The 144,179-nt window shown below is 43.4% G+C and overlaps 1 protein-coding gene and 4 non-coding genes across 7 annotated transcripts; 2 read left to right on the forward strand and 3 right to left on the reverse strand.

The window, feature by feature from the left end:
* Window positions 1–7,105: 7,105 nt before the first annotated feature.
* trnan-guu (transfer RNA asparagine (anticodon GUU)) lies at window positions 7,106–7,179 on the forward strand. The gene has a single exon. It is a non-coding gene; the product is annotated as a tRNA-Asn (tRNA).
* A 990-nt stretch (window positions 7,180–8,169) lies between these two features.
* Window positions 8,170–8,242, forward strand: trnaf-gaa (transfer RNA phenylalanine (anticodon GAA)). Its single transcript has one exon. It is a non-coding gene; the product is annotated as a tRNA-Phe (tRNA).
* Window positions 8,243–8,604: 362 nt separating this feature from the next.
* On the reverse strand, window positions 8,605–8,677 carry trnaf-gaa (transfer RNA phenylalanine (anticodon GAA)). Its single transcript has one exon. It is a non-coding gene; the product is annotated as a tRNA-Phe (tRNA).
* A 633-nt stretch (window positions 8,678–9,310) lies between these two features.
* On the reverse strand, window positions 9,311–9,383 carry trnaf-gaa (transfer RNA phenylalanine (anticodon GAA)). Its single transcript has one exon. It is a non-coding gene; the product is annotated as a tRNA-Phe (tRNA).
* A 27,184-nt stretch (window positions 9,384–36,567) lies between these two features.
* Window positions 36,568–59,519, reverse strand: LOC129704698 (inositol hexakisphosphate kinase 2-like). Of its 3 annotated transcripts, none has more exons than XM_055647998.1 (7): window positions 59,365–59,514; window positions 58,282–58,380; window positions 42,935–43,241; window positions 40,551–40,773; window positions 40,098–40,258; window positions 38,510–38,685; window positions 36,568–37,344 (listed from the first exon to the last, which is right to left on the reverse strand). In XM_055647998.1, exons 3-7 carry the CDS (start codon window positions 43,134–43,136, stop codon window positions 36,853–36,855), a joined length of 1,254 nt encoding a protein of 417 aa, XP_055503973.1. In that variant the 5' UTR covers window positions 43,137–43,241; window positions 58,282–58,380; window positions 59,365–59,514; the 3' UTR covers window positions 36,568–36,852. The 3 variants fall into 3 exon arrangements, with proteins under 3 accessions (XP_055503973.1, XP_055503972.1, XP_055503971.1); XM_055647997.1 differs by having other exon boundaries at window positions 58,256–58,380; XM_055647996.1 differs by lacking the exon at window positions 58,282–58,380 and having other exon boundaries at window positions 59,365–59,519.
* Window positions 59,520–144,179: the final 84,660 nt, after the last annotated feature.

Raw genomic sequence — 144,179 nt, forward strand, 5'->3', positions numbered from 1 at the left:
AGGACCATCAGAAGAGTAAGAGGGCCATAATGGTAAGGGGCAGAGGAATAGGAGGACCATTAGATGTTTGGGGAACCACTGTGGGTATGGAAAGACCATCAGAGGAGTGAGAGGACCATCTTGGGAGTGGGAGGACCATCAAAGGAGAGGGCGGACCATCAGCAATGTGGTAGGATCAAGTAGGGAAGTGCGAAGACCATCAGAGGAGAGCAAAGACCATCAGAGGAGAAGGAGGACTATTAGAAGTGTGGTGGGATCAAGAAGGGAAGTGCGAGGGCTGTCAGAGGAGAGCAAGGATCATCAGAGGAGATGCAGAGTCATTAGAGGTCTGGTAGGAGTTTTAAGCAATTTGGTCATTGAGCAGACTTAATGCCCTTCGGCCCAACATGTCCATGCCGACAAAATTCCCCATCTAATCTAGTTTAATTTGCCTGTGTTTGACCCGTAGTTGTCTTAACATTTCCTACCCATTTACCCATCCAAATGACATTTAAATGTTGTTATTGTACCTGCCTCAACTACCTCTGGCAGCTCATTTCATATACCATTCACCTTCCGAGTAAAAATGTTGCCCCCCAATTTCCTTTCAAATCTTTCCTCTCTCGACTCAAACCTAGGTCCTTTGGTTTGGGAATCAACTACCCTGGATAAAAGACTGTGTGCATTCACCCTGCCAATTCCCCTTAGGTTTATGGGATATGGCTTGATAATAATATAAGAGCAGGTGTAGGCCACTCAACCCTCTTGTTGGTTCTCCCATTAAGTGGTAGATTACCTGAATACTATTTAGCCACTCACTCCCCAGACCCTTGATTTGTATCAATTCTACCTCCACACCCTCTCATAGAGCGATACAGCGTGGAAACAGGCCAACATGTCCCAACTAACCACCTGCCCGCATTTGGTCCATATTCCTCCAACAATGCTTGAGTCGATTGTTAAAGATGTTATTGCAGCAAATTTGGAAAGCAGTGACTGGATCCGCCAAAGTCAGCATGGATTTATGAAGGGGTATCATGTTTGACTAATCTTCTGGAATTTTTTGAGGATGTAACAAGTAGAATGGACAATGGACAGCCAGTGGATATGGTGTATCTGGACTTTCAAAAAGCATTTGACAAGATCCCACACAAGAGATTAGTGCAGTGACTAGTGGGGTGCCGTAAAGCTCGGTGCTGGAACCCCAGTTATTTACAATATATACTAGACTAAGTGGGACCCGTTAGGTCCCAGCATCACACGGGAGGGCTGGTTCCCAACGCAATATTCCACCTCTCCACCAATTCCAATATTGGTGGCCAGTGGGGGGGAGGGGAGATGCTTTCTGGAGCGCTAGTATGGGTGTTGTGGGCTGAAGGGACTGGTTTCCAGAGGGCTAGTATGGACATTGTGGGCCGAATGGATTCTTGGGCTGGCAGCTCAGTCACTCAAGCCTGTTGTGCTGGCAGCTCACTCACAGCTGGTGGGCTGGTAGTTGACTCGTGGCTATTCCTTGAAATTCCATTTCAAGCAGGGTGCAAGGCGACCAAATTTAAGTGCAGTTTCATACCATTTCAAGCAGGGTGCAAGGCCACTAAAGACAGCCAGTCGCAACCTCTCCCTCCTCCATCACGCCCACACTTCTGGGTTTTATAGGCATCCCCCCCCTCCCACCAGAAGGGGCGTGGCCTTCAAGGCATGATTGACAGGAGAGAGAATCTCAACATTTTTTAAACACTAATAACTGTTTTATTTTTCATCGATGGGAAATATCCTCGGCACCTGATGAGCTGAGGGGGACTTAGTAAGATGGCCAAAAATCACAGCCGTACGTGGTAGCGTTTTTTCTAAAATCAATATAAAGCGCTAACAGGAAGTGGTCAAGATTAGACTTATATAGAAGGCAAGGCAACTTTAATTAGGCAAGGCAACTTTAATTTGGCAAGGCACCTTTAATTATGCAAGGCAACTTTAATTGGGCAAGGCAACTTTAATTAGGCAACACAGCTTTAGCATTTCCAAAGCAAAGGCAACACAGCTTTAGCATTTCCAAACTATATTTTCAAACCACATTAAGGGCACTGACAGGTCAGTAAAACCACTCACAGTTTAGTAGACATGTGTTCAGTGTTATTCACAGTTCAGACTGAGAGACGTGACCCTCTCGCTCCCCCATCTTGCAGAGACTGACTGAGGCACTCAACACATCCAGGTTTTATAGTCCCTCTGGAAGGGGCGTGGTCTTCAGGAGAGAGAATCTCAACATTTCTTAAACACTAATAACTCTTTTATTTTTCATCGATGGGAAATATCCTCTTGTCCTGCGCAGCAGATGGGGACTGAGTAAGATGGCCAAAAATCACAGCCGTAAGTGGCAGCGTTTTTTCTAAACTCTATACTGAACAACAGGAAGTGGTCAAGATCAGACTTTTAGTAATATAGATTAACGATTTAGACGAGGGAATTAAATGTGTCATCTCCAAGTTTGTGGATGACACAAAGCTGGGTGGTAGTGTGAGCAGCGATGAGAATGCTATGAGGCTGCAGGGTGACTTGGATAGGTTGGGTGAGTAGGCAGATGCATGGCATATGCAGCATAATGTGGATAAATGTGAGGTTATCCACTTTGGTGACAAGAACAGTACAGTCACTGAAAGTAAGCGTGCAGGTACAGCAGGCAGTGAAGAAAACTAATGGCATGTTAGCCTTCATTGAGAGTTTTGAGTTTAGGAGCAATGAGGTCTTTATTGCAGTTGTACAGGGCCCTGGTGAGATCACACCTAGACTATTGTGTGCAATTTTGGTCTCCTAAATTGAGGAAGGACATTATTGCTATTAAGGGAGTGCAACGTAGGTTCACCAGGTTAATTCCTGGGATGGCGGGAATGACAAATGATGAATGAATGATTGAATGACTGGGATTGTATTCACTGAAATTTAGACGGATGAGAGGGGACCTTATAGAAACATAAAATTCTTAAAGGATTGGACAGGCTAGATGCAGGAAAAATGTTCCCGATGTTGGGGGAGTCCAGAACCTGGGGTCACAGTTTAAGAATAAGGGGTAGGCCATTTAGGACGGAGATGAGAAAAAAAAAATTCTCCCAGAGAGTTGTGAATCTGTGGAATTCTCTGCCACAGAAAACAGGGGAGGCCAATCCACTGGATGTTTTCAAGAGAGAGTTAGATAGAGCTCTTAGGGCTAAAGGAATCAAGGGATTTGGGGAAAAAGCAGGAACGGATGTACTGATTTTAGATGATCAGCCATAATCATATTGAATGGCCGTGCTGGCTCGAAGGGCCGAATGGCCTACTCCTGTATCTATTTTTCTGTTTCTAAGTGTTTCCCTCAGAATATTGAATCTCCCTTTGCCTTATTCCATTGTCATTCTGTGAATTTATGGATACCCAAGTTGTTAATCATTTATTAATTATGTACCACAAACATGTCTCCTGCTGCCTCAACCTCCCCATATGACAAATAAACGCACTTAACTATGAGCCCTCTTGATTTGACACAGGAACAACGTGTCACCTTGTTATAGGAAGGAAGTCGTTAAGCTGGAAAGAGTGCAGAGAAGATTTACGAGGATGTAAGGGTTAAGTCCCACAGATCCCTCTGTAAGTTAGATGTTATATGAGTCGAAAACAGAAGTGCCACTGCGCGCACGTAAATTTACTATCCTTACTGTGTAGTACTGTGTAGCCGGTGGCACGGTGGCCAGCAGTAGAGTTGCTGCCTTATAGCACTTGCAGCGTCAGAGTCCCTGGTTCGACCCCGACTACGGGTGCAGTCTCTACAGAGTTTGTACCTTCTCCATGTGACCGCGTGGGTTTTCTCCGCGTTCTTTGGTTTCCTCCCACACTCCAAAGACGTACAGGTTTGTAGGTTAATTGGCTTGGTATAAGTGTAAATTGTCCCTAGTGTGTGTAGGATAGTGTTAATGTGCGGGGATCACTGGTCGGTGCAGACTTGGTTGCCCGAAGGGCCTATTTCTACATTGTATCTCTAATTTAAACTAAACAAAACCACCAGTGGGAGAGCACGTTGGAACTCCGATGGGGAGACCACGGGGGCGCTTTGACGCAGAGACCATATGGAAGCATCCACGAGAACAGCTGACTGGCTTCCCAAAACAGCCACATGCGCAGTAGCGCACTGCTACCGAGACTACAGAGACGTGCAACTCAGAAATAAAGCAGTGGGCTTAAAGAGTTGCTTAAGAAAGTGCGAGTTTAACTAAATCACCAATTACAGAAGTCAGGGAGTGCCTGTACATGAGGGGCTGAGCTGTAGGGAAAGATTGGACAGACTAGGACTTTATTCCTTGGAATGTAGGAAGCTGAGGGGTGATCTTATAGAGCTGTATAAAACCATGAGGGAGATAGAGTGAATGCACAAAATCTTTTGCCCCGGGTAGAGGAATCAAAAGCAAGAGAACATATATTTAAAGTGAGAGGGAAAAGATTTAATACAAACCTGAGGGGCAACGTTTTCACTTAGAGAGTTGTGGGTATATGGAACGAGCTGCCAGTGGAGGTGGTTGAGAAAAAGTCCAATGTTCATAATGATGTAACATTGCAAATCAGGAATGAATCTTCAGCCACAATGCTGGGGGATATTGATTTTCAAAGTATGCAGGCCCTTTGATCAACAATGTCTGTGCCAAACATGCCAAGACCAACTCTATCTATAACTCTGCACATAATCCATACCCTTCCATTCCCTTCATATCCATATGCCCATGCAAAAGTCTCGTAAATGCCACTATCGAATTTGCCTCCACCATCACTCCTGGCTTCATGTTCCAAGCACTCACCATCCTCTGTGCGAAAGACTTGGCCCACACATCTTCTTTCCCTCATCCCTAACCAGTCTGAAGAAGGGTTTTGACCCGAAACGTCACCCATTCCTTCTCTCCAAAGATGCTGCCTGTCCTGCTGAGTTACTTCAACTTTATGTGTCTATCTTTGGTCTATCTATGCATCTCATAATTGTATATGCTTCAATTATCCAATGAGCAGATTTGGAGGGTAGAATATGGGTGAAATCATCCCAATGTCTTTAGCAGCTTGCTTTAGCAAGTCCAAATCTCAGAAGCACTCAGGACAGGTATGATGGCTGCCTGGTAGACCGTAAGCTTCTGAGCCAGATCTGGGGTCATTATCTACCCTCTTCCTCAATCAACCAAATATGGTTCTGGTGCATCGAAGGTGATGGTGAACTTCTTCATTGACGTCTTCCTTCACCAAGAGATGGCTGCTCTGGGAAGTGGGGGTCACATCATCCAGGCCCCGACCATGGACCATTAATGTTAGAAGATAGCATCATACAGCAGGGACAATGTGAGGACAGGTATTGCGTAAGTTGAGTACAAGGTCAATCCTCTTCAGTCAACAAGTTGATGATGGCTTGTAAAGGACACAAAGAGCTGGAGTGACTCACCAGGTCAGGCAGCATCTCTGGAGAACATCGAAATGTGACTTATCGAGTCACAACCCTTCTTTGATTATTTGGACCACGGCCAGCAAGCCTGGAGATGCACAAACATCAGCAATCTACCGGGGTCCTGGAGTGGAGGCAACACAGATAGATTGTGCCAACTGCATTCCTGCATTAGAACACCAGAGAGTGCCAGAGGTGTTTAAAAGAGTGATTGCTGACAACCTGCCCAGCAGTCTGCGAGTCTTGTACCAGATTTCAGGTCCTGATCATCAAATATGCCGAGCAACAGAATGGAGATAATTCTAAGGTTAAACAAAAGGAAAGATCCAGAGAGAGAAGGTCAAATTTAAGAAGAGGGATTGAGAAAGACCGAATACTAGGGATCTCAGGAAGTTAATAGTAATTTCTTGAAGAGAGTCCATGGTACACAAGAGGAGGTCTTAAAACGCACAAAGGTAAATAAATCCTGAGACCTAATCTAGTGTATCATACGGTGTGGTAGGTAGATGGGAAAGAAATTGCAGTGCTCCCAGCAGATATTTATATTCGGGCACACCGCGACGCCCTGTGTCTCCCTTTCAAGGGAGATGCTAAAAATGCATTTCGTTGTCTCTGTACTGTACACTGACAATGACAATAAATTGAATCATTTCATTTCATTTCATATAATCGATAGCCATGGGTTAGGTACTGGAAGACTGGAGGATGGTTATTTATGGAAGGCTGCAGGGAAAATACTGGTATCTGGCCAATCGATCCAGATCCTGCTGCAATCTTTCACAACCATCATCTGCAAAACCACCCACTTTTGTATCATCAGCAAACTTGCTAATCTTGCCCAATATGTTCTCATCCAAATCATTGATGTAGATGACAAACAGTTACGGGCCCAGTACCAAACCCTTGGGAAAGCACTTGTCACAAGCCTCTAGTCCGAGAAGCAACTTTCCACCATCACCCTCTGCTTCCTTCCATGAAGCCAATTGGCTATCCATTCAGCTATCTCTCCTTGGATCTCATGCAAATTTCACTGTACCTTAATTGGTATATGTGATAATAAACTGACCTTGAAACCTTGATCTAACCTTCCATAGCAGCCTACCATGCAGAACCTTGTCGAATAAAATAAAGGATGCGCTTATTTTTGTTTGAGCTTTCAACATCTGTACCCAATCCCAGAATTTCCTCTGTGAAGCTAACTGTTATAATATTGTCTGCTGGGTTCTGACATTTGCGAGTTCCCTCCATTAACCATGTAAAAAAAGTAGATGTACTGTATTTCCAGCCAGAAATAGGGCTTTAGAAATAGTGGTTGCATTGGGCGAGAGTGCATTGGTGTGGGGACATGGAGGTAACGAATTGATTCTGCTATTGTTAGCTCTTTCTAAAATTAATAAAGACATGGAGGCCAAGTCATTGGATGGATTTAAGAGAGAGTTAGATAGTGCTCTAGGGGCTAGTGGAGTCAAGGGATAAGGGGAGAAGGCAGGCACGGGTTATTGATAGGGTAGGGGACGATCAGCCATGATCACAATGAATGGCGGAGCTGGCGCGAAGGGCCGAATGGCCTCCTCCTGCACCTATTTTCTATGTTTCTACAAAGTCTGTATCACTGTATACCAGCACACTTTATCTGGCACATACTGTAACAAATAGACATGCGGAAGCCTTGTTATTTAAGTCTCTGTGGCGCAATCGGTTAGCGCGTTCGGCTGTTAACCGAAAGGTTGGTGGTTCGAGCCCACCCAGGGACGCAGATTTTATTAGCTTACAAGTGTTGTTCGCTCGATTTACGTAACTTTTTTTTCCGTTCAATTCTTCGCACTTTGCCTCCATTAGTCCTTGCTTTATACAAACTTTTCTTGCTTTTTTCAAATCCAAGCTGTATAAATATTCCTTAAAATATAATCATTTTCATTGCTGTCATTACTTTAAAAAAAACTATTAACATTATTATATTTTGCAAACTATTATTCAAAATACAAATTTTGATTGAAAATAGGAGCTAAGATGATTGGATAAATGTTTTAGATTTTTGACCAAAAATAGTATTATTCATTTATAATGTTTTCCAAAAGATTAGTGGGTCTTTAAAAATGTCAGCCGGTGAGTGAGGACATTTTTAAAGACTCGATAATATTTTAGAAGTTTTGAAATTGGGATTAACATTATTCTTGGCGGTATACAGAATGGAAGCAGACCCTTCGGTCCAAAATGTCCATGTTGATCATGTCGGAGTTCTGGGCATGTGTGACATATTCCTCTAAACCAGGAAAGACTACTGTCCAAACCTTTAAAAGTACTCGGCAAAATTTTTGAGATGGAACTGCTACACACCAGTTTAGAAACACGGTGTGCCACGGATATGAATTTCAGTGAAAATGAATGTCACTGTACCTCCTCGGTACATGTGACAAATAAAATAGCATACCATACACTGACTAGACGCTCAGAAACATGGAAATTAATCACAACAACGTGTTCAAAAATGACGCTGTATTCATCCGAATTTGTGGTGTTGTTATTGTTGTTTGTTGAAGGAATGAAAACGATACTTGCCAAAGGCGCGGGGGGTGGCAATGTATTATTTTATTTAGTGCTTGGGAGCTTGATATGTTTTTTTTTAATGTCATATTTTGGAAGTACTTCAAAGAAACCAGTTTCCATGCCTTAAATAATCGCAACGTGCACTCAAATAGCTATATAGGGTTTGTTTCAGAAACGCAAAGGCGTTGTTATTGTGTGCCGAAATAGCTCAGTTGGGAGAGCGTTAGACTGAAGATCTAAAGGTCCCTGGTTCAATCCCGGGTTTCGGCAAATCTTTTGTTGCAATTTGTTGCACTTGAATGTAAGCCATTCACACGTACTTTGCAGTTCATGTGGAAACAACTTTTCTTTGTAACTTTCCTCAAATGTTGCCACCGAACAAATTAGAACTGAAATGATACTGCAAAAGGGAAAGTGTAGACACAAAAAGCTGCAAATGTTGGAATCTTGAGCAAAAGACAAAGGCAGCACCTGGTCTGGCAACGTTTCGAATCAGGACTGAGTTACTTCAGCACTTCGTTGTAAAGAGTGGGTTAGACCAGATTTGGCGATCGTTCCCACAAACAGAGCACGATTAAGTAAAATGCCAAAACCCGGGATCGTTCCCACAAACAGAGCACGATTAAGTAAAATGCCGAAACCCGGGATTGAACCAGGGACCTTTAGATCTTCAGTCTAACGCTCTCCCAACTGAGCTATTTCGGCAGATGACAATAATTTAATTAAAATGTATAGCAGAAGGACTTAGGAACCGATATATTTTTATTGATTGAAAGTAATTACATGCCTTTTTTTTGCACAGATATCCCCTGGCCTGATTATTGCCCCAACATTACAACAAACCCCCATATTACAAATGGAGGCCATTCTACCCACCTTGCCTCTGCTGGTTCCTTCCGTTCTCCTCTTTCCCATTTGCTGCATAGCTCGAGTGCGGAATATTTTACTGAATTCTTTAAGACATACACTAAGATGCAGAAAAAAAGAAAGGAGGCGATACAAAAGGCTGCAGATGATGGAATCGGGAGGAAACAAAACTGCTACAGAAACTTCAGCGGGACGAGCAGCATCTGTGGAGGCAATGCGCTGGCCAATGTTCCGAATTGAGACATGCATCTAAAATAAGGCAGTTTGGCCAGGTTTCTAAATCTCTCAGTAAAATGTTTACTCTGGGATGGATGACCTTCTGCAGTGTTACGAAGGATTACAAAAAAAAAAAACATTGGGGGAGTAGGGATGAGGGAGTAGTAGAGAGCAGGTAAAATTAAAAAAAAATGAGCTGTGCTGGAAGGAAGAAAGAGGTGATAATGAAGCCCCGTATAAAATAAACACCAATATTGCCGAAACCCGGGATTGAACCAGGGACCTTTAGATCTTCAGTCTAACGCTCTCCCAACTGAGCTATTTCGGCCGATGTAAAAGAACCATTCAGCCCTTCGAAACCGTATTGGTTTCCATAGACTAAGATTTTCAATTAGTGTTACTATCATAGAAAGAAAGAAATGCTGGATTACTAAAGAGTACAGGAAATGTTGGAATCATTCAACAGGTCAGGCAGCAGCTCTGGAGAAAAAGGATAGGTGACGTTTTAGGATTGGACCTTCTAAAGAAGATTTCAAAGTTTCCATAGACTAAGGTGACGTTTTAGGATTGGACCTAAAGCTAACCTGAAGATTCATTTATCTCTGGCATGATTACAGTTTATAAACAGCAGTATCCCTTCAGGCTGGCAACAATTTACTGACCCGGACATAACCCAATTCCTTATTCATGCTTATATTCTATCCTTTATTTAACCCCGTGAGCTCCCTTCTCGTACAAATACACTAAATCCAAACGCATTTATACCCTCCATTTCACATGTCGCCACAGACTGGATTTAACACATACTTAAAATTGTTGGCTTATTTTTTTTAGGTCAAGCAGATTATATTACTGTATTTAACTTTAGTCCCTTGTTTATTTAAGGGATTGACAGCTGGTATTTTTGCAACTTGCTTACAGCTCTTTTAACGTAATCAGGCTTTGATGAATTTTGAAAAATCCCTTGAAATTGCTATTAAAAATGGTGACTGGCTGAGATAGTTCGGCCAGTGTGGCACAGAAAGAGGTCTTGAGGTCCCTTGGCTGTGGCCTGCAGTTTGGAAGGGGCAGGCAATCATCTTTTAATTGTGCGTTCGCACCTCCATCTCCTCCCTTGTGTATCAAAACCCTATTTTGTCTTTTCAAAGGTTCAATGGTACTTTATTTGTCACATGCCTCCAGCAGCCCAAGTCAAGCTAGGTCCAACCTATTTTCATATGCACATATACGGTGAGGTACAGGGACAATGACAATCTTGTTGTATTAGCATTACAGGCACATAACATCAGACAACACACAAAACATTAATTATGCATAAATTCCACATAAATTCTACAGGACAATGAAAATAAAAAATGACTGTGCTAAAAACAAGGGATCCTCCAGTTTCCTCCAGTTTCCGGTTTCCTCCCACATCCCAAAGACGTGCGGGTTTGTATGTCAATTGGCCTCTGTGAAATCACCCCTTGTGTGTGGGGACTGGGTGCTAAAGTGGGACAACATAGAACTCGTGTGAACAGGTGATCGAGGATTGGTGTGGACTCGGTAGGCCGAAGGGCCTTTTCCCATGCTGTATCTTTCACTCAATCAATGAATCGTGAGTGGGCCATTTGGGTCAGAGATGGGCGGCGCAGTGGTGCAACGGTAGAGGGGCTGCCTCACAGCACCAGAGACCCAGGTTCAATTCTGACTACGGGTGCTGGCTTCATGGAGTTAGTATGTTCACCCTGTGACCACATGGGTTTTCTCCATGTGCTCTGATTTCCTCCCACATTCCAAAGTCGTGCAGGTTTGTAGGTTAATTGGCGTCTGTAAAAATTGTCCCTCGTGTGTAGGATAGAACTAGCGTACAGGTGATCACTGGTTGGCATAGACTAAGTGGGCCGGAGGGTCCGTTTCAACGCGTTATCTCTAAACCAAACTAAAGTAAAGATGAGGAGAAACATCTTCACATAGAGGACTTTAATTTTCTCCATCTTGGAGGGTGGTGATAAGCTTTAGTTTAGTTAATTATTGTCACATGTTCTGAGGTACAGCAAAATACTTTTTGTTGTGTGCTATCCAGTCAGTGAAAAGACTTTACATGATACAGCGGTCATTGAAGTTATTAAAACTTAGCAATTGATGCATGAAATTAAGGGATTGGTCATAACTGTATCACACTCTGCTTTTATTTCTTAAATCACAGTTTCAGCCCACTTCTTCCTCTCGGAAACGTATAGATGAACTATGTGTTAGCAATTCCAAGATTTTATATTTTTTCTGTTGATCCATTTGCTTAAGAATTTCTCCAAATATTTACTCTTTTCCCTCTTTACTTCATTGATGTTATAATGAAGCAGATCTCCTGGGATGGCTTTAAGTTTCGAGGCACTGAATATGAGTGCCCCATGTACTGCTGCTGGGGATAGCTCAGACAAACACCAGAATACAGGATCAAAAAGATGTTCTTTATCTTTTCATGTTCAAGAAAGAACTGCAGGTGCCGGAAAAATCAAAGATAGACAAAAATTCTGGAGAAACTCAGCGGGTGAGGCAGCATCTATGGAGCGAAGGAATAGGTGACGTTTCGGGTCGAGACCCTTCTTCAGACTGATGTGTGGGGGGGGAGGCAAAAAGAAAGGAAGAGGTGGAGGCAGTAGGCTGTGGGGGAGCTGGGAAGAAGGGGAGGGAGAAAGCAAGGACTACCTGAAATTGGAGGAGTCAACGTTCATACATCTGGGGTGTAAACTACCCATGATGCTACCTGCCCCGCTGAGTTACTTCAGCAATTTGTGTGTCCTTTTGTGTGTTAACTGACATCAGTAGTTCCTTGTTTCTACATAGAACAGTGCAGCACAAGTACAGACCCATCGGCATGCAATGTCCATGCCAAACATGATGCCAAGATAGATTAATCTCTGCCTGCATGTGATCCATATCCCTTCATTCGATGCATGTCCATGTGCCTATCTAAAAACAGCTGAAAAGCCACTATCTAAGCTGGAAAGTGTGCCGAGAAGATTTACAAGGATGTTGCCAGGACTTGAGGGCCTGATCTATAGGGAGAGGTTGGGCAGGTAGGCCTTTATTTCTTGGAACGCAGGAGGATGAGGGGTGATCTTATAGAGGTGTATAAGATCATGAGGGGAATAAAGGGTAGATACACAGAGTCTTTTAACCGGAGTAGGGGAATCAAGAACCAGAGGACATAGGTTTAAGGTGAGAGTGATAAGATATAAATAGGGGGAATTTTTTTCACACAGTGTTTTCTAGCTTTTGTGTCTTAACCAGGTAAAAATGTTCCCTGATCATGTTGGCTGCTTTCCCGAGGCAGCGTGCAATGCAGATGGATTCAATGGTGGTGGAGAGGAGGCTGGTTTGTGTGACCACCACACTGTGTCATTGTGCGCATTAGCAAAGGTTTTAGCATCATCTTTTGTAATCGTCATTAATGTCTGGCCTTTTACCCCTTTAACCTAGAGAATGTTCACTGAACTAAAATTCACTGCTGGGTGGGATTTGAACTCTCGGTCTCTGTTATACTGATCACGTCAATGAACCGCTATACCAACATCAGACTACAGCCAACCTGATAAACTGTTACCCTTTGCACATATTCTGAAGTCATTGCAGGAATTTCCAAACCTCGGAAAACGGACTAATTTTCTCCAACAGATCCCCAATTCTCAAAGAACCTCACGGTGGCACAGTGCCACCCTACAGCGCCAGAGACATGGGTTTGATGCTGACTACGGGTGCTGTCTGTATGGAATCTGTACATTCTCCCTGTGACCATTTGGATTTTCTCCGGGTGCTCCGGTTTCCTCCCACATACCAAATACATGCAGGTTTGTAGGTTAGGTTTTTCAGGCTGAAGAAGGGTCCCGACCCGAAACATCACCAGAAACATCACCTATTTCTCCAGAGATGCTGCCTAACCCACTGAGTTACTCCGGCGCTTTGTGTCTTTCTCAGGTTTTGTAGGTTAATTGGCTTCTGTAAATAAGCGAGTTCGGTATTCAGAAAAACGCAAGGAATCGTGGAATTTGTCAAAGATCGCTCGTGATAAACATTCTTGGCAGCTGTGCAGCTACATGAATACAGACCTGTGTTTCATCCGTAGTCAGGATCGAACCCGGGTCTCCGGCGATGCAAGTGCTGTTGAATTGCTACTGGACCGTCCCCATCCCCGTCCTGAGTGTCCCATCCCTGTCCAAGGGGTGGCCGGAGCTGTCTGGGGTGACCCTGGACTGACGGGACATCGGCCCGTTTCATTGGCGGCCCAGGCTTACAGCCAGTGCATAGAAGAATACCAAACTTGCTTATTGTCCCTAGGTGTAGGATAGAACTAGTGCACTGGTGATCGATGGTTGGCATGGTCATGGTGGGCCGAAGGGCCTGTTTCACGCTGTATCTGAATGACACCATCCAGTCGAAATAATTTCTCCCATGTACCCTGAGCCCGCTAATATCTTTAAAACCTAAATCAAGTCACCACTTAACCTTCTACATTCCAGATAACACGATCCTAATTGGTGTAATCTCTTCCAGTAATTTAACCCTTGGAATATAAATGTCATTCTGATAAATCGGCTCCACTTCTCCTCCTGAGGCCGATGTTCCCTTTCTTAACTCACTTGTTTTGCAGTTGGTTTTAGGGTTCGAAAATGATTGGCGACCTGAAGAAATGTATTTGAAATTCTACCCGTATCTGAAAAAGTACACAACGCAGATTTTCAGGAATACAGTTGCAAGGACAAAACTTGTAACAAGAACACCGTGTTTTACTGCTTTGGCGGTGTTGCAATCAGGATTAGTCAAAGTCCTGGGTCAAGGGCTGACACCCGCACATGAGACTGACAGCGAAACGCTCCACGTCACCCTGAAGGCATTTTTCTCCTGGTCGTTATTTACCGCTTTCATTCCCCACCGCGAGAAGAGACGGCTTGTAACATCTCTGCAATGCCCCGACTAATTATAGCGTCATAAACCCCTGACAGATAATCCGCTGTAATTGAATCAAATTCCCCCCATCACAGTGCTTTTGAGATGTGTTCATCTGTTTTTTTCCTGTTAAAACCACAAAGGTTACTCCCATCTGGCAGCTTAGTTTTTTAGTTTAGAGATTCAGTGTGGAAACAGGCCCTTCGGTCCACCATGTCCATGCCGACCAGCGATCACCCACACAAACCAGTTTGAACCTACACACTTGGGCCAATTTACAGAAGCCAAGTAATCTACAAACCCGCACATCTTTTGGATGTGGGAGGAAACCAGACCACCCAGAGGAAACCTATAGAGTCTCAGGGAGAACATGTAAACTCCAAATACAGACAAGAGCCATAGTCTGGATCGAACCCAGGTTTCTGGCGTTGTGAGGCAGCATCTCTACCGTTGCTCCACTGTGCCACCACTGCACTGCTTCCCATTCTGCTTTACGCTTGGTCTCACTGGGTTGGTGAGGTGCTGGTGCTGTGAGGCAGTGGCATTTGGTGTTAAATAGGAAGAGCATTGATTGTAGGGACACAGAGAAACAGCACAGAAACAGGCCCTTCAGCCCACAGAGTCTATGCAGACCATCAACCACCCATTCACACTAATCCTACGCTAATCTCATTTTTGATTCTTAGGTTCAGATTTATTATTGTCACATGTACCGAGGTACAGTGAAAATCCTTGTTTTACATGCTATCCAATCAGATCAGGTAATGCTATACATAAGTACAATCTAGCCAAACTTAATTACAATCAGTAGAGCAAAGGGGAAGATGCACAGTGCAGAATATATTCTCAACATCGTGGTGCATCAGCTCCAGAGACAAAGTCCAATGTCCACAATGGTGTAATGGTAGAGTTGCTGCCTCTCAGCGCCAGAGACCTGGGTTGAAACCTGACCACAGGTGCTGTCTGTACGGAATTTGTACATTCTCCCTGTGACTGTGTGGGTTTTTTCCAGGTGCTCTGGTTTCCTCACACACTCCAAAGACATACAGGTTAATTATGTTCAATAAAAATATTAAATTGTCCCTAGTGTGTAGAACAGTGCTATCATACGGGGTGATCACCGGTTGGTGTGGACTTGATGGACTGAAGGGCCTGTTTCCACACTGTATCTCTAAAGGAGAATTGGACAGCAACCTAGCTTATGGAAAGGGCATTCAGAAGCCTGATAGCAAAGGGGAAGAAGCTGTTCACGAGTCTGGTGGTGCACTCTTTCAAACTTCATTACCTTCTGCCCAACATGAGCAGGGAGGAGAGCGGGGAGAAGAAGAAATGACCAGGGTGGGACGTCTTTGATGATGTTGGCTGCTTTTCCGATGGAGTCAATAGTTGGGAGTTGAGATTTTGGACAAAGCATACGATGAGGTAAATTTAAAAAATAAATAAATGTGGAGATTTAGGGAGTGGGAAGAAGATGTGTGACGACAAGGGGAAAGGGGCAAACAAAAATCCCCCTCATATTTACTGAAGACATTCAGAATGTTTTGGATGCACATCTAAGTGTGTGTTTGTTATGCCCCTCCTAAATAAGAGATGTTTATATTCCTCTGCATGTTTTTATAGTCATGCCCAACACCAAACTAAATGCCGGTTTGTGACTAAACCCACGTCTGAAAGTCACTACCCGTGAACCACCTTCTTGAAAGTACACTCCAGCAGAAAACAGACCACAAAATGGTAGAATTGCTGCCTCACAGCGCTAGAGGCGCGGAATCAATATTGACTTAAGGTGCTGTCGGTGTGTGGCGTTTGCACGTTCTTCCTGTGGGTTTCCTCCAGCTGCTCTGGTTTCCTCCCATATTCCAAAGACGTGTGGGTTTGCAGGTTAATTGACCCTCTATAAATTGCCCCTAGTGTGTAGGGAGTGGATGCAAAAGTGGGATAACATAGAACTTGAGTGAACAGGTGATTCACTAATCCTGTATAGGTTTTTGATTGAAATTTGAAAAATACAGCATGGAAACAGTCGTTTTTGCCAACTGAGTCGATGGCCAACATGGTCTCGGTGGGCCGAAGGGTCTGTTCCCATGCTGGACCTTTCAAATTTCAATCAAAAACCTATACGGGACTGCAGAAAAGGCATGAGACCCAGACTGCCTGGCTGTGGGTTAGAGTCAGTGAAGATGTTTACCTAACCTTTTCACAGAGGGAATCAGAGCCTGTTATCTGCAGAGAGAATGTATGGAGACATGAGGCAGGATTCCAAACTAGTCCCCGGAGACTGCGTTTAGCCAGTATCCATTAAAGTTTCAGCTTCCCCACCCCCACTGCACTGATCATTCAAAGGGTCAGGGTTAGACTGTTTTCCTCCTGGCGTGGTCTCGGTGAAAGTGTTCTAGCTCCAGCGACTAATCTCGAGAAAACATTGTGCGCAGATTATCCTTACAGTTTATTTTAGTTTAGAGATACAGTGTGGAAACAGGCCCTTCGGCCCACTGATCGATGCCGACCACCTGTTCACACTAGTTCTATCCTACACACTCGGGACAATTTACAAAAGTCAATCAACCTACAAACCTGCACGTCTTTGGAGTGTGTGAAGAAACCGGAGCACCCGGTGGAAACTCACGCAGTCACAGGGTGAACGTGCAAACTCCACACAGGCAGCACCCGTAGTCAGGATCAAACCTGGGTCTGTGGCACTGTGATGCAGCAACAATACAGCTGCACCACTGTGCCAGCACATGATAAACTTTGTGAGTGCTTATTCAAAGTAAGCAACTGGTAGAGCCACTGCCTCACAGCGCCAGAGACCTGCTTTCGATCCTGACCTTGGGTCCGCTGTCCCTGTCTGGTCTTCGATTCCCCTACTCTGGGCAAAAGACTCTGTGTATCTACCCAATCTATTCCTGTCATGATTTTGTATAACTCTATAAGATCTCCCCTCATCCTCCTGCACTCCATGGAATAGAGACCCAGCCTACTCAACCTCACCCTATAGCTCATACCCTCTAGTCCTGGCAACATCCTCGTAAATCTTTTCTGAACCCTTTCAAGCTTGAAAATATCTTTCATGGTGCCCAGAACTGAACACAATATTCTAAATGCAGTCTCACCAATGTCTTATACAACTGCAACATGACCTCCCAACTTTTATACTCAATACTCTGAATGCCAAAAGCCTTTTTGACCATCTTATCTACCTGCGACTCTACCTTCAAGGAGCCATGCACCTGGTGAGGTGTTGGATACATGGATATTGGCACAGTGGCAGAGCTGGTAGAGCTGCTGCCTCAGCGCCAGACGCCCGGATTCAATCTTGACTCCGGGTGCTGTCTATGTGGAGTTTGCATGTTCTCCCTCTGACGATGTGGATTTTCTCTGGGTGCTCCAGTTTCCTCCCACTTCCCAAGGACCTGTAGGTTAGTAAGTTGTTTCTGTAAATTGTCCCTTGTGTGTAGGGAGTGGATAAGAAAGTGGGATAACATAGAACTAGTGTGAACTAGGATGATCAACAGTCGGTGTGGACTCGGTGGGCCGAAGGGCCTGCTTCCATGCTGTATCTCCAAACTAAACTAAACGTATGCCTGTTTTAATCGGGAAGTGACAAGATTGAACAGGGAACTGATGACCCACTGAGAATTCTCAACCTTCTTGATGTTAATCGCTGCCGTCAACAGGAAGTCACGGTTTCCTTCCTGTCAACCTGGAGGAAGAACAAAGGGGGTTGGCAAGGGAGAACGGAACCGTGACCACTTCCTGTCCTTCTCTCACCTGTCCATTTGGACTCTTTCTGAGGACCCTGGTTTGGGTACAAGAGCACTGAGATATGTGCCAAGTGATAACATCTGTGTGCACCCCTCTTCCTGTGATCCCACATTAGAGTCATGGAGTTATATAGCACGGTTAAGACCGAAATGTCAGATCTCAGAATTTTCTATGTGAAGAAATTAAATTAGTACGTCTCACTGCACGCTGGTATTTTTTGACACCGTATTCTGCACTCTGGTTTTTTTCTCTTTGCACTACCTGTTGTACTTGCGTATGGCTTGATTATACTCAGGTATAGTATCATTAAGCTGGAAAGAGTATAGAGAAGATTTACAGAGATGTTACCAGGACTTGAGGGTCTTGTTTCTACAAGATAAAAGGAACCGTAGAGGGAGCCCTCCCCGGCCTCCTGGCGGCAAGCCAGCTGAGCTCAGCACGAACCAGACCACAAGGAGAGCAAAGATCGACACAAAGTGTTGGAATAACTCAGGGTCCTCCCGTTTCCAACATCCTCTTCCTCGGTTGCTCCCTCGGAAGGCCATTTCCCATCTGACATTGGAATTGCATGGTGGCAGAGTGGTGCAGCGGCAGAGTTGCTGCCTTACAGCACCAGAGACCCAGGTTCGATCCTGACTACGGGTGCTGTCTGCACTGAGTTTGTATGCTCTCCATGTGACCACATGGGTTTTCTATGGGCACTCTGGTTTTCTCCCACACTCCAAACATGTACATGTTTGTAGGTTGATTGCCTTCTGTGAATTGTAAATTGCCCCATAGTGTGTTGGATAGTGGTGATCACCAGTTGGCGTGACATGTGGGCTGAAGGGCCTGTTTCCATATGATAGTCCCCACCAGACTGGCTGAGAAGATGCTGGAACTGGGACTTAACACTCCCCTGTGTGCCTTGTTCCTGGACTTTCTCACCGCCAGGCTCCAGGTGGTCAAGATGGGAAGACATACATCCAACCCCCTCAACCTGAAGACGGGATCCCCCCAGGGCTGGGTCCTTAGTCCCAGGACTGGACTCCCTATACACACATGACTGTGTGGCCAGGTTCAGCTCAAACTCCATCATCAAGTTTGCTGATGACACTGTGGTGGTGGGCCTGATCTCTGATAACGATGAGAAGGCCTACCGGGAGGAGTTGGCTGATCTGGCACTCTGGTGTCAGGCCAACAGCCTCCTCTTCCATGTCACAAAAACTAAGGAGCTGATTGTGGACTTTAGAAGGGCACAACATCCGAGGACGTACACGCCACTGGAGATAAATGGGACTGCTGTGGATAGGGTGAGCTGCTTTAAATACCTGGGAGTCCACATCACAGAGGATCTGACATGGACAACACACACTGCTGCACTGGTGAGTAAGGCAAGGCAGCGCCTTTACCACCTCAGGCAGCTGAGGAAATTCAGAGTCTCTCTAAGGATCCTTCAGTGCTTCTACTCTGGGGCTGTAGAAAGCATCTTGTCTGGCAACATCACAATCTGGTTTGGGAACAGCTTTGCCCAGGACAGGAAGGCTCTGCAGAGAGTAGCGCGTTCAGCTGTACGCATTATGGGAACTACACTCGGCCCCTGCAGGACCTATACACCAGGAGGTGCAGATCCAGAGCCAACAACATTATGGGGGACCCCTACCACCCCAGCAACGGACTGTACCAGCTACTACGGTCAGGCAAACACCTCCGCTGTCATGCTGTGAAAATAGAGAGGATGAGACAGAGTTTCTTCCCACAGGCCATCAGGAATGTAAACTCTTATCTCACCAGGGACTAATTGACTGTACTAATTTACTGTTGTGTGTTTTTTGTAAACAAATCTTTTCTGACGTAAATACTGATTCTGTTCTGTTCTGTAGTTTTTGCACAATCCGTAAGCATTGCCACTTTAATTTCACTGCACATCTTGTATGTGTATGTGACAAAGAAAGTTGACTTGACTTGAGGATCGAACCCGGGTCTCCGGTGCTCTAAGGCAGCAACTCTACCGCTGCACCACTGTGCCGCCACTCAGCTCTGAAGCCAGAGAATTTCTTAGATTCTTTATCCGGCTCCTACATAGCTTTATATGCATATGCTTGTTTAATTTACATACTTTAGAAACTAGACCAAGTCAGAATTGACATCAACACACTTCAAATCTCAACATCTGGAAAATAGCATCCCAGAACCTATGACATCTATACCGAGGAATGAGATCTGGAAGCAATCAGGAGTGCAATATCCCACAGGAAACATTCAATTTGACTTTGGCATAAACACACATTTCCCTCTGTTTACACAGCGCAGTTTCACCTCACTGCAATGTTCAATTGTTTCAGGCTGTTCTCAGGGACTTCACTTCATGTTTGCTCTGTCCTTCCCGCACACACTCCTCCCACTCCTTAGAACTCCGATTCCTGTTCTCATCCAAGTGAAGAGATTTTGTTCTGGTTGCACTTTCGCACCGGGTCTGCCCCTTGCCCTGTGAGGCGGCTATTTTTAGATTCACTTTGATAATATTAGACCGGTTAAGAATAGTAGAAACAATGGGACTGAGGATCAGCCCTGTCAATACAATCTGCTGAGTGGAAACTTGCACATTGACTGCAGTCAATATTAGCCTTGGCTACACTCTTTAGACATTAGACTTTAGAGACTTTACAGCGCAGAAACAGGCCCTTCGGCCCACCGAGTCCATGCTGACCAGCGATCACCCCATACACTAGCACTATACTACACACTAGAGGCAATTTACAACTCACAGAAGCCAATTAACCTGCAAACCTGTACATCTTTGGAGTGTGGGAGGAAACGGGAGCACGCATGGAAAACCGGTGTGGTCAAAGGGAGAATGCTGACTGCAGTGTGGAAGTTCATGAGACGATTAAAATAGACACAGCAAATCGTAACGTTGGCAATGACAAGTGGGAAGTGGGTGCTAAAGACCAGGTGAGGTGGTGAAAGAGCCTCACAGCACCAAAGACACTGACTACAGGTGCTGTCTATACAGAGTTTGTACATTCTCCCTGTGACCATGTGGGTTTTTTCCGGGTACTCCGGTTTTCTCCCACATCCCAAAGACATGCAGGTTTGTAGGTTAATTGGCTTCGGTAAAATTGTAAAATTGTCCCTAATGTTGAGGTTAATGTTAGTTTATGGGGTGGTAATCGCAAGTTGGCGCGGACTTGGTGGCCCAAAGGGCCTGTTTCCGTGCTGTATCTCTAAAGTCGAAAGGCCTCCAGGCAGGTATGAAGTACCATGACAGCAGATGGTTCAAGACCCCGGAGGCTAGGTACCAATGTTACAAAATGATCAATGGCAACAGCAACAAACTCCCCAATCCAACAGCCAGAGATACGTAACTTCACCTGTGGAAGCTGTGGGAGGGTCAGCCTGTCAAGGGTAGGCCTAGTCAGCTACAGTAGGAGATGCAACCAGGAAGTGAAACATTTCCCTCTCCAAGCAGGACGACATCAAAGCCGCATCATCATGTGGAACCGAGAGAGGGAAGCCGCTGAGCCCGGCCCTTTTTCACCCCCTGAAGACCGGGAACCAGAGAGGAGGGTGAATGGAGCTGATGACAGCAGCGGATACCGGGGGTCTTGCTTTCCGCGTCCTCAAAGCCGGCTACGGGAGGCACCTCTGGTGCAGGAAGGTTAAAGATGGCCGAGCAAGGAGGACGTCGGTTAGCGGGATGATCGGATGGAGAGGCCGGCTGCAATGGAACTTTATGCCCAACTGCGGTTGGGACTGTGAAAATGCTGCCAAAACCTGGAGACTCTTGCATATGGACTCAGTGGACTGTTTTTATGCATTCTGTACCAAATCGGGAATATTACTTATGTATGGCAATAATCTTACTGATCTGTATGCAGGAAACAAATCTCACTGTACCTTGGTGCACGTGATAATTGAGAACCATTGAACCATCTCGCAGATGGACTGATGTCAATCTGCAAGCTTAAGAATGCATGATATGGCCTGACTAATGCTGCTCTGTAAATTGTGATGTTAAAATGAACTTGGATATCAATTTTTCAGGGAAAGCATCATCTTCCCTGAGTCTTGCCTTCATCCAACACAAATAAAAATATAGACACAAGGAAGTGTAGATGCTGGTTTTCAAAAGTGACACAAAGTGCTGGAGTAACTCAGCCGGTCAGCCTACATCTCTGGAGAACATGGATAGGTGACATTTCGGGTCAGGACCATTCTTCAGACCCTTCTTTCGGGTCCCGACCCGAAACGTTGCCTACCCATGTTCTCCAGGGATGCTGCCTGATCCGCTGAGTTACTCCATCACTTTGCGTCTTTTTGAATAAAAATATATATGGCTATCATCTCTTCTTCTTCTTGCATGTGAGGCAGCAGCAGTCTGCAGCAGGGTGATGCTGTCTGGTTCAACATCTGTAGGTGCCCACCCTTAAAAAGGGCGCATGCTGTGACGCTGCTGCTGTCTCTGTTTGTTGTAGTTCGCCTGACTGAGGTCAGTTAACGGGGCTCACCACGGGGAGGTCGACAACATGAGCCCCGCTGTCATCTCAAAACAACTTTGAATGAACTTGAATTGGTTCCCACAACTTTGTACATTTAAGTATGCTCCAACTAATCTAGTCCCACTCGCCCATATTCCACCCTTATCCCTCTAATCTTTTTCCTATCCATGTACCTGTCCAAATTTATTTTAAATGTTGTTATTGCACCTGCCTCAACTGCTTTCTCTGGCAGCTCTGTCAATATACATTTGATACTCTGTGTAAAATAGCTGCTCCTCAGGTTCCTATTCAATCTTACCCCTCTCTCATTAAACCCTCTGGTTCTTGATTACCCCACCCTGGGTTAAGGATTGTGTACATTCACCCTATCTATTCCCATTATGTTATACACCTCTATTAAATCACTCTTCAGACTCCTGCGCTCCAAGGAATAAAGTCCTAGCCTGCCTAACCTCTCTCATTAGCTCAGGCCCTCAAGCAATATCCTTGTAAATCCTCTCTGTATTCTTTCCAGCTTAATCACAGAATATAGTATTAAAAAATGCCAGAGTGCAGTGTGATGTACTAATTTAACTTCTTTACATTGAAAATTCTGAGGTCTAACATTTTAGTCTTAACCATGCTATATAACTCCATGACTCTAATGAGGGATCACAGGAAGGCAGAGGGGTGCACACAGATGTTATCACTTGACACATATCTCAGTGCTCTGCCTCTTGTACCCAAACCAGGGCCCTCAGAAAGAGTCCAAATGGGCAGGCGGGAGAAGGACAGGAAGTCGTCACGGTTCCGTCCCCGCTTGCCAACCCCCTTTGTTCTTCCTCCAGGTTGACAGGAAGGGAGCCGTGACTTCCTGTTAATGGCAGCGATTAACGTCAAGAAACTTCTGACCACACCAGAAGGTTGAGAATTCTCAGTGGGTCATCAGTTTCCTGTTCAATCTTGTCACTTCCTGATTAAAATAGAAATACGTTTAGTTTAATTTAGAGATACAGCATGGAGACAGGCCTTTTGGCCCACCATGTCCGCACCAACAATCAATCACTCGTTCACACATTCCGTGTTATCCTACTTTCTTATCCGCTCCCTACGCACTAGGGGCTATTTGCAGAGGGTCAATTAACCTACAAACCCACGCATATTTGGGATGTGGGTGGAAAGCAGAGCGCCCGGAGGAATCCCACATGGTCACAGGCAGAACGTGCAAACTCCACACGGACATCGTTAGGATTGAATTTGGGTCCCTGGCACTGTGAGGCAGCATTCCTACTGCTGCACCACTGTACCACCCCAGTCATCCTATCCAATCAGAACGTTAGAGTTGCTGCCTTACAGCACCACAGACCTGGGTTCGATCCTGACTACCGGTGCTGTCTGTACGGAGTTTGCACGTTCTACCCGTGACTTGTTTAGGTTTACTCCAGGTGCTCCAGTTTCCTCCCACACTCCGAAGACATACAGGTTTGTATGTTAATTGGCTTGGTAGAATCGTAAATTGTCCCGAGTGTTCGTGTTCGGGGATCGATGGTCAACGCGGATTCGGTGCTGTATTTCTAAACTAAACTAAAATTAGTTCTTAACATTATAGCGCACCATCTCCATAGACAAAGTCCAATATTTGTAATGGGGTAGAGGTGAATTGGACAGCTCAGATTATAGGAGGATTGTTCAGAAGCCTGAAAATAGAAGGGAAGAAACTGTTCCTGAGTCTGGTGGAGCATGCTTTCAAACTTCTGTACCTGCTGCTGGATGGGAGTGGGGAGTCAGAATGACCAGGATGGGACAAGACTATGTTGGCTGATTTTCCGAGGCAGCATGAAGTAGAGAAGGAGACAGTGCTGTGGCAGTACCCTAGCTTATGGAAGGACCATTCAGAAGCTTGTTAACGGAGAAGAAAGTTGAAGACTAGAAAATATATTGTTGTTGAGGTTGTCGATCTAGACAAGATATTCCACTTCAGGAAAAAAGATAAGGCGAGTACTATAAGTGTAACAATATATCCCAGAGTGGAATGGTAACAGATTCTTGACATGCTTGCAATTCTGGGTGCTTGAAATAGCAAACAAATTCTTAACACTTCTGAAACCAGTCTCCAGTCTGCAAACCATGGAAAGCCAAAAGCCTGACTCAACCACAAAAAATATACCTTGAATGGGCATTATATGAAAGTGACTCAATGAGTCATTTTAATTTTATGTTAATTATTTACCTGTAAAATACCTTAGCAAGCTTGTGCAATATTTGGGAACAAATGTGTCAGGTTTGCTTATCAGAAATGGTCGTAAAGCCTTAGATTAAAAGCCACACAGAACAGAAACAAACCTTATGACAATCATCACACGTGTATTAACACTAATCCCTTATTATTTCCACACATTCCCATCAACTTCCCGCAGATTCGACCACCCCATTTGGGATTTGGGAAGAAACCACAGCATCTGCCTCAGATTGAACATAGCACAGGAGCAGGCCCTTCGACCCACAATGTCTGTGCCGAACATGATGCCAAGACCAACTCTAATCCAAAGCCCCTCATACCCTGCATATCCGCGTGTCTATCTGAAAACCGCTTAAATGCCACTGTCGTATCTGCCTCGGCCTCTGCCTCAGCGCTGTCCAGGCACTCACCTCCCTCTGCATAAAAACCTACTCAGCACATCTCCTTTAAACTTTACCCGTCTCACCTTAAAGCTATATCCTCCAGTCTTTGACATTTCCACCCTGGGGAAAAAGTGCTCATTGTCTACCCCATCTATACCTCTCAGAATTTTATTTATTTATAGCGCCAGAGATCAAGGTTTGATTTTGACTATGGGTACTGTCTTTTCGGAGTTTGTACGTTCTCCCCGTGACCGCGTGCTCCTGTGCGTATTTCTCCAGCTGCTCCGGTTTCCTCCCACATTCTAATGACATCCCTTTAAGGTAAATTATCCCTAGTGTGCAAGATAGAACGAGTGTGCGGATGATCATTGGTCGGCATAGACTTGGTGGGTTGAAGGGGCCTGTTTCCACACTGTATACCTTCAGTAAACTAGCGAGTCTCCACTCAACCTCAGGTGCTCCAGAGAAAACAATCCAAGTTTGTGCAACTTCCCCCTGTAACTAATAATAAAGGAATTATTTATGGTTCTGAAAGTCAGGCTCATTTCACAGTCTGTTCAGTTTATAAAAGAAGAGACCTATAAGTTTCGAAAGGCAGACAGGTTTCAAAATGCCTGACACAACCACAGAAATGTTGATAAGCCATCCTCTGAAAATGACTCAACATCATTTTAATTATAGTTAATGATTGTTGTGATTGAAGTGATCTGCGCTTTGCGTAACAAGCTGGAGCAAATGCGACAAGCTTATCAGAATGTCATGAGCCAAAAAAGCTTGCTCTGAAAAGATTGAAAGGTCATAGGAATTTAGTTTAGCTCAAAGCCAGTTAGTCAAAAGTTGAAGGATAAAATCAGGAGCTTGTTTTCAGAGGAATGTTTTCAAATGTCAGGTACTCGTTCGTTTCAAATTTCTTTGCCTCTTCTGTGATGACAATGGTTGGCGTGATTGGCTGTTAACTGAAAAGTTGATGGCTTGAGCCCAGGCAGGGACACAAATCTTTTGGAAGAACAGTGATAGAGCCACCGCCTCATAACACCAGAGACCCTGGTTCGATCCTGACCTCGGGGGCTGTCCGTTTGTGAAGTTTGCACGTTCTTCCTGTGACTGCATGGGTTTCCTCCCACATCGCAAAGACGTGCAGGTTTGCAAGTTAATTGGTTTATGTAAATTGCCCCTAGTGTGCAGGGAGTGTGTAGATAAGCGTGTGAATGTGGTCAGTGTGGACTCGGTGGGCCATAGGATCTGTTTCCATGATGTATCTCTGTAAAACTAAAAAAAAACACCAGTGTGGCATTACTCCAGTTGTCTGTGACTCCTGGCAGTGAGTGCGGACAAACTGAGACCCGATTAGGCTATTCGACCCATTTTGTTCGCTCCAGCTCTTTGAAAGGGCAGCCCATTCATTCTCTACAGCAACATCTCTTTCCTTTTCTATTACATTTGCACAATTCTCTTTCAAAATCTGTTTCCATTGCCTTTTCAGACAAAGAACACATTTTCTTTCTCTGCAGTTTTCTCCCAAAATTATTTAAATCTGCCTCCATTTCATTACTGTGACTGCAAAGTGTACTTCCTTTTTAACTTTCACAGCCTCACCATCGTCAGACGCAATTAGAAGAGAATGGGAAGAGGAATTACGCCTAAAAATTTCCAAAGACAGATGGGAAAAATATCTCTTATATATACATAATTGTTCGATTAATGTTAGACACATTTTAATCCAATTCAAAATACTGCACAGACTCTACTACTCAAAGACTAAACTGAACAAGATTTTTTCCAAATGTATCTCCTATTTGTGACAAATGTCTCCTTCAAGAAGCAACTATAACACACTCCTTTGCCTCTTGCATAAAACTACATAACTTTTGGAAAGGAATCTTTGAAATTTTCTCAAAAGCATTAAAAACAAAACTGGACCCCCATATGGAACTGATTATTTTCGGAACAGCAGAAGCCTGCCCTGAGCTATCAATATTTCAAAAACGTTTCCTTAATTATGGCCTGATAATGGCGAAAAAAACGTATACTTAAATTTTGGAAAAATTCATCTGCACCTACTCTTAAAATGTGGATTGCAAACATGTCTGAGACGCTACACCTTGAAGATATGAGACTTGCCTTAGCAGGAAAATCAGAGCAACTTTCAAAGATATGGACTACTTTCATTGATTCATTACAAGGATAGTATGGTGCAACACAACTTCGGAATTAAACTGATTTACGGGTTGGGTGATGGGTAGGGAGAGAAATGAAGCAGGTATATCAACACTTTTTGTTTTTTTTCTTTTTTCCGTTTTTGTCTTTTTATTTCTTTACATTTTTTCTATTTCTTTTATTTACTCACTCTTCGACTACACTCATTTGGTAGTTTAGGGATTCTATTCTTACACATTCACTTTCTCTTTCATTTTCTTTCTTTCTTGCTCTTTCTCTCTTTTTCTATTTCATCCTTGCTAAAATTAAAATGGAAGCTGTACAATAAATGTATTATGTCATATGCCGCGTTTATACCTTTGTACACTGCTTCTAATAAAAATTTAAAAGCCTCTGTCAAAGCTGACTGTTTGTTAGAGCTTGCTGCATATAAATTGTTTCCTAAGTTATAACATAGTTTCCTATGTTTCACTGATTTTTCATAGCTGTAAAGAAACTCGAGATCAACTAAACTCAGTGAATGTTAGAATCAAGCTTACAGCCTTCTATCTAGAGACGACACAAAATACTGGAGTAACTCAGCGGATCAGGCAGCATCTCTGGAGAACATGGGGAGGTGACGTTTCAAGTCAGGACCCTTCTTCAGACTGATTTAAACAGTGGGGGGGGGTGGTGAAGAAGAAGGAAGATGGAAAAGCGGAGGGGCAGGACAGAGCCTGGCAGGTAATAGGTTGAGTGTGTAGGAAGGAACTGCAGATGCTTGTTTACACCGAAGATAGACACAAAATACTGGAGTAACTCAGCAGAACAGGCAGTATCTCTGGAGAGAAGGAATGTGCGCTGTTTTGGGTCGAGACTCTTCTTCAGACAGGTTGATGCAGGTGAGGAGGCAGTGTTTGATAGGCAGATGACTGGACAAAAGCCAGAGATGAAAAGACAGAAGGTGTGAGACAAAAGGATTTAAGTTACAAATTGTGAAGCTAGAGGACGGAATGTAAGTGGAAGGGGAGGAGGAGGAATTAAATAGGTGCAAGTCCAAGTGGGACACAGGGGAACGGGGAAGGGGTTTGGTTATGCAGTTAACTAAAATTGGTGAATTCAATACCGTTATGTTGTAAGCTACCCAAGTGCAATGTGAGGTGTTGTTCCTCCAGTTTGTGTGTGAAGACGCCTGACCATCTAATCTATTCTGGTATATAATATACATATTGGGTCACCAAATACCTTCTCCATTGTTGATATTTCGCCAGTCAGAGTCAAAGGACATGGAAAGCAGGACATATGGTCCAACTCAAACCTGCGATCAAGATGGCCAAGGGTGGCACAGCGGTAGAGCTGCTGCCTTACAGCGCCGGAGAACTGGGTTCGATCCCGACTATGGATGCTATCTGTACTGAGTTCTGTGCACTGTACACGTTCTCCCTGTGGATTTTCTCAGAGATCTTCGGTTTCCTCTCACACTCCAAAAAGTACAGGTTCGTAGGTAAATTGGCTTAGTAAATGTAACAATTGTCCCTAGTTTGTGTAGGATAGTGTTAATATGCGGAGGTTGCTGGCGCGGACTCAGTGGGCCGAAGGGCCTGTTTCCACGCTGTATTTTTAAGCTAAACTAAAGTCCCATTACACATAAGTTCATCCCATAATCTCTCTAACTTTCATATACATTTTCTCTTCAAATGTGTCATTGTACCTGCCTTAGTCACTTTGGCAACTGTGTGTGAAAAAGTTAACCCCTCAGGTTCCTATTGGATCTCACTTTAAACTTGTGTTCTCTGGTTCTTAATGCCCCTACTCTGGGAAAAAAAGATTTGCCCGATACCATATGATTTTATTCACCTTTATAAGATCATCCCTTGATCTTCTAAGCTGCAAGGGTTAAAGTCCCAGCCTGCCAAATCTCTCCCTTTACCTCAGTCCCTCGAGTCCTGGCAACATCCTTGGAAATCTTTTTTGTGCTCATTTCAGTTTGATGGTAACTTTTGTATCACAGGGTGACCAAAACTGACCATAATACTCAAGTGCCACCGTACCAATGTCTGCAACATATCATCCCAACTTCTACTCAATGGCCTTACTGATGAAGGCTTGCTTGCAAAACCCTTCTTCACTATCCTGTGATGCCATTTTCAGAGAATTTTGTATTTGCACTCCTAGATCTCTCTGCTCTACAACACTCACCAAGGCCCTACAGCTTATAGTGAAAGTCCTCTCCTGGTTTGACATCATAAAATGCAACATCACATAATTACTTAAATTAAACACTTATCTACAGTAAATGAAAGCACACCAATGCCTCTATTTCCTAAGAAGGCTTAGGGGAGTTCAGCATGTCCTTAACAAACCTCACCAACTTTTACAGGTGTGCCATAGAAAGCATTTTATCACGATGCATCACAGCTTGGTTTGGAAACAGCTCCATCCAAGACTGCAAGAAATTGCAGCGCATTGTGTATATTGTGGACTAAGCCCACACCATCACACAAACCAACTTCCCTTCCAATGACTCCATTTATACCTCATGCTGCCTCGGCAAGACCAGCAGCATAATCAAGGGCGAGCTGCACCCTGGCCATGCCCTCTTCTCCCCTCTCCCATCGGGCAAAAGGTAGATAAGTGTGAAAACACACACACCTCCAGATTCAGGGACAGTTTCTTGCCAGCTGTTGTAGGCCACTGAACCATCCTACTGTAACCAAAGAGCAGTCCTGAACTTCCATCTACCTCATAGGGAACCCTTGGACTATTTTTGATTGGACTTTACAGGCGTAATTCCCATATCATGTATCTATACAGTGCAAATGACTCGGCTGTAAGCATGTAGTGTCTTTTCGCTGACTAGTTAGCATGCAACAAAAGCTTTTCATTGTACACGTGAAAATAAACTGCACTGAACTAAACTCCATTTCCCACTCCTTCACTCATTTAGCTAGTTTGGTTTATTATTGGCACGTGGACTGAGGTACAGTGAAAGCTTTTTTGGTGCATACTATACAATCGGCAAAAAGACTATGGATGATTACTATCAAGCCATACACAGTGCACAGGTACAGGATAAAGGATTAATGTTTAGTGCAAGATAAAGTCCAATTAAAGATAGTCCGAAGGTCTCCAATGAAGTAGATGGTAGGTCAGGACTGCCTTCTAGTTGGTGATAGGATGGTTCAGTTGCCTGATAACAGCTGGGAAGAAACCCTGAATTTGGAGGTGCGTTTTCACAACTCTGCAATCACGGTAAATTAGTAATTCTTGATAACTTCACTGCTCATTAAATCATCCATTTTGGTGCCATTTACTATTTTACGAAGCATATCTTTCAAATTCTCAAGATATGCAAAATCTCATTCAAATTGTTGACCTGGATGACAAACAGTAATTGGAGATGTTTCCTGCTTCCATTCCAACAGAACCCTGATCAAGACAAGAGCAAAACAAGAGATCATTCAGTCCCTTGAGCCTACCCTGTGCTTGAATGAGATGATGGTTGATGTGAAGCCGAACATCTTCCATTAATCATGGCTCCATTTCTCTTTAGCCCACTGGCTAACATCTAGAGGCAATCATTCAATTTTCCAGAGAATACAGACATGACAAAAAGAGAAGTGATTTCATTAATTAATTAGGAAGATTACAAGCACATGTTACTCAATCATGAGTTAGTGTGGGAAGGAATCTGTTGCCATATTAGGTGTGCATTACATTTTGGCAGATGGAAATAAATGTTTCACATAGTTTGAAGAGGCTTGTAATACTAACATTAAGTTTATGTATTAATTTAACTGTCCGAAATAGATCTAGATTAGATAAAGAGCATTATCAAAAATGCACCATGGTTGAATGTTTACTTGTTCCATTCTATCTTATGTTCAACAAGAGTCCAGTGATAGAATTAAGATGGAAGTGATGGCAGGTTGGGAGTGATTATTTATGTTTAAATTGAAAATATGAAAACATTGGACTGGAACAAAAGTAATTTTGCTTCCAAAAGTGGAGCTCTCTCAGTACTACCCCTAACGTGTCAGCCTAGATTTTTACTCAGACCTTTGACAGCCCAACCTTTTGAATCAGGAGTGAATGGTGCAGCTAAATGTACTGTTCTCTTTAATCTAAATCAACCAATGAATCTACGGATCTTCAAAAAAAGTGGATTTTATCATGATTCTGTTGTGCTCTTTTGACAAAACCTTGGTAGACTCTTTACACGATTTATATGGTGTAGTCCACACACTTTTCACACAGAGAGCGGTGAATCTCTGGAACTCTCTGCCACAGAGGGTAGTTGAGGCCAGTTCATTGGCTATATTTAAGAGGGAGTTAGATGTGGCCTTTGTGGCTAAGGGGATCAGGGGGTATGGAGAGAAGGCAGCTACGGGATACTGAGTTGGATGATCAGCCATGATCATATTGAATGGCGGCGCAGGCTCGAAGGGCCGAATGGCCTACTACTGCACCTAATTTCTATGTTTCTATGTCCGGAGGCCTCACCTGAAAACCTTTCCTGGGAGGCTATAGATGAGTATATTGCAGTTAATTTTACAATATGGAAACGCACCCTTTGGCCCACAGACCTTGTTGATAATCAAACATCCACTTACTTTAATGCTCCTCAGGCCATCCCTGGGCTATGAACACTTTTGACTTAAGGACACCTGTATGTAGGAACTAATTCTCATATTACTAAATTCAAAAATCTGGCATCCATTCCTATAAAAGACAGAATTAGTTTATCTTTCTATATTTAATAATCGTTCTCAGTCAGCCTTATGTGCTTTTGAAGCCATTCGTTTGATACTATGGAGGTACGGTTACCACAGAGTGATTTTATGGACAAAGGTTTGTCCATATTTTCCAATTTAGGGACAAAGAGGCAACTGTACAAGCAGAACCTATTCATTACACTTGGACGGTCTGTATCAAACTCATTTTATTCTCCAATCATCAACTTATTCCAAATTCTTCTTTTTAAGTATTTGAAGCAATTTAGTGCTCGATGGATCAACCACACGACATATCTGTAAAATGTGGGAGGAAACATAGAGACATAGAAATTAGGTGCAGGAGTAGGCCATTCGGCCCTTCGAGCCTGCACCGCCATTCAATATGATCATGGCTGATCATCCAACTCAGTATCCCGTACCTGCCTTCTCTCCATACCCCCGATCCCCTTAGCCACAAGGGCCACATCTAACTCCCTCTTAAATATAGCCAATGAACTGGCCTCAACTACCCTCTGTGGCAGAGAGTTCCAGAGATTCACCACTCTCTGTGTGAAAAAAGTTCTTCTCATCTCAGTTTTAAAGGATTTCCCCCTATCCTTAAGCTGTGACCCCTTGTCCTGGACTTCCCCAACATCGGGAACCATCTTCCTGCATCTAGCCTGTCCAACCCCTTAAGAATTTTGTAAGTTTCTATAAGATCCCCTCTCAATCTCCTAAATTCTAGAGAGTATAAACCAAGTCTATCCAGTCTTTCTTCATAAGACAGTCCTGACATCCCAGGAATCAGTCTGGTGAACCGTCTCTGCACTCCCTCTATGGCAATAATGTCCCCTCAGATTTGGAGACAAAACTGTACGCAATAGACCCAAAACTGTACGAGGAAACAAACTTTTTTTGACCCTTTTTCAGTTTTGTTAATTATTTCTCTTTCCGCAGATGCTGCCTGCCCTGCTGAGTGTTTCTTAAGCGCCTGTTCCACTTACGCAATTTATTCAGCAACTTGCTGGCACCCGTCATAGTTGCAGCAGGTCGCCAAAATTTTTAAAAATGGTGAAAATCCAGCGGCGACCAGAAAAAGATACAACTATTTGGGCGACTACAGGGTGACGCCCTGTCTGGTTGTGAGTAATCGCCGAAAGTCGTACCTTTTTCTGGTCACCGCTGGATTTTCAACATTTTGACATTTTCGGCGACCTGCTGCGACCATGACAGATGCAAGTCGCCGAAAAAATTGCGTAAGTGGTACAGGCCCTTAACAAATTGTTTTAATGTAAGAAACTTTATAAGTTGTGGGCAGAACATTATAAACATGAAGACCTGACATGCTAAACTGCGTCAAATAGAAGCTAGCTTAGACTTGGTATAATTCTGGTCACCACATTGCAGAAAGGAAAGTTTCAGAGGAGATTTAATACAGATTTTTAGTTATGAGTAAATACAATCACTAGTCTGGCATTCCTTTGGATAAAAAGAGGCTGAAGAAATGTTTAAGTGATATGTATGAGGGTTAAAAATGTGATTAGGAACAATCCATTAATCTTAGCAGAAAAATCAACTTTGAGGAATTAAATTTTAAAGAATTGATTGGAGGCAAAATATTTTCATCCTTACTAAGAGGGATGGAAGTCATTGTCTAAAGATGGGTAGCGGCAGAAAACATCACTATTTAAAAACAACTTGCATGAGCATCAAATGTGTGGCTAGCCCAGAAGTCAAGAGACCACGAGTTAGGACTAGAGACAAGGAAATGAAGATGCTGAAATTTTGCATAGAATGCAAAAAGCTGGAATAACTCAGTGGGACAGGAAGCATCTCTGGAGGGCATGGATTGAAGACATTCTAGGTGGAACCATTCTTCAGACAGCTTATGAAGCAAGTACAAATTAAGATTAATTTTTTCCCTTCGGTTTAATGTCAATACTAAGAATTTACCTTGTCTGTAAATGTGTATACATCATCTCTTCCCAAATACAATTTATTCCATTACTTTCAGTGTATTCCACCAGTCAGACTTGTTTTGTGATATAGTAGGCAGCTCATAAACCCGTGCTATTTTTATACAAAGCTAAAAGGTACATGGCAGATAAATATTAATGTTTCCTGACTATATGTTCCTGGACTTCACAATCATTTCTAAAGGTATGAACAGATGGACGGTGAACACAAAAGCATCTGTTACCTGGGATCAATGCACAAGGGGTAGAATTTGAGGCTGAACAAACTGGCATCTTGGCCACTACCTGGCATTTTCCAAAGACTTAATTTCTACATATCCATATATGAGAATCTCTAGCAAAATGTACTCGGATAACAGAGCATATTTATCCTGATGTTATTATATAGCAGACTTATATTTATATAGCAAAGTTCTTTGTAGTAATTACATAATTATATTATCCAGTATTATGTTCATAAATAATATGCGCAGATTTAGGACATTTGGCCTACTCCGCCATTCAATCATGGCTGATCGATCTTTCCCTCTCAACCCCATTCTCCTGGCGTCTCCTCATAATCCTGGATATGTGTACTAATCAAGAATCTGCCAATCTTTGCCTTAAAAATATCCATTGACTTGGCCCCCCCAGAAGCATCTGTGAAATGAATTCCATGGATTCACCACTCTAACCAAAGAAGCATAGTTTCCACTATTATAACATTCCAATGTTGACTGAGATATAAATGTTGACCAGGGAAATGTACGGTGTTTATCCTAAAAGATGGACAATAGGAAACAGCGCACTTCAATTTGAAGTAAAAAGCTCCATTCAAACCCCCAAGGAAACCTACAATTAACCAAGACTTTGATGACATTTCAAATTCATCGCTCCATTTCTAAGCATCTTGCAATGACCGATCTTAAATATTTTCATTACAAAAACATTTGACTATGCTTTGCAACTATATACCCACAACTATGCTACAGGCTTATGTAAATGTTACATTTTTGAAATATAAATTTAAAATATTAATTACAATCTACATGTTCATCTGTAGAACATGTTGTCAGACTGAACCTAGGCTGTTAGAACTCATCTTCAATGTCCTCCACCCCCCCCCTCCCCCAACACCACTTCAGTGAAAACAAAATCCTTTATGCCCATAAAAAGACATTGCATTGATACACAGCTAAAAGTTTGGAGGTTTTTTGTTTTACATTTAAGATACACAAGGTTCAACTCAGTGACGGGTGCTCACCTCACTACTGACGTTCTTGGTTGCAGTTCAGAAACTTGAGGAGTGCAAAACACAAGCCAACATGTCTGTGCCTTGAGCAAATTGAAAACGCAGCCAAGAGATCGCTGGGTGCACGCTAGATGGATTAATATGGTCGACTCCTTTTGAAAGCAGACAGGCTCACGATGATCGTACTCCTTCACGAATCATCCGAGAGTTTACCACAAAATACAACTGTTTTTTGTGTGATCTTTTATTACTTAGCTTTTAATCAGAAAACTGCTAAACTTTAAGACTGCTCAGATTATGGTTCACACAATATATGCTCTTTCAGTGGATAATGGTTCCATGTTAATGGCCTTCAAGTACAACATAGATTTATCAGAATGAGACATTAATGCTGAGTTATAGGAGAGATTACACAAATTAGGGTTGTGGTAACAATACAGCAGAGAAATAGACGTTTTAAATTCAGCATTGCCAGGTTCAAACTCAACGTCAGTAAATTTGTTACAATTTATCCAAACTAACACTTCTATATGTACACTGGGATTGTGTAATGGAAGAAATAAAGCATTTTGTGGAATCGCTATCATTGTTTGGGAGGACTCCAAATCTATTATTTGTTTAATTGAACTCTAGAATTAACAGCCAGAATTGGCTGTTTGTTCCATTTTCAAATGCAAATTAATCACCAGTTATAGAAAGGGAAGTAGTTTGTGTATACGGCAAAAATACACATAATTTCCAGAGATCATTAAATGCCAGAACATTTCAAAGGCAATCTGGATATTTTAAAAAGTATTTCAAAACTATACACCGAATAAATATGAAGTTTAAAATCTGAAGCATTGGTGGTTAAGTGGCCAACATTAGGTCAATGGGCACTGTGAACAAATTAGATTTTGATACATGTTAGAGAGGGAAAATCAGATTTAACCAGTCAAGTCCACAATGGTTTTATGCATGAGCAATTCATTTCATCCCTTCTGTCCTCTTTCCAAAATTCCCAACGAATTGTGGGATTAAATCAAATCAAACTATGAGATGTTTTCGGAGCCAATAAAGAAAGTGAATTTGATCACAGGCAATATCTCAATGAGGCTTCAGCCTTGTGAGTGGAGTGGCAACTTGGTTGCTCATCCTTAGCCTTTGAGTTGAGACCGTTATCTATCAAAAATGAAAATTAAATTCTGAAAATATGGTCTTCCTGATTTTCTTAACAAATCTTCCTTGATTTTGGTTTAACTCCTAAGGTGTGGGAGAACGTCATTTAGTAAGAATGTAGCTCTGGTCTGCTGGAAATAGCTGCATCATCAAAGAGGCTACGTCAGGTAACTGCACCAAAACCTATGTAAATACAGGTTGATAGTTTGAAACCAGCATCAAGAGTCAGATGCTGGGTCGAAATGGAGCAATTAAAAGAAACCCAACCCGAAATGTCGTCTCTCCATTCCCTCCACAGATGCAGCCGGATTTGCCAAGTTCCTCCAGCACTTTGTGTTGTGCTCCAGATTCCAGTTCCATGCATCTCCACCATTACACTTGCTGAGATAAGATGGTGGACACATTAATCCGGCTGTTTTCAATCCAGTTACCGAAATATTACCCAGCTGAAAAACAACTGAAGGCATCAATTTCAATGGTGCACTCTCTGTTTAGATTAGATAAAAATAACAACATAATCATATTATGTACCACAAAACGATTTTATTTTATTTATGAAGTTACGCACAGAAACACAGAGGTATTTGAGATCTCAAATAATATGGAATGTTCATGAAATATTTAAAATAAATAGTATCTGTAAGTGCCTTCCTCGAGCACCAACTGTAGGAAATGCCCAGTCTTTTGTCTTCTGCCGACGAGTGTCCACCATGGCAGGTCCACGAGTGCCAAGACCAACAGGCTGATCAGTTGACATTCTGACTACAAATAAAACCCATTCACAACAGCAGCATTACCCTTTTCTACTTTATTCGTTGTTGTCATCTCTTATTTCTTTAATAATAGTTATTAAATTTTGAAGTCCAAAGATATAGCCAGTGTCCTGCCCTTCATGAACTACACTGTCTTCACCAAAATACTTGCAAGTCATGTGAGCAAAGTCAATCATGCGGACATCAACCATGCTGCTGGCAGAGTTCGAGTAAGCATAAGCTCCCGCAGACTCATCAGCTGACTCTTCAGAAAGGTCTTCTGAGTATTCAGAATCAGAATCCATTGTCGACTCCTTGCCATCATAAATGATAAGCAGGGAACTAGAATAGAAACGATAAGACTCCCGCTTCTCCAATACAGATTTGAGTTCAGAGAGTTTTTTCAGAACAGAGTCAAAAAGGTCCCTGCGCAAATACTTTCCATTATTAAAAAATTGGTAAAGTGCATCTTTGAACCCTTGTACAGAAAGTTTCCTTCCGTGATATTTGTTCATAAACATAAGTTGGCCGGAGTCCAGTTGATATACCTAGAAAGAAAAAGGACAATGCTTATTACAATTGCTTTCCAATTATCAACTTTTAAAAAGACTGATTTACATTTGAGAAAAAAGCTTTCAGCAGCATTATCAACTCCCAAGGAAAAGTGAAAGTCTACGATCAATGTCAGTTTTAAAAATGCACATATAGTTGAACACAACTATTTCATCCATTTGAACAGGACACATAGCGAACTCAACCAAAAACATCAGGGTCTCTGTTAATTTTGGTTACAAAATGTCTTTAGCTAAATTATCAATTAGGCTACAACATATTGGCTAACTAAACCAACCACAATTGATAGGATGGAAGTCCCAGTGGCAAATGTGGGGGATGACTACTGTTTATGGACAATTTTCACAGCAGGTTATTAACATTCTTTCTTTGTGTATCCAAGTAATAAAAACCAAACGCCTCTTGAAAATAATGCACAATCTATTTCCTCATGGCAGCATGTAAGATTTTTCCCCCTTTAAATCTTGACTTAGCTGAACAAGATTTTTGATTGAATTGAAGTGCCAGAATTAAAATCATACACTAGTGAGAGAGAGTATGACCAGAAGGCATAGCCTCAGAATAAAAGGACATACCAATAGAAAGGAGATGAGGAGGAATTTATTTAGTCAGAGGGTTGTGAATCTGCAAAATTCATTGGCGAAGGCAAGAAAATGGGGTTGAGAGGAAAAGATAGACCAGCCATTATTGAATGATGGAGTAGACTTGATGGGCCGATTGGCGTAATTCAGCTCCTAAAACTTACGAACTATTCAAATATACTTTTCTCTGAGGCAAGATTAATAAATAATAATAATTGGCTAGCAACAGTTGTTTCACTGGATAGGGGTTCAATGGGATCAAGGTTCACAAGAGGATCTCAGGGTTCTGCCCTGGTTGATAAATTGAGTGTCATAATTGAGTTGCAAAATTCAATAAAAAAACGTCTACGTTTATAGCGTATGTAGTTGACAATGTGTCAAGAACTAGTTCCTCACAGTAGCTATCAATATTTACTGGGGAATCTTATGTAATCAGAAATGATTGATAACATATGTTGATTCCTTCATCCCCATCATCTGCTTTCATCAAAGCAACTATCCCTAATAGAGAAGACTTCTGTACTCTCCCACCTGCTTCCCTTATATTGACTATACATACCTGCATTCCACAGACTCTGACACCAATAACAGCTGAAGTGCTTTGCTGACATTTACGGATTTGATTCGCTTTCTTTTCCTCGGAAGCATCATCTCCGTGCTGGCGAGTTCCCATTTTTAAGTCCAGAACACATGGAACTTCATACCGACAGGTTAGATTTTCCAATAAAATAAATTCTGACAAGGGCGTTAAGGTTAAATACAAATTTTCAGGAATTAGGCTTAATTAGGCCAGTGTGATAATTTTGAAATACAATGCAATAAAAAAATTATGTTTAAACACAACTAAAAATTAATATTTCAAAATGTATATACAAATTAAGGGTCGTTAAAAATTTCTGCAATTTCACTAAACATATCGATCCAAATAGGTAAATATTGTCTGTATTTTACAATTTGCTGGGCAATTAAAATCATTCAAATCATATGGAAAAAACACAATGTTCAACTTAAGTTTTTGATTGGAAGCTGTGGCGTTGTCCAAGGTGGTGTGATTTTTTAATTTGCAGACGGCACAAAAAGAAAATCAGTGATGCTGTGGATAGCAAGGAAGGTTGTCAAATGCTATTGCAGGATATAGATTAATAGAAAGTTGGGCAGAGCACTGGCAGATGAGATTTAATCCCAACAAACACGTGTTGATATATTCTGGGAAGTCAAATAGGGGCAGGACATATACAATGAACGACGAGGTACTTTTAAAAATGTTACTGTGAGGAGGAGTTTTAAATGAATCTGAGGGTTTTTTTTTTATTTTTATATTTTTTATAAAGGGACTGGCTGATAGAACGCATATCCAGAGGTTTTGGTGAAATCAAACACAATTTTCTAGTTTATAGGCATTTAGACAAAACTAGTATCAGCAAGGTATAGAAAAATACTGTTTTCATCTGGGTAAATGGGATTAGTGTGGAAAGTCAAACACACCAGTATAGATGTGGCGGGTTGAGCAGCCCCTTTCTGTACTACAAGAAATTTTTGATAATTTGTTTTGCTGAAAGTTCTAAATTCCTGAAATGTGAAAAACTGCTTCAAGCATTTCATGCAAGAAAGCGTCTTCCTTTCAATGCCGATTAAAAAAAAAAAAAAGTCCACAATTTATAAGATTTCCATTAATTGAAGGCCGGGTGACTACAATGGAGTACCTCAGCAAAGTTGTTTATGCCTCAAGAGCAGCCATTGGCTTCAAATACAGATCTAATACCACCCCAATATCCCCCCCCCCCACCACCAACACCTCAACCCACATATTCAAAAAAATTAAAGTCTGGATGAAGTATACGGTTTGGATAGATTGTGCATGAAACTCCAGATTGTTGCAAAAATCCCTTCCAATTCATAAAATGATTGTCAGGAAAGGGAACCTGACATTTTTGTGTATGACAGGGAAATAAAATTATTTATCAGCCTCGCAAATGGAAAAATAACGTGTATGATATACACTTTTGGTAAGAAGTCATGCTGAATTTCCAAGTTGAATCCCAAAAAGGGGGAAAAAAAAGCAGAAGAGCACAGGCACACACTCACACCACATAGGAAGGATGCAGGAGGGCACTTCACTCTCATGGCATAATGATTTTAAAGGATACTGTATTGGTTTCTATGTTTGGCATTATCCTTCATACGTTTCAACTGTTGCTGGTGACACTTCATGCTCCAAGGGTTATGCTTTACTTTCCCAGACTTCTTCTCTGCACTATAAAACAACACTTCAGACTTCTTTGATTCAAATTCCTCGTCTAGTTTATGGCTACAACAGAAAAATAAATTATCCGTTAGATTCACTGTCAATTCTACAGAGAAGTTAGTTAATTAAAATTAAATATCAAACATAGAACTTGAAGCTCCGTCTCTTTACTTCAAAAAACATTGATCGTTTACGTAAGGAAAAAAATGTATGTGGAAAACAAGCAACAAATTGGACATAGACAAGTTGCTGTATGACTATCCACCTAATGGACCAGAGATGAAGCCCAAATAAGTTTAAAATCTTTAAAATCTCCATAATAGATGAAAGGCAGTGAAATGCCACTTAAACCAACCTTTTCATTTTTTCTTCTTTCCTGTGTTGCCTGACCCGTTCTTTGCTATAATTGTCATTTTCTAGTAACACGGGTTTTTTATTACTCCACTTTATTAGCTTATTTTTGGGTTCACATTCGGAGTTATCTACATTTTCCAAATCGGTTTGGTCCCCCGTTAGTGGGTAGGCGATTAAACACAGATTTTCTTCTTCATCTTCTTCAAAACTTACAGAAACAACGCCTACAAGAACAGAAAAGCCAACAATTGTCAGGTGGGCAGAAAGCAGCCATTTAAAAACCTTAGCAACTAAATTAGTCATTTGATTGTACAGAGTAACAGCAACAACAAAACAGCCTGTTTGCTTACCCAAGCCTTCAGTTTTTAATGCAGTTGCGCCGCCTCTGAACCTAACAAATATCAAAAAAACTAGACAGACATCTTCGTAATCTGGAAAAATATAAACTTCCAATTTATAGACACCCACCCCAAACACTGCACAAACATCAGCATATAATAAAGTAGGAGTCAATAAAACGAGAGAGACAAATAGACTTGAGGAAGTTGTTTATTGGAATTGAAGTTATTTTTTGTGCAGTTTATTGAGTAAATGTATGCAATAGAGCAACATGGAAAATACTTCATCCAAATCTTGGAGGTCAATAAACTACAGTTTTCCAATTATGAAACAGAGCATAGCAATGCACATCATAAAGCCAAATAGTAAAGAGGCTGATGCAGAACAGTGAATACAAAGCTTGCTGCAACTTTCTGACACAGTGAACTACAGAATCTTTGAAAGCTTTGTCAAACTTGGGTAAACTGCAATTACGAGACAGACAAACAGCACATAATCCCTAAACAAACCCTATTACTCAACATACAATTACAAAAATAAAGTCAAGAAATTGTATTACATTGCAATTATGAAAAAGGATACCAATTAATGTTTTTCCATGTATTGTTCTGCAATTCATTGTAGATGTAGTGCAATCCCACCACCAAACCACACAGTCAATGACCTGTGCTTGCTTCTTTGCAAGTTCATTGAAGAGGTCTCAAGTAAATCTGAGGCCAGTCTTTGATTTGGCTCAATGAGTTAAAGAATTTGGTTCAGCTGTTGTTGGTTGACTGCTGCTTCAATCCTAATATCGTCTTTTTTTGAGCATTCCAACAGCAGACTGAATGGGTCTTTGTCATCCTGCACGATTGCCAGACAGAGCATTCTGGATGAAGGAACCCGTAGTTCAGAGCCTTTAATAGCTGACAATGGTGTGTAAACATCAAGAATGGACCTAACCAGGGGGTGGCCGAACCCAGGTTGTCCTTCAGACAGGCAGGGTTAACTAAGGGAAGCATGGACAAGGACTAGGGTTTTATCCTGGAAAACAAACATGATGGAATAAAGGGGAGCAGTCAGCCCCACCTTCTTCCAAAGCACAACACAAAACAGCCCTGCATTCACATTTTACACATTAAATTGATTATTGCAAACTTAACATTTTCTTAGCAACTGCTTATCTTTTAAAACATTATTCACTATAACATTAAAGCCTTAAGTCCATCTAAAAAAATATAATCGTTAATCTCTCACATCAAAGCATTCCAATGAATGTTATGATTAACATATTTACTGTTACGGTAAAATATTATTATCCATGTTCCAGAACTGAACTTAACCTAATCATATTACTTTACTGTGCCAAATATGAACATAAACTAATCTGTGAACAATTACTTTCTTTCCTCTTATATTAAAACTGCATGAGATTGCAACATCGATATGTTGTCACTTACTGTACTAGGAACTTCCCCAACTACAGCCTATAATGGAACTGGCCGACTCACACACCCTGGTGGAGCTAGTTGTTCCAGTCGGTCCTGTTCTAGATGAAAGGCGGCAGACTGCTGCTTTTCCAGCTTTTACCTCAACTTTAAAAAGCCTGCTAAAGCCTACTGAAATCGTTAGAGAGAGAAAAGCTCCAGCGGTTTCATTTACAATTCAATTTAATCAAAAAAAATCCATAACAATTTTTCAAAACTGCCAAGTCTTTACATTCAAAATCTATTTCATAATCAAGATCATAACCTATAACACTTTAAATATTTTAACATTTTCTTCACCTTTGATGAACTTACCTCCATCAGCAGACCCACTAAAGTATAGAAGAATACAGGCTATTCAATCGTCACGCAACTACACTGCGATCTAGCTGGCAACTGGACCCCACCTGTCAGATCACGGCTTTCATCTGATAAATTTGAAAGAAAAACAAGACAAATTTTCTTTGTCCCACCCTCCCAAAGTACCCAAACACCATAACAGATTTGTACAACAATAAAGGAGAAAAGGCCAAAATAAAAACATATATACAATTTTCGTAGAAGATGTGTTTGCACATACCTTTATATTGTGGTGTAAACCGGCGCATCTCTGGAGGCAGTGTCTCATAAAACTGATGCTCTCGCTGAATAAGGGGTTTGCAAATGGTCTTGTCATTGAAGCGGAGGACACAAGAATGCCCTCCAACCTGGTGAACAAACGGCTCTAGGAGGACTCCCTTTGCATAGTTCTCCACTTCCATTGCTCCTAGTGCTGGGCTCATCCTTAAAGCACATTAGACAAAACAAGTACAGCAGGCTGTATGAAGTCTGTGGCTACAAGCTGGCGTTTCTTAATCCAAAGGATGGCTGATTATAGCGCCAGGATCCTGCAATAACAATAGAATTCCCAGTGTTTAGGTTCCTTCAATTGCACGGCAAAATAAATTCTCCTTGAAGCAAACCACGAAGCATTCCAGTAAATGATCTTTTAGTAATCTGAAGCACAACTGAGCTGAACCACTGGGAAGGGCAATGAAATACTGAACTGTGAGGTCACACACAGATAAAACACTGATCCAATTATACTCCTCCTACGTCACAAAGTGTGACCAATTGACTGCCACTTACTTTCAGTGGGAAGGCCATGGCAGTGAGCCAGATAAGGAATACGGAGCAGTGAAAATGGAACACTGCTGCTCTCAGCTGGTTTGCATCGACTTCACAGCATTTGGCAAGATCAAAGTGCAACGTCAATGTACACAGATCTGAACTATCCTGGTCAAATGCAATAGGGTCTTGCCTTTATGGTCAAGATTAATAAAACTTTAAAAAAGGGCTGCAAGGTTTAAAAGTAGTACCAGGTATTTCAGGAGTAAAATGACCACTTCTGTAAAAACAACTGTGTGTGTGCTTCAGACTCTCCTAAATGAGAATGGTAAACATGATCCTAAAGGGATTGCAAAGGTGAGCTGTGACTGAATTGAACCCTGTTTGTTCCGAACAGAATCTGCTCCTACAATATTCTGAACTGAAGACTTCTCTCCTTAAGTTGAGAATTTCATGATCCCTAAATGTTTTATACGTTAAAAACAGAATTTGTCAACAGAAAACGGAGTCTTTTTTTTTAATGTACTTTGAGAATTATTTACAGTCACTTTGGCTTCATATTGCAATGCTGCCTTTGCAGAGCAGATACTGTAATACAAATTTAGTTTTATTAGAAGTAAATTTAGTATAGTGAAAATTAGACATACAACAAAAATAAGCATTATAGTCTCGCAAAAGTTTATGGGCACTTAATCGGTCAAGTAAAGAGAAACTTGTGATTCTGGAAGAAAATGAGAAAAATACTAATAGCACGTTCAATCAAATGTACACCAATCAAAATATTCATTGGTGTTAAGTTACAGACCTGCGTAAGTATTCTCCTAAACGATTTCCAGCTGTACTTTTTTTAATGAAGGGTTGAGTACAAAGAACAAAATGTCAACAATCCACTTTGGAAGGACAAAGTACAATAAACCTTTAGAATTCAGATCTAACCAAAGTCCAAGACAAAGGGTTTCAGAACTAACATTCCAAGCATAAATGGTGCCATCTGCTGAGTCACGACTAACCACGATCAGTAACTGGTAATTTCACCAAAAAAGTCAGTTCTTTATGCCAAAAGCATATCATTCTAACAGCAGAAAATAAATGGGCACATCACGTGCATTCCTTAATGATGAACCAAACACCCTCAGTCACAATTTCATTGAATCGGAGCACAGAAATGGGGCCTATCGTCCCCACCTCACCTATGCCAACAATCCCAATCTACACTAATCCTATTACCTTTATGCTCATATTCCTCCAAGTTGTTCCGCCCCAACTCCTGGTCAAATGCCTTTTAAGATGTGATTTTATCAGGCCTCCACCACCAACTTATTCCATAATAATCACATCCCTCAGTTTTCCTTGAAATTTATCCCCTCACCTTAAATGTACACCTTCCAGTACTAGACACCCCTGCCTGATGAACTATCTATCCCTTTTATGTCCTATTCTATCCATTTGGTAAATAGATGTATTAATTATGAAATAAATGATTTTAGGTAAATATCCTGCTGCATATTATTCTATGTGTTTATTTTTGTCATGTACGGACGGGGGTATAGTGAATAACTATTGAGGCATACAATTCCATAGACAAATGCAACATGTAAAAGTTCAAAAATGAAAATAAGCATTCTGTAGAATATTGTGTTATAGTTAGAGATTAAAAAATACAAGTGCTGCAGAACGGGAAGATTTTGCCCGAATGTGAGCGATGTAACTGAAAATACTGAGGGTTGAAATCAATTACACCAAAAATCAGTGAACTTAGTCAACTCATTCCAATCAGGTCCACAATCTTTTAGACTTCTCAATGGTACACCGTATTTGGACTAGCAAATCTGACCCCAATACAAGTTATGTAAATTTGACTTCTTCCCCACCCCCACTTCATCAGTTAATCAGCTGAATGCTATTTTCAGGTTGTCTTATAATTGTAAGTTTTGATCTGCATTCAAAATATTAATGCCTACTATAATTCTTCATTCAGTACATCTCCCCCAACTTGCATCAATTGATAAAAATCTCAACTTTAAGCAACGATTAGCAGTGCAGAGAAATGCAATAAACCACATTTTTCACTGTTTAAACAGTCAGGATTCAGATCAGTATACCAACTCTTCCTTCTTTGTGTTGAAAACATACACCTTGAGGACAGTGATCACCCTCCTGCCTCTTTGCTCAAGTGAAAACACCAACTGCAAAACAGCTAGGCAATTTTCTCTTATATCGATTCATACTGAGCAAATTGAAGAATTAGCATTCTCAAAGTAATTTTTTTTGCGCAAATAAGATTTTATTGAAATGCAGGGAGTATGGTTATGCATCACAAATTAAAAGACTGCGAACATACTGCAGTTATCACACTGCATAGTTCAATGCACTGTGTGGGTTTCCTCCGGGTACTCCGATTCTCCTCCCACACTCCAAAGACGTACAGGTTTGTGGGTTAATTGGCTTTAGTAAATTGTCCCCAACATGTTGAACATAGGTGATCGTGGGTCGCATGGACGTTGGGCCAAAAGGCCCTTTTCCACTGCGTGCCTCCAAACTAAACCACTTGGTTGAAGGGGGTAAAAATGTGTTAATATCAATAACCTGAAAATTCAAGTGTGCATGAAACTAAGATTTCCAGAAAATCAAACCAAACACTGAGGCAGCTTTCAATGATTGGCAAATGTGGTTTAATTTATCGATTTAGGACGAAACAAAACATTCTATTACAAATTACATTCCTAAAATGTAAAATTTGTTAAAATGTAATTGAAATAAATTTGAAGCAACTTTGTGGTGAAAATCAATACAGCCAAATTTACAACTAGACCTTTTAATTATACCCCTAACTCAACCAACTGGATTGAACTATTTAAAACATGTTTGACCTTCAAATGTGATTCCTATTTGCAAAATATGTATCACTGCCACATTGACGATTCTTCAGAAATCTTATACGCAAGATCCATTTAATAGCCAATCATTTCAAGAGTATAACATTTACTAGGATTATCTATCCAATATGAACCAGTGCTTTGCAGACTCATACAGTCAAAAAATAAAAGTTGCATATTATGTGTAAGAGGGAACTGTAGATGTTGGTTTACACCGAAGCTAGACATAAAATGCTGGAGTAACTCAGCTGGTCAGGCTTAGAGACCCTTCATCGGGGAGACCCCTTTATCAGGTACCAAGAGAAAATATAATGCATTACTGCAAACTTTTGGGAACCCACGTTCATCATCAATTCCCATCCGTCAACATTACAGGACATTATTTTCACATGCACCAAACTTTTTAATTTTTATATTAGCCATGTTATCTCATGGTTGGATGCTGTTTCCAACTAACAGCCAAACCTCAATGTTAATCAGCACAGTGAATTAAAAGTGCACACAACTTATTCTGTGCAAAGTGAGGAAGCAATACTGGATTTCAATAATTTGGAACATGCTAAACCAACTTCCTGCATATGATAAATAAAATAGAAAAGCATAGAGGAAACAAGCGGGAAAACAAGCCTCAAATTGCTTGTTGTAATGGAAAAATATAATCCAGGAAAATGCACACACCACTTTCTTAGAACAGTTGATCAGCACAAGGCATTTAAGGTAGATTATAGGCTAAAATGTTGAATGAAATTTATACAAAATTACTTTTTTTTCATCAGCTAATGTGGCGACTGGCATCAAAAATATCTACCACAGAAAGAATAGTTTAATAATGAATGGCAGATCAGCAAAAGCAATTGTGAACATATAGTGTTATAAGCACATTTAGAATAAACATTGAATTGGCCAATCTTGTGGTAAATGTCAATAGTTCCACAGCAAACTGCAGGTATTTACCCTGCAAATGGAGCAGAGTTAGTACTTCAGCAAGTCTGAATTTATTTACAGACCTAGTAGATTATATATAACCAGGTGACATTTTTAGTGGTATAATTTTGACCTCACTTTCTTATTTTTGAAATATTTCAATGTAAAGTCAACTATTTCTCTTTTTTTAAGCAGCCAGCCGTCACATATTGGTCTACATGAGGATATTTATTAATTAAATATAAAATTAAGGATAGTGAACACTAAAGAAATCACGATAATTCCAGACTCACTCATTAATTGGCGAAGGATTTTATGTAATAATAAAAACAGCAATTTATGGATTAACAAACAGAAAAACATTAGGTAGTTGAAGAAATAGACAGATAAGGAACAGGCTGATCATATGCAGCTAGAATCTCTATGGAGCACAAATGTATAAACATTTCCATGGTGCAATATTTATGCAGCTCAAATATTATTGCAAAATTTACCATCGCCTCTACTTTCTCTAAAGTTTAATGAGATTCAGTAAATAAAATACTCCAACTTCCACAAATGCATTGCTGAAAGAACCAATTGTTGCATCATGGCCTGGTACAACAAATCCAACACACAGGATGCAAGAGGCTGCAAAGCGGTGGACTCAGCTTGGTTCATCACAGGCAGAGCTCTCCCATCAATGAAAGATTCTAGACAAAGTATTACCGCATGATAGTAGTATCTGGTAAGGATCCATCATTCAGACCATGCTCTCTCCTCACTGCTACCATAGGCCAGGAGTACAGAAACCCAAGGTCCCACAAGACCAGGTTCGGGAACAGTTGCTTTTCTATAACCATCATGTTCTTCACCCAACCTCCATATTCTTAAACCTATCTCAGCAACAGAACACCTCTACTTGTTTTCCAAGTGCTTTGCACGCTCTTGTTTTTTTTTTTAAACTTGGTAGAAATGCAAATTCAAATACATCTTGGGAACTTTAACTCTAATTTGGCAGACATGTGCTTCAATTTAATTCCCTATTTTAACGTGTGAAGAGGTACGTTGGGGCGAAAGGGAGGGGTGGGGATGAACTGAGGTAAGAACTCTAGAATGGAGGTCAGAATAATGCAATGTCAATTAAGGTTCAATAGGTCAACTGAGCCATTATTTATTCCAACAAATGGTCTCAAAGAGATTTCAATAATCTTGCAATTTATATTAACCAGATAACCACAAGAGGAAGATATTAAAATGTGTCCAAGAAAGAAAAATAAGCAAAAATTATTTACGATATTCGTGAAAGCCAGACTAGTACTCTAGTACCACCACCACACCCCCTCCACACAGATGTGCACAGGGAGATATAGCTAATGGGAAGAAAGCAAATGACTAGGTCATAGAATATAAAGAGATTAATAATGGACCAATGATTACAGTTTCAAAACAGAATTTTTAGCTTAAAAACAAAGAACAATTAAACTCCAGGAAGCCTAGCAAATTAAGAAGCCATGTGAGACATTATATGGTTTAATTGATTCCAAAGTACAGTAAAATTCTGGTGTTACTTTCCTATTGTTTTGAAATTCAGATAGTTTGGCATCTGACTCAGCTAGTTCTATTTTCCATGCAACCTTTACTCTCACTGAGTACATGGGAACATTTATTATGCTGTGCAGTATCTATAAATGATTTTAAAATGTACAGGTGTGTTAATAGCAGCAATATCCAGTAGTCTAGAAAATTGATATCCAGACATGCTGCTTGGATGCTGGAATTACTCCAGCATTTTGTTTCTATCTTCAGTTTTAAAACAGCATCGGCAGTTCCTTCCTACACGGTCTAGAAAATTGGTCTGTCTGGCACCAAAGTCCTGAGAGTGCCAGACTTTGTTCTGCATTTTGATCTAAAGCTCAAGAATGATTTCCACTGCAAACCCAGTATCAATCTCTCCATTCTGTCTATACCCATCTAAACTCTGAAAACTGCATTGCAAAATCTAATATTCGGTGTTTAAAAGTGTTCCTACTAAAGTAAATATTTTGATCTGAATATAAAACACAGCCAACATTACATGAAAAACCACCGATTGCAGGCTACATTTTAATTATGCATAACCACTAGTGTACCACTTTCAAAAACCACAGTATGAATATCTAATTTAGCAATGACAAAAATAGTTGATATATCAATAAAATGCCAAAGAAAGGAAATCATTTTAAAGACTTGGGAACAAGTAACCACATCTTTACGCTTTGTTGCTCAATATAGAGCAGGCATTCTTTTGCTAGGTTTTAAGAAACACGAAATACAATGCTCTGAAATAATATTTTAAGGAGAGGCTCTAGTAGAAGACTAAAATGGCAAATGTTACTTTCAAGTTGATTTCTTCTACAGCTACAACAGTAGTTGAGCAGATCACTGGGGAATATACACAATTCCAATGCAAAATAAATACAATGCACAAAGATACTGAACAGCTTTGCTTAAAGAAATGTAAGCATATGCATGTTACAATGATTTCTAGGACTCGCTGACAAAAAACATTTCCTTATTTTCAAGTCAAATTGATCTATGCATGCAGATTGCCTTAAGAACAATCTCAGAAACTGCAAACACATTACTTATCGTTCTAAATTTCATCACTTCAAAAGCTGAAAATATCATCCATTTCAAATACTTACAAAGTAAACTTAACTACCTCTGCTACTCTGAATATGCACCAGTCAATGCAACATCTTCCTTGCTAAAGGTAGACAAAAAATACTGGAATAACTCAGCGGGACAGTAGGATCACTGGAGAGAAGGAATGGGTATTATCATTTTGGGTCGAGACCCTTCTTCAGACCGAGAATCACGGGAGAGGCAGACGAGAGATATGGAAGGTTTTGGTGTGAAAACGACAGATCAAAGCATGCGATGTTCAAGGAAATGTAGAATGGTTCATTATTGACTGAGGGGAAGGTGACAATGAGGCATGCAATCAGTAAAATTAATCAGGACGGTGAAACTAGTTGGAGAACTAGGGTGGGGGAGGGACGGAGAGAAAGCAAGGGTTACTTGAAGTTAGAGAAATCAAAATTCATGCCACTGGGTAAGCTGCCCAAGCGAATAAGAGGTGCTGTTCCTCAAATTTGTGTTGGGCCTCACTCTGATGGTGGAGGCGCACAGGACAGAACGGTCAGTGGAGGAATGGGAGGGGGAGGTAAAGTGTTTAGCAACCAGGATATCGGCGGGCTGAGCGACATATTCAGCAAACCTAGGCAGACAGAGCAGATGTCTTTTACATGAGACAAGTCTTTTACATGAGAAAATGTTGCCCCAAAAAAAAAAAAAAAAATCTATTTACCAAAATACTCATATTTAACAGCTAAGAAGCAGGATGCATGTGTCAAAAAATGCTGATGGTACAAAATAATGTACACCAACTAGATCCCAAAACAGAATTAGAAACAATACAGCCAACTCTACATGATCTCATGACATAAATGGACATACAAAGAATTGTCAATTCATAATATATTAACAGAGCTCTTGTGATTATACACTACATTCATTTTGAAATATGTAGCTAATATCTACAAACAGTACATTTAAGTACAATTTTCAAAGATAAATTGGCAAAGGCCTTAAATAGCATATGCACCAATACAGTCCTTTTAAAATGCAGGACACAATACAGTGCAATTTCAAATTCATTCCATCTATTTCATATTGACAAGTGTTTAGTAGAAAATCAGCCATATTTGTGTAGGTTCCAACACTAAACACCCAACCCCCAGTCAATATCTACTTTGGCTCCAAATCCAGAATGAAAATTTACTTGAATATAAAATGGAAGTTTGCTTTATAAACAGATTTTTTTTTAAATCCAGATTTTCATCAGCAATAGAGAACCATTAGTGAAGAAGCCAAAGCAGCCTTTTTGATACAAAGGATCTAGACAATTGCAAGTCCAACTCCATTTACACAATCAAGATTCTGAACTAGTCTACTGCCAAGGAACATGGGATGGGTCCAGGTTATCAAAACATTCCAACAGAATTGTCTTAAAAAAAATAATTACAATAACTCAACACAAAAGTATGATTACAAAATAGTTCCTTCATTTGCAAAATGAAGAATGCTATGCCCTACCACTTTTTTTTTTTTTTTTTTTTTTAAACATAAAAATGTAGGACACATTCACTTACCAAATTCACCAATGCATGGTTGATCCACACATACACACTTCTGATTTAAATAGATGAACAAACTTTTATTCCTTAAACGCTTAACTGATTAAATGTAAGCTGTATCAAAACAACATAAAATGTCAGTGCTCCAAAATATAATGCAATAAAAACTGGAATTAGGTAACTATTTCAAAAAGGAATTGGAAAATTGAAGAAGGGTCTCGACCCGAAATGTCACCCATTCCTTCTCTCCAGAGATGCTGCCTGTCCCGCTGAGTTACTCCAGTTTTTTGTGTATCTTTGGAAAATTGCTAAAACATACCGAATTTTTGATGTATCTATGTGAATCTGGATTTTATCATGTATAGTTTCAAGAAAAGCATCCAATGACTAGTATAGAAGTCACTAAGTCATGTTGCAGCATATAAAACTTTGGTTTGGTTGCTTTTGGAATACTGTGCGCCGTTCTGGCTGCCATAAGAATGTGGAGGCTTTGGAGAGGGTGCACAAACCGGGAAGTTGCCTGGATTAGAGTATTAGTTATAAAAAGAGATTGGATAAACCTGGGATTGTTTTCTCTGTAGCAGAGATGGAGGAGCGACCAATAGAAGTTCACAAGATTACAAGACGAAATAGGGTAGTCTTTTTCAGAGGGTGGAACTGCTAAATACTAGACGGCATAGCTTTAAGGTGGGAAATGGAAGTTTTAATATGAGCGAGGCATGTTTTTTTGAAACACAGAATGGTAGTTGCCAAGCACGTACTGCAATCAGGGTGATGGCGGAAATGGATATGATGGTGATGTTAAGAAGCATTTGGACAGTCACATGAAGATGTAGGGAATGAAGGGATGCAGGCAGATAGGATTCGTTTAATTTGGCATCAGTCATCATGGATCAAAGGACCTGTTCATGTGCTTTATTGTTCGATCTTAATTCCAATGCTGCATTTAAATTGTAGAACTATCCACCCACAGGATCTCAGACGAGTATTTAAATACCCACTTCACAATTAAACGCTGAATGCCATTTACATCGCTATAGAAAGGCTCATAAAAGCATTATTTCCCTGTTTTTTTTACAATTAATGATCACCAATCATCCATAAAACCCACTCGGAAATGTACTTTAAGAAACAATGCATGAACATTTTTTTTATCCCTGTAAAGTTGCATGGACTTAGTTTGATGAAATGCTAAATAGATCATTTAGATCATTTTACTTTCTAGCCACACTTAAAACAAAGCTTGGTGTTAGAACTCAAGTGCTTTTAAAATAGAACCTGCAATAATAGTTGTGAACAATAATTTCAAATAGTTTGGCTACAAAATGATCATGCAATTCTTGATGATCAGATGGATATGTACAGATTTCCTGACCTTATAATTAAGGTAGCAATAGAACTTGTGAATTACAATTCAGTATCTACCTAGTAAATACTTTAATCAATCATTAAGTTTTGATAAGTGTATAACCATAAGATCAAACAGTTATCACTAGTTGTGCAATTCTAAAGTTTTTCCCGTGCTCTATACTTATACAAAATCACTTCTGCAGGAAACATGATATTTAGATATCTAAAGTTATATTTATAAGCAATTAAATGCCCAAACTAAACTTGCTGCCTCATGCAATTTGAATGTTATGTTTGCAATATTAATAATGCAACATTTTATTCAAAAATGTATAGCAAGTTGCAACTCAACACAGTTCTCAATGTGTAAGAAGGAACTGCAGATGCTGGTTTAAACCGAAGATAAACACTTCTCAATGACTAGTTTTTGATGCTTTATATGGGTACTTTCACATTGTTACATTAAGAGCGTTAAGAAATCATTGCGCGGTACCGTCTGCAAAAAACCTCTAAAGCTGCAATTTTCTGCAGTGACTCACGTGAGGTTACCTAAAAATTATTTTGGGAAGAAAAGTCAAAGAAAAGTGTCTGATCAGTAAATCCTCTTTTTTTTATTAAAATATACACCACCCATTTAGCACATTCATTATTCTACAAATGGCAATAGTTCTAAAATAATGTACTCATAATTTACACTGATACAGTGCACCAGACCTAACAACGTCAATACTATAATTTTTTTAAAGCTACCCAAGGTGCATGCAGATGGTGTAAGCTAAGGGGAGAGGTTGAATAGGCTGGGTCACTATTCCTTGGAGCACAGGAGAATGAGGGGTGATCTTATAGAGGTGTGCAAAATCATGAGAGGAATAGAGCGGGTAGATGCATAGTCTCTTGCCCAGGGTAGGGGAATCGAGGATATAGGTTCAAGGTGAAGGGGAAAAGATTTAATAGGGATCAGAGGGGTAACTTTTTCACACAACGGGTGGTGGATGTATGAAACAAGCTGCCAGAGGAGGTAGTTGAGCTTGGGGCTATCCCATCATTTAAGAAACAGTTAAGACAGGTACATGGATTGGACAGGTTTGGAGGGATATGGACCAAGCAGGCAGGTGGGACTGGTGTAGTTGGGACACGTTGGCCAGTGTGGGCAAGTTGGGCCAAAGGGCCTGTTTCCACACTGTATCACTCTATGACTGCAAAAGTGTTTAATTCTACCCATATTAAAAAAAAACATTTAAAATGTTTTGCTTGATCAAATGAACTGTGAAAGCACAAACATGTACACCACAAGTAGTTCAGCAGAAAACATCGAGTACTAAATACAAACGTGAATCATTAAAGTTTCAGTTTCCTTTTATGGGAAATTTGGAGCCACGTCTTCCTGGTAAATATATTTTGCAACAGTGGAATTTACATAGGAACAGGTCCTTTGACCAAAATGTAAGTACCGAATTATGCCAAATTAAACAAATCATTTTTTTGCATGCCCAAGACCCATATCCCTCCATATTCATGTGTCCATCTAAAAGCCTCTTAAATGTCACCATTCTACCTGCTACCATACCACCCATGGCAGCACATTAAAGTCACGTACCAAACTGAACTCAAAACTCTTGGACCCCTCCTTTGCAACTTGATCCTTGAATTCCACAGCTACCATTGAGTCAGATATCACAGTATGGATAGGCAAATCTGACATAATCATCAAAACCAGTGCCCTGCAAGGTGGTATCCTCAGCCCCTTAATATACTGCCTTTATACACACAACTGTGCAACCAAGTTCTGCTTCTAAAACCATCCACAAGTTTGCAGGTAACACCACTATAGGGTGATTTCACGAAAGGTCACTGGGTCATAGGTCTTCACACACGGAGCCGCAAAATCCAACTGGGGTACAAACGTCACTTCTAAAGATTAAGGAAAATGAAGGTAAAGAGAAGAGACTGAAGGGAAAATAACAGCGGATGTTGTTGGCCGTGCAGATATAAAGAGAGAAAATATCGGAAATTATCGCGTTTGCTCACTGCATTTCATCAAAACATCAATAATGCCTTAGTTTTGATGAAATGCAGTGAGCAAACACGATAATTCCGATGTTTTCTATCTTTATATCTGCACGGCCAACAACATCCGCTGTTATTTTCCCTTCAGCTCTCTCTTCTCTTTACCTTCATTTTCCTTAATCTTTAGAACTCTAAAGCAGGATAACTGTGCCTCACGGTCATCCCGACTGGCACAGTTATTTATAGCGCAAAAACTAACCATTTTCGCGGTTTTTAAACAGGTTTGAAAGTACGCGTTTCTAGCATCAATAACATGTACTGGAAGTGACGTTTGTACCCCAGTTGGATTTTGCGGCTCCGTGCGTGAAGACCTATGATCCAGTGACCTTTCGTGAAAGCACCCTATAGTTGGCCAGATCTCAAACAATGGCGAGATGAAGTTCAGAAAGGGGAATGTGAACATTGTGTCATGACAACAACCTCTACCTCATGCAAAATGAAGGGATTGGTCATCACCTTCAAGAAGTGGCATGGAGTACAAACTCCAGTCTGCATCAATGGTGCTGAAGATGGTCGAGAGTTTCAAGTCCCTAGGGTGTAAATATCATCTGCCATTTGATCAAGGACCCTTTTCACCCCAGTTATTCCCTCTTCTCCCCTCTCCCATCAGGCAGAAGACAAAACTTTGAAAGTATGTACCATCAGACTCCCAGCTTTATCAGACTAGACAATGGTCCTCCCACAAGCTAGCCCCAATCTTCCAATCTACTTCATTGCAGATGATGGACTTTTCCTCTAATTGTAACAATGCTTTAAAACTATATTCTGCATGCTGGTATTTTTTCTCTTTGCATTTGTAGGTTAATTGCGTAATTGTAGGTTAATTGCGTCTGTAAAATGCCCCTAGTGTGCAGGATAGTACGAGTGCACGGGGTTATCGCTGGCACCGACTCGATGGGCCGAACAGCCTGTTTTCACATAGTATCAAATTCTAAATTTTATTATTAATGGCCAACATATTAATCCAGTTTGAATTGAAAATCTGATAGCACATTGCACATAGTCCATGAAATAGTTGGTATGAATCAGCCCTATGGATTTTGTTATAAACCACTTAAGTCACTAGAGTAAACAGAAATCAGTACATACACACACAGAAATCTTGTTTTACTGGAAGGCCAGTGAAATAACTGAAACCAAGTTCTAATCATTGCTCGAGCTAAACAACAGGTGTGCTGCCTGAAGATTAAACCTGTAACCGACCAGCATTGGAGATGCATGGTCATAGTGATAAAATAAAGCAAGAACACGGTAAGTAGGACAACTGAGGCAAGGCTTTAAAAATTAATGGTGCACTTGATTCTATCAGTTATGACCAACTACATTAAAGATTGTAGTTAGCTTATGATTTGTATCACTGTATTACATGGTGGTGTGACATCCGTACAAGTTTAAAAAGTGGTAACCTACAGCTATCAGGTAATTTTCCAAACCATCTTTACAGTGAACAGATTAGGCAATATACATTGCACAGTAATTACAACCTACACGCATGAAATTGCATCCACAATTGCCTTATTTTTCAGGTACAAGAAAGGATATAGATTCCAATTTTTCTTTTCTCAAAAAATGTTGAGAAAATATTTTTATAAACATTTATGTCAGGCAAATATTGCAACACCACATTGTCATAGCAAACCAAGCTATAAAACAGCAATTAGCTTGATGGCAAAAAATACAATAAACTTATATGATGCAAGATGCTATTCACAAATTTAATGTGACTTATAATGGCAGCAAGTTAATCTCCGAATCCACTGGGTTACGAAGGGTAGAGTGTAAGTAATATTTCAGTATTGCCTTGAGGAAAAGCTATCAATCATCCAAAACTCTTAGCAATATCCCGCGGGTGCAGGCATGGAAAACAAACCAAAGTTAAAAAAAAATTTCAACATATGAACTGGGCCAAAGAGTAGGATATTCAGCCCTCTGGGTTGCTCTGCCACTCAATGTGCTCACGGCTGCCGTGCAACATAATGCCAAGTGAAAAGTTCCTCGGCCTTCTCCACTGCCACAGTGAGGCCAAATGCTGGATTGAATACCACCTCATATTCCCCTTTGGTATTGTACAGCTCAATGGTATGAACATAAATTATGCCAATTTCAGTGACAGATCCCCCCTCCCCCCTTTCATAGTCTCACCTGTCCACCTGGATCTCTCCTCCTTTTCACATTTTCCTTCCTCCTCTCCCTGCCCCAACATAATTAACTAGACTTGCCTCCCACCTGCCCGCCCCCATTAACTAGACTTGGCTCAGATGATGGCAGTTTTAAAATTCACTTTAAAACACTGATAGAACACAAAACAACATGCATGTCAATAACAGTGGCTTGGCAAATATGGAAGTGAGTTAGTACATGAAAAGATCTATAAATAGTTTTGAATAGTCAGGAATGGTGCTTGTCATCAAATATGAAATTGGACCTTAAGCAGAGTTTCAATATAATGCATTGCCATGAAGCATTAGTCTCATGTTTAAGAATGGCAATAAACACACAACTTTCAGACTAAGAATCAAATCAGAATCACTCTGTAGTTTAACATAAGCAAACCAGTCTTCAATAAAAAAAGTTAAAATGTATAAAAGTAACAACAGAGAAACAATAACTCCATTAGTCTGAAGAAGAGCCCCAATCGAAAACGTCACCTGACAAGAAGGCACACCAGTGTCTCTACTTCCTCAGGAAACTGCAGAAATTCGATATGACTCCAATGACGCTTACAAACGTCTACAGATAACCATAGAAAGCAAAATTTTCTGCTTGCATAACAGCTCGTTTTGGGAAACGGCTCTGTCTAACACCGCAATAAAGTTGTGGATGCAGCCCAGTCCGCCAGAGACCAGACTACCCAATTCCTTCATCTCTATGCTCCCATTGGGCAGAGGATCTGGAAGTTTGAAGCCACGACTCTCCTTTACCCAACAGTGGGCATTGGACTTTTTCCCCTGGAAATGTTGAGAACTCTCTACTGTACTTGAATTTGGCTTGATTGTATATATTATCTGATTTGATCGGTTAACATACAAAACAAAGCTTTTCACAGTATCCCAGTACACACGACAATAATAAACCTAAACCTAAAGATGCTGCCTGACCCCCCCCGAGTTCCTCCAATACTTTGCTTTATACACCTGGTCAGGTACAGCATCAACCCTTATTACAGAAACAAATCCAGGACGTGATGCTTCCTGAAATCTTATTGATAATTTCACATTATGTTGACAAGTCACCATCACTATCTTGTATAATTAACTGATTTTCATTTAATAATTTTGTAATGACACCAGCAACTGGCACATTCATTTTCCAAATCATGCATCTTTTCAAATCTAGAGGGAGCAAGATTGAAGTGCTTCATTAATCCTGATAAAACAGACATTTCAAAAAGGACCAGCATAAAATTTAGATGCTGACCGTGAACCCAGGACTCGGGCACATACAGAGCAGATGGCGATGAGCAAACTCGCTCAGCAGTTCCAGCACTGGGTTTGTAACAGGGATCAGTGACTGTAACAACGCTTCCGCCAAAAGCAAGAGGTCTGTAAGAAAGTTGCATTATTGATTAGTCAAAGCAACAATAACAGGAATTCTAAAGTGGAGAAACACACTCTGAATTGGTTGAGATTTGCCTTTCTAACCGCAACAGAGTAAATCAGATCCTAATCTAATCATAGGTTCATCCTGTAACCATTAGCCTAATAATAATTTTAAACCAGCAGTTGTACCACAGGAGGAACTGCAAAACCTTACTTTGCATTATAATAATATAATGTTCACTAATAATGAAGATATTCTATTGAAATGCACAACAAACGTTTTACCTTCCTAATATGCAATTAGTCATGCAGCACTGAAACAGGCTCTTTGGCCCATCTCATCTATGCTGACCAAAATGCCCAACTAAGATAGACCCACGTTTGGGCCATATCCTTCTAAACCTTTCCTCTCCATGTACATGACCAAGTATATTTTAAATGCTGGTGTAGTGCCTGCTCAACTACCTCTGCTCTGACAGCTTGTTTCTTATACCCATCACCCATCATTAATATACACAAATACATTTATAAATTCAATGAAGAAAATAAATAAAAACACAGGTCAAAAATCGGAATAACACAACAAAGAGTCCAAATCTGGCTAATCATGCCGTTGTTATCAGAATTGAAGCGGGAAAAGGGGGGATTTTAATAATTAAAGGAAAAACACAACGAAAGAAAAACACACCAATGGTGGGAGGTCTGCTCATTTGGAAAGGACGCGAGGCGGGGAATGGGAAAGAAAAATGATCCAGATTATGAAGGTACACAAGATAAACTGTCGCAGGTCGATTAAATTTAACCCTAGAATGGGAGGGTTTTACCCAGAGGTGGAGGTGCTCTAAATCGGTCACTAAGCAACCGAAGGAATGAGGAAGGAAATAAATATTTCATTCCAAAAAAAACCCTTATTTAGGTGGATTTATTTAACGGGAGGTTTATTGTTATGTGGTGTGGTGTATCTTTTTTTAAGGGCAGTCTCCTTACCGGGATTAGGACGGCTGTTTTTATGCTTCCCCTCACACACGCCGCACCTTCTTTGTTCTCAGACGGGATAAAATGGCGGCGGCCGCCTCTTCCTTCCCGTTGACAACAGCACTGCGGCCTCGTCCCAGCACCGCCGCGGCTGCAGCCCCGCCCCGCCCCTCCCCCGCTCCTATAGGCCGCCGCCCGCGCTTGCGCACGGGTGGGTGGGCCAACCTCCTCCCTCACGCAGCACGACCCAGCAACAGCGATCCGATTGGTCGCAACCGAAAAATAATACGCGATACCATTGGTTGCTCCTCAAGTGCGTTGACGTCATTGTTGTCAACGTTATTTTTTTTGAACAAGGAAAATGTTCTTGCCTCCCTTCCCCCTCTAAGTTGTTATTTATAGTGTGTATCACCTTAATCCAATATCTCCACTTTAAATCTATATGATAACTCATTTATAATAATCAGCAATTATGTTTCTTCCCTCAATCTGCTCTTGCATCCCAGTATTTTGATTATTTTTTAATTTGTATATTTAGTGTTTTCATCCAAAATTAAATAAAATCCACCTTCTCTTCCTTTAAAGAAGCATATCTTCTGCTGAATCAACTCATTATGTAGGTCAGTTGGCAAATTTTATGTGAAAAAGGAAATAGTTGCATTTATACAAGAAAAATGGTCCTGAACCAAAACATAATTATTCATGTTCTCCAGAGATGCTGCCTGACCTGCTGAGTTACTTCAGTACTTTGTGTCTTCCCTTTGTATAAACTAGCGTCTGCATTTCCTTGCTATTGCATTTATACATTGTGATTTATAGTGCACAGTGGTTGAGCTGCTGCCTCGCAGCTCCATGGACCCGGTACGATCTTGACCTTGGGTGCTGTCTGTTTGGAGTTTGCATTTTCTCTCGGTAACCTGCGTGGGTTTCCTCTGGGTGTTCCGGATTCCTCCACATCCAAAAGATGTACGGGTTTGTAGGTTAATTGGCGTCAGTAAATGACCTCTAGTGTGTAGGGAGTGGGTGTAAAAGTAGGATAACGTATATCCTATGCGAATGCCTGATCTATGGTTGACATGGACTGCGTGCCGAAGGGCCTCCATGCTGTATCTTTGAATCAATCGACCAATCAATCAACCAATATTCAGTGGGCATATGGAATGAGCTGCCAGACGAGATAGTTGAGGCAGGTACTATCATAGCGTTTAATAAACACTTGGACAGAAATATGGATAGGAAAGGTTTAGAGGCATAGGGGTCAAACTAGGGCAAACGGGACAAACTTACAGTAAGTGGGGCATGTTAGTTGATATGGAAAATTTGGGTTTAATGGCCTGCTGTATGACTCTATGACTCAATAAACCAAAGAACATAGCATAGATACAGGCCATTTGGTCCACAATATCTGCCAAGTTCAACTGGCCTCCTTTGCCAGCACATAATCCATATCCATTCCCTGTATATCAATGTGCCTATTTAAAAGTCTCTTAAACATCACTGACATATCTGCTTTCACCGCTACCCATGGTGGCATGTTCCAGGGACCCACAACCGTCTATGTAAAACACTTTCCTTGCACGTCTCCTGTAAATTTCCTCCCACTGACCTTAAAGCTACGCCCTCTAGTCTGGGTTTTGAATCCAGGGCCTTCTGATTCAAAGGCAAAGTTGGCTACACACTGAATATCAACTGACCTACATGAGATCAGATGAATGTAATTGATCCATGGGAGGCTTTTAATATGTTAGCAGCACTATACCCAACTCATCTAATCATTGTTGAAATAGTACTAGATCCATCAAAACTACTTACTAAGATTGCCATTCGTGTTATTTACTTGTGAAGGTAAACACAGCTCCTGGTGTTTGAAAAAATAATTGCAATCTATTTCAATCTTTGCGATAGTTAATCACACTCCTATCATTTCTTCAGCCCTAAATAAGCAAGTGCTGTCTAACCAAAGGATGTCATGGAATTGTTGCATATCGTGACAACATATCAAATGACATGACTTTTCCTTTCCAACTGCTATTCCACGTGCTTAAATTGTTTTTAGTAATATAATAAGGTTGATATTTCAGTTCCCACTGCAAAGACTTTCCATAGCAAGCCGCAGCCCAAAATACCAATGTTACCATCGACTGTGGTCGGCACAGTGGCACAGCTGGTGGAGCTGGTGCCGCACAGCACTGGAGGCCCAAGTTCGATCCTGACCTCGGGTGCTGTCTGTGTGGAGTTTGCAGGTTCTCGCTATGACCATGTGGGTTTCCACCGAGTACTGAGCAGTACAAACAGGAATAACAATCAATCCATATCTAAGTGCAATAAAACAAACTGCTGGAGGAACTTTGCAGGTCAGGCAGCATCTGTGGAGGCAAAAGGAAAGTCATGATTTCTGGTTGAGATTCTGCATCAGATCTGATGCAGGTTTTTGACCCAAAACATCAACAATTGCTGCTCGACCCATTGAGTTCCTCCAGCAGTCTGCTTGTTGTTCCAGATTCAAGCTTCTGCTATGTCTTGTGTCTCTGATGGAGTATTAGCTTGGGTTAGTTTCATTTATTTTATTTTATTATCTTGTGTAGATAATCTTACTTGATTTTCTTGTATGCTATCCAGTCAGCAGAAAGTCAATACATTATTACAATCGAGCCATTTGCGGTGTATAGATACATGACAGGGGAATAACATTTAGAGTAAGGTAAAGCCAGCAAAGTCCTATCAAGGATAGTCCGAGGGTCACCAAAGAGGTAGATAGTAGTTCAGCACTGCTCTCTGGTTGTGGTAGAATGATTCAGTTGCCTGGTAACATCTGGGAAGAAACTGTCCCTGAATCTGGAGGTATGCGTTTTCACACTTCTATACATCTTGCTTGATGGAAAAGGTGAGAAGAGAGTGGCCAGGGTGCAACTTGTGCTTGATTATGCTGCCTGCCTTGCCCAGGCAGCATGAGATATAAATGGAGTCAATAGAAGGGATGTTGGTTTGTGTGATGGTCTGGCTGCATAACACAATTCGCTGCAATTTATTGCGGTCTTGGATGGAACTGTTCCCAACCCAAGCATTGATGCATCCTGATAAAATGTTTTCTATGGTGCTTCTGCAGAAGTTGGTGAGAGTTGTAGGGAACATGCCAAACTTCCTACGCCTTCTAAGGAAGTAGAGGCGTTGGTGTGCTTTCTTGGACGTTGCTTCAATATGGGTGGTCCAGGAGAAATTGTTGGTGATATTGACTCCTAAGAAGATGAAGTTTTTCACCATCTCTACTTTGGCACCGTCAATGCAAACTGAGGTATGTGTATCATTTCACTTCCTGAAGTCAATCACTATCTCCTTTGTCTTGTTGACATTGAGAGAAAGGTTGTTGTCACAACACCAGGACACAAGGTTCTCAATCTCCTTCCTGTACTCCGTCTCGTAATTATTTGATATGGGCCCACAATGGTGATATCGACTGCGCATTTGACTATTGAATTAGATTTGTACATGGCTGCACAGTCATGGGTGTATGTACATGGAGTAAAGAAGGGGGCTGAGAACGCATCCTTGTGGAGCCCCCGTGTTGAGGATTATCTTGGAGGATGATTTGTCCCCTATCTTCACTGATATGGGTCTGTAGGTCAGGAAATCGAGGATCCAGTTGCAGCGATGAGTGCTGCCAGGTGACCTAATCTGTTGTGCTTTACTATTAAGAGTCCAACATCTGCAGTCTCCGATGTTTCCGCTGTTCAGATCATGATCAGATTGCCCACAATCATGTCGAATGGCAGGGGCTATTAGGTCCCCTTTTTCCTCCATTTCTTTTTTCATATCACTATAAGAAGGATGTGATTGAGCTCAAGAAAGTCAAGAACCTTTAATTGTCATATGCACATGGAGCGAGAACAAAGTCTGAAGAAGGAACCCAACCCAAAATATTGCCCGTTAAGTCTGAAGAAGGGTCCTGATTTGAAATATCATCTTCCTTCCAAAGATGCTGTCTGACCTGTTGAGTTCCTTTGTGTTTTTCCTCAAGGTTCCAGCATCTGCAGTTCCTTGTGTCTCACTCGACGTACAGTATATGCCTGATTCATGCTTATGAGAGAGTGAATGGTCCTCTGTATCTTAAGTTTCTATGATTCTGTGAATGGTTGTGACAGAAACGATTTAAAATGAAATGTTTAGCTGTGATTTTGGACATATTGCTAAAGCTTTGGTGGCTTATTTCTAAAGTCACTGTTAGCTGTTTGCTGTCATTGTGTGTGCATTCCTATTATACACAAATACAGAAGATAGTATTAAAACTGAAGATAGACACAAAATGCTGGAATAACTCAGCGGGCCAGGCAGCATTTCTGGAGGATAGTAATGGGTGATGTTTTGGGTCAAGACCCTTCTTCAGACCAGCATCTGCAGTTCCTTCCAACACATAGTATTAAAGCTGTTCTCTCTTGCTGGCCATCATTGTTATGATTATTTCTTTGTTCTTATTTCTCCATCCCTTGAGATTTTATCTCTAATTAAAGAGGGAAGAGTTTTAGCAGCAATTTAAAAAAAAAAGCCACAGTGGATTAGGCGAGGAGAACATGACAACATTAGATTATTATGACCCATTTCCACAAAAAAAAATCCCACAAGAGGAAAGATGATTGTATTGACTTAATCTTCAAAAATATTCATTTTGGCTGATCCATAGTCACACATATTCTATTTGGACTGCAATGCAATCCAGATGTGAAAGGATCTTGAGCATTATAAAACACTGTTTTGGATCATGTTGGTGTGGTTTAATTTGAACTTTGCGTAATAGAATTGACAAATCTGTCTTAAATTGTAGAAAGTGGGTTTAATAATATAAATATGAAAGGCCCGCTGTCAAAATCTAGTCAACAGATTTAAATCTTGATCACATAGTTGGTTCATAATTGAACCCAGTTGGTTTGCAACGACATATTCATTACTTCACAAACACATCCAAACCACCCTCTCCCCAGTTACTTTCCCCTGCAACCATAGGAGATGTAACACCTGTCCTTATACCTCCTCACTTGACTCCATCCAGGCACCTCGACAGTCCTTCTAGATGAGACAGAGGTTCACATGCACCTCCTCTAACCTCATCTACAGCATCCGGGGTTCCCAATGTGGGCTCCTGTACATTGGCGAGACTAAGTGTAGACTCGGCGACTGTTTCTCTGAACACTTACGCTCAGTCAGCCAAGGCCTACTGGATTTCTCGGTTCCTAGCCATTTTAACCCCCCTTCTCATTCCCATACTGACCTTTCTGTCCTGGGCCTCCTCCATTGCCAGAGTGAGGACACATGCAAATTGCTGAAATAGCATCTCATATTTTGCTTGGTTGGCTTACAACCCAGTGATATGAATGTTGAATTATCCAATTTTAGGTCACTTCTTCTACAAACATCCCACTCCCTTCTTCACCCCCGCCCCCCCCCCCCCCCCTATTCCTCCACTCAAAGTTGGTTAACCAGTTCCACAGTCCACAATGATGTATCCCTCTTGGGCTCACGCCATCTCTAACCAATAATCGGTCTATCAGGGAATCTCCTTGCCTGAGGTAATCTGTTGCGAGTCCCGATTTCTCCTGGCTTTTTTTCACTTCCAGTTCCCTCCCCACTACAATCAATCTGAAGAAGGGTTCAGCCCTGAAAAGTCAGCTAGTCAACTATCCATTTTCTCCAGAGATGCTTCCAGACCCGCTAAGTTACTCCAATATTTAGTCTCTATCTTTGGTATAAAACAGCATCTGTAGTTCTTTTATATTTCGTCACAAACACTGTCTTTTTCAACCTCAGTAATATCGCCCACCTCTCCTCCTGCTTCAGGTCATCTGTGGCTAAATTCCTTGTTATTGTTTTTTGGTTTCCTCCACACTCAATTGATCCAGTGTGCTCCTTCCCATCTCCCAACCTCTTGGATTGTGTGTCGGTAGATAAGAGTTGTTCTTGGCATCTTATATGGCACAGGCATTGTGGCCCAAAGGGCTTGTTCCTGTGATGTGCTGTTCTATGTTAGAGTCATAATCATAGACGTACAGTGTGTATATAGGCCCCTCGGCCCAACTTGCCCATACCAACCATCATGTTCCATCTACACTAGTCCCACCTGTATGCATTTGACCCATATCCTCCTAAACCTATCCTATCCATGTACCTGTCTAAATGTTTCTTAAATGTTTTGATAGTACCAGCCTCAACTACATTCTATGTTCTCAATTCATCCAACTGGTGCATCTTTACTACCCCTTTAAATATTTACCCCATAGATCACTTCTTAATTCTTCAAATTCAATATTCCTGCGAAGTGCAAACTCTCCTTAAAGAGGAGAATTGATACAATACAGAGGGGGGTGATTTAATAGGAATCTGAGGGGCATTTTATTCACACAGAGGGAGCTAGGTATATGGACCAAGCTGCCAGAGGAGGTAGTTGAAACAGTTTACAACATTTAATAGACAATTAGACAGGTACATGGATAGGAAAGGTTTAGAAGGATATGATCCAAATGCTGGCAGCTGGGCCTGGCATGGATGCGGCATCTCAGTCAGCATGGGCAGGTTGGGCTGAAAGGCCTGTTTCCATGCTATATAAATCTATGGTTAAATTTGTGTAATGTCCTCCAATCTCTCCATTCCTCCAATTCTGCACCCTTTTCCATCATTGATCTTTGCTTCACTCATCTTTGATGGCTGTGCACTGAGTTCTTCTCTCCCACGTCCTTCCATCCCCTTCTAGGTTGGTCCTCAAACCATCTCCTGGTCACTCCTCAATGTTCCTTTAAGTGGCTCAGTGTCAAATTGTTGTTGATAAGGCTCCTGCTAACCTCCTGGGATGTTTTCCATGGTGTTAAGGTGTTGGATAAATCACCCTCTCTCTTGTCAGTCACACTATCCCGTGTTTTACATTTATCGCTGTTTAAATATAGCTCCGCTTCTAACATCAGGGATACAACTAGAGATCAGATAGTTTCTTTTAAAACCTGCTTGTTTGTAAGAAAGCAATGTTATAATAATCTTGGTGCGAGTGAACATGGTTACAGCCTTTGAGGCACTGAATTTGTTGAAATCAGTTTCACAACCTACCACAACAGAACATTAACAATCCTGTAGGCCACTTGTGCAGCATTATAATTACAGTTATAGCTTCCCATCTAAATACATGTAACTATCAATCTATTCTGAGTAAAGTGAATTAGATTTACAGTAACTTGCATCTCTATGGCTTGCCTTTCAAAGATTCAAAGATTCCTTCAAAGTGGCCAGAGCTCTGAGCTTATCAGCAGGATTTATTGACAAAAATAACTTCAAGAAGTGGTGGGATAACGACGGCTCTCCCTGCCCAGCTGATATTATTGGGAACAGAAACCAGAGTCAGCCCCATAGATTCTATGTGGGTTAATAAAGCATAGAACATAGAATGTAGAACAGTACAGCACAGGACAAGCCCTCCAGCACACAATGTCCGTGCCAAACATGATGCCAAGTTAATCTCCTCTGCCTGCACGTGATCCATAGTACTCCATTCCCTGCATAGCCATGTGCCTATCTAAGGGCTTTTTAAATGCCACTATCATATCTGCCTCCACCACCACCACCACTTACAGTACCTTCCAGACATCCACCACTCTGTGTAAAGATACTTCCTCCGCACATCTCCTTTAAACTTTTCCCCTCTCACCTTAAGGCTTAATGTCTTTAACATTTCCACCCTGGGTAAAATATTCGGACTTAATATTTGCCTCTCATAATTCAACTAGGTCTTGCCTGAGACTTCGGTGTTCCAGAGAAAACAATTCAAGTTCATCCAATCTATCCTTGTATCTAATAACCTCTAATCCTGACAGCTTCCTGGTCAGCCTCTTCTGCACCCTTTCCAAAGCCTCCACATTCTTCCTGTAATGGGCTTTGCAGAATTGTACGCAGTACACCAAATACGGTCTAACAAAATCCTATAAAGCTGCCACATGACTTCCTGACTCTTACACACAATGCCCTGACCAATAACGCATACCATACACCTTATTTTCCACCCTATCTACTTTTATTGCTTCAGGAAACTATGGGCTTAGACCCCAGGATCCCTCTGGGCATGAATGCTGTTAAGTGTATTTCCATCAACTGAATACTTACCCCTCATATTCGCCCTCCAAAGCACAACACCTCACACTTGCTTGGATGAAACTCCATCTGCCATTTCTCTGCCCATTACTGTAGCCGATCTACATCCCATTGTGCACTTCGACAACCTTCCTCACTGTTCATAACTCCATCAATTTCAGTGTCAGCTGCAAACTTACTAACCAACCTATCTACAGTCATGTCCAAGAGGAGGAATTGTTGTGAAGCTCAAATGATGAACAATATCACCAATGCCTGTTTTATCTTTGTCTGATCTGTTATTTTATTCGTTGGTATCCCAGACAAACACTTCCAGTAACTAGGCTATTCATTAATCCCTGTCCATACATGGACACATCCAAATTGAAGGTAAATACCTTTGGCAGTAGCCTTGACTGCACTGATTTTGTCATATGGAAACAAAGAGTCAGATGACACTTCAAGAGTCAAGAGTGTTTAATTGTCATATGTACTGACAACAGAACAATTAAATTCTCACTTGCAGCTGCTTAACAGGCCTGTAAATTCAATACACACAGATAATAAATAATAAAACAAAAATGCAATACATTAATAACTACAATACATGTGCAATACTGGTGCAAAACCACAAAGTCCTTAGTGCAACCAAAGACAGTCCATAGACGTTCATAGTTGAGGTTAATGCTGTGTAATGTTCAATAGTCTGATGGTTGTTGGTAAGAAGCTATTCTTAAATCTAGTGGTGTATTGTTGTATTTTTGAACATACATTTGGGACTAATAGTTAAATGACTAATAATCAATCACTCTGAAAGTCTTGGGTATGTATTGAAGACTGTAATCTGTAGGGCATTAGGCCATCTTATTTAAGATAAATGTAAAGTGGCTACTAGTACCCGCTGAATCTCACAGGGTAGACATTTGGTGGAGATGGAGAAGGAGGGTGGAAAGAACAGAGAGTGGAAAGAATAGAAAGCTCAATGGAGGTGCTGGTCATCTGATTCACATCCAAACAATGCACAAAGCAACAGGTGCTGTGCCATTGTACCCTGCTAAAGGTCCGTGGGAATGACCAATTGGGATGTTCTGCATACCTGGACTGGTCAGGTGAATAAATAAACGATCAAAGTCAAAGGAACTGTGCATGAATGATCACGTAGTGAAATACCGAGCATTGCTTCGAGCCCTTTTGGAACAAACGACAGCACCTTCAAAAGGGCAGTGCAAAGAGGCACACAACAAGTTGCGTAACTGCTGCCAGCGATGGTTCATTCCTAAATTCCTAGTCGCACTCAGCTAATATTATCTCCCACACACAGACGGTCAAAGGAATAATTAGTAACAGGCACAATGAGCAATTGTTCGGTAGGCAAGGTCGGCGCACAAATAGTAAAATCACTGTTGCGACATCAGGGTAGTTTCTGACACCAGATGACACAGCCTGCTGCTCTGTTAGTTTGGGAGGAGTCCAAAAGCACTGGGGGCAGCAGTGTTACCCCTTCTGCTGGGACCAAGCCATTCCTGAAAAGCCAGCGCCTACCACTGACTATCCCGTGTCGCAGGATTGAGGTAAACTGCATCTCAGTTATCGAGGAAGAAAGGCAGGAATTACATCTTCCCATCTCCACCCCTTTCCACCTTCCGCAGAGACCGTTCCCTCCGCAACTCCCTGGTTCACATCACTTCCCACCCAAACCACCCCCTCCCGAGGTACCTTTCCCTGCAATCGCAGGAGATGCAACACCTGTCCCTACACCTCCTCCCTCGACTCTGTCCAAGGACCCCGACAGTCTTTTCAGGTTAGGCAGAGGTTCACTTGCAATTCCTCCAACCTCATCTACTGTATCCGTTGTTCAAGGTGTGTACTCTTACACATCGGCGAGACCAAACATCGACTGGCCGATTCTTTCGCTGAACACCTTCGCTCAATCTGCCTGGACCTACCTGATCTCCCGGTTGCTAAACACTTTAGTTTTCCTTCCCGTTCCCACACTGACCTTTCTGTCCTAGCTCTGCTCCATTGTCAGAGTGAGGCTAAACGCAAATTGGAGGAGCAGCATCTCATATTTCGCTTGGGCAGCTGACAGCTCAGTGGTATGAATGTTAATTTCTCTAACTTCAAGTAACCCCGGCATTCCCTCTCTCACCATCCCTCCCCCACCCAAGTTGCACCAGCTTCTTGTTTTCACCCAACAAACAGCTACCAATAGCCTGTTTCCTTTATCATCGTTACTTTTTTGCATATCTTTAATTCATTGTTTTTTATCTCTCTACACCATCGAACTATATCTCTCATTTCCCTTTCCCCTTCCCCTGACTAGTCTGAAGAAGGGTCTCGATCCAAAACATCGCCCATTCCTTCTTTTCAGAGATGCTGCCTGTCTCACTGAGTTACTCCAGCTTTTTGTGTCTATCTTCGGCAGAAACTACACTACTGCTACCTATCGTCCAAGTATTTCAGAAGAGCATGCTGCATTCCCAGGAGACACAAGAGGCTGCAGACGCTGGAGTCTGTATTGAATAATAAAAGGCTTAGATGAAGTGGATGTGGAGAGGATGACTCCAGTAGTGGGAGTGTCAAGGGCCTGAGGGCACCCTCAGAATAGAGGATGTTCTTTTAGAACTTCTTGAGCCAGAGGGTGGTGAATCTGTGAAATTCATTGCTACAGACGGCTGTGGCCAAGTCATTGGCTATTTTCAAAGCGGCGATTGAAAGGTTATTGCTTAGTAAGGGCGTCAAAGGTTATGAGGAGAAGGCAATAGACTGGGGGCTGAGGGAAAACTAGGTCAGCCTATGATCAAATGGAGAAGCAGACTCGATGGGCCGAATGGCCTAATTCTGCTCTTATGTCATATGATCTTGTGATCTGGAGCAAAAACAAAACTGCTGGAGGAACTCAAAGGGTCAGGCAGCATATGTGGAGAGGAAGAAATTGTCGATGTTTCGGATTGAGACCCTGCTTCAGGAATGAGTTCCTCCAGCAGTTTGCTACAGTTTATGCTACATTCTTTGTCAGAGTTCCATAAATAAAAATACAAAGTTTATTACAGGAAATTTGGATATCGCTTTGTTACATCCTATGGAGGCATAGAGTTATGGTGTCATACAGCATGGAAACAGACCTTTCTAACTTGATCATGCCGACCAAGATGCCCACTAGTCCGATCTGCCTGCGTTTGACCCATAACTTTCCTATCCATGTAACTATCCAAATGTCATTCAAATGTTGTTATAGTACCTGCCTCAATGACCTCCTCTGGCAGCTCATTCCATATACCCACCATCCTTTGTGTGAAAAAGTTGCCCCTCAGGTTCCTATTAAATCTTTCCCCTCTCACCTGACATCTATATCCTATGGTCTGATGAAGGATATCGACTCAAAATGTTACCAGTCCATATTATCCAGGGATGCTGCCTGGCCCACTGAGTTACTCCAGCACTTTATGTCCTCTGGTTCTTGATTCCTTGGTTCTTTACTCTGGGTAAAATACTCTGTGCATCTCCCCTATCTATTCACCTCATGATCTTATACATCTATACATGATCTCATCAAATAGTTCTTAAATCTTTCTTATCAGAAAAAAAATTGTTAAGTAGATCAATGGCATTTAAAATGTACTTTTTCCAATGTCCTCTAAACAGCACATTGTTTATAGGCTTTTTATAAAGGTATGCCAGGGGTAATTTTGATATTGTGCAATGATGTATAGTTTACATTGTAAGGGAGGTTTCACTACCGTGGTGCTTCACTGACATCAAAACAGTTAAGGGCCTGTCCCACTGTATGAGCTAATTCAAGAATTCTCCCGAGTTTCCCCTGATTCGAACTCGGAGAATTACGGTAATAGCCGTTCGTAGGTACTCGGGGCTCTCGTGGACATTTTTCAACATGTTGAAAAACCTTCACGTGTCTTCACCAGCTTACTGCGTTTCCCGAGTAACTGCCGTTAACGTTACGAGCCGCCAAGAGACGTCCCGAGCTCCGACGTACCCGCTACGTACACAGATTAACTACCCTCTGACTAAAAGAGCACACTTTAATTCTGAAGCTATGACCTCTCCCACCAGTGGAACCATCCTTTCCATATCCACATCTATGCCATTATATTTCCACTCTCTACTCAATCTTATCCTTTGTTAGTTAACCAACCTCTCCATACTAATACACTATTCCCAGTCACGTGAGTTCTTATTTTGTGCAGCAACCTGTGACATCCTTTCAAATGGTCTTTGAAAATCCAATACACTACATCTACTGGCTCCCTTTTATCTACCCTTCTAGTTGCATCCTCAAAGAACATTAATAAACACTCTTTTGTTCAGTGAAGTAAATTTCCCAATCTTGGTGTTTGCAGCATTTCTGTCATTTGCAATATAGCTTCCATGTCTATTGCAATGGTTTGTGTGTATTTGGACTATTGTGTTGAGATCTAGTCGCCCCATTGCAGGCAGAATATGGAATGGGTGCAGGGGAGGTTTACCAGTATGATGCCTATAAAAGGGAAATTAGCTACAGGGAGTGATTGGACAGACTTAGATTATTTTCTCTGGAAGGCTGGAGTTTGCAGGGAGACAATAAAAGTGTATAAGATTATGTGAGCCATAGATGGGGTGGACAATCAGAACCTTTTTCCCCAGAATGGAAATATTAAAGACTTGAGGCCACAGCTTTAAGGTGAGAGGCAAAGTTTAAAGGAGATGTGCGGGCAAGTTATTTTTACACAGAGGGCGGTGAGTGCCTGGAATGCATTGCTGGGGGATGATGGTGGAGGCAGGTACGATAGTGGCGGTTAGGAGGGTTTGAGATGGAATGGGGTTGAGAGGGAAATATGGTCAGCCATGATCAAATGGCAGAGTAGACTCGTTGGGCCTAATTCTGCTCCTATGATTTATTAACCTCCCTATGACAGCACTTAAAAGTAAATCATTGCAGCATCAGAGTGGAGGTCTAAGTTACGTGATAAAGTCTGTATGAACAAAAACTTTGCTAATCATTTAAAAATAGCAAGTCAGTTGCTGGGTATGGTGATTCATTTCCAAACCGAATAACATCTTAATTTCCATGGAGTGCTTAATTCTACATCTGTCCCCACAAATCTGCTCGCACTATTTAACTTGTCTTGTGAGCTTTGTGAAGAAGGGCTTATACCTTCATTGACCTTCACATTTCCCAGAACTAATAAAGACCGATGCTAAGTGTGTTTGTCACTGTAATATATGAAACAGGGTGCCTGTTATCTGAATAGAATATGCAGTTCCTCAGCCCACAAATTGCAATGTGATAATGATCTGTTCTAGCAGTTATGTTGAGGGATAAATATTGGCCAGGGCTTTTCCCTCTTTGCTTTCTTGCAACAGTGTCTTTTTATGTCTCACTATTTTTTTTTTTTGTTATTTTTTTTTGTTATTTATTTTTTTTTAATTTATATTTTTATTTGAAGCAGTGTACAAAAGTATAAACCACGGCATATGACATAATATATTTATTGTACAGCTTCCATTTTAATTTTAGCAAAGATGAAATAGAAAAAGAGAGGAATAGCAAGAAAGAAAGAAAGTGAAAAAAAAAGTGAAGAATGGAACCCCTAAACTTACCAAATGAGTGTAGTCAAAGAGTGAGTAAGTAAAAACTTAAAGAAATAAAAAGACAAAAACGGAAAAAAGAAACAAAAAGTGTTGATATGCAGGTACGGGATACTGAGTTGGATGATCAGCCATGATCATATTGAATGGCGGTGCAGGCTCGAAGGGCCGAATGGCCTACTCCTGCACCTAATTTCTATGTTTCTATGTTTCTATGATATACCTGCTTCATTTCTCTCCCCACCCATCACCCAGTTCGTAAATCGGTTTACAAAAATGCTGGAGAAACTCAGCGGGTGCAGCAGCATCCATGGAGCGAAGGAAATAGGCAACGTTTCAGGCCGAAACCCTTCCAGCATCTGCAGTTCCTTCTTAAACACCGTAAATCGGTTTAATGCCTCACTATTTCAAATGGTATCTGAGTAAGCAAGCAAGACCCGAGTTTAATTAATTAAGGTGAGAGGGGCAAAGGAGATGTGCGGTGCAAGATTTTTTTTACACAAAGCGTGGTGGGTGCTTGGAGTTTTGGGTCAGATCAAGTTGGGGTTGTTTTTGTATGTACAGCTATGGTGAGGTACAAGTGTAATGAGAAACTTGCTTGCAGTAGCATCACAGGCACATAGACTCAGACAATACACTGAAATAGTAATAATAAATAAATTGTACGAAACAGTGAAAAGAAAAAGGCAGCAAAAATAAGACCTTAGTACAAAAACACAATCAGAAAACAAGTCCAAGGTTTTGCAAGAGGTGGTCCCTAGTGCTCTTTTGCTGAGATAAGATGAAGGATGTGCACGTCAGTTCAAGATCCTGATGGTTGTAGGAAAGTTGCTGGTTCTGAATCTAGTGGTGTTGTTTTTCAGGCATCTGTATCTCCTGTCCGATGGTGGCAGTGTGAAGAAGGCAGCAAGTACCTCATAGAAATGGTGGGGAGGGCTGTGTCAGTGATGGACCGGGCTGAGTCCATCACGAGAGAGAAAGAGAATGAGAGGGGGGGGGGGGGGGGGGGGGGGGGGGGGAGAAAGAGAGTTCAGCTTCTATGAGTTGTTAGAGAGAATGAGACAGAGGATTGAGAAACGGAGTAAGAGAGAAAGCAAAAGAGATAGAGAGAGAGAGAGAGAGAAAGAGAGAGGGGAGAGGGAGAGAAGGAGAGAGGAAGAGAGCTCAGCTTCTAGCTTCTAGGATCTTATTCCTAGTGTAATGTTGTAGGAGAGTAGCTATGTTGTGGTAAAATTGTTAGTCTACTTTCTTTACCCTTTCTAAAGCTATGGTACATTAAATAAAAAAATGATCAGACCGATTTAGGATGAATGCACAGTCTTACACGCAGGGTCGGGAAATCAAAAACCTGAGGACATAGGTTTACGATGAGAAGGGAAAGATTTAATAGGATCCTGAGGGTCAATTAAAGATTGGACTGTTTTCCTTCCATCACAGTGAGGAATGTGGGGAATCCGCTGTGGTGGATTTTTAGTTTAACTTTTATGTATTTGTGTGTCTTGTTGCTTTTTTTTAATATGGCTGTATGGTAATTCATTCATCCCTGTACCTTAATTGGTACATGTGACAATAAAAGACCTTTGAACTTTTCCCACTGTTTCCACTACTAACAACTAAAAATGAAACCAAGGTGTACTTTCTGAATTCTCCTCGAAACCGCGTCAGATCATGTCAGGCTTGTCCAAGCTGCAAAATATAAGATACTATTTTGCCTTGTATTTTGTCACACATTTTATACTTATCCCTTAAACTACCAGAGGATCCATGCGTCGGCTGTCTGCCAGGATACCTGATAAGACAGGGGAGATTGATATTGTGCTGGTAAACAGATAGGATAGTTTCAATGTCCATGATAATTCATATTGGATGCTGAGACAGTGTGTTGACTTCAGCTGTTTTTTTGGAATCAACAGAGAGCTAACCTGGCCTGTGGCCACTGGAGGCAAGACTAGTCAGGGGGGATGGAGTAGAACTGGAAAGTGATGCAAAGAATGGAGTGTTAATGCTTTAAATTTCCTCTAGCTATCCCCATTCGCTCCTTAACTCGGCAGGGGATTGACATGAACCTGTGAGGGCAGTGTAAGCAGGGTTTGTACCAAAGTTATGCCAACCATCCGAGAGGATCTCCCGAGCTATTCCCAGCACCGTGATTTCATCGTGTTATTGGTAGGCCGCTGGCACAAAGTGCAACTCTGATGCAGAACGCTGAGAGGCAAGATGACTGACTGGAGTATTATCCAATCTAACCCGCATGTGAGATTTACTTGAATTAAATTGAATTTTTAGTTTAGTTTATCGTCACATGTACCGAGGTACAGTGAAAAGCTTTTGTTGCATGCTAACCAGTCAGCGGAAAGACAATACATGATTACAATCGAGCCATCCAGTGTACAAATACAAGATAAAGGGAATAACATGAATAACGTTTAGTGCAAGGTAGTCCAGTAAAGTCCAATCAAAGATAGTCCATCAGTCTCCAGCGAGGGAGAGAGTAGCTCAGGAGTGTTCTCCAGTTGTTAGTGGGATGGTTCCAGTTGCCTGACAACAGCTGGGAAGAAACTGTCCTTGAATCTGGAGGTGTATGTATTCACATTTATCCTTTATATACCTTTTGCCAGATGAACTGGAGAGAAGAGCGATTGGCCAGGGTGAGACTCGTCCTTGATTATGCTAGCGGCCATGCCAAGGCAGCATAAGGTGTAAATGGAGTCAACGGAAGGGATGTTGGTTTGTGTGATGGTGTGGGCCGCGTCCACAATTCTCAGCAATTTCTTGTGGCCTTGAATGGAGCTGTTCCCAAACCATGCAGTGATGTACCCGCTAAAATGCTTTCTACAGCGCTTGACCTGCAGGGGAACATTTTGCTCTGGTCTTCACTATTGATTGCCCATTATACTCACCTGAACATTCACAGATTGCTCCACCTTTGATAGGTAGCACTAAATATGGATGCAAAGTTGGTTGACACTAATACTCACCTCTGTGTATTGGGTTGTAAATGAATAGGTGGAACCAAGTAGAACTCGTGGCCAATATTTTCATGCACACTTAGCACTTGCAATTTGAGATAATTGATTGTTGATTTAAAGACAGAGCATGGGAACAGGCCCTTCAGCCCATTGAGCCCATGCTGACCATCGATCATCCATTCACACTAGTTCCGTTAACCCACTTTCTTACACACTGGGAACGATTTACAATTTTACCAAAGCCAATTAACCTGCAACCCCGCACATCTTTGCGTGTGGGAGGAAACCGGAACACCCAGGGAAAACCCATGCGGTCACGGGGAGGATGTACAAATTCCATACAGACAGCACCCATTGTCAGGATTGAACCTGGGCCTCTGGCGCTGTGAGGTAGCAACTCTACCGCTGCGCCACCGTGCCACCCCTTTGTTGTTTGAGAAAACTTTGTTGCAGCATTCACCAAAATCCTATCCCATGTCAAGGTACAACAGGGACATTTTCCTCAAGGCCCATTCTAAATGTATTCCTCAGTCAATACCAAAAGGAAAATAATAGATCGTTTATTTTGAGTCTCTTGAGTTTCCTGTGTGCCAAGCAGTTGCTGTTTTCTACACCACATTTCAAAAGTACCCAATTAGTCACAAATCACACTGAAACATATTGTGGTTTTGAAAAGTACCACTTAGATAAATCTCCCTTTCAACTCTGCACGCAAGATCTTGCCTGCAAATTAGTATATACTGTATATCCGGTAGATACAAAATGCTGGGGCAACTCAGCGGGACAGGCAACATCTCTGGAGAGAAGGAATGGGTGACCCTTCTTCAGACCTATACACATCCGGAATTGGACTTAGCTTATTATTGTCATATGTACAATGTTTTGCATGTTAGACTTTAGTCTGTAATGATACAACACGGAATCAGGCCCTTTGCCCACCAAGTCCGCGCTGGCCCAGGGACAATTTACAATGTTACCAAAGCCAATTAACCAACAAACCTGTACATCTTTGGTGCGTGGGAGGGAACCGGAGCACCCGGATAACACTGACATGATCATAGGAAGAACACACAAACTCCTTACAGACAGCACCCGTAATCCGGATTGAACCCGGGTCTCTGGCACTGGAAGGCAGCAACTCTACCGCTGCACCACTGTGCCACCCTTATTATCTAGTCATGTCATACAGTACATGAGTACATCAGGTAGTGCCAAAGAGAAAATAAACATAATGCAGAAATTAGTATCACAGACACAGAGAAAGTGCAGATTTTAAAAGGTGGAAGTGCTATAACAAGGTAGATTGGAAGATCAGGACTTCTTTCTAACAGAAAGTTAGAAAGTTTCTTCTGTCTGTATGGAGTTTTATGTTCACTCTGTGACAGTGTGGGTTTTCGCTGGGTTTTCTGGTTTCTTCCCACAATTGAATGACGTATAGGGTTGTAGCTTAATTGGCTTCTGTAAATTGTAAATAGTCCCTAGTGTGTAGGATGGTGTTAGTGTATGGGGACCGCTGGTCACTGCAGACACGATGGGCAAAAGCTGTTCTTGAATCTGGTGGTATATGTTTTCAGGTTTTTCTATCCTATGCCTGGTGGGAGAGGGGAGAAGAAAGAATGTCCACGATATCACCCATTTTAGTGTCAACTGTAAACTTACTAATCATGCCTTGTACATTCTCATCCAAATCATTGATGTGAATAATAATAATAATAATAATAATAATAATAATAATAATAATAATAATAATAATATATTTTATTGTCATTGCACGTCAGTGCAACGAGATTTAGTATGCAGCTTCCAACCGATGTAAAAGAAAAGTAAAATAAATAAATAAGCTGTGTGATGTGACCATCCGAGGGAGACAGTCCAGGGGGGATGGGGGGCACTCGGCAGGGCCAGTTCAGAGCCGCTATAGCTCTGGGAATAAAGCTGTTTCTGAGTCTGGAGGTTCAGGCATAGAAGGCCTTGTAACGTCTGCTGGAGGGAAGTAGTTCGAACAGTCCGTTACAAGGGTGTGAGGTGTCTTTATGGACAAACAGCAATGGGTCAAACGCTGACCCCTGAGGCACACCACTCGTCACAGGTCTCCAGTCTGAACTACATCTCTTATTGCCTTCAAGGGATGTGCTTGATCCCAGCTACCTATATTTGCCATATGCCCGCTTCTTTTTACCGACCAGAGCTGAAATAGCCCAAATATCCTCATCGACCAGGGATCCTACCAGATCCCGTCACTCTAACAGAACCATGCCGTCCGTGAACTTTTCCACGGGAGCTTCGGTTTCCTCCCACACTCTAAAGTTGTACAGATTTGTAGGTTAATCGGCTTCAGTTAATTTGTAAAATTGTCTCTGGTATGTATAGGATATTGTTAATATGCAAGCATCGCTGGTCGGCCTGGACACTGTGGGCCGAAGGGCCAGTTTCTGCACTGTATCTCTAAACTAACCTAAACTGAAGAAAATTCCTCCAGGTCCATTCTAAATTTATTCCAATCAATACCAAAAGCAAAATATTGGATCGTTTATTTTGAAGCTGTTTCTGGAGTTTCCTGTGTACTGTGTAGTTGTTGTTTTCTGCATCACACTTCAAAAGTACTCATTTGATTACAAATCTCTTTGAGAAACGTAGTGGTTTTGGAAAGTAACTCTTAGACAAATCTTCCTTCCAACTCTATAAGCAAGATCTTGCCCGCAAAATAGCATGTATAACCGGTATTGGCCATGGTATATTACTGTCACATGTACCGAGATACCTGTACATTGAAAACTTTGTTTAGCAAATCTATCTATGCAAATCACACCACACAGGATTACATCAGGTGGTGCTAAAGTAAATATAAACAGAGTGCAGAATATAGAGTTGCAACTACAGTGAAAGTGTCGATTTTTGAAAGTGCAAGTGTCCCAATGAGGTGGATTGGAAGATCAAAAATTGATCCGTAGCATATGAGAGGTCCCTTCAAAAGGTGCGTTCAACCTGTTGTATCTTCCTTCTGATGGACGAGGAGAGAAGAGAGAATCTTCTGTGGACGGCTTGATTGTAATCACACCGTGAATGGTTTGATTGTAAACATGTATTGCATTTTTGCTGACTGGATAACACGCAACAAAAAGCTTTCCGCTGTACCTCAGTACACGTGATAATAATATAATAAACTAAACTAAACTAATAAACTAAACCATCGGACTTCAATGTTATATCTTGAACGGAATGCTGTATTCTTTCTGCTTTAACTGTGCACTGTTGATAGCTTGATCATGTATAATATTTTCTTTGACTGGATAGCACACAAACAAGAGCTGTTCACTGTACATTGGTACACTTGACAATAATAATTTCTTTAGTTAGACAGTGGTGAGTGAATCTGTGGCACTCATTGCCACAGGCGGCTGTGGAGGACGTCATTGGGTATTTTTAAAATGGAGATTGATAGATTCTTGATTGGAAAGTGTGTCAAGGATTATGGGGAGAAGGCAGGAGAATGGGGTTGAGAGGGAAAGATAGATCAGCCATGATTGAATGGCAGAGAGGTCTCGATGGGCCAAATGGCCTAATTCTGTTCCTGTGACTGACGAACTTATGAACTCTTGCCTCTCTCACTTATCTGGGATAGATCCCAGGAGGTCTTGCAGTCTTATTGTCAACAGTTCCTCCTTCTTAATCTTAAATTGGAACAAGCCTAGCAGCCTCGGATAACAAACATACACAGGATAATTCAATGAAGAATAAATGTCATGATTGTTATTAAAAATGTGCGAAATTAAATGATAGTCCTTAGTTACGCAAAGACTTAAGATCTGGAATTCCTTCCCTTTGGTTTCCTGTATAAGTTAATTTGATATTTGTTGCATGTAGTGCCTTGGGATGGATGCTTTGCTCCTTTAAAGGCAGTATAAATACAAGTTGCTGTTGCTTTGGTGCCAGTTATGCTGCTGAATCACTTGTTGACTAACTAAATACAAGATTGCAATCCAACAGGGAGATCCTGCCTATAAATCACAGGGAGCAAAAATAGCTTACTTAAAGGCTTTACTGACAACCGTTAATGATATTTACTTAGTTCCTCTTCAGTTAGTCACCACTGAGCAAACAAGATGTGGACAGTTTCATAGTTTGAGAAGCCGGTGTATGAAGGCTTCAACAACACAAGTGATTATCGTCTGAGAAGTTTTGCCATGGCAATGGGCTGGAATGGTGCAAGTGAGCTGGCCAAACGGAAATAGCGCTTTGATGGGCAAGACATTGACAGATTAGGAACGCGGGAGAGCAGCGCTGTGTACATTTGGTAGAGCTGCTGTCTCACAGTGCCTAGAGGACTCGGGTTCCATCCTGGCCTGGAGTGCTGTCTGTATGGAGTTTGCACGCTCTCCCTGTGGCCGTGTGTCCTCCGGTATCCTCCCGCATCCCAAAAATGTGCTGGGTTGTAGATTAATTGTCCATCTGTAAATTGCCCCTAGTGTGTGGGGAGTGGATGCAAATGTGGAATAACCTAGAACTAGTAAGAAGGGGTGGAGGAAGGAACTGCAGATGCTGATTTACACCAAAGATAGACACAGAGTGCTGAAGTAACTCAGTGGGTCAGGCAGCATTCTGGATCTTCCTTTTCTCCAGAGATGATGCCTGACCTGCTGAGTTACTCCAGCATTTTGTGTCTATCTTAGTGCAAATGGATGATCGATGGTCAGCGTGGACTCGACGGGTCAAAGGGCTTTTTTCCATGCTGTATCTTTCAATCATTCAACAAAAACAGTGAAATCAAGTATTAAAGTCAAATGAAGTACAATTTCTGTGACGGCGTGTGCTGGCACCTCTAAAACGTTAAACATCATAATTTCATTTTCCAGACACATGACACGTATGTTCATTGATCATGTGTACCAGCATCTATTTGTCGATAAAAGAAACACAGGACAAAGCTAATGATTTTTCTACAAATTCCATTGAAAAGCTACAATGATATTACATAAACAAATTCCCTCTGTATAATATATCTGTGTTGTCCATCTTATTCAGGCTTGTCCAACCAAGCAATTGCAGTTGCTTCATTGTCCATGGGTGATTTTTCTTAATTAGCCTTTCTTATTTTGTATACCCTGCAAATCTTCCCCTTTTTTAGGCTGTTTTGTTCAAAGGCCTTTCTGTGTATGAAAATAGGTCACATTTATTGCCAGAGGACTGACTGGCTGTTGAAAGAGATAAGAACACAGGTCCTTTCAACCTCTGGAAACAGTTGCCGCAAATCAAACAAGAAGAAATGTTAATTGTTCCACATCGAAACTGTGACTCACAGGTCTTATGAAATACCTTCTGTCTCGAGGCTACAAAATTTCAGTGAGCCTGTTGCCTCACCATTCCCATTGCATTGTTTGGTCTTCTTGCCATGGTCAACAGGGCTTGAAGATGGCATGTCAAGTCTTTATTATCTGAAGCAGGAATTGCTCATTTTGCAGGAAGAAATTGTTAGCTTATCCCTCAGCACTCTTGGGTCATAAAGATAACTTCTGCCAATGTCACCAGCTCCATAAAAACCCATGTTGAACATAAAGTCAAAAAGTCAGACTGCACGGAAACAGGCCCTTCAGCCCAACTCGTCCATGCCAACCAAGATGGCCCATCTTAGCTAGTCCCATTGACCTGTGTTTGCCCCATATCCCTCTGAACGTTTCATATCAATGTACCTATCCAAAGTTATTTTAAATGCTGTTTTTGAACATGTCTCGGGTATCTCCTCTGGCAGTTCTTTCTATATACCCACCAGTCACGGATGCCAGGAAAAGAGCGATGTAAATGATGCAAGAATTGGAGGAAAGTTTGGATCACAAAGGTTTGCAAGGTGGGAAAAAACTTACTGATACTTGAGTTCTTCTCAAATTGAAACATGTTTCTCATCCTCCAGTCACAGATTTCACTTTGTTATTTACTTACTCAGTCCAACAGCCCCTGTTAAATTATCTGCTTACATAGTAAATAAAGCCTGACTAGATATGTTTGTACGTTGTGGATTATGGATCATATTATTATCTATGACAAATAAAAATGAAAGCTGACACAAATATAAAATGAAGGAGAACAGACTCCGCAATGGTTCCAGCACCAACAATGTCTCATTTGCAAAAAAATTCCAATGGAAATGAAAATCCTTATTATCTGTGCTCAGTGCGGCACAGTGGTGCAGCGGGTAGACCTGCTGCCTCACAGCGCCAAAGACCCGGGATTGATCCTCACCTTGGGTGTTGTCTGTGTGGACTGTGTGCACATTCTCTCTGTGATCACATGGGTCTCCCCCGGGTGCTCCGGTTTCTTCCCACATCCCAAAGATGTGCAGATTTTTAGGTATATTGAACCTCTGTGAATTACCCCTAGTGCGTAAGAAGTGGATGGGAAAATGGGATAACAGAACTAGTGTAATTCTTGGGTTTCCACCAAGAATCAATGATCAGCATGAACTTGGTGGACTGAAGGGCCTGGTTCCATGCTGTATTTCTAAACTAAACTAAACTAAACTAAACTAAACCAACCCTAGGTGCAGAATTTCTGCTAGTCTAATTAATCTCTTCCATAGAGATTGTAAACAAACCAATAGAGTTAGTGACTGGAGTTACCAACAATTTACAGTTTAGAACCAGTTATTTCTATGTTGGTGTTAATGGTTCAATCAGCCCTCCATCATGTTAACTATAGATGTAACCCCTTTCATTTTCTTCGTCCTTACACACTTAAATATGCTCTTCTGTAATAAATTCCCTGGTCTGGCAACTGCTCAAATATGGTGCCCAAAATTGCTCACAATATTCCAAATGTGGCCTTACCAGCGCCTTATAGAGCCTCAGCATAACATCCCTGTTTTTGTATACAAGCTTTCTTGAAATAAATGCTAGCAGTGAGTTTGCATTCTTTACTACTGATTCGACTTGCAGATAAACCATTTGTTAATCCTGCACCAGAACTCCCAAGTCCCTTTGCACCTCCGATTTCTGGATTATTTCCCCATTTAGAAAATAGTCTACGCCTTTACTCCTACTACCAAAATGCATGACTCCACACCTTTCAGCACTATATTCCATCTGCCACTTCTCTGCCCACTCTCCCAACCTGTCCAAGTCCTTCAGCAAAGTCCCTGCTTTTTTTTACACTGTCTGCCCTTCCATCTATTTTCGTATCATCCGTAAACCTGGCCACAAAGCCTTCAATCCCCTTGTCCAAATCATTAATACACAACATGACGAGTAGCGGCCCCAGCACTGACCCATGTGGAACTCCGCTAGTCATTGGCAGCCAACACGAAAAAGCTTTCTTTATCCTACATCCGACACTCTGTTTATTTTCGCTTTAGGATTACCTGATGCACTCATGTATAGGTAGACACAAAATACTGGAGTAACTAAGCAGGACAGGCAGCATCTCTGGAGCGAAGGAATGGGTGAATCAGTCTGAAGAAGGGTCTCGATCCGAAATGTCACCCATTCCTTCTCTCCGGAGATGCTGCCTGTCCCAATGAGTTACTCCAGCATTTTGCGTCTACCTACAATTTAAACCAGCATCTGCAGTTCTTTACTACGCACTCATGTATAGTATAATTTACATGGATAGACGCAAAATGAAGTTTTTCACTGTATCTCGGTACACGTGACAATAATAAAATATAAGATTAATACCAAATGTGAATGTTATTTTACAGGCATGATCTTGCGTGCAGAGTTGAAAGGAAGATTTGTTATTGTAGTACTGTTCGAAACCACGACATGATGTACTACAAAAATGAGTACTTTTGAAATGTGGTGCAGAAAACAACACTGCTTAGCACACAGGAAGCTCAGGAAACGGCATCAAAATGAACCAATACCAATTGAATTGAATTGTATCAATTTAATAAATTTTATTAGCCAAATATGTACACATACAAGGAATTTACCTTGGTGCTTTGCTCACAAGTAACAACACGATATACAGTAGACAATTACAAATAAAACATAATTTCAACGTGAAGAATGAAATAAAATACCAGAGCAAAAGGAGGCTACAGACTTTAGGCTACTGAGTAGAGCTACTGCTTGTGGAAAAAAGTTGTTTTTATGTCTGGCTGTGGTGGCTTTGACAACCCAGAGTCACCTCCCAAAGCGAAGTGTTTCAAAGAGTTTGTGGCCAGGGTGAGAGGGGTCAGAGATGATCTTACCTGCTCTCTTCCTGGCCCTTGCAGTGTACAGTTCGTCGATGGTTGCAGCCAACAACCTTCTCTGCTGATCGAATGATGCGCTGCAGCCTCCGGATGTCATGCTTGGTGGCTGAGCCCAACCAGACCATGATGGAGAAGGTGAGAGACTCTATGATGGCTGTATAAAACTGGACCATCATTGCCTGCCGCAGATTGTCCACATCCTGTAATGGGGCAATCAGAACTGCATATAATTTTCCAAATGCAGCCTTATTAAAGCTTAAAACCTCAGCTTATTTCAGGTTGACAAACTTCAATGAGTGGATTCATGAAGGGTTCTCACTATTGATAAAGGAAACAATTCACTTTAGACTTTAGAGATACAGGCCTTTAGGCCCACCGAGTCTGTGCCGACCAGCGATCACCCGGTACATGTACACTATCCCACATACAGTACAAGGGACAATTTATAATTTACAGATGCCAATTAACTTACAAAAACCAGATTCAGATTCAATTTTAATTGTCATTGTCAGTGTACAGTACAGAGACAACGAAATGCATTTAGCATCTCCCTTGAAGAGCGACATAGCAAACGATTTGAATAAAAAAATAATAAGTGTCCGGGGGGGGGGGTGGTGATTGGCAGTCACCGAGGTACCTGTACGTCTTTAGAGTGTGAGAGGAAACCAGAGCACCCGGAGGAAGTTCACACGGTCAAAGGGGGAAAGTACAAACTCTGTACAGACAGCATCCGGGGGCAGGATCGAACCGGGGTCTCTGGCACTCTATCACTGCGCCACTGTGCCTCCGCAATTGATGGGTCACTCTGGAACAATAAGCACCTCCTCCTCCCCCCAAGCTAAAAATCCAATGATCTCTTATAATTAAATAGGAATGTGATTTGCTCACCAGAAACAAAGCAGTTTACGAGGATTTTGTGAATTAAAAGAGGGCAGATTGTGGCCTATTTGGCCTGTATCGCTCTGTATGGCACAGAACAGATTGCATGCCGAAGTCTTTGGGCTAATTCCTTGCTGACATGTTTAAATAAGGATATCGTAGAATGTGAGAGGGAGGTGTAATATCTGTCCTCTACTGACATCACTCAAAGTAAAATTTTGAGGACCTTGATAGGAAAGACCTGTTTTATTTCATAGTTATAATATAATTGATAGAGGGATTAAAAGACTGGGGGAGAGTCTATTTTCCTGCAGGAGATGGTGGGGGCGGGGAGCTCACTGCCCAAATTGATAACACTGGCAGATACTGAAATTATTTGGTTGAGTATTTGAATCCTGAAGTCATAGAGTCATACAGCGTGGAAACAGGCCCTTCAACCAACTTGCCCACATTGACCAAAATGACCATCTACACTAACCCCACCTGTCTGAGTTTGGCACATATCCTTTTTTTTTAAAATATATTTTTATTAGAAGTAATGTACAATAATATAAGTCATGAATAACATATTACATTTCGTGTACACCTGCTTATTTTTAATTTAATAGTAAAGAAAAAGAGTAAGAAAAGCCAGGAATAGAGAGAAAGAGAGTATTATATAAAGTAGTGACAGTGTTAGTTCGAGAGGAAATAGAAAAGAAAGATCCCACGGGGCTGTATAGCCCAAAGGAGAAAACAAAAAGGTGAGGTGAAATAGGAAGAAAAAGAAAAGAAAGAAGAAAAAAGAGAGAGAAAAAAAAAAAAGAGTTGAAAGGGATATACCTACTTCGTATCTTTACCCAACCCTCATCCGGTTCTGAAACAGTTAATTTCTAAGTTTGCGTTGCACCATAAGCTTGTAATAAGTCGATAAAGGCACATATCCTTCTAAACCTATTCTTTCCATGTACCAAATGGAAAGTGGTGCTGGATTAGATAATTTTTAGGTTTTTGATGTCATTGTTTTAACTTTAGTTTTTAGGATAGAACTAGTGTATGGGTTTTTGTTGGGTGGCGCAGGCATGGTGGACTGAAAGGCCTGTTTCCACGCTGAACTAATCTATCTCTAAACTAAACTAAACTAAACTTAACTAAAGGATGGTGATACCAGAACTTGTAAGAACAATAAAAAGGGCGTTGGATAAATATTTGGAAAAGTGTATGATTGAATGGGGAATATGAAGAAAGGGGAACAATCGGAGAGCTATTTCAAAGAGCAAATAAAATCATGAAGGGCTGAAGGGCCTCCTTGAAGAGCTGTGGGTCCAGGGGCGGTAGACCATTGCCCCTGGGTCTAATGCGCTAAAATGCTGAGAACTATGCTGCTCAGTCGGTCAGTCAGCACCTGTGGAGTTAATGGACAGGTGACGTTTTGGGTTGGCGTACTTCCTCAGACTCATTAGACCAGTTCTTCAGGCTTGAGTCTGAAGAAGGATCCTGACCCGAAACAATGCTATATTCTGCACTCTGTACCTCCCCCTTTGATCTACCTATTGTGCTTTGAGTTTGACTTGAATGTATTTATGTATCAATGTATTTAATTTATTGGATAAGCATGGAAAACGAAGCTTTTCACTGAACTTTGTTACATGAGGCAGTAATAAACCTAAACCTAAACCTAAACTTAAACCTAGAAGATAGAACAGACACCACTCGAGCAACCCTTCACCATACCTTACACACAAGTTCACATAAGTTATATGAGTAGAACAAGGCCATTCAGCCCATCGAGTCTATTCAGCCATTCAATCATGGCTGATCTCTGCCATCTAATCCCATTTTCCTGCCTTCTTCCCATAACACTTGATACCTGTTCTAATCAAGAACTTGTCTATCTCTGCCTTAAAAATATCCTCTGATGTCCATGCCTGTGCCAACCTTGATTCCAATCTATCTGAATTATCATATAAATACCAATTAAACATGGCTATTTTATCCGCAAATCGAAATTAGGGTGTGATTGAAAAATCAGATAAATACATGGTTCAATGAAGTGATAAATCAAACAGAAAGGCTTACAGCTCGTTCCTGGTTTGGTGTTAGGTGACGTTATCCAGTGAAGTTCGAGGTACTGTTCCATATTCTACCTTCAGCGCCAAGGGAGTGGTTAAGATTAATTGCTGTTTGACACACCTAATGAATGCCCAATGGGAGGTGGGTGTAGGCTTGTTGCAACAATCCCTGAAGTTTTCATGACGTAAATCCTGGCATAAAAATATTTTGTTTTTAACTCAAGGGAACTGCAGATACTGGAAGGGTGAAACACAAACAGTGCTGAAATGAAAACCCATCTTCGACCTGAAATATTGACACTATATCCACAGAGACGCCTCACTTGCTGAAGGCTTTCATCATCTTCTATTTATAGATAGTCATAGTCATACCATGTGGAAACAGGCCCTTCTGCCCAACTCACCCACACTAACCAACATGTCCCACATTATTTCCCACCTATCTGCGTTTGGCCCATATCCCTCTAAACCTGTCCTATCCATGCACCTGTTGGTCGTCGGCATCACTGGATGAAGCTGGTGATGGCGAAGAAGATGGACGTGACAGGCGAGGACCATGGCCGGAAGGACAGGGACCATGATCTGGTCTACCGTGACCTCGAGGTTGGCTGCAGGAGGCTCCCCCGGGGAGCAAAGGTGGATGGGCAAGGAGTGGGAGGTCGGTTTACAGGTCAATACAGACATCCAAGGAAGGCGATGACTGGAGGCCCACAGCAGCCTGGGCCTTGCCTGGAATGGGCACTGCTCTTAACAACTAGAGTGCAGATTGGAATTTGAAAATGGTGCCAAAACATGGCGCCTCTTGGATTCGGGATCATTAGACTATTTCTGTACAATTTGCTAATCAGGGATGGCATGTATCGGGGATGGGGGTTGGGATGGCTTAGGCATGGCAATACTTCACTGGACTGTTTGCACTTTGCACAAGTGACATTAAAAGCACCATAGAACCATTGATTTCACGCTGTATGACTCTATGATTTCAAAACTCTATGACCGGCTTTTACATGCCAAGAGGTGATTCAATCAGTGTAGGATCCATAGACTCCAACCTACTGTAACAGCCACCACGCTTTTGCAGATTGTTTAGATTGAGTATCCGCTCAATGTTAATGTTTGGGATGTTAATACTGGTGCTCTATGTACCAAAAATATCAAGGCCAAGTGGTTAGACTAGACAATGATTGTTTGGCACTTTCGTGGCACAAAATCCACTTGATGAGTTATCCATCCAATACCCTGACACACTGTGAATGGAAAAGGACCACGTGCAATCCATAGCAAACCCCCTCTTTTTAAATTAAGAAGCAACGTCTGAGATGAAGCAGTAGAAGATGGTTGGACCTGCGTCACAAGGATCTCGTTCATTGTGGAAAATCGTTCCCAGGCCCTTCTCTAGTATATTTTCAAATGGAGGTTTGGCATCAGGGAAACTTTACTTGGCAAGTCACCAAACCTCTTGACTGAAGCAACAAGCATAAAGGAGCACCTTAAAGAAAGAGAGGGAGGTTGACAGGGACAGATAGGCTTAGGAGGGACTTGCAAAACTTGAGATCTAGGCAGCTACAGGCACGTAATGTGGGATTAGTGGGTGTGTTCCTTTGCGTACAATTATATACTTACCGCCTCGGGATTTATTGGAAACAAACTTTAAAAGATCACGCAAGGAGTTCTTGTAGCCTCCATTGTCAACTGAATCTGCTCATACCCTGCGGAAGGGTCCCAACCCAAAACGCCACCCATCCCTTTTCTCCAGAGATGCTGCCTGACCCGCTGAGTTACTCCAGCACTTTTGTGTCGATCTGTGCATATCCTCCGCTGTCTCAACTTGCCCAAAGCAAAACTAAAAGTTTAATTAATATACGAATTTTGATGTCTTAACAATACTAATTACAGCTGCCTGTCAAGGGTTGAAAAAGTAATTGGCGGCATCTCAGTTCTCAGTTAATAATCGATAATTATGCCTGCATATATTTCTATTCTATATAGAGAGTGGTGCATGCAGCCCAGTCCATCTCATTGACCAGACTCCCCACCTATGACTCCATCTACATTTCACACTGCCTCGGAAAAGCAGCTATCATAATCAAAGACTTTTCCCATCCCGATCATTCCTTCTTCTCCCTGCTTCCATCGGACAGCAGGTACAGAAGCTTGAAAGCGCACACCACCACAAGCGGGAACAGCATCTTCCCCTCTGTTATCAGGCTTCTGAACGGTCCTACTTCAAGCTGTACTTTACCCTTTAGACTTTAGAAATACAGGAAACAGGCCCTTTGGCCCACCAAATCCGCGACGATCAGCAATCACCTGGTACACTGGCACTATCCTCTTACACACTAGGGACAATTTATGACGTTTACCAAAGCCAATTAACCTACAACCCCGCACTACTTTAGAATGTGGGAGCAAACCGGAGCACCCAAAGAAAGCAGGGAAAATGTACAAACTCTGTACAAGCAGAACCCGTAGTCAGGATCAAACCTGGGTCTCTGGTGCTGTAAGGCAGCAACTCTACCACTATGCCACTGTGCTGCACCGATAGTTACTATAGCCAGGGTATTGCTTGATTCTCCTCTACCCAATTTCGGACATTGGATTTCATCTTTGGGTCAGCTGCAATGCTGAGAACTATATTCTGCAGTCTGTATCTTCGCCTTTGCACTACCATTTGTACTTGTGTTTGGCTCGATGGTGTCAACATAGAGTGTGTCCTGGATGGGATAGCATGCAAAAACAAAGGGCCTGTTTCCACGCTGTATCTCGAAACTAAACTAAACTACCTGAGCATCGGTTTATGTAATGGCAAACCTTTGCAGTAACAGCAGAGTTATGGATTGTATCAATCTGGGTCAAATCATCTGGATACAGAGAGGCAGTATTGTCGATGTAAAAGCCAGTATAATTGTCATGCATGGGTTGATTCATAAAAGTGGCAAGCTGAAAATAATCTAATTGTACGTACATCCCAGCACAAGGGAATAGCAACCCGGTCGTCATGGAAACGGAACACATTTTCAAGTTGTCTGCAGGTTTTTCGTAAACAAATGATGTGTGCTTGGCCCCCCTCCAGAAGTGGAGCTTGATTCTGAAAATAGAACGTCAACTACAATACAGGCGCTGATTGTCTGTTTGCTGAATCTGACTCCTACAGCAGGCTGACAAGGGAGCTGGCAAAGCAGCCTCCATCATCCTCCACCAACCCTGCAACTTTCCCCCACCCCACAACATTACGGTGACCTCACTAACCCTCCAACCCTCCAACATCCATCTACCTCCCTCCAGCCCTCCAACATCTGATTTGGTTAATGAATGATGACTGTTTGACGGCACTGGGCCTGTGCTCACTAGAGTTCAGGAGGATGGAGAGGGGGACCACATTGAAACTTACTGACTAGTGAAAGGCTTGGATAGAGTGAATGCGGAGAGGATGTTTCCACGAGTGGCAGAGTCTAGGACCAGAGGGCACAGCCTCAGAATAAAAGGACGGACCTTTAGTAAGAAGATGAGGAGGAATTTCTTTAGTCCAAGGGTGGTGAATCTGTGGAATTCAATGGCAAGTTATTTGGTGTTTTTAAAGCGGCGATGGACAGGTCAGTAAAGGTGACAAAGGTTATGGAAGAAGGAAAGGGAATGGGGTTCAGAGGGAAAAGTAGATCAGCCATGATTCGATGGTGGAGCAGACTAGATACTCAAACCAGTCAGTATGTTCTTTATTGTGTACATGGAGAGGTTAGATAGAGTATTCAGTCAAATTTCCTCAATCTTCTTTGTAAGTAGAGGCTTAAGATTAACTGTTGAAGTAACAAGTGCTTCTTGTGACAGAGTGTTCCAAATTCGGACAACTCTTTATCAAATTGTAAAATCTTTTTTTTTCCACACAGTGGGCGATGGGTATGTTGGAACAAGCTGCCAGAGGAAGTGGTTGAAGCATCATTTAACAGACATTTGGGCAGATATATTGAGAGGAAAGGTTTGGAGGAACATGGAGGAACAAACAAATGAGACCAGCTTCAATGGGCATCTTCCGCTCAGTTCGCACTAACCAGCCTGATCTCCCGGTGGCTCAACACTTCAACTCCCTCTCCCATTCCAAATCCAACCTTTCTGTCCTGGGCCTCCTCCATTGCCAGAGTGAGGCCCACCGCAAATTGGAGGAACAGCACCTCATATTTCGCTTGGGTAGGTTACACCCCGGCGGTATGAACATTGACTCGTCCAATTTCAGATAGTCCTTGCTTTCTCCCTTCTTCCCCTCCCCCTTCTCAGCTCTCCCACAAGCTTTCTGGCTCCGCGCATCTTCCTTTCTTTTTTCCCACGCCCCCCCCCCCCCCCCCCCCCCCCCCCCCCCGACATCAGTCTGAAGAAGGGTCTGGACCCAAAACGTTGCCTATTCTTTCTCTCCATAGATGCTGCCTCACCCGCTGAGTTTCTCCAGCATTTTTGTCTACCTTCGATTTTTCCAGCATCTGCAGTTCTTTCTTAAACATCAATGGGTATTTTGGTCGGCATGGGCAAGTTGGGCCGAAGGACCTGTTTCAATGCTGTGTTACTTTATCTCACTAAGTTTCAGGTTCAAAGCAAAAATGTAATTGTTCATGATTCAAGGAAATTAGGTTTATCAGTGCACAGATGCAAACTGTTTAATTTCCTTGACATTTGATGTTGAACAGAACTCTAACATTAAAGGATTGTTGCAAGATGTACAAGCAGAGAAACATTACAGACGGCTGGTAAAATGAAATTAATAAGAAACTTCAGGCAATGTGGTGTTTTTGAAGTTCAATCAATGCTCTAACGTATCAAAAGAGTGAGCCGTTTTAGCATCACAAACACTAGTGACTATGTAATCTACTTACAATAAGTAAAACACGAAGTGCACGAACTCAATGGGTCAGGCAGCATCTGTAGAGGGAATGAACAGGCGATGTTTCGGATTGAGACCCTTCGTTAGACTGAAAGGTCACATGAAGAAGAGACCCATCCTGAAACGCAGCCTGTCTGTCCAAGGATCCCAGCCCAAAATGTTGCCTATCCATTCCCTCCACCAATGCTGCCTGACCAGCCGAGTTCCTCCAGCACTTTGTATTTTTCCTCAAGATTCCAGCATCTGCAGTTCTTTGTGTCCACTGGTTCCTGTTTATGTTGGCTGAGGGTTAATAATTAGGGGTGGCACAGTGGAGCAGCTGGTAGAGCGGCTGCCTCATAGCACCGGAGACACCGGGTTCAATCCAGCCTTCTGTGTGGAGTTTGCATGATCTTTCCATGTCTGTATGGGTTTCCTCCAGCCTCTCTGTTTTTTTTCTGGGTGTTCCATTTAAAATACATTTGGACAGGCACATGGATAGGAAATGTTTAGTGGGATATGGGCCAAACATGGACAGGTGCGACAAGCGTGGATGGCATGTCTTGGTCGGCATGGACAAGTTAGGGCCTGTTTCCATGCTGTATGGCTCTATGCCTCTATCTATTCACCATCTAGGTCACGTGTCCAATCAAATCACACAATATTGAAACACTTGGCAATCTCTGAAGTTGATTCAGTTCTTAATTATTATGGACTTTTGCGATTTGTTCCATCAAAAATGGACAACGAGATTGTCTGGTTCTATTATATGAGGTTTTGTGGCTATTTCTGTTCCACTGGGTGTAGCCAGGATTAGTTCAACTGGTAGCAGCTGTTGGTTGCTGTTGAGGATTGATCCCTCAGCTCCTGAGCAGTGGTAAACAATCCCCCCTGACATTTACAGCCATTAGACCTGATGTAGACGGGAAAAATTCAATTGGAGTCTGGGGTTTACTTTCAAAACAAGCTCTCGTTATTGCACATTGGCCAACTTGGGAGACACATGTCCTCGAACAGATGCTCTCCGATTGTAGCGCAGATGCGCAATGATGCAAAGCATGAGTTGGCTTTTTATACTCTACCTTTTATCTACATTTCCCCTCGCCTGGAGTCTGTAGATTGTTGCTAGGTAGTATCTAGGCACAGGCCCACTTTATCCAAATTTCCCCTCCCGAGGAGGGGCAGCACAGTGGCACAACGGTAGAATTGCTGCCTTATAGTGCCAGAGACCAAGGTTTTATCCTGACCGGGGAGGAGTTTGTACGTTCTCCCTGCGACCACGTGGGTTTTCTCCAGATGCTACAGTTTCCTCCCACACTCCAAAGACGTACAGGCTTGTAGGTTAATTGGCTTCAGTAAAATTGTAAATTGTCCCTAGTGTGTGGGATAGCGCCAGTGTATGGGGTCAGCGCAGACTCAGTGCGGTGAAGGGCCTGTTTCTACTCTGTATCTCTAATATCTAAAGATATTCTCCTCTCCCAGTGCATATGCTCAGAGATACAAAGCATATGTGGCTTTTTATACTCTACCTTTTATCTACATTTCCCCTCGCCTGGAGTCTGTAGATTGTTGCTAGGTAGTATCTAGGCACAGGTCCACTTAAGATCACTTTATGTACATCATCTGATCACTGGTGTAATCCATTTTCATGTGGCCACAAGGAACTGCAGATGCTGCTTTACAAAGAAAGACATAACGTGCTGGAGTACGTCAGCGGATCAGGCAGCGTCTTTGGGGAACATAAATAGGTGATGTTTCGGGTTGGGAGAAAGCTGGAAGAGAGGAGGGGCAGGTTGAAGCCTAGTGAGTGGACACGGGTGAGGAGAGTTTTGGATAGGTAGATTGTTGGCCAATGGCCAGAATGAAAATGCAAAAGGTGTGAGATGGTTGCTGGGATGCATATTGTTCCTAGTTGTTGGTGTCTATGATGGATCAGTGTCCTTTAAGCTGCGTAAGGGCCTGACTGCATAATTTAATTAATAACTTTTTTTTTAAACTTTAGAAATCTTTTAGTAATGTTTTAGAGTTGCCAGGATTTCACAAATAAAGCATTGTCATAGCTGTGTCATTAAAGGGCCCGTTCCCACGAGCATGCGACTCCATGCGGCAAGCATGACCTGACGGCTTGAGCCGTACGGCCTCGCGGGGCCGGTCCCACTTCGATCGCTGGAGCCGTATGGAGTTGTGCGGAGCTGGTCCCGACATTGCGCGGGGCTCCGAAAAACTGACACTGTCCAAAAATTCCGCGCGGCAGCGGCCTCGGCCCGCAGCCGCATTGAGGCCGTACACACCGCCTCGACGGGCGTACGCAGCGTCTCAACGCCGTACACAGCGTCTTGATGGCGTACGCAGCGTCTTGATGCCGTACACAGCGTCTTGATGACGTACGCCTAGCGCGAACGTCGCTCGAACTTCACGACAACTCGTACGGGATCACTCGACCTCCGCGCTCGCCGCATCCAGTCGCATGCTCGCGGGACAGGCCCTTAAGTTTACTTCACTCTCCACAGTGGGGTTCAGTGGGTAGAGCTGCTGCCTCACAGTGCCAGAGACCCAGGTTCAATCCTGGCCTCAGGTGCTGTCAGTGTGTGGAGCTTGCACAATCACACTGTGGGTTTCCTCCAGGTGCTCCGGTTTCCTCTCACTTTGGAAAGACGTGCGGGTTTGTAGCTTAATTTTCCTCCATAAAATTTCTTCTAGTGTGTCGGAAGTGGATGAGAAAGTGGGATAACGTAGAACTAGTGTGAACAGGTGATCGATGGTCAGTGTGGACGGTGGGACAAAGGGCCCGTTTCCATGCTGTATCTCTAAACTAAACTAAGATGCTGCCAGATCATTTATTTTTATTTCAAATCTCCAGCATCTGCTGTTTGTATTAACTTTATTTACACCTCAGTACTGCTGGCTTGCATTTTCAGTAGACTGTATGTGGCAAGATTGTAGGGTTAGAATGACCTGTGTCTCTCCTTAAGGGTTTTTGAAGTAGGATCATGTGTCCCCGTGCTACTGAGGAGATGTTATTTTAATTCAGCTGGGAAATGGTGGATCAGTTTTATGATGGACTATTTCTGTGCAAGCTCATGGATTACAAGAACGATGATGTTATGTCTAGCAAGTCCCTCCATACTGGTTCATAACAAGTGTACATCCAGGATCAGTAATGTCTATGCTTTCATGGAATGCTGACACTTCCCTCACTTACTCTCCAGGCAGGTGGACTGGACTAGTTTAGTTTAGTTTAGTTTAGTTTAGTTTAGTTTAGTTTAGTTTAGTTTAGTTTAGTTTAGTAGTTTAGTTTAGTTTAGTTTAGTTTAGTTTAGTTAAGATAAGATATACAGCGCACAACAACCTGGCTCTCAATATCAGTAAAACCAATGAACTGATTGTAGACTTTGGAAGAGGAAGGATGAGGACCCACAATCCTGTTCTTATTAGGATGGTGGAGAGAGTCAAACACTTCCAATTCCTGGGCGTGCATATTGGTATGTCAGAGAGGAATCTCTTGAACTTCTGCAGGTGTACCGTAGAGAGCATACTGACTGGTTGCATCACGGCTTGGTTTGGCAACTTGAATGTCCAGGAATGTGAAAAAGACTGCAAAAAGTTGTGACCACTGCCCATTCCATCACTGGCTCTGACCTCCCCACCATCGAAGGGATTTACCGGAGTCGCTGCCTCAAAAAGGCAGCCAGCATAATCAGAAACCCACACCATCCTGGCCACACACTCATTTCACCCCTGCCATCAGGAAGAAGGAACAGGAGCCTGAAAACTGTAATGTCCAGTTTTGGGAACAGCTTCTTCCCCGCAGCCACAAGGTTATTAAACACTACAACTTCATATAAGCTCTGAACTACATAGACTATTATTGTTAATATCGCACTTTTATTTTGTGTACATATGTGTGCGTGTGTGTGTGTACACATATGTATGATCTATATATATGTGTATTTGTGAGTATGTGTGTATATACACACTGAACCTTTTTTTCTCTCTCGTTTATTATATTGTTTACAGTGTACTATGTTTACATATTCTGTTGTGCTGCATCAAGTAAGATTTTCATTGTTCTATCTGGGACATGACAATAAAACACTCTTGACTCCACATAAAAAGGATTTTAGCTTTCCGAGAACTATGCAAATTTCATGTCCTATGTGAAGATAAAACACAAAATTAACTTTAGTGTTGTGAGAATTGTTTTCTCAGAGGTTATTTTCTCTGTAGTGTCTGTCGAAACCTGACAGCTCACATTGCTCACATTGGGCTTGGTTCCAAGTAACACAGATGCTTGAGGCAGTTGGATATTGTGTAGAGTTTTGGGTGTGGTGGGATCACGCCCAACAGCCTCCAGAGATGACGCTGGTCATTTTGCTATTTTGACACAAAAGTGCCTGGAGATCCAGTAAAATATGTGCAAACAATTTATTTTGCTCTCTTATGACCCAGTGTTTGTGCAAATGTATCAGACTTCGTACCTTTCTAGACATTGCTGCACATTTCCTCTTTTGGAAAGAGATCTTGAAATATATTCTGTATCTAACCTATTGACAAATTCACTGAAACAAAAAGACCGTGTATGTTTTTAAGTAAATTTGTCAATAGGTTTGACATAAAATATATCTCAAGATCTCTTTCCAAAAGAGGGAAAGTGCAGCAATGTCTAGAAAGGTGCTCTAGTTTCTTCCCACATTCCAAAGACGTGCAGGTTTGTAGGTTAATTAGCTCCTGTAAATTGTTCCTAGTATGTAGGATAGAACTAGTTTATGGGTGATTAATGGTCGATGCGGACCTGGTGGGCAGAAGGGCCTATTTCCGCGCTGCAACTCTAAACTAAACTAAACTAAAGTTATCCTCACCCACAACAACTTTACTTTTAACTCCTCTTCGTTAACTTTCAATTCCTAGGCCTCCATTGCCTCACCTATAACTTAGACATTCAGTCCCTCCACACATCCATCCCCCACCAGGAAGGTCTCCAGATCTCCTGGTTCTTCTTTGAACAGAGACCACATCTGTTTCGCTCTTCCAAAACTCTCCTCTGCCTGGCGGAACTTGTCCTCACCCTCCACAACCTCACTTTTGACACATCTCAATAAAAGCTGAGTTACTCCAGCACTTTGTGTCTTTTTTTTGTCAACCAGCATCTGCAGTTTCTTGCGTCTCGCAGTTGCTCTGGTCTTCAAGATAGTACTTGTGTTGCTGACATTATCCTGGATAGAGTGAATGTGGAGAGGGTTTCCACGAGTGGGAGAGTCTAGGAACAGAGGCCCTAGCCTCAGAATAAAAGGACTTACCTTTGGAATGGAAGTGAGGAGGAATTTATTTAGTCAGCGGGTGTTGAATCTATGGAATTCATTGCCACAGAAGACTGTGGAGGCCAAGTCAATGGATATTTTTAAGGGGATAGTTTCTTGATTAGTCAGGGTTATAGGGAGAAAGCAAGATAATGGGCCTGAGAGGGAAATCTAGATTAGTTATGAATGAATGGCAGAGTAGACTTGATGGGCAGAATGACCTAATTCTGCTCCTATAACATATTAACTTATTATCTCCACTACTCCATGTGACAAGACAGAGTACAGGAAGGAGATAGAGAACTTAGTTACACGGTGCCAGGACCAACAACCTCTCCCTCAATGTCAGAAAGTAAAGAAGTTAATGTCCCAATCAGTGTCGATGGTGCTGAAGTGGAAATGGTTGAGAGCTTCTTGGAATTAATATTGCCAACAATCTGTCATGGAGCAAACACATTGAAAGGAGAGCCAAGAAGGCCCATCAACGCCTCTACCTCCCCGAGCGGCTGAAGAAATCCAGCATGTTTCAGATGATTCATACAAACGTTAGACTTAAGACTTTCGAGATACATCGCAGAAACAGACACTTCAGCCCTCCGAGTCCGCACTAACCAGCAATCACCCCGTACACTAGGACTATTTTACACACTAGGGACAATTTACAATTTTACCAACTCAAATTAACCTACAAACCCGCACATCTTTGGAGTGTGGGGGGGGGGGGGAACTAGAGCACCTGGAAAAACCCATGCGTTTGTATGGGAGAACGTACAAACTCCGTTCAGACAGCACCCATGGTCAGGATCGAACCCAAGTCTCTATCGCTTCATCACTGTGCTACCACATTGAGAGATTTATCGAGATTTCTGCGTCACTCTGTCACCCCTTCTAGACTTCCATCGAAAGCACACTGTCGGATTGCATGGTTTAGGAGCTCTGCCCAAGCCCGCAATGGTGGTGCAGCGGTAGAGTTGCTGCCTTACAGCACCAGAGACCCGGGTTCGATCGTGACTATGGGTGCTGTCTGTATGGAGCATGTACATTGTTCCCGTGACCTGCATGGGTTTTCTCCGGGCGCTCCGGTTTCCTCCCACACTCCAAAAAGACGTACAGGTACAGGTCTTGTAAATATTGTAAATTGTCCCCAGTGTGTGTAGGATAGTGTTAGTGTGAGGGGATCGCTGGTCAGCACGGTCTCGGTGGGCCAAAAGGCCTGTTTCCATGCTGTATCTTTAAACTAAAATTGCAGAGAGTTGTGGATGTAGCCCAGTCCATCACACAGACCAGACTCCTCACCATTGACTCCATCTATACTTCACGCAGTCTCAGAAAGGCAGTCAACTTAATCAAAGACTATTCACTAGCTTTACGTGACTGTAAAGATTACTGCGAACATGTTGCCTTTTTTTATCTACGTTCAGCTGAAGACATAGAAAGTAAGCATGCAGGTACAGCAGGCAATGAAGAAAGCTAATAGCATGTTGGCCATATTGTGTCTCTTGAAGGCACAGAGACACAATAGACTGCAAATGCTAGTAATCAGCATCTCCAAGCTGCTGGAGTAATTCAACGGGTCAGGCAGCATCTGGAGAACATGGATAGGTGACACTTCGGGTTGGGACCCTTTTTATTTAGTTTCGAGATACAGTGTGGAAACAGGTCCTTCGGCCCACCAAATCTGCACCGACCACCGATCACCCAAACACTAATTCGTTCCTGCACACTCGGGATAATTTGCAGAAGCCAATTAACACGTCTTTGGAATGTCCGAGGAAACCAGAGCACCGCGTAAACCCATGCGATCACAGGGAGAACGTACAAACTTCATACAGACAGCACCCGTAGTCAGGATCGAATCCGGGTCTCACAGAGGAGTGGCGCAGTGGTAGAGTTGCTACCTTACAGTGCCAGAGACACGGGTTCGATCCTGACTATGGGTATTGTACGGAGTTTGTACGTTCTCCCTGTGTCCGCGCTGGTTTTCCCTGGATGCTCCAGTTTGCTCCCACACTCCAAAGACATACTGATTTGTAAGTTAATTGGCTTCGGTAAAATTGTAAATTTTCTCCAGTGTTTAGGATAGTGTTAGTGTCCATAATCCATGAAGTTACTGATGTCACCTGCCAAGCCATAATTCAAAACATCACATGTTCCGTCACAGTGAAACAACAGAAACTAGTTGGACTCCTTTTTTTTTTAAACATAATACAAGCGATTTGCTGATCTTTGTCCTAATTTCATTTCTTGTTTTTTTGCTAAGTGCTGACGCAGACATTAGTGCATTTGCAAGATCTGGCAAAAGTCAAGATTATATTCAATTGTCAAATACACCGGGACCCAGAACAATGACATTCTTACCTCCCTGCAGCTTTACAGGCATGTTAAACGCAACGCAACAAGTAAATATACAATAACTTATCGGCTATTCTAGACAAGCCGATAGTGCATGTTAAGTATATATTTTTCATAAAGGAAATATACAGGGCTAATATTTTTCACAGGGAGTGGTAGGTAACTGGGGAACCAGAAACAATATTGACATTTAAAAGGCATTCAGATAATTCATATGTTCATAAATTCATGTCATATGAGCAGAAGTAGGTCAATTTGCCCATTGCGTTGACTCCACCCATGGCTGATCTATCTTTCCCCCAACCCCATTCTCCTGCCTTCTTACCATAACCCCTCACACTCTTACCAATCAAGTATCTGTCAATCACTGGCCCACAATCATGCAGAGAATGGAGGGATAAGCACCATGTAGAGGCAGGTGGGGTTAGTTTAATTTGGAGTCATGTTTGACACAGACATGATGGGCTGAAGGGCCAGTTCCTGTGTTGTACTTTACCATGTAATTGGGCTCCCACCTGTCTCTAGCCAACAATCAGCCTATCAGGCCTAGGGTCATCTGTTGCCAGCCCTGATTTGTCCTTTCTTTTCCCCTCGCTCTCCCCCACTACAAATCAGGCTATAGAAGGGTCCCGGCCCGAAACATCACCTATCCATGTTCTCCAGAGATGCTGCCTGACCTGATTCCAGCATTCTGTGTCTATCTGTGCTTTTCTATGTTCTATGTTTCTTACCTTCACAATTATCTTGGAGTGTTTGCAATCTACTTGCAGCACATTTAACTCAAAGACATTTGCTTCTTTTGTGTGAAGCTTTTTCTAAGTTTAACTTTTTTTTATAATGACGTTGCTTCTTGTAGTTAAAGACCTCTTAATTCAGTACTGGTGACTACTGGCACATTGCATTCATCACATAGACCGTGAATAATGTCTGATAATGTATCTTGAAAAATCTCCAGCAATAGTTCTGTGCCGACCAGTGAATACCATACACTAACGCACTGGGGACAGTTTACAATTTTAACAAAGCCAATTAACCTACAAACCTGCACGACTTTGGAGTGTGGGAGGAAACCGGAGCACCCGGAGAAAACCCACACGGTCACAGGGAGAACGTACAAGCTCCGTACAGACAGCACCCATAGTCAGGATCGAACCTGAGTCTCTGCAGCTGCACCACTGTGCCACCCCATTGAGAGATTTCTAGAGATTTCTGCGCCACTGGGCCACCCCTTCTAGACGTCTGGAAATGCTCAATAGAAAGCACATTGTCGGGTGGCATCACAGCTTGGTTTAGGAACAGCTCTGGCATGGCACGGTGGTGCAGCGGTAGAGTTACTGCCTTATAGCACCAGGCACCTGGGTTCGATCCTGACTATGGGTGTTGTCAGTATGGAGCACATACATTATCCCCGTGACGTGCATGCGTTTTCTCCGGGAGCTCGGATTTCCTCCCACATTCCAAAAAGACGCACAGGTCTGTAGGTTGATTGGCTTGGTAAAAATCGCAAATTGGCCCCAGTGTGTGTAGGATAGTGTTAGTGTGAGGGGATCGCTGGTCGGCACGGTCTCGGTGGGCCGAAAGGCCTGTTTCCATGCTGTATCTTTAAACTAAAATTGCAGAGAGTTGTGGATGTAGCCTAGTCCATCACACAGACCAGACTCCTCACCATTGACTCCATCTATACTTCACGCAGTCTCAGAAAGGCAGTCAACATAATCAAAGACTATTCACAGGCTTTGCGTGACTGTAAAGATTACTGGGCACAATAGTGGCCTTTGTTATCCACGTTCAGCTGAAGAGATAGAAAGGACACATCTTGATTAGTAGGAGGTACACAAAAATGCTGGAGAAACTCAGCGGGTGCAGCAGCATCTATGGAGCGAAGGAAATTGGCAATGTTTCGGGCTGAAACCCTTCTTCAGACTGATTGGGGGTTGGGGGGGTGGGGAGAAGAAAGGAAAAAGGAGGAGGAGGAGCCCGAGGGTTGAGGGAGAGATAGGAAGGGGAGGAGACAGCAAGGGCTAACAAAATTGGGAGAAGTCAATGTTCATGCCCCCAGGATGCAGACTCCCCAAGCGGAATATAAGGTGCTGTTCCTACAATTTCCGGTGTTGCTCGCTCTGGCCATGGAGGAAACCCAGGACAGAGAGGTCGGATATGGAATGGGAGGGGGAATTGAAGTGCTGAGCCACCGGGAGGTCAGGTTGGTTAATGCGGACCGAGCGGAGGTGTTTGGCAAAACGATCGGCAAGCCTCCGCTTGGTCTCACCGATGTAGATCAGCTGACATCTAGAGCAGCCGATGCAATAGATGAGGTTGGAGGAGATGCAGGTGAACCTCAGTCGTGCCTGGAACAACTGCTTGGGTCCTGGAATGGAGTCGAGGGGGGAGGTAAAGGGACAAGTGTTGCATCTCTTGCGGTTGCAAGGGAAAGTGCCCGGGGAGGTGGTGGTACGGGAGGGAAGGGAAGAATTGACAAGGGAGTTACGGAGGGAGCGGTCTTTGCGGAAGGCAGACATGGGGGGAGATGGGTAGGTGTGGCGAGTGGTGGGGTCACGTTAGAGGTGGCGAAACTGATGGAGGATTACTTGTTGTATGTGACGGCTGGTGGGGTGAAAGATGAGGACTAGGGGGACTCTGCCCTTGTTGCGAGTGGGGGGTGGGGGGTGGGGGGGGGGGGGGGGGGGGGGATGGGGAGAGAGAGCAGTGTTGCGGGGTATGGAAGAGATCCTGGTGCGAGCCTCATCTATGGTGGAGGAGGGGAACCCCCGTTCCCTGAAGAATGAACGGGAACTTCCTCTTGATTAGTAGGATTGGATGTTACAATCCCCAAGGTTCTTCACCACAACTGACACCCAGTATTCTTGGGGGTGACCACTAGGTGATTTTGCTACCAATCAGACACATCTTCAGTTGTGTACCTCAACGTCACTGGGTGTTTCGGCCTTTTATCACAAGACACCCTCAGTCGAGGCAGGCCCACCGCAGGGTGATCAGCCCTGGGTGTGTGTCTTATGGTTAGCCTCTAGATGGTCACGTGGCAGCCCAGACAGCATCTTTTCTCTTCAGCCACAGCCAGTGACTGCTCCATTCTGCTTTTTACCTTCCATCTTCCTCTCTACCACTGACTGTGGCTGGCTGGGCTTGAGACTCGTGTCCATTGGTGGGACAGTACTTGGTTGAGCTTTGCCTGGGATGCTGACACCCTGTGGACTTTAGTGAAAACCTTAGGTCTTGCCAACTCTGAATCTATACTCTGTGAAGATGATGTAAACCACCGCCTATTGTTTAACATCACATACTTGTACATTCATGTCCTGTAATATTATATACTTCAATGAGGTCTCCCCTCAACCTCTGAGGCACCAAAGAAAACAATCCAAGTGTTTTACTGTGCTTTAAATACATGCATTGCAGCACGGTTTGGGAACAGCTCCATCGAGATTTGTAGACGCAGCCCAGACCGTCAAGCAAACCAACCTCACTTCCACCGACGCTTCACACTGTCTCTGCAAGGCCATTAAAGATGTCTTACCCCGTTCACTCACCTCTTCTCCCCGCTCCCATCAGGCAAGAGGTACAGTAGTATGAAAACCTCCAGATTCAGGGTCAGTTTTTTCCCAGCTTTTATCAGGCAACTGAACCATCCTATCATCCATAACCATTCTAACCATCCAACTAGAGAGCGGTCCTGAGCTACCATCAACCTCATTGGGGACGCTCGGACTATCTTTAAACAGGCTTTACTGGACTATGTCTTGCACTAAGCCTTATTCTCTATATCGTCTCTGTACATTGTAGACAGCTTGATTGTCATCATGTATAGTCTTTACGCTGACTGGAAGCACGCAACAAAAAAGTTTTTAACTGCACCTCGATACACGTGAAAATAATCTATAACTAAACATATGCGCCCATTTGGCTCCCATTCTTAGCTATCTGCTTTGGGTTCTGTTTGGGAACTCTACACTGGGAGAACAAAATAAAGTGTTGGGGGAACTCAGCAGGTCAGGCAGCATCTGTGGAGCGAATGGGCAGACCTGAAATGTCATTTGTCCATTACCTCCACAGAAGCTGCTTGACCCGTTGAGTTACTCCAGCATAAATACAGCCTTGGAGTGCAGGAGACCGAGGGGAGATCTTATGGAGGCGTGAAAAATCATGAGGGGAATAGATAGGGTAATTGCAGTTTTTACTCAGTGAATGGGAATTAAAAACCACAGGGTATAGGTTTAAGTTGAGAAGGCCAACATTTTAGAGGAACCTGAGGGGGAACATTTTCACTCACAGTGTGGTGCTGTGTGTATGGAACAAGCTGTCAGAGGAAGTAGTTGAGATAGGTAGCATAAGAACACTTAAAAGACGCTTGGTCAAATACGTGGATAGGAAAGGAAGGGGCAAACACAGGCAAATGGGACTAGCTTAGATGGGGCACCTTTTTCAGCAAGGACTAGTTGGGCTGAAGGGCCTGTTTCCGTGCTGTATGACTCTATGACTCCAGCACTTTGGGTTTTGCTGACGATTCCTGCACCTGCAGTTCCTTACATCTCGATCACTAAGGGACATGGTGTGCTCAATGACGCATATCTGTGTTTTAACTACTAACTACACAGCATACGTGCACTTGAGCCACAGATACACACTATTTACTTATATATCCAACACATAATTAGGGGCGGGACAGTGGCACAGTTGCCCTACAGTGCCATAGACCCGGGTTCGATCCTGACTAAGGGCACTGTATGTACAGAGCTTGTACGTTCTCCCTGTGACCATGTGGGTTTTTTCCGGGCGCTCCGGTTTCCTCCCACACTCCAAAGACATACACGTTTGTCCCCAATGTTAGTGTAGGAGGTGATTGCTGGTCGGCGCAGACTCGGTGGGCTGTAGGGCCTGTTTCCGCTCTGTATGCCTAAAGTCTAAAGTCTAGTGCAATTTCTTTCCAGCACACTGTACGTGGAAATATTTTGCTTATGGGTTTACTGCTTTATCGCTGTAAAATTTAACTTCCTTTTCTGAGTGACCTTGGTGACAAAGATGTAATTTTCATGCCTTGATCTTTATCTGTGGTGGGCATCACTGGGGATCTCTCATCTTGATTTCCAGGGCAGCACAAGGTCATTCCCTCTCCATTCTCCTATTGCGGCAGAACAAGGACTGGGTGGTCCTGGCACCTGCGTCATTACTAGACTTCACAGAGATAAGGAATCTGTGGAGACTTATGACGCACACACCAAAATTCTCTGCAGACCTCTCTGTAGGATAGTGTCGGATAGTGCTAGTGTACGGGGTCGTCGCTGGTCGGAGCAGACTCGATGCGCTGAAGGGCCTGTTTCCGCACTGCACCTCTAAGGTCTAAGATCCAAATATGCTGCCTGACCCGCAGAGTTACTCCAGCACTCTCTGTTCTATGCGAGATTCCAGCATCTGCAGTTCATTGTGTCTCCACTCTCCCACTCTACTGGTAGGGGATAATGAGGAAAACATAGATCAAAGAGCAACAAAGAGATTTCCTAATGGAGGCAGAGGAAATTGCCGAGGCATTAAATGAAAACATCGTGTTGGTCTTTTTTACTGACGTTATGGTGGCATTACGGCACACTGACACCTTAAAAAAAACAAGATAAACACCTCATTTTGTTTTCCAGCAGTGGCTCACGTATTGTAATTGTGCATAGTGGCATATTTCTGTGCAAAAGAAACACTGGCCTTTATCAAGGAGACAAATACTGGTGGGGTCTCAGGAAATGGAGGCCATCAAATTCTAATTCAGCCTGATCTCTTGGGGTCATATCATTATTCAAACACCAAACTAGACAAACTCCAGAGATGACCTCAAGCACATGGAGGAAACAAATAGGATTTATACCCTTGTTTCTTGTTCTTGTAAACCTCCTGCCTAGTTTTAATCTCATGATAGTTGATTGAATCCATCATTCTGACAAGGTTATTCCAATTGTCTCAGACTTAGGAATGTTCCTTTTTTACGACCTGTTAATAAGGGTTATTTCTTATATAACTTGTTAACCGCTTCACTACCCTATGTGGCTCTTAATCATATCCGACGGAGCCAGTCTGAAGAAGGACCCCAGCCCAAAACGTCACCTATTCCTTTCCTCCAGAGATGCTGCCTGACTCATTGAGTCACTCCAGCGTTTTGTTGTGGAAATTTGGTGGAAGATTGCAACATTCACTTGGTCCGCCCTGTTTCGACGAATGCAATCAACCCGGCGAGCACAATGAAATAAGATCAAATAGAACAAGTTGTCCAACCACTTTAGGCTGTGCACGCTATACGCAAGAAGAAGAAGAAGATGAAGCATTTTGTGTCTATGTCGCATTACCGCAACCTCATTTATGCCGCTATCTCTTTCAGGACTGGTCGATACCTCGACCCTCGATTCCTGTTCCAGGAACTCACAAAGAAGAAACATTGTCCTAACTTTTTGTGTCTCTCCCGACTAGGTACACACTGTCCCATAGCTTGAGTGATTTATAGAACTCTTTCACTTGTACGTTATCTGCATGTACAGTCATACAACATAGAAACGCGCCCTTGCCAAGCTGCCCAATCTACACTAGTCCCACCGGTTTGTGTTTAGCCAATATCCCTCTAAACCTTTTCAATCCATGGTAAGTGTCAAAACATCTTTTGTATGTTTAGTTTAGTTTAGTTTAGAGATACAACATGGAAACAAGCCCTTTGCCCCACCGATTCTGTGCCGACCAGCGATCACCTCGTACATGGGCGGCACGGTGGCACAATGGTAGAGTTGCTGCCTTACAGCGCTTGCAGCGCCAGAGACCCGGGTTTGATCCCGACTACGGGTGCTGTCTGTACACAGTTTGTACGATTCCCCCGTGACCGCGTGGGTTTTCTCCGAGATCTTCGGTTTCCTCCCACACTCCAAAGACGTACAGGTTTGTAGGCTAATTGGCTTGGTATAAGTGTAAATTGTCCCTATTGTGTGTAGGATAGTGTTAAAGTGCGGGGATCGCTGGTCAGTGCGAACTCGGTGGGCCGAAGGGCCGCACTGTATCTCTAAACTAAACTAGCACTGTCTACACACCAGGGACAATCTACAATCTTTTACTGAAGCCAATTAACTTACAAACTCGTACGTCTTTTGAGTGTGGGAGGAAATCAGAGCACCCGAGGGAAAACCCACGAGGTTAAAGGGAGGACGTGCGGACTCCATACAGAACAGCACCCATTGTCAGCATCGAACCTGGGTCTCTGGTGCAGTAAGGCAGCAACTCTAGCACTACGCCACCTTACCGCCCTCAAAGAATCTACGTCCCTGGGTGGTCTTGAACCACCAACCTTTTGGTTAACAGCCAATCGTGCTTACTGTTTGTGCCACATGTTGTTATGCCTCAACTACCCCCTCTGGCAACTTGGTCCATATACCTTCAGGTTCCATGTGCCCACCACCCTCTGTCTGAAATGTTGCCGCTCAGGTTTGTATTAAATATTTCCCCTCTCACCTTAAACCTATGTCCTCTGGTTCTTGATTTCCCCCACTCTGGGTAAAAGACTGTACATCTACCCAGTCTGAAGAAGTGTCTCGACCCAAAACGTTGCCCATTTCCTTCGCTCCATAGATGCTGCCTCACCCGCTGGGTTTCTCCAGCATTTTTATCTACCTTCGATTTTACAACATCTGCAGTTCCTTCTTAAACGTACATCTACCCTATCTGTTTTTTCAACAATGCCAATTAAACTACAAACTTGTACGTCTTTGGAATGTGGGAGGAAACCAGAGCATCTGGAGAAAACCCACGCGATCACAGGGTGAAAGTGCAAGCTCTGTACAGACAGCACCCGTAGTCAGGATCTACGTAGTTAAGAATAAGGGGTAAGCCATTTAGAACAGAGATGAGTAAGCATTTTTTCACACAGAGAGTTGTGAGTCTGTGGAATTCTCTGCCTCAGAAGGCGGTGGAGGCCGGTTCTCTGGATAGTTTCCAGCAAAGATTATAGAGTTGAGCAAGATGCGCCACTCTGCGAAAAAAGCGTAGTATGACATGGGTATGACACAACGCCATTTTATTGAGCAGCATTTTACAACAATATTAATAAAATGTACAATAATGTTAACTAAATATGTGAAGTGATCGATTATATATAAAACATTGATTACACCAAAGATGATAGATTGGATCAATCTTTGGAACGGATTACACCGAAGATACTAGAGGAGCATTGCCCGCTGCCTCGGGAGCGCCGACCGCGGACAGACGCTTGGCGCTCTCCCGCCGGCCGCCTTCATCTGGTATCGGGGAACCGAGAATCAGTCCTGGATCAACTCAGGAGTGGAGGAAATGTCCTCTTCCCCCAAAGATACTAGAGGAGTCTCTAGTATCTTTGCTTTTCCCTGCGCCCTGATGTAAGAGCAGATTTGATAACCGTGGAGTCCGTCCCCGCTACCAAAGATGTGGCGTTTGGCATCAACAAATGGCGGCCGTGACGTTCCGTTACCTACTACACGTCAGCCCATTGGATTTCCGCGGAGTGGTCTATCTTGCTCTGCTCTATAATCTTTGCTTTCCAGAGAGAGTTAGATAGAGCTCTTAAAGATAGCGGAGTCAGGGGATATGGGGAGAAGGCAGGAACGGGATACTGATTGTGGATGTTCAGCCATGATCACATTGAATGGTTCGAAGGTCCGAATAGCCTACTCCTGCACCTATTGTCTATTGTCTATTGTATAACCAGGGTCTCTGGCCCTGTGAGGCAGCAACTCTACCGCTGCGCCGCTGTGCCACCCTTATATTTTATATAGTTCCATCATGTCTCCCCACAACCTCCGGCATTCCAAATAAAACATTAGCAAGCATGAGTACAATTGGTATTACAAAATAAACTGAGTGCAGAATATCGTGTTATAACTACAGAGAACGTGCAGCCAAAATAATGCAAGGATCACCATGAGGTAAATTGAAAGATCAGAACCAATCGTGCATTCAAGAGTCTAACAGCAGAGAAGAAGCTGTTCTTGTATGTGATGATTAATCGGGTGTGAAGAGGTTTCAAGAGGCGACTCTCTGAGGAGTAATCGCACGTGAATTTTGTTGCAAGCTCTGCCAGCAGAATTTATTTTTCAGACTCATCTGAAACACAAAGCCCTGGGGCTTTCATGTGCATTCAGCAGGGTTTAAATATAACTCCAATGAAAGGCTTTGTTTCCATTTGGTACAAGTCTTGGGATAGAGTCCTACAACACAGAAACAGGCCCTTGTGCCCTACTCTTAAGAACTTTGAAACATTGTTGGTGCCAGAAGCATGGTGACTCATTGTGTGCTGTCTCGGTGAAGTCTACTATCACACTACAATCGTTGCACTTTTGTACTTATCTATGATTCTGCTTATCTATAGTAGGCTTTACTGGATTGTATGTTTAGTTTAGTTTAATTTGGTTTGGTTTAGTTTAGAGATACAGCGCGTAAACACGGGCTTCGGCCCATCGAGTCTGCACTGACCAGCGATCCCCGCGCATTCACATTATCCTACACACACCAGGGATAATTTTTACATTTTTATACTAAGCCAATGAACTTACAAATCTGTACGCCTTTGAAGTGTGGGAGGAAACCGAAGAGCTCAGAGAAAACCCACGTGGTAACAGTGAGAATGTATAAACTCTGTAGGGACAGCACCCGTAGTCGGGATCGAACCCTGGTCTCTGGCGCTGTAACGCTGTAAGGCAGCAACTCTACTGTTGTGCTACCGTGCCGCCCAAAAGATTTAGTATGTAAAACATAGGTTTTCACTGTGCCTAAAGTACGTACGCAGGCAAATGTGACAATAAAATATCATCTTCAACCTATCCTTTGCCCACCAAGATGTCCTACCTAAGCTCTTCACATTTGGTTCATATCCCTATATTGGATATTCCTATCCATGTCCCTGTCTCTTAAATAAACCCCATGTATTATCCTCCTCACTTTCCCTTCAATTCCCCCTCTAACACTCACCCAGTCACTCCTCTCCCTCCAGCCCCACAAGATCCTCTAACTCAGTACTGATTTCCAGCACCATGAGACAGATAGTCACTGAGAGACACTGAGAATAAAAACAGCGTTTAATCTTGGAACAACCTCCAAATCTTGGTTGAATCTTCCTTTTAATGGGATCCTGTGTCTTGCTGTCTGGATTTGTGGGGATTAGCTACAAAGGGAGGTTGGACAAACTTGGATTGTTTACTATGGAGCATTGGAGGTTGAGGAGAGACCTGACTGGTGTAGATAAAGTTATGAGAAGCATAGCTAATGGGAGGCAGCCAGAACCTTTTACCCCAGGGTGGAAATGTCAAAGACTAGAGGCCAGAGATTTAGGGGGAGGGGACAAAGTTTAGAGATGTGCGATAACCTAATCTTTGCCTCCAGGTGATTTTTATCCCTGCATATCCATGTGCCACTAGGAACTGGCCAAGGTGCTCCAGATCAGTACCCTGAATGGAGTTCGGGAACATAGAACAGTACAGCACAAGAACAGGCCCTTCGGCCCACAATGTCCATACTGAATGTGAAGCCAACTTATCTGCCTGCACATAATCCATATCCTCCCTTCCCTGCTTATCCATGTGCCTATCCAAAAGCCTCTAAAACGCCACTTTCATATCCACCACCTCCCCTGGCAGTATGCATCTTACAGCCTGTGATAAATAATCATCGTGTGAAGGTGATTTCACGTCAGCACTGCTACTACTGCAGTACGATCCAACTAACACCCTCCCTTAGATACATGATTGAGGTTTAGAGGTTTAGTTTATTGTCAGGTGTACTGAGGTACAGTGTCGCATGCTATCCAGTCAGCAGAAAGACTGTACATGATTACAATCAAGTCGCCCACAGCGTCCAGAGACAGGATGAGGGGAATAAAGTTTAATGCAAGATAGAGTCCAGAAACAGTCCGATTAAAGATAGTTTTACAGATACAGCATGAAAACAGGCCCTTTGGCCCACCGAGCCCACGTTGACCATCGATCACCATTCACACTAGTTCTATGTTATCCCACTTTTGCATTCTACTCGCCAGGGACTTCTTTAAAGTTGGCGCAGTCGTAGAGTTGCTGTCTCACACCGAATGCAGTGCCGGAGACACGGGTTCGATTCCGACTACGGGTGCTGTCTGTACGGAGTATGTACATTCTCCCCGTGACCTGCGTGGGTTTCCTCCGAGATCTTCGGTTTCCTCCCACACTCCAAAGATGTACAGGTTTGTAGGTTAATTGGCTTGGTAAATGTCAAAAATTGGCTCTAATGTGTGTAGGATAGTGTTAATGTGCGGGGATCGCTGGTCGGCGCGGACCCGGTGGACTGAAGAGCCTGGCTCCACGCTGTATCTCTAAACAAAACCAAACTAAACAAAAAAGGACTGTCGACTACATTCAGACTGGTTGCTGACTGCAACCCACTAAAGTTTGCTGCAATCTGGCAATTGATCGACACGTTCCAAAGTTCTTCAAAGTTGGCAGAGGTAGCCTAGGGTGTGGCACATCAGTAGCTGAAGGGTTTGTGCTGCCTCCCAGGCTACTGCATAGACACGTTTCTCACGTGTAATTCCTCCTGTGATGCAGCGTGACTTTAGAGGCCAGGCACAGATGGGGAGGTGGGTGAGATACAGGCAGACCAGGAACCGGCCTGGGTGTTCCAACTCAATGCCCAGAATGGAGTTCTAGAGACCATTGAACATAGAACAGTACAACACAAGAACAGGCCATTCGGCCCTCAATATCTCTGCAGAACATGACACCGTTAAATTAACCCCTTCTGCCTGCATGTGATGCATATCCCTCCATTCCCCGCTCATCAATGTCCCTCACCTGTATCACAACAGGCTTTGACCTGTCCTCACCTCTCTTCCAGCTTTCTCCACCCAACTACAATCAGTGTAATGAAGTCCCGACCCAAAACGTCCCCTACTCATGTTCTCCAGAGATGCTGCTCGATCCGCTGAGTTACTCCAGCAGTTTGAGTCTGTTTTGTTTGCCAATCTAAAAGACTCTTCAATGCCACAGCAACAAACCGGAAAGAGTTGTGAAGGTTGGAGGCAAAATCACCATCTGACAGTAGCAACAAAGAACTGCAGATGCTGGATAATGCATAAAAGAACACATAGTGCTGGAGTAACTCAGCGGGTCAGGCGGCATCTCTGGAAAACATGGATAGGTGACTTTTCGGGTTGAGGCTGAAGAAAGGTCCTGACCTGAAACATCACCTACCCATGTTCCCCAGAGATGCTGCCTGACCTGCTGAGTTACTCCAGCACTTTGCGTCCTTTTATCGCAAAATAACTGTCAATTTATTAGCAGGAAGGAAACGGACGCTACGGTCCATTGTAACTACGACCCTCCCTGTACAAGGAACACGCGATCAATTACTGCGTCAACTATTCATAAGTTCATTAGTTACAGGAGCAGAATTAGGCCATCCAGCCCATCAAAACTGCACCGCCCTTCAATCATGGCTGAACTACTATCCCTCTCATTCTCCAGCCTTCTCTCCATGACCCAGGATACCTGTATTAATCAAAAATCTGTCAATCTCCACCTGAAAAATATCTTTTAACGGCCTCCACAGCCTTCTGTGACAATTAATTCCACAGATTCACCACCCTCTGACTAAATAAATTCCTCTGCTTCTCCTTCCTCCTTTTATTCTAAGGCTATAGCCTCTGGTCCTAGACTCTCCCACTAGTGGAAACATCCTCTCCACATCCAATCTATCCAGGCATTTCACTGTTCGGTAAGCTTCAATTAGGTCACCACTCTTCCTTCTAAAGAACAGCGAGTACAGGCCCAGTGCCGTCAAACGCTCACCATATGTTAACCCAATCATTCCTGGGATCATCTTGTAAACCTCCTCTGGACCCCCTCCAGAGCCAAGACATCCTTCCTCAGATGTGGAGCCCAAAACTGCTCACAATATTCCAAATGTGGTCTGACTAGTGTCTTATAAAGCCTCAGCATTACATCCCTGTTTTTATATTCTAGTTCTTTCAAAATAATTGCTAGCTTTGCATTTGCCTTCCTTAACTTTTTAGGAATCCTGCACCAGCACTCCCTTTGCGCCTCTGATTTCTGAATTCTCTCCCCATTAAGAGAATAATCTACGATTTATTCCCATGACCAATATGCATGACTCCACACTTTCCTACGCTGTATTCTATATGCCACTTCTCGGCCCACTCGCCCAACCTGTCAAAGCCCTTCTGCAGAGCCCCTGCTTACTCTACACTACACTACACTACACTACCTGCCCCTCCACCTATCTTCGCTCTTGTCTTGTTCCGTGTTATCTCCGGGACAGATACTGGCAGCCTCTGTCCCTGCCCCCTTCTTCGGCCAAGATTGCCACAGTGAAGTTTAGTTTAGTTTAGAGATACAGCATGGAAACAGGCCCTTCGGCCCACTGAGTCCGCACCAACCAGCGATCCCCGAACATTAACGTTATCCTACACGCTCTAGGGACAATTTACACCTATACCAAGCCAATTAACCTACATACCTGAATGTCTTTGGAGTGTGGGAGGAAACCGAAGATCTCGGAGAAAACACATGTGGTCATGGGGAGAACGTACAAACTCCGTACAGAGAGCACTCGTAGTCGGGATCGAACCCGGGTCTCCGGCGCTGCGAGCGCTGTAAAGCAGCAACTGTACTGCTGCGCCAACGTGCAAGCATCTAATGGTATAACCGTCCACTGCAGTCAGGCCATGACTGCTCCAGAGCTTACACATCCCTCTTTGTGACATACACATAGCTCCTGCCAGCTGACCTGTGGTCTAATGAGTTCGAGGGATTATTAGTCGTAGATCGAGTGACTTGTGGCATGCTGTCAGTCATAACAAGCTCCCTGATTAATACATCCCTTCATTTCCCATTGCCGTCTACTCCAAAGTCAATGTTGCCTCTTGGTGGACACCTGGGCATCTTCTGAAGTCCACCTGCATCGACAGGATAGAACAAACAGCCGGATCGCCTGACCGTCAGGAATAATGACTGAACAATAGAATAGTACAGTGCAGGCACCACAACTGCGGCCCACAATCTTCACAAGTTCATAGGTTCACAAGTTACAGGAGACGAATTAGGTCATTCGGCCCGTCAAGTCTATTCCACCATTCAATCATGACTGATTTATCTTTCCCTCTCAATCTCATTCTCCTGCCTTCTCCCCTTAACCCCTGACACCCGTACTAATCACCAATCTGTCAATCTACGCCTTTAAAATAATTGACGGTCTCCCCAGCCGTCTGTGACAATTTATTCCATGGATACACTGCAATTTGACGGACAAAATCCCTCCTCATCTAAATGTTGAGGATCTAAACGAATGTGATCCCACTTTCTAATCCACTCCGTCCACGCTAGGGGCATTTTTAGTGAAGGGACTTAACCTACATGGGCGGCACGGTGGTGCAACGATAGAGTTGCTGCCTTCACAGCGTCAGAGACCCGGATTTGATTCTGGTTACGGGTGCTGTCTGTACCAAGTTTGTGCGGTCTCCCCGTGATCTGCGTGGGTTTTCTCAGAGAACTTCGGTTTCCTCCCACACGCCAAAGACATACAGGTCTGTAGGTTAATTGGCTTGGTATAAATGTAAAAAAATGTCCCTACTGCATGATAGTGTTAATGTGCGGGGATCGCTGGTCGAAGCGGACTGGGTGGGCCGAAGGGTCTGTTTCGTGCTGTATCACTAAACTAATCTACAAACCCGCACGACTTTGGGATGTGGGAGGAACCAGAAGCACCCGGATGAAACCCACGCAGTCAAAGGGAGAACGTGCAAACTCCAGCACCCGAGTCAGGATCGAACCCTGGTCTCAGCTGCTGTGAGGAAGCAACCCCCCCCCCCCCCCCCCCCCCCCCCTGAATGATGTGACTAATGGAGAGACTGCAAACTCTTGCAATCGACAGGGTTGAAAAACAGCAATGGAACTGTTTCTATAACTCCGCAAAACATTCCTGGGCTGGAGCGTAGTCAACAAAATGTGAGACCAAGCCATGAGGAAATAGTAAGATAGTTGAGCAAAGGTTTAGCCAGAAGGTTGAATAATAATGTGCATTTGAGGCACAACAAACTGAATGCTTCTATTTCCTTGTTTTTGTCACAATACAGGAGTACAATTAGACGTTAGAGATACAGTGTGGAAATATGCCCTTCGGCCCGCCAGTGATCTCCCCACACACTAGTACTATCCTACACACCAGGGACAATTTTTTTTAACCAAAACCAATTAACCTTTGGAATGTGGGAGGAAACCGAAGCAGCTAACGAAATCCCACCCGGTCACAGGGAGAATGTACAAACTACATACAGACAGCACCTGTAGTCAGGATCAAACTCGGGTCTCTAGTGCTATCAGGTAGCAACTCTAACGCTGGGCCATGTACCTCTGTGCCGCTGACTATAGTTCTATCTTCAACACCATAATCCTAACTAAACTCATCTCCAAACTCCTGGACCTAGGTGTCAGCACCCCCCTCTGCCCCAGGATCCCCAACTTCCCGACACATAGACCACAACCAGGGTAACAAAATATTCTCCGCAATAATTCTCAACATTGGTTCCCAGTGAGGGTACATCCCACAATTACTATACTCCCTATAAACTCAAGACTGCAACTAATCCTATTCTAACTCCACCACGCAAACCAACCTCCTTTCCATTGACTCCATCTACACTTCATGCTGCCTTGGCAAGGCCACCGGCATAATCAAGCATCAGGGAAGAAGTGTGAAAACGCATACCTCCAGATTCTTCCCAGCTTTATTCCCAACTTTTTGATAGGCATATGGAAATGCAGGGAATGGAGGGACATGGATTATGTGCAGGGAGGTAAGAGTAGAATTTGCATCATGTTTGGCACAGAAAATGTGGGCCGAAGGGCCTGTTCTTGCGTTTAGACTTTAAAGAATCAACGCAAAAACAGGCCATTCGGCCCACCACGTCCGCGCTGACCAGAATTCACCCTGTAAACTAACACTATCCTACACACTAGGTACAATTTGCAACTTTATCGAAGCCAATTAAGCCACAAACCTGTTTGTTTTTGGAGTGTGGGAGGAAATCAGAGCACCCTGGGAAAACCCACTCAGTCACAGGGAGAACGTGCAAACTCCGTATGGACAGCACCCGTAGTCAGCATCAAACCGTGTCTCTAGGGCTGTGAGGCAGCAGCTCTACCGCTGCGCCACTGTGCTGCCTGTGTCGTGCTGTACTGCTCAATGTTCTATAATGTTGTTGATTTGTGGCTCGAAACTAGGTGAAAGCTCACAGTCTGAGCGATCTTCCAAGAACAACTGGGTTTCAAACAGCCCCACATGTTTGTGCTGCAGGCACTGTTCGAGCCTGCAATTCGCAGAAGAGGTGCTGGCAAGGGGCCAACTAATATTCCAAGAATCAGCTTGTTGGAATCTCTCCACAGTACACAAGCTAAAGACTTGGCCCCCACCTCAGGAGCAGATGGAGACTCTCCATTTTTCAAACTGGTGCGAATGAAGGGAGACTTTACATCGCAGGCAGCACTGAATCCTCCCACACAATGCTCAGTTCCAGAGACCTCCACGTGATGTTTTGGAATATCGTATCTCGAGACCGAGGGAGTATTTCTTCAGCTATTTCATTGGGGGTTAACGCTGAGGTGAAACTTCCTTTACCCTGCACAAACCTCATCCTAATCACTTCTTCCTTTCGATCACAGTCTAAGGTGCAACATCGAAGGCTTAGCTACCAAACTGCTACTCTAGAACTGCAAACCAGCAGGCAAAATGTGTGTTCAAGCCCAGCCAGTGCACTGAGTTGAGTTGAGTGGAGGGAGTGGAGTGAACAGGAATGGAATGGAAAGATACAGTTTGGAAATAGGCCCTTCGGCCCATGTCCACGCCGACCATTGTTCACCCGTTTACACTAGTTCTATGTTTTCTCATTTCCACATCCACTCCCAACGCACTCGGGACAATTTACAGAGACCAATACGTGGGAGACAACCGGAGCATTCGGTGGAAACCCACGCGATCACAGGTAGAACGTGCAAACTCCACACACAGATAGCATCCAAGGTCAGGATCGAACCCGGGTCTCTGGTGCTGTGAGGCAGCAACTCTACCAGCTGCACCACTGCGCTGTTTTGACAGGTTTAGAGGGATCCGGGTCAAGTGCGGGCAAGTGGAACTAGCTCATTTGGTAACATGGTCAGCATGAATGAGTTGGGCTGAAGGGCCTTATTCTGTGCTGTATGATGCATTCAATGCACCATTTAAAACCGTTCCCCAAGGTAGATTGTAAACTATAGGTGTCTCTACTAATTGAAAGGAAATAGCACCTTGACTTTTTTTGAACCTCAAAGTTCACACAGGTTCCATGTATTCTGCGCATTACATAACCACAAAATATCTCTTGATCCTAATCCCATTATCCCAAAGCTTTTGCTGAAATTGTTTATATTTTATACTCTATGGCAAACAGCCACTCCATGGCTTGACAGAAGCTTAATGCAGCAGTTTGGAGAACAAACTAAATCACATTCCTCAGTCACAGTAAAACAGCTGGAAAATTACCCCAGTGCTGGAAATACACCTGAAATTTCAGTTCTGTTGCAGTTCCGCCCTCCATGAATAAATAGGCCAGAAGAAAGTACTGACACAATTATGTAGAAGCAAAAGACTGCAGACGCTAGTTTACAAAGGAAAGACGCAAAACCCTGCAGTAACTCAACAGGTCAGGAAGCAACTCTGGAGAACACGTTTTGGGTCGGGACCCTTCCTCAGACTGAAGAAGGATCGTGACCTGATGGAATTGTTATCATTTAGTCTATGGACCCCGTGAGAAGTTGATGGATAGTGGAGGCAAGGCCAATTCTATCAAGACCAATTCAGTCAGAAGCAGGGTCCTGACCCATCACCTGCCCATTCCCTCCACAGATGATGCCTGACCCGCTGAGTTCCTCCAGTACTTTGTGTTTTGCTCAAGGTGCTAGCATCTGCAGTTCCTTGCGTCACCAATTCTACCCTGTAGGGTTTCCCAGGGCTGGGATTGCTAATAGATCTGGTTAATGTCTTCTTCCTCGTGAGGCCATAGAGAACATGACCATCTCAGAGGGAAGCACTAACATATCAAACCAATCAGCGTTATCACTGACGATAGACACAAAGCGCTGGAGTAATGCAGCACGTCAGGCAGCAACTCCGGAGAAAAAGGACGGGTGATGTTTCGGGTCGGAACCCTTCTTCAGCGACCAGCGGTGACCCCTTCTCCCGTCTCCACTGGTATTCCTCCTCTTGGATTCCCCCAGACGTCCTTTTACCCTCTTTACACTTTTTCATATGCGGAAGAAGGGTTCCTGTCTAAAAACATCACCCGTGGGGGGGGGGGTACGGGGTCGGCAGAGGAACAGCTCCAGGACTGTTTGGAGTCTGTAGACTGGGCAATGTTCAGCGACTCGGCAACGGACCTGAATGAATGCGTCACAGTTGTTACAGACTTCATAAAGAAATGTGTGGAGGACTGCATCCCTACAAAAACCTTCCTAGTGTTTCCTAACCAGAAGCCTTGGTTGAAGCATGAGATCCTCATTCTTCTGAAGACCATTCTGAAGGCATTTAGGTCTGGAGATACAGAGGTCTACAAGAAGTCCAGATACGACCTTGGTATCAAAAAGGCCAAAAGGGACCTGCTCCAAGCTGGAGGATGAGACGGATATTCAGCAACTGTGGTGGGGCTTGAATGCCATCACTTCCTACAAGGTGAAATCAGGAAGCAGGAAGCAGCTCAATTGTCGGCGGAGCATCACTCCCCGAGCTCAATGCGTTTTACGCACGCTTTGATAGGGAGAACACTGATGTGCCTTTCTGAGCCCCCAATCACCATGATGGTATTTCAGTCACAGTCACAGAGGCCGACATCAGAAGATCCTTCAGGGGGTTGATCCCTCGGAAAACACCTGGATCTGATGGCACACACTGAACTGTTCTGTATTTATGCTTACAATACTCTGTTGTGCTGCAGCAAGCAAGAATTTCATTGTCCTATCTGGGACACATAACAATAAACTCTCTTGACTTGATGAGATTGACAGATTCTTGATTAGTATGGGTGTTAGGGGTTATGGGTAGAAGGCAGGAGAATGGGGTTGAGAGGGAAAGATAGATCAGCCACGATTGAATGGCAGAGTAGACCTGATGGGCTGAATGGCCTAAATCTGCTCCAATAACATGAATTTATGAAAGGCCTTAATATTCTGCGATGTTCAATTCTTTGAATGCCCTTTAGAAGGTTGAAACTGGGGAGCGCGTCTTTATGAATAACATGGGTAGGAGTTCATGCCTTAAGTACAAACTTTTGCAGTAACAAAATGTTTTGGTAAAAAATGTTATTGCCTAAAAGAATTTCACAGATTAAACAGCTTGTTTACACTTTCAACAAAGGCCAAGTGTTAGGAATATGATAAGGGCTGTTTCATTATTAATTCTGAGTGGGTGTTAATAATTAATGCCATGGATGGTGTGATACAGTCTCAGAGGCAACAAGGGTCACATTTCATAGTCGCTGGCCTCTTTACAAGGTCTTAGAAACCTTGTTCCTCAAGGCTGTCACCACAGACTTGAAGCTTGAAAAGAGATTGGTTATAAGTTTTTCTTTTAATTGAATGATTCAGCATGGAAACAGGCCCTTTGATCCACCGAATCCATCGATCAGCCGTTCACACTAGTTCTGTGTTATCACACTTTTGCAGCCACTATCTACACACTAGGGGCAATTTACAGAGGCCAATTAACCTGTAAACCTGTCTTTGGAGTGTGTGACGAAATCAGAAAACCCACATGGTCACAGGGAGAACGTACAAAGGCCATACAATCAGCACCTGTAGTCAGGATTGAACCCAGGTCTCTGACGCTGTAAGGCAGCAGCTCTACCGCTGCGCCACCGTGCCGCGCTTAAAGAAGAAACTGCAAATGCTGGTTTGCACAAGAGGACTCAAAGCGTTCTGAGAGATACGGTGTGGAAACAGGCCCTTCGGCCTACCTAGTCTGTGCCGACCAGCGATCACCTGTGTACTAATTCTAAACCACATACGAGGGATTATTAGAGACATGATACTGGAATGATGACCATTCTTCGAGATGAAACTCTGTTTCTCGCTCCACAAACACTGCCCAGTCAGCTGATTGTTGTTGTTGTTGCTTCAGGTCTTTGGTCCCCTTTCAATCAGCTGAAACCACTAAACGAGTCATTGGATGAGTCATAGAGTCACAGCATGGAAACAGGCCCACTGGCCCAACCTGCCCACGGCAACCAACATGCACCATCTACACGTTCCACCTGTCTGTGTTTGGCCCACAATTCCCTCTATCCATCTACCTATCTAAATGTGTCTTAAACGTTGCGATAGTACCTGCCTCAACTACCTCCTCTAGCAGCTCGTTCCACATACCCACCTATGTAATATAGGTTAAGGGCCTGTCCCACGAGCATGCGACTCCATGCGGCAAGCGCGACTTAAAGGGCCAGTCCCATGAGCATGCGACTCCATGCGGCAAGCGCAACCTAACATGGTCGCTTGAGCCGTACGGCCTCGCGGGGGCCGGTCCCACTTCGATCGCCGGAGCCGTATGGAGTTGTGCGGAGCTGGTCCCGGCATCGCGCGGGGCTCCGAAAAACTGACACTGTCCAAAAATTCCGCGCGGCAACGGCCTGCTGGCCCGCAGCTGCATTGAGGCCGTACGCAGCATCTTGACGCCTTACGCAACGCCTTGACAGCGTACGCCTTCGCTTGAACTTCACGTCAACTCGCAAGGAATCACTCGACCTCCGCGCGGCTCCCACTTCCGGTTTGGTCGCGCTTGCCGCATGCAGTCGTATGCTCGTGGGACAAGCCCTTTATTCCTTAGGCTCCTATTAAATCATTCCCCCCTCACCTTAAGCCTATGTCCTCTGGCTCTCGATTCCCCTACTCTGCATATACCCAATCTATTCCTCTCATGATTTTGTACACCTCTATAAAATCACCCCTCAGCCTCCTGCGCTCAAAGAAATGGAGTCCCAGTCTGCTCAACCGCTCCCTATACCTCAGGCCCAGAGTCAGTCCAAGACGTTCCAAAAATGGAATGTCGTCATTACCATCCTCAGCGACTGTAATAATGGCAACCAGTAAATAGGCAACATGTTTAACAAAGTGGAACTCCCCGAGGCATCATTGCCAGACAAGGTTTGGTCTTTTGTCACGCGAGGTATTTTACGACAGGTAAACAAATTCTTGATCAGCAAGGGAGGTTTTAAGAAGCATCTTAAGCATGCAGAAGATGATAATATTACCAATAACAAAAACTTGAATGTATACAGAATCTATAGTTTAGTTTAGAGATACAGCATGGAAACAGGCCCTTCTTCCCACCGAGTCCACGCTGGCCATCGATCACCTGTTCACACTAGTTCTATGTTATTCCACTTTCTCATCCACTCCCTAGACACTAGGGGAACTTTGCAGAGGCCAATTAGCCTACAAACCCGCACATCTTTAGGTACAGTGGCATAGTGGTAGAACCACTGACTCACAGCGCCAGGAACCTGTGCCCGAGGTCAGGATCGAACCCAAATCCCTGGATCTGTGAGGCAGCAGTTCCACCAGCTGTGCCGCTGTGCCACCCGATCGAAACATCCTCACTAAGAGGTACTGAGGCACTCAAAGGGTTGGTGAGGATTTGGAGTTTGGAACGACTTGATGAGGAGTTAGGAAGGATTGTAATGAATGAATCTCTTTATTGTCATTGCACATGGTACAACGAAATTTAAAATAATGGAGGAGAGAGAACAGGGAGGGGCCCAGGCCGGTGATGATTCACAGCGACAGGCTATGTTTTCACGGGTAGAATGCAAACAAAGATTTTCACTGTATCCCGGTACACGTGACAATAATAATAACTCAAACCAAGGGAGGGGACGATGTACACAAGAATGGCAAATTAACGCTGTAATCTGATACAAGTTTTGCATGCCAACAAAAGCTTTTCACTGTATCTCAGTGCACGTGACAATAAACTAAACTCAAACTCAAAATAAAGAACTATTGAAGTTAAACTGATCTCCTCTGCCTGCACGTGATCCATATTCCTCCATTTCCAGCATATCCATGTGAATTGGGCCGAAGGGCCTGTTTCCATGCTGTGTGACACCATGGCTCGAAATCAAGCTTGCAAACAAATCATCAGATGGAACAGCACCTCATATTTCGCCTGGTAGCTTACAAACCAGCAGAATGAATATTGTTTGCTCTAACTTAAAGTAGCCTTTGCGTCTCCCCTCTCTCCGTCCCTCCCCCATCTAGTTGTTATTCTAGTTTTACTATCATCCTGTTGCATTCCTCTGTCAGTATTAGCTTGTTATCACCTAACCCACAGCCAACAATAGACCATTGTGGGCTACACATTTCCTTAATTATTTTTGCTTTCTGTATAGCTTCCATTCATTTGTTCTAAGTACCATCTATATCTAATTCCCCTTTCCCCGGACTCTCAGTCTTGACCCGAAACAACACCTATTCATTTTCTCCAGAGATGCTGCCTGACCCTCCAAGTTACTCCAGCTTTTTGTGTCTGTTTTTGGTTTAAACCTGCATCTGCAGTTTCTCCCTCCTACACATCAGACTGCCTTATCTGTTCCTGAGAGGTGACATCATTGTCTCATTCTAATAATGACAAGGTCACATCCAGAGTAAAAATAACATCACATTGCAGGAATAGAATTTGATTTATGTTACATTCACCCACAGGTATGATGGTCAGCTAAAGGAATGTTGCCTGTCGGCTCGTTCTACAAGGAGTGAACATGAGTTGTCGATGTAAAGCATTGCAACAGCTAACGCCGTGAACTCTGGCTGGATATTCATGTCCATAAACAATTACGCCATTCGGCCCATCGAGTCTACTCCGCCATTCAATTATGGCTGATCTATCTTTCTCTCTCAACTCCATTCTCTTGCCTTCTTCTCATAACCCTTGACACCCTTACTAATGAAGAATCTGTCAGTCTCTGCTTTAAAATAACCCAATGACTTGGCCTCCGTTGCCGTCTGCGGCAATGAATTCCGCAGATTCACCACCCTCTGACAACAAAATCGTCCTCATCTCCTTTCTAAACGTACGTCCATTTATCTGAGGCTGTGCCCTCTGGTCCTGGACTCTCAAAACTAGTAGAAACATTCTTTCCACTCTATCCAGGCTTTTCACTATTCTGTAAGTTTCAGTAAGGTCCCCCTTTATCATTTTAAACTCTGGCGAGTACCGGCCCACAGCCATCAAATGCTCATCTTATGTTAACCCAATCATTCGGGATCATTCTCATAAACCTCCGTAGACAGAAAGGGGCGATCAGTTCCTCACGGACCGATCGTGTATTTACCAAAGACTGGTCAGAAATTGGGTGTCGGCAAAATTGAGTTGTTTGAGGAGTCAGAGTAAAAATGGGCAGTTAACAGGTTGAGGAGACGTGGAACTGTAGATGCAGATTTATAACAAAAAAAGAGACAAAGTGCTGGAGTAACTCAGTGGGTCAAGCAGCAACTCTGGAGAACAAGGATAGGGATCCTTCTTTAGACTGGTTGAATTAGGGGGGAGAAAGCTGGAAGAGAGGTGGGGGCGGGACAAAGCTAGGTACCTGCAAACCTGTACGTCTTTGGAGTGCGGGAGGAAACCGGAGCTCCCGAAGATAAACTCAGGCAGGTCATGGGGAGAATGTGCAAACTCTGTTGCAGACAACACCCGTAGTCAGGATCGACCCAGGATCTCTGGCGCTGTAAGGCAGCAACTCTACCGCTGTGCCACCGTGCCACACTGGCAGCTCTGACAGTTCTCATGTGACATGGGAAATTATAACAGGAGATGGCCAATGTTTATGGCCATTGTAGACTTCTGCTCCCTGCCAGAAACTAATCAGTTCTTTGTTCTTTACAACGGTCATAATTCTTTTATCGCCAAGGCTGGGTGGAACGACATGGGTCATTAAATGCTCTGATGTTTAATGCCTGGACTGAAGATAATTTTCTTGCTGATCTTTGGACTTTACATGCAGATTGCATCATCTCAATTGTTGCCTGAGAGAAAAATGTTCCACAGAGGTATTCATAGTCGGAGAAGGTCTAGTCTCTGAGAAACGTGACCAATATGACTTGGGCTGTTGCCAGGACTCGAGGGCCTGAGCTGTAGGAAGAGGTTGAGCAGGCTGGGACTCTATTCCTTGGAGCGCAAGAGGATGAGTGGTGAATAAACTCATGAGAGGTGTAGATCGGGTAAATGCACAGAGTCTCTCCCACAGAGGAGGGAAATCGAAAACCAGAGTGTATAGGTTTAAGTTGAAGATTTTATAGGAATCTAAGGGATATCCTTTTCATACAAAGGGTGGCGGGTATATGGAACAAGCTGCTGGAGGAAGTAGTTGAGGCTGGGACTATCATAGTTTAAAAAGCAATGACAGGTTCATGGATAAGACAGATTTAGAGTGATATGGGCCAAATGCAGGCAAGTGGGACTAGTGTAGATGGGCATGTTGGTCAATGTGGGCAAGTTGGGCAGATGCTGGTTTATGCCAAAGATAGACTCAAAGTGCTGGACTAACTCAATGGGACAGCCAGCATCTCTGGAGAAAAAGGATGTGTCTATCTTCAGTATAAACCAGTATCTGCAGTTACTTTCTACACCAGAAGAAGATCGATTGTATTTATTGATATTATGAGGCATCTATAGGGTTGACCGAAGCTTGCTTCCCAGGATAGAAATATCAAATACGAGAGGGCATAACTTGAAGGTGAGAGGGACAAAGTTTAAAGGAGATGTGCAGGGCAAGTTCTTTTCCACAGAGGACTGTAAGTGCCTGGAGCGTACTGGCCCCCCGATGGTGGAGGCAGTTACAATGGTTTAAGAGACTTTAGGAGAGGCGCATGGATACGCAGGGAATGGAGGGATATGGATTATGTGCAGGCAGACAAGAGTTGGTTGAAGCATCATGTACGGCACAGACATTGTGGGCCAAATGGGAATGTTCCTATGCTGTACTGCTCCATGTTGAATGTTCTATGTACTGTGTTCCATGATTTGACCATATAGTATGCAGAACAAGTGTACCTGTGACAATAAATAAACTAACAAACTGAAGATGGTTCCTGCCCGGAAAAGTCACCTATCCATGTTCTCCTTAGATGCTGCCTGACCCGATGAGTCACTCCAGCATTTTGCGTCTTTTTTTTGTAAACTGGCATCTGCAGTTCCTTGTTTTTATTTAACTTATTGCTCGAATGGATGTCCGGTCATTATCACGGTCATGGGACCTCATTATCCACACATCAGCACTCATTCTTTCCATCCAACAGATATAACACATTAAAAAGTACTTAAGTTGCTGCAAAACACTTTGGGCTGGCTAAAGGTCACGAAGACGATATAAAAGGCAGACCTGACCATATTTCCGACAATAGCTATTGGCAAACTTTGAAGCCCCAGTGACTATTTGCTTCATGAATGTATTCTGGCTGTTCAGGAAACATTGCTACTGAGTGCATTTAAGACACGAAGCTGAGGGAAGATCATCAGGGAAATAGAGAGGGTGAATACACAGTCTTTTTTTACCTAGTAGGGGAATCAAGAACCAGAGGTCATAGGTTTAAGGTGAGAAGGGTAAGATTTAATAGGGGGCAGCTTTTCCACACAGAGTAAGTTTAATTTATTGTCTGAGTTGAGATTATTGTCACGTGTACCGAGGTGCAGTGAAAAGCTTTTGTTGCGAGCTAACCAGTCAGCAGAGAGACAATACTTAATTACATGATTACAATAGAGTCATCCACAGTGTACAGATGCATGAGACTGGAAATAATGTTTAGTGCAAGATAAAGTCCAGTATAGTCCGATTAAAGATAGTCCAAGGGTCTCCAATGAGGTAGATAGTAGCTCAGGACTGCTCTCTAGTTGTTAGTCGGATAGTTCAGTTGCCTGATAACAGCTGTGGAGACCTGTCTCCTGCACTTATGGCCGCATCAGCAGTCCTATAAATTGACTTTAGACTTTAGACTTTAGAGATAAAGCACGGAAACATGCCTTTACTCCCACCGAGCCCGCACCAACCAGCGATCCCCATACACTAGCATTTTGCTACACAGTGCGGACAATCTCACAATTTTATCGAACCCAAATAACCTGCATGTCATTGGCATATATGGGAGGAGCAGCTGGATAAAAACCTACGTGGTCACTGGGAGAACGTACAATCTCCGTACAGACAGCAACGCATAGTCAGGGTCAAACCAGGGTCCCTGGAGCAAGTGCAGCAAGTGTACCGCTATGCCCAAATGCTGTCATTGCTGGTTACATTACCTGCATTAATCCCATTGAGCCATAGGACTGTGGCGTTTAAGAGGCTTTTAGATAGGCACATGGAAGTGCAAGGAATAGAGGGATGTGAATCATGTACAAGCAGTTGAGATCCAGCCTAATGTGTAGGGAGGAACTGCAGATGCTGGTTTAAACTGAAGATAGACACAAAAAGCTGGAGTAACTCAGCGGGTCAGGCAGCATGGGTCGCACCCGTCAGTCCTGCCCGTCCCACTGAGTTACTCCAGCTTTTTGTTTCTATCTGACAGCAGCATCTTGTTCAGTACAAACACTGTGTGCCAAGGGGCCGTTCCTGTACTGTTCTATATTCTCTGTTTTATATACACGAAACATAACAGAATGTGGATGGGCGACGTTTTGGGTCAGGACCCTTCAACTGTGGATTAATTAATAACGGGTTAAAATAGGCTAGAGATTTTGAAATGTCAAGTACGTGTTTAGAATACGTGCCATACTGAGGCGATCTCTGATGGTAAGAGGATTGCTAAAACTAGAACAGCCAATTATGCAACTCTATTGAGATTAAGGCACACTGCAGAATTTGGTCACTTAATTAATCGTATTCTTTATCTCTCTGAGCTGTAATGTCATAATTGTTTTGTAAAATCTATACCAATGGTAAGAACTAACCTTCAGAAATCAGGGACGGCAGATGGTATAGGGAGGAGTACCTGGACTTTAAATGTAATTGTTGTTATAATTAAACCAATAAAGAATACTGTCTGCTCCTTGTAAAGAAATTATTCACTTCCAACAAGTATCACGTCATATGTCCCAAACAGAACAATGAAATTCTTACTTGCAGACGCACCACAGAATGTGTAAACATAGTACTTTGTGAACAGTATAATAAACAAACAGTTAGACACATAGAAACATAGACAATAGGTGCAGGAGTAGGCCATTCGGCCCTTCGAGCCAGCACCGCCATTCAATATGATCATGGCTGATCATCTAAAATCAGTACCCCGTTCCTGCTTTTTCCCCCATATCCCTTGATTCCATTAGCCCTAAGAGCTAAATCTAACTCTCTCTTGAAAACATCCAGTGAATTGGCAGCTCTTTGTCTCTACATGTTGACTTCTCCCCTGGGACTTTTTTCGTCAACCATGACAAATTTCCAAACAATTCCCTATCTTCTATCCTACCGCTAACTCTGGGGCAGCACAGCGGTGAAGTTGCTGCCTTGCAGCGCCAGAGACCCCAGTTCGATCCTGACTATGCGTGCTGCCTGTACGGAGTTTGTATGTTTTCCCTGTGACTGTGTGGGTTTTCTCCGGGTGCTCCGGTTTCCTCCCACACTCCAAAGACCTACAGGTTTGTAGGTTAATTGGCTTCGGTAAAATTGTAAATTGTCCCCAGTTCATTAGTGTATGGTGGGGTGGGAGATTGCAACCTTCGCGTGGTCCGCCCTGTTTCAACCAATGCAATCAACCCGGCTTGCACAATCAAATAAGATCAATTAGAACAAGTTGTCCTACAACTTTAGGCTGTGCACGCCATACGCAAGAAGAAGAAGTGTATGGTGATTACTGACAATTGCAAATTGTCCCTAGTGTGTAGGGTAGTGCTAGTGTAAGGGGTGATCACTGGTCGGCATGGACTTGTTGGGCTGAAGGGCCTGTTTCCCTTGCAAGACTAGCTGCGTTTTCTTTTAATTGGATTGCATTCTTAACCTACTCAACTATCCGCAGAGGATAGATCATTTAAATAATTCTGTAGTAACCTTCCAGGGCACTATATTTAGTGTAACCAAAGAAGGGTGAATTTCAGTTTCTGGATCATCCTGCAAGCTTTGTATTGCATCTGTGAGTCGACCTGGAACATTGAAGAGGAGCAACAACCCAGACCAGGTGCTGGTGACGCTGCAAGCAGAGTATTGTGTTCAGTTTTGGTCACCCTGCTATAGGAAAGATGCCATTAAGCTAGAAAAAGCACAGCAAAGATTTACAAGGATGGTGCCAGGACTTGAGGGACTGAGCTATAGAGAGAGGTTAGGCAGGCTAGGACTTTATTCCTTGGACAACAGGAGGCCAGGGGGTGATCTTGTAGAAATGTATAAAATCATGTGGGGAATAGATCAGGTGGACGCGCCAGTGTTTTGCCCTGGGTTCAACACTCAAGAACCCTCTAGAGAGCATAGGTTGAGGGTGAGAGGGGAAAGATTTGATAGGATCCTGATGCGCTACTTTTTCACACAGAAAGTGGTGGGTAAATAGAACAAGCTGCCAGGGGAAGTAGTTGAAGCAAGTACAATAACAGAATGTTAAAGATATTTATACAAGTAGGTGGGAAATGTATTGAAGGATAAGGGCCAAATGCACGCAAATTGGACTAGCTTGGGGGCTTCTTGGGCAGCATGGACGCATTGGGCCGAAGGGCCTATTTCCATGTTGTATTTTTTAGTTTAGTTTAGAGATACAGCATGGAAACAGCCCTTTCGTTTCACTGGGTCCTTGCCGACCGGCAATCTCCATACATTGGCACTATCCTACACATGAGGGACAATTTGTCTTTAACAAAGCCTATTAACCTACAAGCCTGTACGTCTTTGGAATGTGGGAGGAAACCGGAGCACCCGGAGAAAAACCCACGGAGATCACGTGGAGAACGTGCAAACTCCGCACAGGCAGCACCTGTAATCAGGATCAAACCCGGGTCTCGGACACAGTAAGTCAGCAACTCTACTGCTGCGCCACTGTGCTGCCATTTGTTCTACGATTTCTATGCTATACAAAAATGACATTATTGAGGATGACAGATGAGATGCAGAGTTGATGCTTCCTCTGGCTGAGATGTCCAGAAGGAGAACTAGTCAAACATGCAGGATTGGATGGCAAGAACCCTCTTCAGTCAGAGGCTTGTGAACGCTGGGCTTCTCTCCCCAAGGGGGTGGTTGAGGCTTGGTTTCTGAGTATATTTGAGTCAGAGATCGAGAGACTTTTTGATATCAAGGCAAGTGAAGGTATGGGAAAGTTAGTTTAGTTTAGAGATCCCAACACGGAAGCGGGCTGTTCGGCCACCGAATCCGCGCTGACCTGCGATCACCGCACACTATCACTATCCTACACACACACACTAGGGACAATTTACTATTTTTACCGAAGCAAATTACCCTGCAAACCAGCACATCTTTGCAGTGTGGGAGGAAACCAGAGCACCCAGAGAAAACCCACACTGTCACAGGGAGAACATAAAAACTCAGTTCAGACAGCACCCGCAGTCAGGATCAAACCGGGTCTCTGGTGCAGTAAAAGGCAACAAATCTACCTCTGCGCCATCGTGCCATGCGGTTTAGAAATACAACATGGAAACAGGTCATTCGGCCCACCGAGTCCATGCCAACCATTGATCACCCATTCACATTAGTTCTATGCTATCCCACTTTCTCATCCACTCCCGACACACTAGGGGCAATTTTACAGAAGCGAATTCACCGACATACCTGCAAGGCTTTGGGATGTGGGAGGCAACTGGAGCACCCGGTGGAAACCCCACACGGCCGCAGGGAGAATGTGCAGACTCCACACAGACAACACCTGAGCTTGAGATCGAACCCAGGTTTCTGGCACTGTGAGGCAGCAGCTCTACCTGCTGCAGCACTGTGCCACCCTAGTGATACAGAGCTGAAAGACCTACCGTGATCAGACTGAATGGTGGAGTCAAGAGTGTTTAATTGTCATATGTACCGACAACGGAAGCGGAAGGGTGAAATTGTTGCAGCGACACGGTGGAGCAGCGGTAGAGTTGCTGCCAGGGACCCACCCAGGTTTGATCCTGACTATGGGCTCTGTCTGTATGGAGTTTGTACATTCTCTCTGTGACCACGTGGGTTTTCACCGGGTGCTCAGGCTTCCTGCCACACTCCAAAGACGTGCAGGTTTGTAGGATAATTGGCTTCAGTAAAAATTGTAAATTGTCCTGCGTGTGTAGCCTAGGATAGGGCTAGTATACGGGGTGATTGCTGATTGGCACGGACCCGGTGGGCCGAAAGGCCTGTTTCCACGCTGTATCTCTAAAGTCTAAAGTCATAGCACAACAGGCCTGTAATCACAGTACTCAATAGATACTTAATAAATAAACCATTTCAATAGTGTGTTGAATGGTTTCTTCCTGCATCTATGTCTTGTGTTTGGGTACAAGTCTGAACCCCACGGCCACAGCAACATTGTAGGCAGAACGCCCATAGAAGTAAACACATCTGACGTTGTCCTTTGCTTCGGATATGTCAGGATTTAATATCAATAACTAGGACTGCCAAGGTTCGTTGGCCGAGAAGGAGTTAAATAAATCGTCATTATTGTTAAAAAAAATAAACACAATGGTTCATTGAGTACACTCTTAAAAACAGGTCCATAAATTCCACATTTGGCAGCGAACGCAAATAATCTGAATGGCGACTTGTGCATGACTGTTTCTTTTAACAAAATAAGGTATTTTTTCAGCAAATGTTCTAGCTGGGGGTTGGGCTGCCTTGAATGAAGGAAGGCAGGAGGGGAGGGTGGGGGTAGGGGTGATTCTGAATGGCTTGCGCCTGGTACACAGGCATGCCAGTTCATCGGGCAGTCCCGTGGTTCAACCCCTCCGTTATTAAGGTTCCCGCGGCGAGAAAAAGATCTGCAGCTTACTCAAGGTTTTCATAAACAAAACCTGCGATGCATCACAGCTTGGTTTGGCAGCCGTTCTGAGCCAAAAATTTAAGAGAGATTTGGATGCAGCCCAGTACAACACACAAAACAGCTTTCCTTCCCCCCCCCCCCCCCCCCCCCCAGTGGCGTAGGGTGGGTTTTGAGCACCAGGGGCAGTTTAAAATTTTGCGCCTCCTCATTAGTGGGGGGGAGAGGGGGAGAAGGGAAGGGGAAGGGGAAGGAACACGTTTTTGGGGGATGAGACTTCTTTTGTCGTATCCCCCGTCTCCGCCTGCGCCGAGGCCTAATGGCGGAGCTGGCGGCCTCAGAGCTGGGACGGTGGCAGCAGCAGCGACAGCCTGGCCTCGGAGCTGGGACAGCGACAGCGGCCGCCCGGCATCAGAGATGGGACGGCGGAAGCAGCAGCGACAGCGGCGGCCTGGCCACAGAGCTGGGGCGGCAGCAGCAGCGGCCTGGCCCGCGCTGTTTTTATACCCACAGCTCCAGGTAACCCCTCCTCGCTCCAACAGCTCCCCGGGCCTCTTAATTTTATTAAAAAATTTTATCCAACTATTTTTTTGCGCCCCTAAAAATTTAGCGCCCGAGGCAACCGCCTCACTGGCCCCCCCCACGCTACGCCACTGCCCCCCCCCCATCAGAAAAGGACACAAAGTGCCGGAGGAGTTTAGTTTAGCTTCTTATTGTCACGTGTACCGAGGTACAGTAAAAAGCTCTGTTGCATGCTATCCAGTCAGCGGAAAAATACGCAATTACAATCAAGCCGTCCACAGTGCGATGACAATCTAGTGGTCCACAGAGGATTCTCTCTTCTCTCTTCTCCCATCAGGAAGAAGATACAACAAGTTGAACGCACATTCCACCGGATTCAGGAACAGCTGCTTTTCCACTGTTAAGGGCCTGTCCCACTTGCATGCGTTTGGCGCGACCAAACGGAAGCGGAGTTCACGTGAAGTTCGCGCTCAGTACGCGCTAAGTCTACAGATACAGGATAAAGGGAATAACACTTAGTGCAAAATAATCTATAGTAATGTCCAATTAAAGATAATACAAAAGTCTCCAATGAGGTTGATGATAGGTAAGGACCACTCTCTAGTTGGTGATAGGATGGTTCAGTTGCCTGTGTTAATACACAAAGGGCTGTAGTAACTCAGTGGGCCAGACAGCATCCCTGGACAACATGGATAGATGGTGGTTGATGTCAGGATCCTTTTTCAGAAATGTCACCTGTCCATGTTCTCCAAACATGCTGCCTGACCCGCTGAGTTACGCCAGAACTTTGTGTCATTAACTGTTACTTGTTCCTTGTTGACTGAAGCAAAGGAGAGAACGGACCCTGCACTGAACGGTCATAATATAAAACCCTCCTACCAACTTAGGGGACACAGTCTGTCTGAAGAAGTGTCCTGACCCGAAATGTCACCTATCCATGTTCTCCAACGATGCTGCCTGACCTGCTGTGTTACTCCATCACTTTGTGTCCTTTTGTGTATTAACTAGCATTTGCAGTTCCTTGTTTCTACATATCGCCGCCAACATAGTCAAGGACCACTCACACCCCTCAGTCAGTCCCTCTTCTCCCCTCGCCCGTCAGGCAGAAGATTCAAAAACTTGAAATCACGGAACACCAGATTCAACCAGAACCGGGTCGAAGTCTGAAGAAGGGTCTTGACCCGAAATGTCACCAATTCCTTCTTTCCAGAGATGCTGTCTGACCCGCTGAGGGCAGGACAAAGCCTGGCTGGTAAACCTCTTCCACACCCATTCCAAAGCCTTCCTGTAACGGGGAGCCCAGAACTGGATGCAGTCGTCAGAACTGTCTGGCTTTACTAATGAACAGGTGACTTTTCAATGATTTAACAAGACTTTATTGTCACATGTACCTAGATACAGTGAAATGCTTTGTTTCTCATGCAATCTGGTAAAATCATACATCAGACCTCACCTCGGCAGTACACAAAAGTTGCCACCTTTCTGGCACCGACAAAGTTACAAAAAGTTTATCAAATTGTTTTATCTTTCTCTCGCAACAGCAAGCCAGGCCTCTCGTCGCACGTGGCAGCAGGCTCTCCCCCTCCCTGTTCTCGGCGGCTCCCCGCCAGATAGCTCTGGGCGACGCAGGTCCCCCTTCCCTCACGACCATCCCCCTCGCTCTTTGGGGAACAATGGCGGTAAGGTAGGAATGGGCTAATTAGGTGCAAGAAGTCATGAAACAAAACATGTCATGACGAAAAGAAGGGGAACTACCAAGTCAAGTTGGCAATGGTCAAGGGGAAGTTATGAGTCCTGAATGTGTTCTCTGAATGAAGCTCTGGAGGTTGGTCACCATGCCTACCGAGGAATTTGTTTCAGTCAGGGAAAAGGGTTGAATTTGATTAAAAGAAAAGCTTGTTGTTGTGGCAGCAATTGAACTGCTCTTCCTGGAAGACACAATTGCTGCATTTTAAGGTTGGAACTGACTGTTCGAAACAGATCATAAACAAATGATGTCAGCCCTGAGTTCAGTGGCCCACTTATGCAACAGTGACAGGGGCCGAGCCTCACGGAACACCAATAATACTTCTTGTTTTCAGGAAAATAAGAGGATTGGGGAGGATCCCGTCCTGATTCAGCACAGCGCTGGGGAGCTGAGCGTCACGGTTTTAATGTGGGCTCGTCAAAACAACCAAAACAGCTGGGTTCAGATGCACAGCTCACTGTCCCCCTCTCAAGGTGACGAGGCACACACGTCCCACAGAATAAACATCAAAAGCAAAGGCAGACGCATGATTTAGTTTAGTTTACTTTAGTTACAGCATGGAAATAGGCCCTTTGGCCCACCAGGTCCACGCTGACCAGCGATCACCCCGTACATTAACACCATCCTACACACTAGGGACAATTTCCTATTTTTACCAACACCAACGGTTTGTAGGTTAATTGGTTTGGTATAAATGTAAATTGTCCCTGGTGTGTTTAGGATAGTGTTAATGTGTGTGGATCCCTGTTGATCCCCCGCACACAGCTTCCTCCCCGCTGTCAGCACTGTTGGCTCGCTACAGAGAGGCAGGAAGCCGTTCCCACGCTCCAACCTGAGCCACTCTCCAGAACCAGTCTGAGGAAGGGTCTTGACCTGAAACGTCACCCATTTCTTCTCTCCAGAGATGCCGCCTGTCCCGGTGAGTTACTCCAGCTTTTTGTGTCTATCCACTCTCCAAATAAGCCACCCATCACCTGCCCCTTGAACAGGGGACAGGGGCAGTTCTGCGATCGACACAAAATGCTGGAGTAACTCAGCGGGACAGGCAGCATCTCTGGAGAGAAGGAATGGGTGACGTTTCGGGACGAGACTCTTCTTCAGAGTTCTTGGATCTTGGGCCTCCTCCATTGCCAGAGTGAGTTCACACGCAAAGTGGAGGAACGGCACCTCCCATCCGCTTGGGTAGCTAACAACCTTCGAACACAAAGTTTAAGAAACATTTAATCGGGAACATGGGTAGGACCAGTTTAGAGGGATATGGGCCAAATGCAGGAAGGTGGGACTAGTGTAGATGGGACAAGTTGGCTGGTGTGGGCAAGTTGGGCCAAAGAACCTGTTTCCGTGCTGTAAGACTATGACTCTATTACCTATCAGTATGAATATTGAATGCTCCAATTATAGGTAACTAACCAACAACCCCCCTTCTCTTCTGTCCTGAGCTATCATCCACCTCATTGGAGACCCTCAGACTATCTTTAATCAGACTTTACCTTGCACTAAACGTTATTGCCTTTATCCTGTATCTGTACACTGTGGACGGCTCGATTGTAATCATGTATAGTCTTTCCACTGACTGGGTAGCATGCAACATAATGCTTTTCACTGTACCTCGGTATACATGACAACAAACTAAACAAACTTCCTGTGCCCGCCTGGATTTGCCCCTTACCCCCAACCCCTCTGTCCCCATCAACCTGTATTCCTTCCTCTGGCTTCACATTACATGCCTCTTCTCACCATATCTCACACTTTGTCTTTTCCTCTCTGGACCATGTCCAAGCATCTGCCAATCAACCGCCACCCCATCACCTGTATCCACCCATCACTTGCCACGCTTTGTCCCGCTCCCAATCTCTCTTCCAGCTTCCCCCCCCCCTCCCCTCAATACAATCAGCCTGAAGAAGGGACTTGACATAAACATTCCTCCTCACCTGTACTCCACATATCACTTAACAAGGACACAAAATGCTGGAGTTCCTCAGCAGGTCAGGCAGCATCTCTGGAGAAGATGGATAGGTGGCATTTCAGGTTGGGAGCCTTCCTCACCCGAAATGATACCTATCCGTGTGCTCTAGAGATGCTGCCTGACCTGCTGAGTAACTCCACCACTTTGTGTCCTTTATTTATTGCAGTTGCTTGTTTCCACCTATCCCTTGTCAGGATTTGTCCCCCCTACTACAATCAGTCTTAAGAAGGATCCTGGCCCGAAATGTTGCCTGTGCATGTTCTCCAGAGATACTGCCTGAATTAACTTTAGATACAGAGCGCGGGAAACAGGCCCTTTGACCCACCAAGTCTGTGCCGACCACTGATCACCCCGTACACTAACACTATCGTTCACACTGGGGACAACTTGCAAATTACAGAAGCCAATTGTCCCACAAACATGTACATCTTCGTAGAAAACCTCAGCGGTGACAGGGAGAACATAGAAACTCCGTACAAACAGCACCTGTAGCCAGGATCGAACCCCGCTCCCTGGTGTTGTGAGACTGCGGCTCTACTGCTGCACTACAGTACTGCTCCCAAAGGCTAAGTTACTCCAGCACTTCTTTGTGTCTCCAATATATGTATACTTCAACCAAGGATAAATAGGCCACTTCTCTGGTATTTCCTGACTGCAGGTCAATGGCCTGTTTTCTAAACTTTGTCTATGAAATGTTTTAGGATCAAACTCTGGGGTGAAATGAACTGCAGAATTAAAAGGAACTGAGGTCTGTGTTTTTGTAACATGTTACTGAGTATTTCCTGCATGTTCTACATTATACCTTCGATGGCTTCTTCAAAGTCAGTCATATTAATCTGCGATTAAATAGTGTAGCTCGTAGACTCGCTGCCTCTCAGGTGCCGGAGACCCGGGATCAATCCTGACCCGAGGAGTTTGCATGTTCTCCCTGCGACTGTGTGGGATACTCCGGGTACTCCGGTTTCTTCCCACATACCAAAGACACATAATCGGCACGCTGTAAATAGCCCCCAGTGCACAGGGCGTGGATCAGAAGGTGGGATAACATAGAACTAGTGAGAATAGATGGTCGCTGGTCGGCGTGGACTGAAGGGCCTGCTTCCATGCTGTGACTGAATGTTTCTGTGATTTTGATCTGGTCTGAACAAGCAGTTACTTCCCTTGAGGAACTGCAGGACTGAAGATTATGGCCTTTTGTTCCCAAGTGTGTGCCCCGCATCGGAGATTATTCAGCTGAGCAGAGAGCTTGTGGTCTATTTCTGAGAAAGAAGCAGCGCTACAGAGGTGACGCCCAGGGCAATCGCTCAACTTACTGCCTCAAAGCTGGTGAACCCTATCCCCCGAGTGGGAAGTGAGAACGCTCTGTACACACACAGCCAGTCAGGGGTGGTGGGACGGTCAATGTTCATTGTCCTCTGTGTGTGGTTTGAAGATAAGTCACGTTCTTAGAGCCGTAGGACCATACAGCGTGGAAACGGGCCCTTTGGCCCAAATCATCCATGCCGCCCAATATTCCCCACCTACGCTGGTCCCATCTGCCTGCGTTTGGCTCATATCCCTGTAAACCTTTCCTATACATGTACCTGTTCAAATGTCCTGTTCAGTTGCTAAACACTTTAACTCCCCCTACCATTCCCACACTGACCTTTCTGTCCTGGGCCTCCTCCACTGTCAGAGTGAAGCAAACTGGAGGAACGGCATCTCATATTTTGCTTGGCCAGCTTACAACCTAACAGGTATGATTTTGATTCCTCTCCATCCCTCTCTGTCCCTCCCCCACCTTCATCCTCTGACTAGTTTGCCTGTCCTCCTGATTCATTTTAATGTTGTTTACCTTGTTGTCACCTTCCCCTCAGCCAATGAACCATTCTACATCTCCTTGATCAATGTCTGCTTTGATCTGTCATTTTCACACCCTTCCATATCTCGAGTTTCCCTCTCCCCTAACGCTCAGTCTGAAGTAGGGTCTCGACCTGAAACGTCACCCCTTCCATCTCTCCAGATATGCTGCCTGTCCCACTGAGTTACTCCAGTATTTTGTGCCCATCAAATGTCTTGCATGCTATCATGGTATATGCTTCAATTACTTCCTCTGGCAGCTCGTTCCATATACCTTGTGTGGAAAAAGTTGCCCCTCTTGTTCATATTCAATCTTTCCCCTCTGACATTAAACCTGTACATTGGTTCTTGATTCCTCTACCATGGGGAAAGGACTGTACATCTACTCTATCTCTTCCCCTCATCATCGCATACACCTCTATAAGATCACCCCTCTGCGTCCTGCGTTCTAGCCTTCTCAACCTCACCTTGTAGCTCAGGCCCTCATGTCCTGGCAACATCCTCATAAATCTACTCTTCACTCTTTCCAGTTTAAGGAATCCTTCATGTAGCAGGGTGACAAGGATTATCTTCTAATAATCCACTCCCACAGCCCAAGGTCAGGTCATTCAATGATCCCAGTGAATATTTGTGCTTCGAGCAAAGCAGTGGTAAAGCTACAACGCAAAAAAATCAGTGTCATCCAGTCATGGAGTGTGGAAACAAGCTCTTTGGCCCAACTTGCCCACGCCAACCAACATGGTCCATCTACACTAGTCCCACCTGCCTGCATTTGGCCCATCTATCTATACATAACTAAAGCTCTGATCTTCAGGTTTGCGCATTTTTTTAATTTGTGAAAATACGGTACAGGATAGCGCTAAGATGTTTCCGCCAGCTTACTCGCCGTTCTCCCGTGCTGCGAGTGCAACAAGTTTCGTTCCAATCGATGGTATATTGTAAAAGTTAGCGAGGTTTAAAAATCGTACAAACTGCGCTTGCGCAGATCGATCTCTCCTGCCAGTCATCGCCGCGCGGATTAGTCTCTTCTCCTGTCTCTCCGCGGGATGGTTTGCCCCTTCCTGCACCATCGCGTCTTTATTGGAGCTGAGGGATGGCCGGCGGAGGTCTCCAACCGGACACAATTTTTGGAGGGACCGGAAGCGGTGCGGCAATGTCGCCAAACGTAAAGCGGTGAATCTGATCCTGGCAGAGGAGAGCGTCCAGCGTCCAGCGTCCAGCGTCCAGCGCCCGCTGTGAGTCCCAAACGCACCGCCATTGCAACGCCCCGCAGTTCCAGCCCCTTTCCCTCTGTCGCCCTCGCTGGCTCCTGCCCCCCTCCCCCATGATACCCCTCTCTCCCCCATGGCTCTTCCCCGTCTTTTCTCTGAGCTACCCCTCACCCCCCACATCCCACCCACATGCCGCGGCGCCGTAGCTGCTGACGATCTGAGGCCTGGCTCTGGGGGCGCAGACGGCTGATGCTTCTCCAGGGCACGCAAGAAGGGAGAGGATCCGATCGAGATCCTGGGGAGGGAGAGCGGGGGGGGGGGGGGGGGGGTGGGGGTGGGGATGAAAGGGAGGGGGGGGGAAGGGGAGGAGTAGAGGTGGGGAGGGAATGGGGAAGGTAGGGAGTAGGGAATAGAAGGAGAGGAGGTCAGTGGGGGAGGTGAGGAGGGAGAGTGGGGGATAGGGGGATAAGGGTGGGGTAGGGAGAGGAGAGGAGTTATGGACGGAGGGAGGGAGTGACTGAGGGTAGGGGAAAGGAGAGGGGGAGAGGTGAGGGAAGGATTGGGGAGGGCAAGAGGAGAGGGGAAAGAAGAGGAAGGGTGAAGAGGAGGGGGAGAGAGTGCTAGGGATGAGGGGAAATGAGCTGCGCCTGTGCAGTTGGGGCTATGGGTGTGTGGTGGAATATTGTATTGGCGGACCGAGCCTCCTGTGTGACAGAGACCCAACGGGTCCCACTTTGTCTAGTATCTCATTAAAAGTGCTCTATTCATGTACCCGTCTAAATGTTTCTTAAATATTGTGATAGTACCTACCTCAACTACCTCCTCTGGCAGTTCATTTCATACACCCACCACCCTTTTTGTGGAAAAGGTTACCCCTTAGGTTCCTATTAAATCTTTCCCCCCTCACCTTAAACCTATGTCCTCTAGTTCTCGATTCTCCTACTCTGGGCAAGAGACCCTGTGTTCCCAGTCTATTCTGCTCATGATTTTGTATACGTCTATAAAATCGCCCCTCACCCTCCTGAAATAATTCCTATCCCGCTCGCCTTCTCCCGGCCCGTGAATCCTGACAACATCCTTGTAAATCTTCTCTGTTCCCTTTCCAACTTGACAGCATCTTTCCTATAACGGTGCACAGAACTAAATACAATACTCTACATGCGGCCTCACCAACGTCTTACACAACTGTAACATGATCTCCCAACTTCTATACTCACCGCATACTTACTCGACTGTGGAATTATCCCGTATTTACTCAGGCACCATAAAGATGTAACATTGAACACACAAAGGTTAAATAATGCTCATCCACCTCTCTCTTTACAATGATACAAATTTACAGCCTTTCATGACGAAATATCCCAGGAGTGATAACAAATATATTTTGACATCAATCCACAGCTTTCTTCATTAGCCTGAAGAAGGGTCCCAACCCAGAACATTGTCTGCCCATTCCCTCCACAAATGATGCCTGACCTGTTGAGTTCCTCCAGCACTGTGTCTTTTGCTCAAGATTCCAGCATCTGCAGTTCACTGTGTCTCCTTAATAAGTTTAGTTTTACTTTGGAGATACAGTGCAGAAACAGGCCCTTCGGCCCACTGAGTCCGCACATTAACACTATCCTACACACACTAGAGGCAAGTTATTAACCTACATACCTGTATGTCTTTGGAGTGTGGGAGGAAACCGAAGATCTCTGAGAAAGCCCACACGGTCATGGGGAGAGCGTACAAACTCTGTACAAACAGCACCCACAGTCGGGATCGAACCCGGGTCTCTGCCACTAAGCACTGTAAGGCAACAACTCCTTTACTGCGCCACCATGGCTGCCCTATAAATCAAGTTCTTATGTCAAAGGAGCAGAATTAGGCCATTCAGCCCATCTACTCTATCATTTAATCATTATCTAGGCCTTTCACCATTTGGTAGGTTTCAATGAGATCCCCTCCTCATCCTAAACTCCAGCAAGTACAGGAACAGTCTTCCAAAAGCTCAACCTATTCTTCAATCTACCTCAAATCTTAATGATAACTCATGATACTGCTTCAACCGACAATTCCAGAGGAAGACACAGAATGCTGGAGTAACTCAGCGGGTCAGGCAGCATCTCAGGAGAACATGGATAGGTCACGTTTCGGGTCGGGACCCTTCTTCAGACTCAGAGAATTCCAGAGATTAATTCTGCTCAGAGAGAAGGGTAGTTGTGATGTTTAATGACTGATGTTTGGCCCAGACCCTCATTGGGCGTCCCATCCGAGCAGTCCCTAAAGTCCAATGACCTGAGGCATTGCGGCAGGGACCATATCCAGAAGGGACTTTGAGTTGTTGTGTTCCCTCTTTCCCTCTCATGATGATAGCAAAAGCACACAGTGTAAAGGTTGTTGAGGCACGAGTATCGCTCAATGTTTAGTTTTACAGGTACAGCATGGAAACACCTCTCTCTCTCTCCCTCCCTCTCCCTCCCCCTCCCCTCCCCTCCCCCGCCCACGTTGTGAGGCAGCATGGCTCATGAAAAGCTCTGAAGCAGCAGGTGGAAGGGAAAGGGTTAAAGCTGAGCGAACTGGTTGTTGTTTTCGGGTGTGGTGACTGTTTCTCCACTTGCATGGCTGGTCCCGTCCTCAAGTCACATGAGAAATGAGGAGGGACATTTAGCAATTGTTCTTTGCCGGTTACCCTGACCTCAGTTACAGCGTTGAACACCTGTAACCCTTTGTAACTTCAGCCAGAATATCAAACCAGAATGTATTAAGGAACTTGTAAATCTGTGCACTACTCAAGCAACTGACGTAGTCCCATTCATGCACAATACATTAATCTCAAATAAATAATCCACTATTTGTTTTCTGGTAGCTGAACGATAAACACCACTCTGGTTGTTAAACATGTGGTAGGCCAGTCATTAGCCTGCTACGTCAATTGTCCAGAGGCACTGTGTAATCATCGAACATGATGGGTTCAAATCCCACATAAGGCTCTATGGTCACTTTGAAAAAAACAGCCGATAAGAATTTGGTCTCAATAAACAGGTCAGATTGCTGAAAACTCCAAGTGTTACACTATGATCCATCAGAAGTGGAGTCTTTAAATTTTAGAGATACAGCGAAAAGGGAAACAGGCCCTTTGGCCCAACGCGCCCACGCCAACTAGTGATCATCCCGTACACTAGCACCATCCTATACACTAGGGACAACTTTCAATTCTATCAAAGAAAATTAACCTACAAACCTGTACATCTTGGGAATGTGGAAGGAAATCAGAGCACCCAGAGAAAACCCACGTGGTCGCATGGAGTACATGCAACCTCCAAACAGACAGCACTTGTAGTGTGGATTGAACCCGGGTCTCTGGCGCTACGAGGCAACAACTCTATTGCTGCGCCACCGTGCTGCCCTGACCGTACTACTTTCATTCTTGCAAATGTTCTTTGCACCTTCTCAAGGCCCCCCCCCCGTCCTTCTTTCATTACGGTGAGAAAAAAATGAATAAATCAACAGTATTTTAATCCCGGACAGGATGAATTGCTTCAAGTGTAAATAACTTTACAATGAACCGACCAGTCATAGAATTCAGCAGCACAAACAAAAGCCATTAGTCATTCTGCTCAGTTGTCAGCTTTCGTAAATCATACGGGTTCCAGTTGATGTGCATTTTCCGCCAAAATCTACTATTTTTGGCATTTCGTACAAAGCTAATTCTCCTTTGAAAATTATTATTTTAACTCCACGCTCTTATCGCGCAGTGCATGCGTTCAAGACCATTATAATACTCACATAAACAACATTTTTATCATCTCCCCACGGCCTCTTGTACCAATTAACGTAACCCTTAGGATTATCAAATCCTCTGCCATTCCAAACCACTTAAAAAAAAAAAAAGCGTGGAAGCTGGCCGTTCGGCCCATCAGGTCTACGCCAACCAACAATCTCCCATACACTGGTTCTACCCTGTACACAAGGGATAATTTACAGAAGCCAATTAACCTACAAAACCATGTAAGAAGAGATTGAAGTTGCTGGTTTACACCGAAGATAGACGCAAAGAGTTGGAGTATCTCAATGGGTCAGGCAGTATCCCTGGGTCTCAGGATCTGATGAAGGGGCTCAACCCGAAACGTCAGAGATGCTGTCTGACCCACTGAGTGACTCCAGCTTTTTGTGTTAACCCACAAACCTGCATGTCTATGGAGAGTGGGAGGAAACCAGGACACCTGGAGGACACACACGTGGCCACTGGGTGGCACAGCGGTAGTTGCTGCCTTACAGCGCCGGAGACCCGGGCTTAAATCTGACTACGGGTGCTGTCTGTGCAGAGTTTGCATGTTTTCCCCGTAACCACATGGGTTTTCTCTGGGAGCTCCGGTTTCCTCCAGCAGTCCAAGACGTCTGTTTCTGCAATGTACATCTAAACTCAACTCAACTAAAACGAAACTATTCAATCAGAGGTCGAATGGTCATGCAGCTGCAAGGACACCTAGTAAGAGATAAGGTAAACTTATCTTTCTCAGAGACTTTGAAGACCAGCTCTGGTGCCTGTTGTAATAAATCACCCTTGTTTTCAGTAGTAAGGAGGACAGCTGGTTTGAAAAACATAGTTGACTGCTGTTTGTAGATTAGGGTAGAATTGCAGATGGTTTGGGTTTAGTACCTGCCGGTTCCCATCCAACACTATAGTGGGAGTTCCCTCACCAAGATCGCAGCAACTCAAAGCGAGGGCTTAACACCATGTTCTCACGGACAATAATGAATGAACAATATGAGTGAGCCTGTGAGCCAAGATTCCAGATTTGAGTCACAATAAAACTCTGCACCACTCCAAGGCCTCCCCACGTGTGATGTATGTACAGCGCCCTCCATTATGTTCGGGACAAAGACCCATCATTTATTTATTTGCCTCTGTACTCCACATTTTGAGATTTGTAATAGAAAATAAATCACATGTGGTTAAAGTGCACATTGTCAGATTTTAATAAAGTCAAGTTTTATACATTTTGGTTTCACCATGTAGAAATTACAGCAGTGTTTATACATAGTACTCCCATTTCAGGGCACCATAATGTTTGGGACACAGCAATGTCATGTAAATGAAAGTGGTCATGTTTAGTATTTTTTTGCATATCTTTGAATGCAATGACTGCCTGAAGTCTATGATTCATGGACATCACCAGTTGCTGGATGTCTTCTCTGGTGATGTTCTGGCAGGCCTATATTACAGCCATCTTTAGCTTATCCTTGTTTTGGGGGCTAGTCCCCTTCAGTTTCCTCCTCAGCATATAAAAGGCATGCTCAATTGGGTTCTGATCGAGTGACTGACTTGACCACCACTCAAGAATTGACCATTTTTTAAGCTTTGAAACACTCCTTTGTTGCTTTAGCAGTTTGTTTGGGATCATTGTCTTGTTGTAGAATGAACTGAAGGCCAATGAGTTTTGAGGCATTTGTTTGAGCAGATAAGATGTGTTTATACACTTCAGAATTCATTATGCTACTACCATCAGTAGTTGTATCATCAATGAAGGTAAGTAAGCCAATACCTTCAGCAGCCAAATTCAAGTCCAGTTTCATGCCACTTCAAGCAGGGTGCAAGGCCACCAAATTCAAATGCAGTTTCCTACCATTTCAAGCAGGGTGCAACCACCCTAAAACCACACACAAACAGCACATAAACACCACACTCACAGTTCAGTAGACATTCCGTGTGTTCAGTTGATTCACAGCTCAGACAAAGTCGTGACCGTGACCTCTCCCTCTCCCTCTCCCTCTCCCTCTCCCTCTCCCATCTTGCAGTGACTGGGCCACACCCACACTTCTGGGTTTTATAATACCTCCCCCCTCCCACCAGAAGGGGCATGGCCTTCATGGCGTTATTGACAGGAGAGAGATTTTCAACATTTTTAAACACTAATAACACTTTTATTTCTCATTGATGGGAAGAATACTCTGCACCTGATGAGCGGTGGGGGACCGAGTAAGATGGCCAAAAATCACAGCCATAAGTGGTAGCATTTTATCTAAAATCAACATACAGTGCAAACAGGAAGTTGTCAAGTTTAGACTTTTAATCATTTGCCACTTCAAACGAACCACCACCACCAACCATTTGCTGTGCTTTATTTCAAACCAACCACCATCACCAACCATTTGTTGTGCTTTATTTCAAACCAACCACATTTTCACTTTCAAACCACATTAAGGGCACTCAAGGTCAGTAAAACCACACTCACAGTTTAGTAGACATGTGTTCAGTATTAGTCACAGCTCAAACTGAGAGACATGACCCTCTCG

This window comes from Leucoraja erinacea, chromosome 16 (assembly GCF_028641065.1).
Source record: "Leucoraja erinacea ecotype New England chromosome 16, Leri_hhj_1, whole genome shotgun sequence".
Lineage (NCBI taxonomy): Eukaryota > Metazoa > Chordata > Chondrichthyes > Rajiformes > Rajidae > Leucoraja > Leucoraja erinaceus.

What these genes read in the sequence shown, in the direction of transcription:
- LOC129704698 (XM_055647996.1), bottom strand. Translation starts at nt 43,136, where the DNA reads ATGAGCCCAGCACTAGGAGCAATGGAAGTGGAGAACTATGCAAAGGGA. An exon ending in GTTTACACCACAATATAAAG is followed by an intron (nt 40,774 to 42,934) that starts GTATGTGCAAAC and finishes CTGTTCTTGTAG; the next exon opens with GCGTTGTTTCTGTAAGTTTT. An exon ending in CAAACATAGAAACCAATACA is followed by an intron (nt 38,686 to 40,097) that starts GTATCCTTTAAA and finishes CGCCCTTGTCAG; the next exon opens with AATTTATTTTATTGGAAAAT.